General features: G+C 42.2%; 5 protein-coding genes across 7 annotated transcripts; 3 read left to right on the top strand and 2 right to left on the bottom strand.

Moving 5' to 3' along the window:
• The first annotated feature begins 36,183 nt into the window (after positions 1-36,183).
• LOC135502633 (uncharacterized) lies at positions 36,184-36,648 on the top strand. Its single transcript, XM_064795582.1, has one exon. The coding sequence runs from the start codon at positions 36,184-36,186 to the stop codon at positions 36,646-36,648; it is 465 nt and encodes a 154-aa protein (XP_064651652.1).
• A 6,684-nt stretch (positions 36,649-43,332) lies between these two features.
• On the bottom strand, positions 43,333-78,725 carry LOC135502513 (hemicentin-1-like). Of its 2 annotated transcripts, XM_064795426.1 has the most exons (11): positions 78,564-78,725; positions 67,658-67,748; positions 64,131-64,478; positions 60,897-61,157; positions 60,177-60,467; positions 58,956-59,216; positions 57,880-58,182; positions 51,322-51,639; positions 46,428-46,712; positions 46,175-46,250; positions 43,333-45,807 (listed from the first exon to the last, which is right to left on the bottom strand). In XM_064795426.1, the coding sequence occupies exons 2-11, from the start codon at positions 67,743-67,745 to the stop codon at positions 45,282-45,284; spliced, it is 2,757 nt and encodes a 918-aa protein (XP_064651496.1). In that variant the 5' UTR covers positions 67,746-67,748; positions 78,564-78,725; the 3' UTR covers positions 43,333-45,281. The 2 variants fall into 2 exon arrangements, with proteins under 2 accessions (XP_064651496.1, XP_064651497.1); XM_064795427.1 differs by lacking the exon at positions 51,322-51,639.
• Positions 78,726-87,052: 8,327 nt separating this feature from the next.
• On the top strand, positions 87,053-92,925 carry LOC135502631 (lysosomal alpha-glucosidase-like; the record flags this gene model as incomplete). Its single annotated transcript, XM_064795581.1, has 11 exons — positions 87,053-87,243; positions 87,502-87,767; positions 88,192-88,427; positions 88,611-88,847; positions 89,484-89,597; positions 89,885-90,090; positions 90,523-90,656; positions 91,243-91,394; positions 91,737-91,891; positions 92,428-92,512; positions 92,854-92,925. Coding segments are annotated over exons 1-11 (1,848 nt in total), but the record flags the coding sequence as incomplete, so codon positions are not given.
• A 4-nt stretch (positions 92,926-92,929) lies between these two features.
• On the top strand, positions 92,930-97,115 carry LOC135502479 (uncharacterized). The gene is made up of 4 exons (XM_064795333.1): positions 92,930-93,007; positions 93,843-93,934; positions 94,668-94,717; positions 95,088-97,115. Exons 1-4 carry the CDS (start codon positions 92,952-92,954, stop codon positions 95,313-95,315), a joined length of 426 nt encoding a protein of 141 aa, XP_064651403.1. The 5' UTR covers positions 92,930-92,951; the 3' UTR covers positions 95,316-97,115.
• Positions 97,116-123,691: 26,576 nt separating this feature from the next.
• Positions 123,692-133,334, bottom strand: LOC135502301 (equilibrative nucleoside transporter 4-like). 2 transcript variants are annotated; one of them, XM_064795015.1, is made up of 9 exons: positions 132,931-133,334; positions 130,784-131,254; positions 129,450-129,524; positions 128,961-129,117; positions 128,536-128,617; positions 127,036-127,261; positions 126,631-126,818; positions 126,133-126,373; positions 123,692-125,139 (listed from the first exon to the last, which is right to left on the bottom strand). In XM_064795015.1, exons 2-9 carry the CDS (start codon positions 131,241-131,243, stop codon positions 124,943-124,945), a joined length of 1,626 nt encoding a protein of 541 aa, XP_064651085.1. In that variant the 5' UTR covers positions 131,244-131,254; positions 132,931-133,334; the 3' UTR covers positions 123,692-124,942. The 2 variants fall into 2 exon arrangements, with proteins under 2 accessions (XP_064651085.1, XP_064651086.1); XM_064795016.1 differs by having other exon boundaries at positions 128,545-128,617.
• Positions 133,335-144,179: the final 10,845 nt, after the last annotated feature.

Raw genomic sequence — 144,179 nt, 5'->3', positions numbered from 1 at the left:
GAATAGAGTGCTTGTGTTTCTTCAGACATTTGAACTGATTTCGATGGAGGGGTACGTTCCCTTTTAAACAGTTGTTTGCCGACTCTCCCACAGCACTGAGAAGGCTTTTATCGGCTGTGTGAAGAATTTTACATCTTTTTTTGCCTGGGCTGATTTCAATACCTTCAACTGGTGCACATAATGTTTTATGTGATATTTTGCCATTTTGAATTGATGCTACGCCACCTGCCAACACGTGCCGACTGTTACACGCTTGGATTGTCATTTTGTTAAGTACATTGTATACAATTTGATTCTCACCAGGAAAAATATTTGTCCTGAAGCGTAAATCATCGGTGGTCGACGCCTTGAAATCTGGAGAGAGAAGGCGGGGGGGGGGGGGGTCGGAGTTGTATTCAATCAATGGACGAAATGCAGACTTTTACTATGACTCGATTTTTCTTGACTTCTAAACGTACAAAGGTCCAAAAGGTCATTTGAAACCTACAATGATACAATGTGAACAGAATGTGAGATTAACATTGACCATAACTAGAAATTCCCAGCAAACTGATGTCTCAGGTGCGATTTTACAGTACTCTTTCTATTACTTTAGTTATAAGCTGAATAAAAGAGGGCAGCACTGCATTGATGAACAGTGCGCGACCACATGGAAATGAACCTTCGCCAATTCCAACGGCGATTACTATTATTACCAGGAGTCTTTCTTACATATTGAGGGGCGTACACTTTCTATACATATTGATCTTATAATACAGATAGATTTCTTACCAGTCTGCCCATATAGTATATGAAAATCGACCCTTTTTCCCCGACCACTCCGTTCTTCCTGACTCCGGTTGTTATCACGTAATTTGGCGAGTGCGCATGCGCTTACAAATAATCTGTGCGGGAAATTCGAATTTTCGCGCCATAATCCACATCTAATAATCCAAAATCTAAGAATAGATATTTAAAGTGATGATGCGTGGCATCATTGAAAGCTTCGTAAAACGATCTTTGTATTACCAGGAGAAATTTGCTTTGCAAAATGCGTAATCTGAGACATGTCGCTTGGATTTTTGAATAGCACAAGATGATTCGAATTTAAACTGTTGGTGCGTTGCTCTTTTCCTTTATGAAACAACGTTTCAATGTAAACCCCAATCATATTTTGATGGTGGCACCCTCTGGTGAATATTTTGGTGACTTTTTCGTCGGTGTTGCACATTAAATCATCATATTACGAGCAATGTTTGCATGCCAGCAGAATGCTTTTCCGAAAAATTCAGACCAGAGACGAACTCTACAATGGGAAATGTTGCAAATGAGTCCTGCCATTCACCTCCATAGCACCAAACAATCCTTTAAGGTGGTTGCTCGATAGTAGACTTCAGTCTTTGCGCAAAGACAAACTTTCCACACACAGTCGGTCCTGCCAAGAGACATGTGAATGGATGTTTCAAGAGAAGGTCTCTGCTTGAAATATCCATGCTGAGATATCTGATTATAATGAACGAATCAACTGTAAAAATACGTTTTTATTCATATTTTAATGACAAAAAAGGTTTACACAATATATTTCTTTCACGGAATTCAATCATATTATGACATACAGAAAAACTGTATTAGCAGGCTATACGTATATACAGTATATACTGTATATTCATGAAAATAACATCACTTCGGGATATTCAAGGCCCGGTGTAATGTTTTTGAGTGTTTGTATTTTTGAGTGTTTCCCCTCATTGTTTGGGAACGCTAAAAGATATATTGACAAGTTTTTCTGTGTTTCCCCCTATTGAAAAGTCATGGTCTCTCTAGCTGCCTATTGTTTGGAAACACTGACACGTGGGAAACAACCACAGATGTTACACCGGCCTCTTCTCTCGAGTCTATTCACCAGAGGAAACCAATGAGTGACTTCGATGGCCCTTGCAGTCGGTCGGTAACTAGTGACGGCTCAGCCGAGCTGTCACGGTTACGTTAAACGACTTATTACCGCAGCCCTATTGATTCGAAGTGTTGTGGGCCTACTGGTCGATGAGTGCGCATGTGGAATGACGTAAATGGTAAGGCCACTCGCCGACCGTTTATACAGGTTGTCTCATAAAACTGAAGCACTTTTTAGATTGATCCAAACCCCCCAAAACAAAAAAGGTCCTTATTGAAACTCTGAAGGAAAATCTACGAACGCTTGCATTAGTAAAGCAAAGTGAGATTCAGGCAATGATAGTAGAGACGAAATTCCGAAGAAAAACGAGGAGCTCATCCTTTTTTTTATTTAGACTCCCTAGGCCTACGTGGGAGAAAACAGAATCGAAGTTTTTAGGATTTGTGGTTTTCTTGTGTAATTCTAGGGCCTCTTAGGCCTATAAATGAAGCCCCACTGAGGGTACCCACATTGCAGACAACCTGTGCAACAATGGATGCTGTAGAGCTGCTGAGAAAACGACGCCAGCGCTACACCGTGACAAAAAAACTTGCCTACCTGAGAGACCAGAAGGAGGCACTGGTGAACGGTACGGTGCGCAGTATGAGAGAGTTCGCCGCCCACTATAACATCCCCTGGGAGACGTTTAGAAGGTGGAATCTCGAGGACCTCGAGCAGAAGCAAGAACAAGGGCATGGCCGGAAGAAGAATGTGATTGAGCCCCGTGATCCGTTCTGGACACAGGTTGAGGACCAGCTTTACCAATGGCTGCAGCAGATGAGAGAGCGTCGCCTCGCAGTCTCCGTTCTCGACATTCAAGATAAGGTGTTGGTAGTGTGGCAAAGCTGGTGGAATGAGTTAGCCCAAGATGTCAGAGAAGGGATTCAGCATTGTCGCCCTCAGCTGTGGGATTTCAACGCATCCATAGGCTGGGTGGAGTGCTTGATGAAGAGACGCCACGTGTCCCTACGGAAGGTGACCAAGAATACAACGACCGTCTCCGCTGATGCTGCTGCAAGGATCCAGACCTTCCGAGATGCGGTTACTGGGAGCATCGATCATCTTGATATACAGATGCGGTTCTTCTTTAACATGGACCAAACCTTTGTTATGTTTGACATGAGAACCATGTACACGGCCAACACCACGGGGGAGAAGGCCATAGACGTCCGATCATCCAGGTCCAATGCCAAGCTGGGATACACCGTCACCCTCTGCATCGCAGCCTCTGGAGCAAAGTTGCCGGCGCACATCACCTTCCCCAGAAGAGGTTTCGTCCGGGTGTTTTTAGCCCTCCAAGACAACCCACCAGCAGATGTAAAGATTACCCAATCGGAAACTGGTTGGATGAGGGAGGAAAAGGCGCACCACTGGTTAGATGAAGTCCTATCACCCTACGTCACCGTCAACGAGACCGACCAGTTCCTGTTAATCGACGATCATTATCGGGTCCACCGGACAGAGAACTACGGGACGAGAGTCCGCGACATAAGAGGCAGCCTTGATAACGTACCTGCTGGTTGCACATCCCTCGTACAACCGTTAGACGTTGCAGTCATGAAGTCCTTCAAATGTCACGTACGGCGACAATGGAAATCGTAGAAGAAGGACCACCCGGACGAGCGAGGAGACTGCCCTCACATCGGCCTGTGAGACGTGACCAACATCATCAGAGATGCCTGCGATGGTGTTGATGAGGACGTTATCGTCGTGATTTGAAGCATCGTTTCGACCAAGGCCAATCGAAGCTGGACCACATGCTATCTTGAAGGAGGAAGAGGAGACTGCCGTCGATGGACCAGAGTTCGTGAATGTAGTCGAGGAGGACATTGTGATGGACTTGAATTGACTGTGGGTGTTGTGAATGATTGTGGGTACGATTCTGAACGCTGGACAATCTAATAATGTGTATCTTTAGCTTTGAAAAAAAATTGAATCGGGATTTGCATCGTTCTTTTTTATTCCTTCACTGATCACTTAGGACAAGACTGTACATTCAGAGGGATGTTCGGTTTTGTCTCCAGATATGTGACGGACAACTGCTCATTCTTACCAATTTCGCACTGCAAAGTATCTTTGAAAGCCCGAAGCTGGTAAGGGATGATAAGACCCGAAGACATGTACCATTACCTCCCTGAGCAGTGCATCACTTTGAAAGGGCAGGTCAGTCCCTAAAACCAGCAGAACCCAATATGTCAGTTGGACTTTTTTCATGGACACCCTGAACACTATCAGCCATTAGCACTGGGACACCCTTTACACTACCAATGACGATTAGTTGAAACTGTTCTGGGACACTCAGTACAATGGCCGAAGGCCCTGATCCCACTATCCCATTCATAGGAGACCTACGAATCGGTTTCAACAACCCAAACAATAAGGATTGGACTCGAAACTGAAGTATATTGGATATGAGGCCTGGACAACCCTCTCTGGAATCCAAGCCAATGATCGGCCTTTTCAACAGCTCTGTTCGCCTCCATATGAGTCAGGGGCGGCGACACCGACTGTTAATGAAGTGGTGTTATTGGACAATCTAATAATGTGTATCTTTAGCTTTGAAAAAAAATTGAATCGGGATTTGCATCGTTCTTTTTTATTCCTTCACTGATCACTTCGGACAAGACTGTACATTCAGAGGGATGTTCGGTTTTGTCTCCAGATATGTGACGGACAACTTCTCATTCTTACCAATTTCACACTGCAAAGTATCTTTGAAAGCCCGAAGCTGGTAAGGGATGATAAGACCCGAAGACTGTTCCATTACCTCCCTGAGCAGTGCATCACTTTGAAAGGGCAGGTCAGTCCCTAAAACCAGCAGAAGCCAATATGTCAGTTGGACCTTTTTCATGGACACCCTGTGCACTATCAGCCATTAGCACTGGGACACCCTTTACACTACCAATGACGATTAGTTGAAAATGTTCTGGGACACTCAGTACAATGGCCGAAGGCCCTGATCCCATTATCTTATTCATAGGAGACCTACGAATCGGTTTTAACAACCCAAACAATAAGGATTCGACTCGAAACTGAAGTATATTGGATATGAGGCCTGGACAACCCTCTCTGGAATCCCAGCCAATGATCGGCCTTCTCAACAGCTCTGTACGCCTCCATATGAGTCAGGGGCGGCCACACCGACTGTTAATGAAGTGGTGTTATTTTCTTGAATTTAAAGTATTTACATTCGGGTTGAGAATTCTGGTAAGGGTAATCGAAACGCGATGAAGTATACGTTAAAAAATACGTGTTATGTGTATTGCTGATGACGACACTTGTGACGAGCATGACGATCGTGAAAATGACACATTCTAAGCACTATCAATGATTAAAGTTAATAGCCAAAGGGCAATGTGTAGAAATCATCACACCGTAGCCCGAGTGGTGTGACGACAGATGCATGTTCCACGCTAGGGTTAAGAGATGGGAAGAATGGTGAACTCCCCAGCATAAAACATGCAGCAGATATCGCTTGCAAGGGGGGGGGGGGGGGGGGGGAAAAACAAAACTTCCCTGCCTACAAGCCCCTTCCCAATCCAGGCAGTCGGTGGACTACTGTTACGAATCGCTGGTCTCTCGAAGGGATAAGCGCCCTCGAAATGACCAGGAGTTCTTAGTAGATCTTGCCCCCTTAGTGCCGTGGCGATACACTAAGTGGCAAACCAACCTCTCTCGTTTCCAACACACAATTAACGCAACGACTCATATGAACATCACAAAATATACTTTAATCACTTAAGTACAATAATATCTAAAACCGGGAATCAATATGGACCAAATTGGTCTTACCTTTTTATGGGGGCGGGTATCCGAAGTATGGTATATCTACACAAGTGAACAGGTCTAAATCCAACTTGGTAGAAATTCACAAGTTGAAATATCTCTCAAGGTGGAATTCTCCTGGATGATCCCGAACATTCCCTTATCAAACCCTTTCGCACCCACGTGACGCCCCCGAAATACCCTAACTCCGCCAATCAGAGCTAGTGTCCACCATAACGAAGGTGGTCCAGAGCACCACGTGGCTGTTTCCGGTAATTATAAAATGCGTGTCCGAGCACGAGATATTACGAAAGCTTCTAGAAGGTTCCAAAATATAATTGACTTGTTTACGAAAGAAGATAATTGTCTTCTCACAAATGATTATCCAAACAATGAGTTGGTGTAACCTTAACAGGCTATACTCAACATGAAGAAAAGGAGGTGACAATTACAGACGACCAGCCAAACAAAGGCCACTTCACCCAAGGACTTCACAAGACAAGCCCCAATCAGGCATCGTACCCAAGAGATTCCCAAAATGTGTCTATGATCTAAATAATCATGATTAACTAAGAATATACACTAAACCCTTAAATCATGTGAATACGAAATGTTTGTCATGAAATGAATCAACTAATTATCGTTAACAATTTGATACAAATTGGCTAACTGTAACACCTCCCTCCTTAGGGGAAGATTCGTCCCGAATCTTGAAATGTGAACTATACCTTATATCCCAGCAGTAAAACCACTTTTTCACTTATCAAACATCAAACTTCAATGAAAAGATTGTCATAAAATGTATATAATTCGAACTGGTAAATAAATACTTTAACTGGTAAATAAATACTCTTTGGATATCCCTGAGATTGTTTTATGTCACCTAAACCAATTTAAAAGGCACCGGAAGGCAGTTATACTAAATAGATATGTCGAGTACCATGACTCAATATATGAGATCCACAACTGAACACCGGGTTTGCACATGCACTGATGTGCAAATACTTAATTGTTCCCTTCTTTATTATACTCAACGACCCATAATATCCTTTTCTCAAGGAAACACACGAAATCTTTACCCAACTACACTAAGTTCCTAAAATGCAAGTTCGTTCCTAAACCGTAAGCATTAATGATGTGCTCAAATTTGTAACTTCCACTTAATATGTACATGTTATCCCTGTTCCACTTCTCAACATCAACCACTTATTATATTAACTTCAAACATTTATCTCGTAGTCCCATGTACTACTTGTATATTATAGTTTCCGCCATAATCATTACCGAAAAGTCATTACCCGTAACTTCCACTACAGGAAAAACCACTCTTAATCTCTGAAACCACTCTAAATGTCTGAAAACACTCTAACTCTTAATCTCTGAAACCACTCTAAATGTCTGAAAACACTCTAAATTTCTTTAAAAATTCCACTAAGTGCTTCCTTTTCCAACAACAAACCGTTATTATAATTGCAACCAAAATACCCTTCCTAAGTTATATCACGACAAATATCATTAACAAATACCATCATCTTTCCTTCATGTAAGTTATATCACGACAAATATCATTAAATAAATGCCATTATCATCTTACAGTCACCTAATATCATTACCACCTTATAATCAGATTAATTATCATTACTGCCTTATAATCATATCAATACCCTTACCGCCTTATAATCAGATCAATTATCATTACCACCTCCCTCCTTGGAGAAGAACAAGTCGTCCACGACGTATAAGAACATCACGTTACCGTAAATTTGACAGTCCAAAGAGAAGCGAAATGTCCGTTCACAGAAGTGTTCCAAAAAGGTTAGTAGTAAGTTCCAAGCTACGAAAGGTCTTGAATCCCGATGACCTCCACTTCAGTCAGAATTTAGGCCGTATTTGAAACGGTGATCGTGTCTAGCGATAGAATAACAAGTTTCGTGCAAGAATTACAAAGTTCGTTGACTTAGGGACCATCTCGGGGTGATGGCGAAGTAGTCGAAACCCTAATTATGTATACGGCTGTGAGCTCGCTGCCGCTGAAAATCCCGAGTGCGTAGTTTTGTTTTAATATCCTCGCCGCATCTGATATCAATATGGGTACATGCATTTCCGACGTAGTCATTCGTATTAGCACACATCATAATTGCTTGACGTATGGATCCTGTCATTCACTTGTTTAGCCCAGTGAATACGGCTGTCGGAAATGTTCGAAGGTACACCATCGTGTCTCCTCATCCGGGAGATCCAATAGGCTGCTCGTATAAACGGAAGATGTGACCAGGTAGATATGGTTGACTGGATCGATCAGCTCGGCTTGGTCAACGGCACGGACGATTGTCCGAAGGAGACGAATCATATAACACGAATTAATTCTTATGCCACGATCAAAGGTTTCCGCTCGACTGGAAAAACGATTTACGACAGACCACGAAACTTGCTGTCGACCAGGGCTGGCCCTGTCCTGACGTACAATGAAATGGAGATATCACGGGTGGAGTGGTTGAAATGTTCTAAGAGTCCGAGATATACGAAGTGTCCCGTTTTAAAATATGGCTAGAAAGAGTCAATTGCAAATGTCAGAGGTAATTGTCACATATCATACCGGTACATTCTTCAAATATTATTTTAAGTTAACTGGTAGTGGCCACATATAGTATTGGAAGACGGCAAACAACGTGGTGAGGAATGGCACAATGCGCGGATGTGGGGGAGACAGGCCGAGTTTAAAAAAAATAACTACTCGTCGGAAAGGCCACTGGCGTCCTCCGCGTCACATGAGGGACACGAGGTGAGAAAGAGAGCCACGGGTCCCTCCAGGCACTTAAGGTGCGCGACATGGCCACAGCAGCCAATACGCGCCCCTATGTTGCCATCCTTTATAGGTGAAATCAGGCCGACACAGATGTCACAATAGGGACACCTGTGCCCTTCTACTGCACTGCCTTCCTCATCCCACATCACGAGATCTGCACATTGCTTTGTGGACAACACAGACGAGAGAGCGGCCACACGCGACACTGGCGTATGGTCCGCGCGTTCATATGCGGCCAACAGGTCCGCCGTTTTTAGACAATATTCTGACGTAATTAGAGCAAGGACCTGCAGAGTACAGGAATGGTCCTGCCCATAGTGGAGGATCATGTGATAGACCGCCTTGGCGGCCAGCTCAGGCTGATTCTCCGTTGTGACGGCAGCGATGGGTATTTTTATGGTTATGTATAAGTTTTGCTCATCCTGACTAAACAGTACGTCCTTGGCCTGATAATAGTAGGAGACCGAGGGATGAGCTATGGCATATGTCGCCAAACCGGAGTCGGATGCTAGCTGGGATCGTATGTGTTCCAGCACATCCTTCACTTTGCGATGGGATACAATCTGAACTGGGAGGTAACCTTCTAGCAGGGTCTGGATGCCCTGAATCCATGACTCTGTAGTCATATGCAACAGCTGCAGGGTAAGCATAGTGTCTGCCATGTTGCGGTTAAGCAACAAAAGTACCCTGACAGAGACTTCTAAGTGGTCAAGGCGGAGATTAGTATTACCCGCTTCCTGGAACAGTTCACCAAGCTTCTTCTGGTTGTCGGCTATACCCTCAACGGCCGCGCTAATTCGCTCATCCGTCAAGTTCATGAAGGATCCCAATGTCTTCTCCGTCGTCCTGACTTCATTGGCTGTGAGTTGAGCTTCCTGGTGATGAGCATCTAAATTGCTCTGCAGTTTGGCTACGTCATCTTCCGTCGCCACACCATAGAGTGTCTTCATGATCTGTCCTGCAAAATTAAAAATACCTCGGGCTGGCCGATTGGTAATACGACCCGGGATGAGTGTCTTGACCAGAGCCATGTTCTGTCTGATATCGGCAATGACTCTCGTCTGTGCCACCAGGAAGGCTCGAGCGGTGGTGGTCATCTCTGTGCAGATGTCAACTGCTGCGTCTTCCGGGAGTCTCTGGCACGGTACATCGAAGTCCTCTGGGTCTGCCGGCTCTTGGAGAAATGGAACGACGAAAGTGTGGCTCCACGAGGATGACGCCAAGTTAGCGGTGGAAGTGCGGTGCATGGCCACCCCGTAATTCGCTCTTACGATTGTTGTTTTGGCAGCCTGGGTAGCCACCGAGGTTATGGCTAGCCACCCAATTATGGCGGACACGCGCATCGTCTAGTCGTAGCTCTGTTCTTTACAGACAGCTCTCGTGCTGGAAAACACCCCCACCAGGTATGCTTGAGCCCTGAAATGATAGAAGCAAAACCTATGCAACCCTCTGGGTCCGTTTCCCCGGACCACCTTCAAAGTCTGTGATGAGAGTTTTGTCGAATATATGATGTTCTGGTTCCCAAGTGCTGTCTGCATCAGGATAACCTTCCCATTTAACCAAGTATTCGATTTTTTCCCTCCGAACGCGGGTCCTGAGTATCTTCTCAGCCGTGTATATATCGTGGTCACTGTCCGTTGATTCATCATTTTCTGCGACCCCCTCTGCTGCCGGGGAAATATCGTTGTCGTCCCCTATGTCCCCTGGGGGAGATTGGTCGGCAATTTCATGCAGATGATCTGGGTTAATGAATTCTTCTGAGACTTGGTTGGCCTCGTCCTCATCCCCTTCAGCGAGGAGCGGTACTGGTATCTGATGTCTACTTTCGTGGTGAAACATCTTGAGTCTGTTCGAATGAACGACTTGGGGCACCTTTCGGTTGTCCCAGGTCCGAATTTTGAAGTTAAGGTTTGTGACCTTTTCCACAATGTAGTAGGGGCCGGTCCAAAATTGGCCCAATGACTTGGACAGTCCGACCTTAACCCTGGGGACATATAACCACACCATATCCCCAACCTGAAATGCTGGTTCCTCTGTTTTTACATCGTACTTAACCTTCATCCGGTTGCGTGCTCTTTCCAGATTGGTCCTAGCTATGTCATGTGCAATCTCTAAATTTTTAATCACAGTAGCTAGATGCTCTCTAATTGGTTTGGGTAAGGTAGCTGCAGGGGTGAGTGCAATGTCCTGTAGCTGTAAGGGCTGCCGGCCATACAACATATAATAAGGTGTAAAGGCGGTACTCTGTTGGGAACATGAAGTGTTGTAACCCCATGTCACCCCCGGCAGGTAGACATCCCAGTCTTTTTGGTCGTCTGCTATATACAGGGACAGAGCAGTAGCCAGTGTCCTGTTCAGACGTTCGACCAAACCTTGAGACATAGGGTGATAACTCGTGGAATGTACTTTCGAGATTCCACAAATTCGACAAAGCTCGGCGATGAGTTTGCTCAGGAAATCAGCTGCCATATCCGACTGCAACATCCGAAATGCCCCATATCTACAAATTATTTCTTTGAAGAGGATATCGGCAATTTCCTTGGAGGTCTGGGTATGCATAGCGGTGCAAATGGCAAATTTGGTGAAATGGTCCATTACCACTAAGATGTACTTATGACCTTGATGAGTCTTTATCAATGGACCTTTGATGTCCATGATAAGGTGTTCCCATGGTTCGGATGAAAGGATTGGCTGCAAAGGTGCCCGCTTCAGACCGGGAGGGGTCCTGCGGCTCTGGCAGGAGACACAACCCCTGACCCAAGATTCTACATCATTGCACATAGAATCCCAATAGTAACGAGCGGCAAGTTTAAGATATGTTCTATCTCTGCCAAAATGTCCTGCAGTTGGGCTTTCGTGGGACCAAATCAGAAGCTCTGTTCTCAATGTGTTTGGTACCACTATTTGTTCCACAAACCCACTTTTGTGTGGAGATTGACCCTGGCCAATCCGCTTCAAGACGCCGCTGTTATCAAGAAAGTAGCTGTGGGCAACCTTTTGAATAAGTGTGGCCTGCCGTTTGTCGTCGGGAAGTGTCCCTTCCTCAAGATAACGTATGAGGGCCAACAATTCCGGATCTTCCCGTTGCTTTGACTCCATATCTATTTTATCGGTATGCAGAGACATGACGGTAGTCGTATCCGTGTTATGGGGGATGCGTGATAACCCATCCGCCACCGTGAGAAGGCGACCACTCTGATGCTTAATAGTGAAGTCGTAGCCTTGTAGTGCCAGTGACCATCTAAGCAAGCGTTGATTGTTGTCCTTACATTTCATCAACCATAAAAGACAACGATGGTCGGTAACTGCCACAAAGGATTTATAAGACAGATACACCTTATAGCGCTTCACGGCCATGACCAAGGCAAGACATTCGAGTTCGGTAACACAATAATTGCGTTCGGGCGCGGTGAGCAATCGACCCCCGAAACAAATCGTTCGCATAACACCATCTACCTCTTGGCAAAGTTGGGAACCAATGGACACATTACATGCATCAGTGTAAAGATAATAGGTGAGGTCTTCCCGCGGATATGCGAGCATGACCGGTTCCGTAGTAAGCATTATCTTGAGTTTGGCCATCGCATCGTCACATTCGGAACTCCAAACAAAAGGAACGCCCTTCGCCAACAAATTTGTGAGGGGAGCGATTATCTTGGAGTAGTCCTTCAGGAAACGCCGATAATAACCTGTTATACCCAGAAATGAGCGTATTTCTTTGACAGAGGTGCAGGGTTTCAAATCATTGATGACTCTGCATTTCTCTGGATTCATGGATATACCATCGGCCGACACTATATGCCCCAGGTATTTGACTTCCAACTGACCGAAGTAACATTTGTCGGGGTGAAGTTTGAGACCTGCCTTATCTAGACGTTCCAATACTTGTTGAAGATGCACAAGATGCTGCTCAAAAGATGGGCTATAGATTATGAGATCATCAATGTACACCAATGTTGATACCCATAATAGACCCGACAGCACTAATTGCATAAGTCGCTTGAAATGAGCTGGAGCATTTGCTAGACCGAATGGGAGGCGCTCGTACTCCCAGAGAGACCAGCCTGTCGTAAAAGCTGTATAAGGCTTACTCGACTCTGACAAAACTGACTGCCAAAAGCCACTGGCTAAGTCCAGCGTGGAGAAGATAGTTGGAGACGATCGGGAGAAGCCAAAGGACAACGCGTGCTCGATGGGAGGTAAGGGCATGCTGTCCCCCCTTGTGACCTTATTAAGGGCCCTGAAGTCCGTACAAAAACGCCAAGTCCCATTACTCTTTTTGACCAGGACAATTGGTGAACTCCACGGGCTAGTACTAGGGCGAATGACACCTTTGTTGTGCATCTTTTGGACCTCCTCTTCTATAACGTCCCTTTGTTCTGGAGACACCCTGTAAGCCCGACTCCGAATTGGGGGATGACCTTGAACATCTATTTCATGTTCCAAGAGCTTACAACAGCCTAAGTCTTCAGGCTTATCTACAAAGAGGTGACGAAAACGGCTAAGTAGGGTATGAAGCTCAGCCTTCTGAGACTCATCAAGTTTGCATGCAGAAAAATCAATTTTTTCTACTGGGTGGCGAGTGTCTTCCCCTTGTTTTTCTTTGGCGGCAGGGTCATCTGTATCTCCCGTGAGATCCAGGGGATCCTCAACCAGGGTAACAACCTCTAAGAGTGGACTCTCTGTAAATGTAGCCACCGTGACTCCTCGTGGGAGGTGAATATCCGAAGCCTGTGTGTTGAGAAGGCTGACAGGCATCTTACCCTCGCTACAAACGACGAGTGATTTGGCAACTTGTACACCGTATTTCAAGTAAAACGCCTCTGAGTGTTCAACCAAGCCCTGCACGACACCTGATGGCTTTGGCCTACTTATGGCATATACCAGTATCTGAGACCGGGATTAGATGCGGTGGTTTATCTGTGTAGTAAGGGGAATGATGTACCAGTTTGACACCATGTGGCGCCACCTGTAGTATTTCTATTTACTGTGGAACCAAGTGGTTTTTAGAGGCCTTAATTTTGCCTGGAAAATGTAACATAATTTTACTAGTAAATAAATAGAAAATGGCAACAGGATATTTATCAAATACCGAAAGGGCACATAAGATTCCACTTGGTTTAAAAGCTGAGAGGCAGCATCATATCATTACTCATAACCCCTCATCTGCTAACCCCAAAGAAACACTGTATGTTAGAATACCGGCGTTGCGAGAGAATACATTCTTTGTACCTCAATCTCTTTATCTGTCTGCTGATGTAACCATTTCTGGTGATTCTAAAAATAGTGTTGTAAATAATCTTGGTAGAAACCTGATTTCAAAGATGGTGGTTAAGTGGGGAACAGAGCAGATATTTGACCTTGACGAATACAGTCATTATTCTACATTTAAAGATCTGTGGCTAACTGGAGAAGAAAGAAATGATAGAGTTTTTCAGGGTATTCAATCAGAAAATCTTAGAGAATTAAGATCAGGAGTCGCTGAAGCTGATGTCACTGGAGAAACAGCTAATGAAAAGACTTTAAAGAAAGTGTTTGACAAGAAGTACAAAATACCATTAGATTTTGAACTATTCCATCATCATGCTCCATTTTACAAGTTTCCAATTCAATAAGATGTTATCATTGAAATCACATTAGCACCAAAGGAAGAGATCATAGTTACCGCAACCACAGCAAGTATGGGCTACAAACTAGAGAATATTTGTTTTGAATACGACACGGTTACTAATAAGATGATTGCAAATCAACTGAGCAACAAATACAACTCTGGTTTCTCGATATTTTATGATTGGGTAGACCATTTTAAGACAGTCAATGTTACTGCTAATGAAACACTAATTAATGAGAACATCAACTTTCCAAGAATGTCAATTAAAGGATTATTGTTATTATTTGTGTCTGACTATGTAGATGGAGCGAGAGATTCAGAGAAGTTTGAAAACCCTAACATAAGTAAAGTGCAGATCACAATTGAGGGTGTTGCCAATCAGGTGTTCCCAGATGGAATGAGAATGATGGATCAATGGGAGGAGATCAAGAAACATTTTATGTCTGAAGATTTGAAGAAAACTCATGACTGTAACATGACCATGGAGAAATACTATGGTGATTCTAATCACTATGGTTTATGGTTGGACCTGAGAACTTCTGAAGATAATCGTCTACACGGATCAGGAAAGAAGCTCCAGAACACAAAAGATGGTATTCAATTATCTATTACAAAGAAATCTGGAAAGGGACCATACAAAATGCACATATTCGTGGTTTCTGACGCCCAGGTAAACATCCAGAATTCTCAGATTGCTTCACTCCAACACTAAGGTGTTGCAAGAACAAAAGTTCACTCCAACACTGAATACTAGATAAATGAGTTTTACTAGTGATTTTCTAAGTAATTAAATGGATACACCAGGAAAGAAAGATATCATAAATACACTGTATCAAAGTTTACTGTTGGCATCAACAACAATTGGTTACTCTATGCTACTGAAAAGGTTCTTGAGAATCAATATTGGTCCCCCAAGTCAGGCCAACCTAGAGGAAATTCTTAAACTGGGAGGAACTGTAGCTATTAGTAATGGAACATTAGAGTACCTTTACGATCAAGGAATCCTTCCCAGAAATATTATGAAGTAAGAATAATTTACTTATTTGATAAAAGGTAAATTTGAAAACGAAAATTTACTTAACTAAATGATTACTGTAATGAACATAGATTCAAGTGACTATCCAGATCAGAGTTCAAGTGATTTAACAGTCAATCTCAAGACTGAAATTCAGGATGCATGTAGCATCACTTTAACTTTTGCAGTAATACCTTGTACATTCTACAACATAAGTGCAGCCAGGGAGAATAACCGAATCAAAGTTAAGGGGTTTGATGTGGCAGAGATTACGCTACCAGATGGTCTCTATGACCTACAGAGCTTTTCAAAAGTATTTGCGGATAAGTTGAAAGAAAATAGTATGAGTAGAGGTGCTGTCAGATTTGACCTTGAAGAACCAACAGGTAAGGCCGTCTTACACTTCCTAAAGAGAAAAAATGAGGCGCATTATCAGATCTTTTTTATTGGTAAAAGTAATGAATTATTTGGCATGAAATCAGAATGGCCTTACCCTTTAGACAATAAAAGTAAGGATGATGTTGTAAGCGAGAAACCCATCAATTTTAGACCAATTAACCATTTTGTTTTTCACTGTGACATAATCGAATCTAATAGTGTATTAAGTAATGGTGAAGCATCTGATGTGCTAACCACAAGACCAATAAAGGAAGCTAATTTTGGAGATTTAATAGCATACACATTTGAGAAACCAATAGCAATTCCCTGTAAACCAAGATTCAATAAGCTGAATATTCGCTTAACTGATGAAAAAGGTGACATCATCGATCTTAATGGTCATAATGTACAGTACCAATTGGTATTAACTCGAGCTATGCTCTCAGCGACACATCATTGAAATTAAAATTCGTTGAAATTAAATGGCTGGCATTGGCATGTTATTTGGATCTGCAATAATCAATGGATTAGCATTCACTGGATCCGGTTACCTTTTTAAAAAACTAGACAAGAATGGCTATGAGACTGAAATGAAGAGACATAATTTAGCTCAAGAGCAATTGCAAAGAGCTTCAACCGAATGGGATGAGCATAGGAAAAGTACCATTGACTTCGTTAATCTTGAATTAAAGAGAGAAAGAGACGCTTCTATTGATTTTAACAATACTGATTCAGCACTTACTGTTTACAATCATTTACATCCAGAAAGAACTATTGTACTACCTCAGCGACCACAATTAAGTGATTACTACCAACCTAGTGATGAAATGAAGAAATACGAGTACCTATGGATTATCCTAGGACTTATTGGTTTAGGGTTAATAATTTATTATTTTACTAGGGTTAGAAAGACTAAGACCATTGATCGGACACAGTCCTGATGATCGGACACAGTCCTGATGATCAGAAGCGGGACTAAGATTTTTGATGGGAAAGAGTAAATCCAAATGGATGTTGTAGTCTAATGATCAGTTTTGATCCTTTTTTCATCTTAAGTTCTTCTATGTAGTACTGTCTTTTCTCCTTAGGAATAACACTGTTTTCTTCTAAGGCATCTTTCATGGCTGATTCATCCTTATTAAAAAATAATACTAAAATTCTTATGTTCTCTCTGTAGTCCTTGACAACTGAATTGTACTTCTGAACTAGTAACCAAACAGTGAGATTGTAGTGCCTGCCGGAAAAGGCAAGATTACATAACTCGGACACCTTCTTTTTTGTGTCTCTCAAATTAGCACAGTCATCAATGAGGAATAATGTGTTAGAACCAGCAAAGGTCAGAGTAGCAAACTGAAGCACAAGGTCCAAATTACTGGCCACTGCTTCGGGATTAACTATGTAGACGTTCTTGTCTTGGTAAATCCATTTCCTTTCATATGTCTTATTGTTGAAATATGTTGGACAGAAAATGACTATGTTCTGGAACTTGTGCCGATACTCCTTTTCTAAGAGGTCAAGGGCAAAATATGTCTTACCACAATTGGTAACACCAGAAATTAACATATTGTGTGGCTCGTAAATAAATACTTCACTCATTTAAATGGATGTAAAGGATGACACACAGCAGTATCTAAGGGATTTGTACTACAACCCCGAGAGTCCCGTGGCTTACAGTTCTTTGAGTAAAATCTGGAAACAGGTCAAGGAAGATATGACTTCGTCACGAGAGCAGAGCTCAGGAAAACTTATTAAACAAAAAGAAGTGAAAGAATTTCTAGAAACACTACCAACTCACCAACTACACAAACCGGCCATTAAGAAATTCACCTTCAGGAAGACAATGGTATCGTACATCGATCAACAGTGGCAAGCTGATCTGGTTGACATGCAGAAATTCGAGAGTAAGAATAAAGGCAACAGATTCATTTTAACAGTCATAGATCTATTTAGTCTTTTTTCTTGGGCTCTAGCAGTTAAGAGTAAGAGGGGAGAAGAAATCAGAGATGCATTTAAAGTGATATTTGAGGAAGCAAAACCAACGAAAATCCAGTTTGATGACGGTAAAGAATTTTACAACAAACACTTCAAGGAACTCTTAACAGAAAATGACATAGAATGGTTCTCCACAAAATCTGATAAGAAGGCAGCAGTAGTAGAGAGATTCAATAGAACCCTTAAAGAAAAAATGTGGCGTTATTTCACCGCTAAGGAGACTGATAAGTGGATTGACGTTCTGGATGACCTGGTCAGCGGCTACAATAACACATTTCACTCATCAATAGGTATGAAACCTGTAGACGCCAGAAAGATGGAAAACGAAGGAACAGTGTGGTACAATCTTTACGGTCTTCACCTCAAAGAGACATTTGGTGATCCAAAGTACAAAGTAGGTGACAGTGTAAGAATTTCAAAGTACAAGTCCATTTTCGGTAAAGGTTACATGCCCAACTACACTGAGGAGGTGTTCCAAATCAAACAGATCATCTTTACTCACCCTATCGTCTACAAGCTTGAGGATTACCACAAAGAAGAAATTCAAGGATATTTCTATGAAGAGGAATTGAGCTATGTTCCTAATCCTGACCAGCTAGAGTACAAGATCGAGAAAATCCTAAGGTACAAGACCAGTAAAGGCAAGAAATACGGATTAGTGAAGTGGAAGGGTTACAGTGATAAGTTCAATGAATGGTTACCAGTTTCTGATATCAAATCATTGAAATGAAATAAAGTCTCTAAAGTGACTTAAGTCACAAGAACAAGTTCGAAAAACGTAATTTAAAAAAAAAATGTCCTACTAAATAAAGAAAGAAATGGAGGGAGCAATATTTGATAATCAAAATGGTATGATGAATCATGATAATATGATGAATCAAAATGGTATGATGAATCAGAATATTCAGAAGTTTTTGTATTATTTGCATCAAAATAATATGTTAAATCAAAATATGATAAATCAGATTATGTTAAATCAAAATATGATAAATCAGTTTATCTTAAATCAAAACATGGAAAATCAAAATATGGAAAATCAGAATAATATGATGAATCAGAATAATATGATGAATCAAAACATGGAAAATCAACCTACAATTTATTGTGTTAAGTGCTGTGAAAAGAAACCTGAAATTAATTTTGAAAAGAACAGGCGTAATAAACTACTTGATTACGGTAAAGAATGTGGTTCAAGTAAAATCAAGGGATGTAATAAATGCTATGAAATTAAATTACTAAGTGATGGTGAAGTTGGTAAAGACGGAAATAGAGGTAACTGCAGATCATGTTTTAATTCATATTACAAAAAGGATTACCTTGACCAAAATGGTAATAGAGACAGACACAAAATTAGAGTTGGTCTTAACCGCATTTCTAAGGGAGAGTGTAATCGAGCTCTGCTCTCAGGACGAAGTCCGACCGGTAATTCATCATTCAATCTAGGATGTACAGACAGTTTCTTCTCACAGTGGTTAGAGTACCAGAGGAGTCTATCTACAATAGGACAAAGTCCCGAGAACAGAGTTCGAATAGTAGAAGAAGAGTTGGATCATGTCTTACCAATCAAGGAATTCAAAGATAAACCTGAACTGTGCTTTGCTTGGTTTAACATTAGACCAATGGAAAAGACAGAAAACAGACAGAAGAGTGCTAAAGTAGACTACACACTATTTAAGGATCAATTGGACAGGTCAATGGATTTCATGGTAAAGATGAGAAGTGAAAACTGGTTTGTCTTTCGAGACCAGGATGTAATACCAAATTGGAAAATAGTGATATCACAGCATTTCGGGGATTATCTTCGTGATGAAAATATGATTCTGCTTGATAGATTATCGAATTTAAATAATAACATGAGAATGAACCAGAACATTAACATATGTAGTCAGACAGAAATCATAAACGAGATGATTAAGTTGAATAATAGACTTGAAAGAAATTTACTCTTTGCAGTGAATTGATTTTATTTTACTTAATTAAATGAATAGAACTTGGGGTTACACAAAACGACCACGTAATTGGAAAGAAAGATTAGAACGATTTCATAGAGAATTAGAGGCAGAAGTAGAGTCAAAGTTGGAGCCTGGTCCCGAAAAACCTTTAAAACCTGCTGTGCCTGCTGGGACAGAAAAACCTTTAAAATTTAATGTACTTCAAAAACCTGTAGTGTCTGTAGGATCAACACTAAACACTAGAAATGACAGAACAACTGATTCTAGTTATTCCCACTAATTAAATGGATGGAGACAATAAGGTTTATCCAGATTTAAGTAATTTAAACTCTGAAAGTCAATTGAACTATGAAAGGTCTGAAAAGCATACAGAAAGTAACCCTCAGGCTTTCAGACTACAACAAATATGTGAGGTTAAGAGTTTCTTAGAAAGCGAGATTGAATTTAGAAGAAAGATATTTTCAAAGTACAAAAAAGCATTTAGCGTAATTACTGGCATTAGCCATTTCCTTAATTTAACTAGCGTAGCAGCCGGATCTGTTGGTGTTTCCGCTCTAGCTGGTGTCATCATGGCACCGATAGGCTTAGCTTTGGGTGGCGTAACAATAGGTAGTGCCATTATTTCATCAGCCTTAGGCTGGGAGAAAAAGAATATTCTAAGGAAAATTGAAAAGCATGAGAATATCAGAATGTTGGCAATTTCAAAACTGAACACAATCAATGATTTGGTTAGTAAAGCCTTAACCGATTCTCACATATCTACAGATGAGTTTACTTTGATTCTCAAGGAGAAGGAGAAATACATTTCGATGAAAAATGCCATTAGGAAAAAACAAAGGGAGGCAAGTTCAGCTGTTGATGTAGAGTCTTTAAAGAAGACTTTTTTAGAAGAAGGAAAAAAACTAGCACAGACAGAGATGCTAGAAAAACTGAAGTCACAGTAAATCAAACAGGACCCGGACTACGTCCAGAGAACAAAGTTCGACTCGAGCTATGCTCTCAAGACGAAGTCGGACTAGGACAAGGTCCCGAGGACGAAGTCCGACTCGAGCTATGCTCTCAAGACGAAGTCGTACTAAATAGTCCTAATCCTAATGTGGTGTATCACTATCACTATTATCATTACTTTGGTGTTAGGGATGAATTTCACCAAGTAACACTACCATCAGCACCACCCTATTCATTAGTTTAATCGAGCTATGCTCTCAAGACGAAGTCGGACTCAAGCGAAGTTTGAATCGCTGTAATCTATGTAGCCTTCATAATACATTCCAAATGGTAAGGTGCTTATTCCATCTTCAAGTATGAACCTCTTGTCATCAAAAGGACTGAGGCTTTTTTTGTCAACTTCTTCCAAATAGATTTGGTATTTATCTGATCTTAAGTGTCTCATCTTGTGGTAAAATGACCTACTCTTTTCAAGACAATCAACATAGTCATCAAATGAGATATTTCTCATTACTACATTCTTGGCAATACCCTTTAATTTCTTAGAATCGTAATCTTTTGTCGAACTCTGTTCTCCAGACATAGTCTTGGTCCTGTAAGCGTACATCTTACTTCTCAGGGCAATGAATTCAGTCATCTCTACTCCTCCTAGCTCATCCTTAAAGTAGCCTGGTACCTTCTTCTTACTGGTGTCATAGAGTGTATGATCTTTTGGATAATTACTGAAATCAAAATAGTGTCTCAACTCCTTTAAGTCTTTAGTTAAGTCATCAGTATTAATGTTAAGTACAAATGAATCTGTATCTAGATACAGTAGTTCAATATTTTTCTCACCAAAGTACGGTTGAAGAACTTCATAATAGAATTCATACATTAATAATTTAGACAATTCAAGTACTGAAGCTCCTATGTAGATTGGTTTGTTGAATTTCATTGATGTTTTCCTCATGCTAATAGCAGCATTATGTTCGTCAAATACGCATATCGATGAAAACCTGGGATTGGCCATTACATTCCTGGCTCTCTCCCCGTCCGATACTAATTCAATTTCAACCCTGTTCCTTACATTCTCACAAGTCTTTCCGTAGAACGCATTATTCATGAGCTTAAAATAGTCTTTCTCAAAATCAGTCTTAGAATCCATACGTCTTTTAGTGTTAAAATCAATGTATGGTGCTAACCACTTTGATTGTTTAAAGCTTATCACTGAATGAACCCTCTTAAGTACCATTCCGTGCTTGAGGTAAAATTGTAGCATTCTGTAATGCACTATGTAATTAGTTTTATCCTTTTGTGTTAGTATTAGTTTTTCTACATTTGATCTTTTATCATCGCCCAGTAACTCTCTCTGGTAAGGACTTAATTCATCATCTTCAATAAAGAGAGATTCGGGACAGAATGGAAAGTTCCTTGACTTAAATTTAATATTTCCTGGATACTCCAAATCAACCTCTAAGAAGTAGCCTACTTCACTATCACTTGGAATTGCCATAATCTGCTCTTTACTGATAACATTCATGTTAAGTCGGACTTTGTTCTCTGGACTTTGTCCTAGTCGGACTTTGTCCTGAGAGCACAGCTCGAGTAGTATCAGTTACAGTTTCAAGTTCCATTTATCTTGGCCGAATTTAATTCGAACTATGTTCTCATAACCAGGTTAATTTAGTCTTCTTTATCATCACTACCTGTGATATCTAGACTTTCATCAATTGGTTTGTCACATTCAGAGACAGTCATATTTGGTGTATTCATATTTGATGCAGTCATACTCGATGTATTCATAGATGATTCCTCATGACAATGACCTAAAGTGATAAGTGTTGTTGAGGCAAGTGCAGTTAGTGCACCCATTCTCAAACTCAACCATCCAAGCCATTTATCCAACTCGTTAGTTATCAAATAATCATTTCTAAGATCATGATAAAGATTATCTTCATCATCTATTGGTAATAACCACCTTGATAATTTAGTGTAAGCTTTAATTACTGTCTTACCCAAAGAATCATTAAGTCTGGCAGCCATCTTTGTTTCATACATTCTATGGTGTTTTAAGATTTCTTTTTCAGTCATATTATCTCAGTCATTAAAAGTTATTTGTTTATTAAGGAAATCCTTGCTTTTACCAGTTGCAATTAAAATTTCTAAGTCTTGTTTGGCTTTAAGGCCACTATCAGTCAAATAGTTCAAATTTTGTTGATTGCTACTTGAACCTTGTTGATTGCTACTTGAACCTTGTTGATTGCTAGTCGGACTTTGTCCTGAGAGCATAGCTCGAGTTGATCCAAGTTGGCAACTAGAATTGACTATTCCTTGACTAGGAGTAACAAAATTTGAACTATTCAACTGCTTGTTTGAAACTTGTTGATTTGTAGAGCAGTTCTGTTGAAAGTTAGTTCTGTTTTGTTGGTAACTACCAGTGTTCTGTTGGTTAGAAGCCCCAACTCGAGCTAAGCTCTCAGGACTCATAACACCAATCTGTTTCATCTGTTGTCCAATCACTGCAGATGTCTGACTATTCATTTGCTGATTATTCATTTAAAATTATGGAAAAATGACTGTTAAGTGCAAAATGCTGTTTTCACAACTTTATTGCATCTTAACACTAGCTCGAGCTATGCTCTCAGGACGAAGTCTGGCTCGAGCTATGCTCTCAGGACGAAGTCCGGCTGGTGTAAACTTAATACTACTGATGCAGTTATTGTCTCTACCTGCACTGGCACTCAGTAAAACATCAAACTGCTTGTCAATATCCTGGTCATATTCCTTCTCAACCTTGTAATTCTGGAAGAAAATACTTTGAGTGAAATCATACCATAATCTCTCCAAATCATTAACTCGCTCCTTGTTGGTTAAAAAAGGTGTAAATATTACATAATCAATTTTCAGCGTTTTAAAGGCATGGTGTAAAAATACCTTGTAGTTAATGGTGACCTTGACACCACAGTAATGCAGAAATCTAAGGAAAGCATAGTACACTAGTCTAAGGTCAGTGATATTCTCATCGGTTAATTGCGGTTTACCAATTGCCCTGTTAATAAATTCTATTGCAAGAAACCAATCATATTCCCCACAGTGAAATTTAAAAAGCATGGCTTCACCATGTAACCCTTGGTTACATAACTTAGAGGGGAGAGTGTTAATACCCATTTTTAGGGCTGACTGAAGAGTACTTTCATATCTCTGCTTACTAAGACATTTTCTGTGACTTGAAAAGTAGCACTGTAAATATCCTTCCACAAAGTCCTTTAAATACTTAACTGCCGATTCGGACAGCCGCCTCCATCCAAGTTTCCTTAGAATACTGTCAAAGTAACGTGTCTTGTTGTCAATATTGATCTCAAGAATTTTAAAATCATCGTCGTAAGTAGTCGAATTGCAATTGGTGCAGAATTGATACTTCACAGTTTTAGCTGCGTACCTTGCTGAATTCAAGTTTTTTTGATACTCAAAAAGGGTCCACCTTTTACAATTACGGCAGAATTGGGCATTAGTGTTGGTACTGACGTCATATTCTTTCATTCTTGGCAGAACTACTTTGTGTGTCTCAGTCGAGCTTTGCTCTCGGGACTTTGTCCTAGTCGGACTTCGTCCTGAGAGCTCTGCTCGAGTCGAGCTTTGCTCTCTGGACCTTGTCCTAGTCGGACTTCGTCTTGAGAGCAGAGCTCGATCCATAACCCTAGGACGAAGGAATCCAGTAAGATTTTCATTGCTACATTTACTAAAATAGTCTTTTAATGAGATGTATTTATTCATATTTACATAATAATTATTTTTTAAACATTGTTTTGATAGAAGGTCACCTAAGACCTTTTATGGTTTTTTTACTGTTTTACGTGATTTTAAGGCTTTAACACCCCCAATTAAACCATAAATTATGGAGCTCACAATAGCAATAACTGCTATGATCAGATGTTCAGCTAGAAAGCCAACAACTGCACCAATTGTTTTCAGGAGAAATGATACGATAGAACCGATGATTCCCGGTAAAGCCGCAGCTGATTTCTTGGCTAGTTCTTTTAGCCATTCAGCAAACTTCTTGAGACCTTCTTTTACTTTATCTGGTATTGATGGTTTTGGTCCTGGTCCAGGTTCTGGTGTAGGTCCTGGAGTTGGGTCTGGTCCTGGAGTTGGGTCTGGTCCTGGAGTTGGTTTTACAGATTTAGTGGCACCACTTAAAGCACTACTGATACTGAGACCTAGAGTTGTAAATGTCATTACAACAGCTGTTATTATGGCGCTAATGGTTACACCATACGTCTTAAAAAGTAACTTTATTCTGTCCTTCAGAGGAATAGTTGAATCTGGTTTCTTTAGAACATCAACAATTAAACGTTTAATTCTTCTAGTTTGTGACTCCCTGTCATTGTCTAACCTCCATACCTTTGACTGTTCCTCATACAATTTGTCATTTAGTTCATCTATTTGCTTTTTCAACTCTCCTTTATCTTTAGTATCTTCTTCTACAGACTTTACATAGTCTCTTGTTAAATTATTAAGTTCTTCTTCTAGGCTTTCTATTTGCATGTCCTTATCCATCTTTACTGCAGCTAGATCATCACCAGCCTGTTTTAACCCTCTAAGTTCTCTCAAGGCATATTCAGTAAAACCCAGTGATTTAAGTTCATCATCAGTAGCATCTATCAGTTTATCTATTGGTTTGTTTGAACTGTTTACCTCATTAATTAATATATCTGTTTGAGTGGATGCATATTTAGGTTCCCTTACTGGTGGGTCAGGTGCAATCATACCTCTAATCATGTTAGCAAATCTAGTACCAAACTTAGTCTTTAATGTGCCTTCAGAAAGGAATTTACCATCTGATTTAATCAAAGGAATGATAAAGGCATTCCCTCCATTAGGATTAGGAATTTTATTCATATTGTTCTTTTGTTGTTCTGTAAAGTTTGCTAATTCTCCTTTTGTAGGAAAGAAGTAAGGTTCCTCGTTGTGCAAATAAATACGTGTTGCTAGTTTACTTAGTTTGTTAGGGTCATATTTCCATTTACCACTTTTTTTCAATGCTGTATCAAGTTTATCCTCTTTATCATCTAGAAATGACTCCTTTTCCATCAATTCAGGGACAATACCTCTTGGCCTTTCTGGTATACTTGATGAAGTTTCATCAGTAAGATTTTCACCTCCTGTGTTGTATTTTGTGTCATAATCTCGAGGCTTTTTATTAAAACCAAAGATATCAGCATAATCTTCACCTCCTGTGTTGTATCTTGCGCGATCATCTTTAAACTTTTTATTAATATCAAAGATATCAACATAATCCTCAGGTTTGTAATCAGGTTCGTAATCAGGATCGTAATCAGGATTGTAATGTGGATAGTATTCACTCATTTCATAATTTTCACCTCCTTCAGCCATAATTACTTATTTATCTAACCATAAAAACAATCAATGTACCAACAACTGAGTAAAGCATGAATTTAATTGTTTCATGAGTATCATCCACCTTCTCAACTTTGGTGTCAAGTTTAGTAGTAGTAGGAGTATTCTTTGAGGTTTCAGTTGTTTTTGGTGTATCAACATTACTCTTTGGTTTATGACTGGTCTCGAGCTTTGCTCTCAGGACGAAGTCCGTCTTGACAGTACCAACACTACTCTTAACTCTTATTTTCTTAGAACTATTTCCTTCCATCAGTGGTGATGGTAAGGTCTTTTTGTGGTTAATGTCATTCTTACCGGGTTTAGCATTTTTTGGTGCTATTAAAATGTTATTATTGTAGTTATCCAGCTTACCAATAACGAGTACCATATTTGATCCTATGACATACAATCCTGGTGCTATTACATAATCTAGTCTTGTATGAGTGTCACTCACTGCTTTTTGATATCTTTGAATTGAAGTGGGAATATCAGGATGTTGATTAATCGAGTCCTTTAATAGTTTGTTAAATTCCTTCTGTGCATCCAATTCTGTACCCGGTACTCCAATTATTGGTGTTCTGGTCAACGCCTGAGCACCCAGAATACAGTAAACATATGTTCTTATTGTGTCATTCAACCTCTCTATTCCAGGATTAGAGAAACCATTTGATTTAAATATCATGAATTGTTGATAGGTTTGACATTCATTTTGTGTAATTACATCAAATACATTCTTGTGTTGTTTCACATGATACTTAATGAAGGTATCAGGATATTTGAAATTAGCCATTCCAGCATCCCAGTCTTTACTGAACATCGGTGGCATTCTATTTTCATGAACTTGCATGAGGAAGAAATTGATTTTAGAATCATTGATGTAATATCCGGGATCAGTTATTTTCGGGTTGTAATCCGGTACACTCCATGACCTCCAACCACCGTTATTTTCAAACACCGAGAAATCGTACTCGTCTTTTAAACCAAATTCACTCAATAACCCTCCTAGTTTCCTACGGTTAATGTTATTGTTTGTCTCATTAAAATCACTTTCACCTGGAATTGGTATCTCTAGATTCTTCATGATCTTCAATATTTGATAGTAAACATGAAACCTGTAAATTGACCTTAACAATGGGTCACTGTGATTCAAGTGATCGTCTATTGAAATACCACAACCTGTTGTAGCAAACCAAACAGCCATGTTAAATTGGTTCTGGTAAAACGATAATGGATTCTTTTCCAGTCGCAGACAGTCTTTCTTATTTTTCAGGCTCAAAAACCCAGGTGTTATCTTAGTTTCTTGTAGTCTGAAGAAGTTATTAGTATTAACAGTTACTTCTAAATTAAAGAAGTCATAGGTGAATTTACTTTTATGTTGATTTGCTATTGGATAATACTTTATTACTCCAGAAGCTGATGAATAATTATGTTTGGTTTTAACTTCAGTTTTGGATAATGAAGACAGTAAAAAGGCCATTTATTTTAATGGAATAATCTCACCAGATGGAGGAAGTGTGACGTTAGAATAACATTTGCCTTTAAACCATAGTGATATTCAGTTGTACAATGACCATATCAGATGTTGCAGTCATTAATTATTTGTGCTTGCAAATTACAATGACCATATCAGATGTTGCAGTCATTAATTATTTTTGCTTGTCAAAGACATGAAAAGGCCTATTGTGTCTTAATGCGTTTATCCGACATAATTTTCGAAAATATTTTCAGTGCTGAAAATTATTTTTGCGTCGTTAAAATAATTTCTCGAAATTCTGTCGGATAAATGCATTAACGAACAATAGACCTTTGTAATACTTTGGGACGTAAGTATTGTTTGGTAACATATGTTACCATGTACATGCAGACTCTGTCAACAATATTTTCAATAGATTCGAGCAACAATGATTAATCACTGTATCAGCTGTCTTGTAGGCCTACAGCATTTATTGGAATACGCTGGGACTTTCAAGATGTGCGAACTTCAAGGGTTCATTTCTCTGCTATTTTTTAACGGATATTTGCCTTGATGAGGTATCCTTGGAAAGCTATTGACGTGTACTTTCTGTTGGAATACAGTAAGTCATGATTACATTAACCCATTGAACTCTAGTATTCCCTCACCATTTCACTGACCATTTCATTGCAACGCTTCACTGGGAATCTCATGAATGATAGAAAGTGTATATTGCGATGGATGGTTCTTTGGGGTTGTAGGCTTATTTGGGGCAAAAGACCTGTAAGGTCTTTGGTCAAAAGGGCCTAAAACATAACCTAGTTCCTACCATCGCAATATACACTTTCTAGTCTGCTTCTCGTGATGATCTCTCAAGGTGGAATTCTCCTGGATGATCCCGAACATTCCCTTATCAAACCCTTTCGCACCCACGTGACGCCCCCGAAATACCCTAACTCCGCCAATCAGAGCTAGTGTCCACCATAACGAAGGTGGTCCAGAGCACCACGTGGCTGTTTCCGGTAATTATAAAATGCGTGTCCGAGCACGAGATATTACGAAAGCTTCTAGAAGGTTCCAAAATATAATTGACTTGTTTACGAAAGAAGATAATTGTCTTCTCACAAATGATTATCCAAACAATGAGTTGGTGTAACCTTAACAGGCTATACTCAACATGAAGAAAAGGAGGCGACAATTACAGACGACCAGCCAAACAAAGGCCACTTCACCCAAGGACTTCACAAGACAAGCCCCAATCAGGCATCGTACCCAAGAGATTCCCAAAATGTGTCTATGATCTAAATAATCATGATTAACTAAGAATATACACTAAACCCTTAAATCATGTGAATACGAAATGTTTGTCATGAAATGAATCAACTAATTATCGTTAACAATTTGATACAAATTGGCTAACTGTAACACTACCGCCTTGTTCCAATGGGTTTAACTGCAGTCCACCTCCGTCATCCAATACTGTCCCAGTGCGGCATAGACCCGCGGCCCTCTACTGATCATTCCAAAGCAGAATGGGATCATTTGGGTATTCACATGATCAGTGACGTCACCTCACTCGGAACAACACCGTATCCCGAGTGGTGTGACGACAGATGCATATTCCACGCTAGGGTTAGGAGATGGGAAGAATGGTGAACTTCCCCTTTGTCCCAGTACTCACTGCGGACCATCTTTTGCACTCTAAGTGTTTACACTTCCCACACCCAACACTTATAGAAAAACCCGAACCACACCATTCTCCCAACAAAACCAAAAAACCGAAACAACGAAAAGTATGCGGGCCGAAGAGAGCTTCTATCTTGCCCCAAGCCGATCGAGAAAGCCGCGAATCTGACAAGGATATAGCCCGAGACGGAGCGTCAACCGGATTCAGGGCCGAACGGACATACACCAATCTCAAATCACAATTCTCTTTGGCCACCCACAGATATATAGCCTTGATTATCTTAACCAACGCCAAATCCTTGCTACCTCGGTTCTCCCAAGATTTCATGAGAGCCTGGTTATCAACCCAAACCTCTACTCACTTGTTGGCGATAACATCTGGGATCGCCTGTAATGGTTTTAGAAGGGCCTCTGCCTCCTTAAGATGAATTGGCCTAGAATCATCCTTCGCCCAGAAATCCCTTATGACGACCTCGTCCGATAAATAGGCACCCCAACCAAATCCACTCGCATCCGTCGCGAGATGCAGCTCCGTATGATGTTCTTCTCGCCACTTCACCCAATTGACATGGTCATCTAAACAACGCCAGAAAACAATATCCTCCTTCAATTCCCCCACTATAGGAATCAAGCTACCAGATTTTCCCGCCTAGCTAACCTCCCTAGCCATCACTCGGATGTCTAGTTTTGCCGCCGGCACAAACAAACTAAACGAGACACATTTTCCCATAAATTTCTGAAGTAGTTTCACCGGCACATTGTCCGAGTCCAAGACTGTCTCCGTAAGTGTCCTAAATGCAATTTTTTTGGCCTCATGAATCTCAAAATGCCTAGAGTCAGCATGCACAATAAACCCCGGGTGCTCAGTGTAATTGTAAGAGAGGAAACCACACAGTCTTTAGGAACTCGATGGTAAAGCCCAACAGCGTAAGAGTTGCCGCATTAAAATAAATCGATAGGCCTGTTTTCTGCACACCTGACCCACCAGCCCCCACCAAAGGGCTTAAGAATCGATCATCTAAGTATTGAGTTGTTATGACACCCTTCATACGCAGGAACGAAGTAACGTGCATGCCCGTTGTTTGGTAAACAAACGGGGAAATACTCCAACCGAACGGTAGCACCGTATACTGAAAGTAGTACCCACCAAATTCCAGTCCAAAATATTTCCTCGACTCCTGCGACAACCGAATACCCATGTACGCGGACTTTTCGTCCGAAGACGCCATGAAATCCCCCGGCTCAAGCAACCCGGGAATCAAAGATAGCCCTTCTAACGAAAACGGTCTGTGTTGCATGAACAAATTCAGATAACGTTCATCGTGACACAACCGATTCTTTCGCGACCCCTTGATCATCAACAGTGGCATAACTAAATTGGGGGGCCGAACTTCTCCAACTTTCCCCACTAGTTCATCAAACCCTCCTGCAAATGTTCGCTAATCTCATCCTTAAAACTTTCACAATTTCCGAAATTACTAAAGATGCACGAAGGAGGGGTATCTGCATTCAGCTTGATCCCATTGTAAACCCCCTTATATGGTTTGAAAAAATCCAGTACGTTGATCCCATTTCAAATCCAACCCCTCACTGTTTCCGACTGATCATCATCTACAAAATCCAGCAACATCTCCCAATTTACCAACTCTGACTGCAGCTGCCCCGCCACGAAACACTGCGGGTCACGCAGAGTCAGATCCTTTAACAGCAGTTCCCAGTTATCAACACAAAGTTCCCAGTTACGACACAACATCTCTTTTAAGTCTAGCTGACGGGAGGGCACCGGTCTGCCCTCATAGTCGACATAACGCGGAGTCCTTATTTCGGACAAACACACTAATGGATTAAACTCACAGTCAAGTTCCCAACGAGGCACCTCTTGTACCCGCATCTGAAACGTACAAACAAAAACCAAAGTTGACTTTGACCCTCACTTCCCTAAATTAATAACTTCTTTCAAGCTCACAAACTCATACCGATTCTACTATAAAGGCTCCCTGCTTGCCCCAAGGTGGAAAAAAATCCCAAAAGGCATCAGTGTTCCCGGACAGCAGAGAAGTCAAGGACTCTGACGATAATACCCGAGTATACTCTACTCCTGAGACAAATATCATAAGAAAAAAACGATAACCTAACCAACCAGCCCGAACAACGGCAGACCTCCAGCCATCACATCAAGGAACCGTTACCAACTACCTACCCCAACCTGCCACCCTACCAAATCCGTATAACCTACTCAGTCCCCACTTTCCTTTTTCGGAGTAACACCCTGCCGCGGATAGGAATTGCTAGGACAACTGCTCATGTAATGATCTGAACCTTTACAGATAAAACACACTCCCCTTCCAAAGCCCCTTCCACCCCTAAAGTTTCCCCTACCTCCTCGTGGACGGTAGCTATTTCCCCAATGACCATTGAAGGGCCTGTCGACTTCGCCTTTGGTCGCTTTCGTTTTCTCGCCTTTATCCAGCTTCAGCTTCTCTGCCTTTCTGGCAGACTTCTGCCACGCTTCAATAGTTGTCTGCGTCTTTTTGGCAGTGTCATCCCCGATCAGTTTCGTAATCAGGCCGTGCAGGGGAAACCCCGTATCGTCATTCTCCCTACACGCCTTTAGAGTCATCTTAGAAAGTGGTGCCTCAGCATGGACTGCACTGACGGCGGCGTCGTGAAGATTCTCCATTGCCGCCATTAGAATGCCATTATCTGTAGACGACCTCAACGCAAGGGTCCTCACCTGCTCAAGTGCGTAGTCAACTCCCCCGTCACCGTGAGACTCCTTCAATCTTTTGAGTTCATTTTCCACCACTGCGATCATATCGGTCTCCCCCTGCTCCTCCTCGGTGTCTGCAACCGGCTGGAAATTGAAACAAAAATAACCTTATTTCAACATGACCCGCTAGTTAGGCACTAATAGTAAAATACCTAATGTATCTCAACCATAATTACCCTTTTAGCTGTCTTTTCCCCGTCTTTTCTTCCTTTCCTTCCTTTTCGTTGCTCTTGCCCTTGGTGGCTTTATCTTTGTCCTTCTCTGCCGCTTTCGTCACCATCTGCTCGTCCGGGGCGCCCGCCTCGTTTGCCGTCAAGACCGCGCAGTGCAAGGCCAGCCTCTTGTTCTCGAAAGACGGTGATTTCCGCCCCATATCCATAATCGCCAACAGAAACATTCAGTCAACTGCCATGCCAAAATCTCTACCCTCAACCATAGGCACCCTCAACCCCCCCCTAACTACGAACAACCCCGACAACAACGAAGACTCGCCATGATTCTGTAACCCGTAATGGTTTTGAACTGCATCTCCACCTCGACCTCGCTGAACGTGGATATCGGGTACTTCCTTGACGTACTGGCCTACTCCTCCGGAGCCGAGTCGTCGGCGTCCAGCGACTGCAGTCTTAGAACCTCCGGCACTACATCCCGACATTTCAATGAGTGCCGATCCTTGAGCCACACCTTTGACCCAGACAAACTCAAACCTGATGCTAGGGACTCCATCATGATGAAGCGAAAATTGGCAAGTGATCCAGAACTCACGACAACTCTGCTTTTCAACCAAAATAGTCAACTATTCCCGACATTCACCGCGTTCCCGTCCTCTCATTGGACAAAAAAATCCGGCTCTACTAATCTCACCCCATACTAAGCCACCAAACTACGTCCGAGGCCTGACATATTTGTTGTAAGCCTTATTACCTGACCATATTTCCAAGAAAAATCTCCCGACCAAAGAACCGACTACCCAAACATTCCTTTAGCCGAGCCCCCTGAATCAATTTCCCCTGACCTTGCTTCGACCAACTCTCAATACATAATTCCCCGAAAAACCTGGGCTGGCCGTAATTAGTCTTACGACCACTAATCCCCAATACTCCTTATTTTCCACACTATTGGCCCGCCCCGCCCTATTATTCCCTTGCAGCCCTAACCTAGGCCTAATCCTACCCAACTATCAAATAGCTCAAAAAACTATGTGAAAGATCTTGTTACTGCTTGAAGAAATAAATATTCCAGCAGCAAACTGCCCAAAACCAACGGCTGGACTTATATCCTAGCCTGCGACCTTGACCTACATATCACGCCCTTCTTACCAACACAATGCCTAAATCTACATCTTTGGCCTATACATTCGATGTGCCGCTGACCTGGCCCTTCTTAATGACCCTTTCCGACTGGAATATTCTCACTAAACAACAAAACCATTTATCACATCCATTCTTTCGCTATCTTCCCTCAATCTCTCTCTCTTTCCCTTCATTCTCAGCCCAAACCTTTCTAACGACCCCCTATCTGGTCTTACTAAACTGACCCTGATCAAGGATTCCAACGCATCCCACCTCCTGCCTGTTACCCGCAGGAACCGACAGAAAAAACTTCCGTCACCACATATGGCCTATCCCCTAAAGGATTTCCCTTCTCATATTCTCATTTCTCATTTCTCATTTCTCATTTCTCATTTCTCATTTCTCCTATCTCATATTCAGGAAACTGATGCTCAACAGCACTTACGGGCAGCTGCTTTTGGACAAGAGCAAATATATCAATATGAAATTGGAGCACAACGAGGAGCGGTTTCTCGAACAAACGGCCGAACCAAATTTCAAATCGGTGACGTTCTACGACTGGCAGCTTGTCGGCATTCAACTGCCGCCCGCAGTGATCGAGATACGAAATGCCCTGGTGGTGGGATTCACAGTCTTGGAACTCTTCAAGTTGCACATGTACCGCTTCCACTACAATTACACGCTGCCCGTGCTGGGAGGGCCGGATAAATGTCGCCCCTTGGTGACGGACACGGACAGTCTGGCCTACTTGGTTTCGGGCGAAATCCTTTGGATGTTTTTGCCGAGACCTTTTCGAACCTGTCCAAAACACACCCGTAGTACAGCGAACTGAACAAGAAGGTGAAAGGCACATTCAAAGTGGAATACCCGGAGCAAGTGATCACCGGCTTTGTGGGCATAAGGCTCAACATTTACACGTTTCGATTTTTGGAACGCAAACGAATCGTGAAAGCCAAGAGTACAGGGAAGACTGCGGTGGCGAAAATTGTTCTACGACGACTACAAACGAGCACTGTACGCACCCGAGCAAACGCACACGTGTCAATTGAAGACGATCAGATCTGAAAAGCACGAATTGTACACGGCCGAAGTGAAGAAAAAAGGTGTGTCTTGTCTGGATGACAAAATGGTGAATTTGCGACGACGGGCTGAGCACACTGGCCTATGGGGACTTCAGGTGCGCCTCAGAAATAACAGCAACGGCACCGGGGATGACTAGGCGACAATCGAGAAGGAAAAAAAAGGAACTGTGACGGGCATTCGCGGCTGGAGAGTAGTAACGAATGCGAAAAGAACACGAGGCATCAAGAAAAAAAGTACTCGCATCAACCAACAGTAGCGGTGGCGTCAGGAGGGGATGGCGGGAGAGGCGACAGAAGAGGGGGCAGATTTGGACAGTTAGTATCGCGACAATACCCGCAGCAGCAACAGCAACGTCAGCAGGGCCAGTGGCCCCGACAACCTAGAACTCGAGTATTCGTAGAGATAAGCCAGCGACTGAACGTCAGCGTCACCCGCTTCCAGGGGAACACCTGGTTTCACTTTATGGCGGTGGCAAGAGCGTTAGTTTAAACATCGAGGACATGGCCGGCTTGATGAACCAAAAAGCCCAGGAGATACGGGCAGCAGCGAAGGAGTGAACAAAGCAGAAAAATTGGCCATCAATGCCGAGCAGATGTGCGGAACGGCCCAAGGCGGGTTTACAGGCCCATCGCCGGCAACGACGAAGGGGGCTATGGCTGTGGCCCGTATTGGTGGTGGCGAGTAGGAGGAGTTCCTTCCCGGCTGTGACGATGAATGGACAGACCCGCAGAAGTGGCAACAAGAAAGAAGTGTTGGCGACGACGAATTGGTCAGCGACTCCGATGAGGCGCCAGACGAGGAGTTAGTCAACGAAGAAGTGACATTGGCGAGCGCCAAGCACCAAGCGGTAGCCGCACTCAGCCACGGCAAGAAACTTAACAAAAAAGGCCTTGCGGAGAACGACAGCGGCGGCTGTGGCGGATGGCAAACTAAAGTCTGCGGTGGGAGCGAGCTCAAATGTACAAAAACATCGAGAATGGGCGGAGGGTGGCGTCGGTGCGGGAGGGAAAGTCATAAAAAACAACAACTCGAGTAATAGCGGCGGCGTGATGGAGCGAGACGGCAGAGAGCAGGGCGCCAAGAGGAGACAACAAGAACAATTGGACGGCTGCGTGGATGCAAATCTGCAAGACGTGACCTGTGAAAGTACCTGCTGCATTTGTCGGCCGGTGCGGGGAGAAAAATTCCCGGTAGACGACCCTCCAAGTGGCGGCCAGCCCTCCACTGTGCCCAGAGAAAGTGCCGCACCGATTAACTAAAACTAACGCAGGACCGCCACCAAAGGAGAAAAATGGCAACGACCAAAACCGAGTGCCCAAAGAACGAGCCCGCCGAAGGAGTGATGGGCGCCGGAAAGAGCACGTTGTTAAATGACTTCAGAAACCTTTGGCGCCAACGAGCCCTATCCGAGGCTCTTCACCATAGACTTCATAGACGAAGGCGTCGAATGCTACAATCAGTACAAATTATTTCGGCCTCCAGCGCTAGCCTACCAGAACCCACGAGAAAACTTTGGCTTCTGTCAGTTGCACATCGTCACTGAAATCGACTCGTTCTTTGCAAAGGCAACGGCGGGTAGGTGCTGAAATGAGGGACAGAAACTTATTCAGCTCTTTACCCTTTACGGAGCATGCCTATAGCCAAGGATTCATTAGCCAATTCGTACACGATTACCTGGTAGCCGAAACGAAAAGCTGGGGCAAAGCAACTCAGGCCACTCTACACGGCCACCAGATGACCGACAGCAGACCCGCTAGATTACCAATTACAAATGGATCTGGTATCGCTGCAAAATTTGAAACGATAGAACGATGGCGTAGAATACTTGCTGACCGTCATCGATGTTTTTTCGCACAAGGCCTACGCAGTTCCACTGCTGAATAAAAGTGCCGTAGAGGTCAGCCGGGCCATTGCCCATTTACTCGACCGGGAGCAGCTCAGGCCACGATTTGTCCAGACAGGCCAGGGAAACGAGTTTCACAATGGGCCCACACTGGAGGTGCTGAAGAAACGCGGTATCAAATTGTTCTCGGTGTAGAGGGACTTTAATCGAACCTTGCAAAACAAACTCTTTCGGATGATCACCAAATATAAAGACTACCGCTACCTAGACGACCTACAGAAAATCATAACCGGTTACAATAATGCCAGGCACAGAACCATTCAAATTCCTCCCAAATCGGGTGAACAAGGAAAATGAACGGGCACTCTGGCAATATTTGTACGGAAAAGAGTTTGCCAAAACACGAAAACGATTCAACCACAACCTGGGAGACACGGTGCGCATCAGCCAGATTCGGGGCACGTTCGAAAAAGGGTTTACACCGATATTTTCGCGAGAATACTTCATCGTCGCCCACAGAAAGAACACCGTGCCGCAAATGTACAAGCTGCGCGACGAAGAGGGGGAGCTACTTGAGGGCAGTTTTTACGAGTTTGAAATACAGGGGATACGGCGGCTGGACGAGCGGCACGCTTTCCTGGTGGACGTGCTGAAAACCCGACGAGGAGGGAAAAAGAAGGATTATTTCGTGCACTATCGAGGCTGGCCAAGCTCGCACGACCACTGGATTCCGGCCGATCATTTGGGAAACGTCCGCGGTCGATAACAACGAAAAACCTGTGAGGGGGCAGGGGCGAGGAGGGAGAAACGAAGATATGGATGACAAGAATAGAGCCAGTAATAGTGAGGTCGGAGAAGACGGCGATGAGCTGGGACAGGAGCGCCACTCGATGGCGGGCCCATTCGAAGCCAGAATCAAACGAGGTTTCGGCATGATTTGCGTCGGCCCGCCACTAACGGGAAAAACTTCCTTCGCCATGCGTTTGCTGCGCAATAGAGAACGCTTGATCGCCGGCCATTTCGACTACATCCACTGGTTGTACGGGGAACGCACCGCGGCCGTCGACCAATTGAACCAGTAGGGTATCGTTAAGACAGCGCCTGGCCTGCCAGACAACCTAGATGACTACATCGAATCGGTATATCCGACCAGCGGCAAGAAACGACACGGATTGCTAATTTTTGACGACCTGTTGCAAAACGTCTCGAACAGCGGGGACATTATTCGTCTGGTCAGCACCCAATGCCAATATCAAAACGTCAGCTGGATAGTCTTGCCACAGAATCCCTTCCATTAGGAAAAGAGTAGATTGGCAATGCTGCGCCGACTACTTGGTCTTGTTAGAGAGCCCCCTGGACCAGTCGGCAGGGTTGCATCTGGCACAACGCCTGCTGCCGTCGAGTCCGAAAACGTTCATTCGTATCTATGAACAAGCCCCCCAAGAACCACACACGGCTATCTGTTCGTGGACGGGCGCCAAAAAACGCCCAAAGAAGCGCGATTTCGAGGGATCTGTTTAGTAAAAAACGGTAACTCGCCTATGTGCCTTACGCGGGAGTCAGCAGCAGCGGCAAGAGAAGAGAAGGGTTAGCCAAGGCGGAAGACAAGGCGGGGGGGGGGGGATGTGGATGAAACGAGATGTACAAGGAGGAATTAACACCGGAGAGGGAGGGAAAATTCGCGAGCAACTGTAGCCACCGGCTAGAAAGAACTTTTTTCGGCCGGCGAGAGTGAGTGGAGCGGCGGGAGTGGGACTAGCGTTTTGAGAATCATCGGGGCCGGGACATTGACTTCCGTATTATGTTTTATGCATCCGTTGAAGACGGGCCTGCCGAACGTCCAAACGAGCGCGGAACACACGGTAGGGAGGCATGCAACCACCGCCGGTTCAAAGGCTGTGCGGCGGGTGAAGGAGGGAATGCGGTGACGGTGGAGACGCCAGTGGTGCGGCGGAGAGGAAACGTTGCTCTCTGGCCGAGGGATTTATCAATTTTATTGACCCTTCTCCACATTGGCGCGCGCCGGCGCATAACCGACCAGCCCTGCCGCCATCCAATAAAACCGTCGGGTGCCTGCCCTCGGCGTTCACGTGCATTACACCCAAGTTCGGAGTTTAGAACGTTCAGCTATTATATGCTATTATCCTGGGGATGGAAGTTATTCTAGTGCAGTACTGAAAAACAATAAAAAAATCTCGTTAGAAAGCAGCCCAAATCCGACTTTTCATTTCATTTCATCGGGGAAGAAGTGAAGGGCAGAAAAATAGGCCTGTGACGGGAGCGAGAGGGCCCTTATTTTTGATAAACGGAGGGCGGCGTTCGAACAAATGCACGGTATGCACGAGCAAAGCGAAACGGGTACGCCAACAACTGCTCGAGTTGGCCAACAGGGGCCAATTGCAAGCCATTCTCGAGTGCGTGGACAACGTAAACGCCCGTACCATACACGTGCCACTGACTCAAGTTAGACGTCTGCAGAGAGGTACAGAAGATTAGTTCGCCAACTGAAACAGCGAGGCACTAGCGATCGCAAGAAAAAAGAACTACCGGCGCAAAGCGGATGATTCCTAGGTTCGTTGCTCCCACTGGCAGTTAGTGCCATAGGAGGGCTTATCAGTAGTCTCACCGGTAAAAGTAGGGAAAGGAGGAAATGGCCGCCACCGCCTTCTTCGAGAATGAAAGGGAGAGGGGATTCGCAAAAGCGGCCATTATTCCATGGTCATTCTACAAGCTACATCGAGCCGAGCAAGATGTGAAAAGCAGCGGCGAGGTCGAGGGCGGCCGAAGGCGGGATGATCGGGCGGCGGTGGCCGACGCCGAACGTAGACTTCACGCAATGGTCATGAACAATGGGCCGACCAAGAAACGGGCTGCATAGAGCCGCTCGGCCTAGCACAAAGCCAAGACAGTAGGAGGTGGCACCAAACAAATTTGATCGAACAGTACACTGGCCTGGTGGGAAGGGCGCACCCGTTTTTGATGAGAATTGTCAGAGACTACATGGATCGTCACTCAAACCATGTACACGACGACTCCTACGAAATAATGCTGGACGGAGAACGACTGGGGGACAGGAACATCATCCGAGCACTGCATTTCCTGCTGGCTCCAGAAGAAGTCAATTACATACGACCGAAAGGAAGTAGAGGATTGCGCTCGAAACTAATCGAAATTCGCGTACCGGGCGGGTGGTTGGTGCCCCGAGAGGCTGGCGTGCCGTAGAGCGAGTGGGGAGAACGGCAGAGGCATATTGCAGGTGCTCGGGCAGAGCTACGGTCGAGCCGGCAAAACGAGGGGGGGGCAACTGGAACACTTGATGCGGGAAAGAATGGCAGAAAGCAGCGGCAAGCGGAAAAACGTAGCTCAATGGTTGAAAGAATTGGAGGAGCGAAAGAAAAACCAACCAAAACCATCCTCTCCGGCATCGCCGCTGCTGAGCCTCTGAACGGCAGGCCCCGGTGGCAAAAACCAGCGAGAAGCAAGGAACGGCCACTGCCAGAACACCAACAAAGGAGCCGGCGACAATGTCGAGGCCCCCGCCGGCTGGCTGTCATCTCTGGCCTTGCGAAAGACAGGCGACAACTCGGCCGCAAGCCCGAGGGAGTTGTGGCGCGACCCCGCGCCACCCACACCGCCTAGTCCGCCGAAGAGCCATGCGCTAGAACGATCGCTGTCAATGATGCCACTTCTGTGGGACGAGGACAAGGGCAACGGCGCCGAGAGCGGCAGGAAGGAGTGGAAAAGCACCAAGATAAAAAAAGGTGGGATCCGTACAGCGCCGGTTCATGCCCATTTCGCCTTGTCTTTTTTCGCCTTTTCCCATTTTGCCTTTAAAAAATATACATTTCGCCTTCTCCTATTTCGCCTTTTCCAATTCCGCTCTTCCCTATCCGCCTTATTCTATCTCGCCTTTGTCTTTTTTCGCCTTTTCATTTTTCGCCTTATGCTATTTTGCCTCTGTTTTATCTTGCCTTATCACAAGTTGCCTTATCCATTCTTGCCTTCGTCTCAGTTTGCCATTGTCTTAATCTGCCTTCTCCTATTTCACCTTGTCCTAATTTACCTTTGTCCTAATTCGCCTTCATCCTATCTCGCCTTTACCCGCCCCGCCTTTGTATTATTTCGCCTTCTTCCTACTTTGCAACAAACTTGGTGTCTTTACCCATGTTTGTTGAGTAAATCCTCATATGAAAGTGTCTTCAACAGTGTTGAAGGGCTTCTAGGGTCCATTCGTGGGTACCCCCAACCAAAACCCGGTGGACATTTTCAAAATTACAAGTGTAGATAACTTCTCAGCCATTATAGTCATATTACATTACATACCATATTACAAAAGACTTTTGTCTCTTTTACCCATGTTTGTGGGGCCAGTCTTTCATATAAGAGTGTTTCCACGAATTATGTTTTGGTACCCTACCCAAGGCTGTTGCTTAATTACCAATATTTTCAAATCTGCATAACTTCTGAACCATCTACATGTAAGCTTACATGTATCTCCAAAACCAACTTAGTATCTTCACCCATGTCTGTCAAATCTTAGAGTTTTCCAAGTCTTTCATGGAAATATTTTGGCATAGTGTTTTGGCATTCTTTGATGAGTAAGACTTGTGACCTGGTACTATATAGGAGGGATGGGGGTGCTAAGTATTTTATTGATCATTCAGAGTGTGAGTGCTTCTGAAGTTCTTTATTATGGACTATAGTCAATAGGCCTACTCAAATCCAGCAATCTGGAAGATGTATTCCTTTGATCATTGGGGAATTATGAGGCCTTCTCACAGAACAAGTTAGCACTCAAGAACGTCCCACGCAGTGTTCCCTTTAGATGGTTTTGGTATGTTTGATGTTCTTCATTCACAGCAATGCTATAACTTAGCATGAGATAATACAAGTCCCAAAGTTTTTTGGAACAGAATCATTAAACTACTCAATACACTGCCCCCCCCCCCTGCGAATAATAGACCCCTTGCTTAACGAAGGCGGATTGATAAAAGGCGAGGTGAGATATGGCGAAACAGGAGAAGGCAAAATGGGAAGAAGGCGAATTGACACAAAGGTCAATCAAGAAAAGGCAAGATGAGATAAGGCAGGATGGAACCAAGGCAGAATAGGACAAAGGCGAAATAAGAAAAGGCAAACTAGGATGAGGCAAGATGAGAGGAAGGCGAGTTAGGAAGAAGGCCAATTGGAACAAAGGCGAGATAAGACGATGGCGAAATCGTAGAAGGCGAATTGAGAAAAGGCAAGTTAGGAGAAGGCTAAATGGGAGAAGGCAAAATTGGATAAGGCGAATAAGGTTAAGGCGAAATGGGCAGATACCACAGCGCCAAGGAGTGGTCCCGCAAGTGATCCAACTGGCAGGGGAAAAATAGGCCGTGTGACGGAGGCCGAACAGGCGCATTACGATAAAGTAGGCAATAAGGCGAGAACTATGGTTGGGTTGGCTAGATGCGAGACCTATCGATCCGCCGAAGCCGATGGCCGTGGCCCAGGGCGTGGCTTCGGGCGAGTCCGACTTGGCCAGCGCCGTGAAGATAAGGGGAATGGCGAGGCTGAAAAATGTGGGCCGCAGGGCTGTCGGGGAGGCGACCAAAGCGCTAAGCGACCAGAGCGCCGGGCTAAAACGAGATATAGGCCCTGTGACGCCCGTCGCCCCCGTCAAAGGCATTCCCGCCACCAACAGGCGAAAAAGACGTTGTGCAAACACCGGCAGGAGTGAGCAGCGGGACAAAAAAAGACAGAAGTGATTTTCGATTAGGGAATAGAACGAGGGGCAGCCGCCAACACGACCAGCCATGTCCATCGTAGATGCGACTGGTGCATTCGTAGGAAAGGCGAGTTGGAATTGTTCGAGACGAAACCCACACAAACGACGATGGAAGAAGGTCGAATCCAACTGGTGGCACCCAACACTGCGGTCAGTTCGAGTAGCGTGGTAGTGTCCGTGAACGTGTACGTGTACGTGTCAACTACCCGCTTGCCAGCTTCTTCAAACAGGTGGTGGTGCAAGTGGGCAGCGAGGTGATCGGTTCGAGTACCACCCTGTACCCACATCGTGCCATGATGGAAGCCATATTAAACCACACCAAAGATGCCAAGGAGCATCTGCTGCGTCTGGGCGGCTACTACAAAGATCATACCGATCTGGAAACAACCGGCGCAACCGTCAGCGACGGGACAGAGAGTAACAGAGGGGCGGTCAATCGATTCAAGTTGACCAAATACCAGCGTGCCTTCGTAATGGACGGCACCATCCACCACGAAATGTTCCAGCAGAACAAACTGTCGTGAGCCAGGTGCCAGTGCATGCGCATCGAACTGACAAAAAAATTGCCTCATGTCGGAGAGCACGACCAGGTGATGTTCAACGCCAGCGTTAAGAAAGGATCGCCGGTGATTGCAGGGGCGCACGAAGACTGGATGATGACGGCCAACACCAAGTATCCTGTGACCAGGGTAGAGATGCGCCATTACCAGCCGGCGGCCAACGGAACTCGGACCATCGAGGAGCAGAACTTTTACCCGGGCACCTTGCCAAGACGCGTGGTCCTGGGACTAGTGGAGAGTGGGGCCCGAAACGGAGCGCTAGATAAAAACCCGTTTAATTTTATGCACTTCGACGTCAGCAGCGTGAAATTGAGCGTGGGCGAGAGAACTACCCTAATATGGTGAACTGAAATTGGACTACGCCAACAAGAACGTGGCGGATGCCTACATGGCAACGATGCGCGGAAACAAGCTGTGGTCGGGGCAGCAGAGCAACGGAATCACCGTGTCGGAGTACATAAACGGACACAGCCTGTACATGTTAAACTTGGCGCCAGACGATGTAGGAACGAACGCGTTCCAACTAGTCAAATCGGGCACCGTGAGCGCGAGCATCACGACCAGCGTCGACCTGCCAACCACCCCCAGTTTGATCACCATGTTCGAATACGACTCGTTCCTGGAGATCGACAAGAGCCGAACAGCGAACTGGTGTCGCAAAGGCGTGACCATGGAAAATTAACCGACAATAAACAGCCGAGAATTGGAGGAGGCGCTAAGAGCCCATCCCGACACTCGAAATGTGTTTGTCAGGAGCTCGCCGAGCAAGGGCACGGAAACGGCGGCCATGTGCCTACATTGCAAACAGAAGCCCGTATGGCCAGGAGTATGGCGGAGTGTACGAAATAATTCTCGAACGAAAAAAAATTGATGGGGAACGATAGAAATGTCAACGCTTTAGCCAAACAAGAGTTTAGAATTAGAAAAGAGGTTCTCGACAACAAATTCTTACTCAATTAAATACCAAGACACCTGCTGGAAATGTGTAGCGGTGGCGGAAAACGGAATATATTCTACTATACGTCTAAGCAGTAATAAAACAGCCATTGAAAAAGAATTTTGCATTCATTAATTTTATTCCGCTCTAGAAGCGGGCAAAATTTTAGGCGGCTTCAAAGAAACGTCCAAAAATTGCTGCCGTGGCAATGTAAAAAACGGCAACGCCAAGCACACTGCCCGTAATACACACAATTACAAGTTGCTATATTATACTCAAATGATTATAGCATCAAATTCAATCCCGCGAAATGTCAGTTGTTATATTTCTGTATGGAACCAGGTGGTGGAAATCTTATACCAATAGTTATCACTTTTCAGGGTATTCCTGTAACTGCTGAAGCTACTGCTCTCCACTTAGGAAACTTAATTGGACTGAGGGTAAATAATCAAGACATACATAAAACAGTATCATATTTCAATAGGCGGGTAAATGTCCTAATATCAACATTTTATTTTTGCAATTTTGAAACAACAATCAAACTTTTTTACTCATGCACGTCACTCTGTGGTACAGTCCTGTGGGATTTAAATAATAAAGTAGTAGGCGTATTATATACAGCATGGAGGAAAGCGGTTCGGAAATTATGTAGACTTCACCCTCGGACTCATTGTGCCCTTTTGCCACTAATATTAGAAACCTGTTCAATAAAAACAATGTACAAAACAGATTTTTAAACTTTTATCGTAAGGCTGTAAACAATTCCAATATCTATGTTAATCTTGCGAGTACGCTTTCTTTGAATTGCAGTGGCTCCAATGTATCAAATACACTCTCACACTTGGCTAGTGAGTTAGATATACCCAGAAACCACGTTCCTCTATCTTTCAGGGTACCTTTAAAGGCCGAGTTTTATAGACTGCAGCAAACTGCTGCTGTTATCAGAGATTTTTTAATGTATAGGGACTCACTTTCGGGGATAGATATCGATAATATGAATGTAATTCTTGGGGTACTCTGTACTGGGTAGCCCTGTGAAAATGTCTATGCCTTATAATTATGTAGGGATTGGGAGGGTCTTTCATTTCTTTGTCATCACTTTTTGTACTTTTGTTGCACTTGTACTTTTGCACATTTGTAATGTAATTTAATTTACATGAATAAATATGATTATAAATATGATTATATAATACACACATCGACTCCACCAACAACACCGGCAAAAGGCTAAAGTACCAAAAGCAAGAGCGAGCGAGTGCTCGTCTCGGTAGACACCGCGCGTATAGACGGCTTGTGCCGAAGGAAAACTCGTTCTTCTTTACCAAGAAGAGAAGTATTCGTACTCGGCGAAGAACCGAACAAACGCATGGTCTTCCACTCGGAGTAATAAACGGCGAATTGCTTTTTAATCACCAGATTCGGGGAGCAATCGCCAAGCCCGCATTCGAACACGTTCGCCGCACTCCATCAGTTAGTCTAATGAGAGAAAGTTCTCCTTCAACGAATTACCCTTAAAATCCTTAAAACTCCATAAAAATTGTGTCTACTATAGTTACCTCCCCACCAATATGGCTGCTAGACTCTTCTCGGGTGTACATACGTATAATGCAGACTTTGTATATCGTTCATATCTATACCTTGATTGGACTGGTGGAGACCTTCGGTTACGTCAGGAAGCTCGACTTTGATCCATCACCAGGTACGCTACCACAGTACTTCAGTCATAGTGCTCAAATGTACGCAATATATTACAAATACCCTCATTTGAGAAGATATACTGGTAAGGACTTTTTTGTGGCAAAAATAACTTCTAGCTGTTAAAGTTTTACAGCGGAATTTTGCGGCCTTGATGGAGTCAAGTATCAACGAAAACCAGTTGACGTAACTGACGGTCACAACCTTCCCTATATACTACGTCAACAATACAGTACACCATGTTATACACGGGCGCCACCTGCACGTCGATGTTGTCAAAAGTACAGATAAACATCTTGACATGGGTGTCCCTTCAAGAGTTTTCAGATAGGTCTTAATAGGGTACCAGCAAAACTACGGCCGCCCCGACATGGTGCTGACTGTCACTAGGGTATATCCAATTCCTAATCAGCGCCGCCTTTTGGGATGAGGATACCCTATTATTCTGAATTTAGTTGTCTGAAGTCCAAATACTCTCCATGCTTCACTGGCCCTTCTGGATCAATATGCGCATATAGTGACTCTTGCTCGTTTGCCATATTGTCATTCAAACGACATGGAGTACGCCCATGGCCCCGATTAGCTTTGCCTGAACTGCTCTCTGCTGTGCTTTGGTCAGGCTGCCCCTCTTCTAGGATTCTGAGTTGACCTGGGACACCCTGCTGCCATGTCGCGTAATCGTACGCACCCACTTCACCGTCCACGACATCGTTTGAGTCGGCGGGCTCATTCCCACGGATTCCGTGAACTGAAAGGTGGTGCCCCGTAGGCATTGGCTGTGGGGGTTGTTCAAGCGAGCGTTCAGGGTGAAACACAACATTAGCGTACCCAGTCCCAATGTTGGCGGAGGTGTGTATAGGGCGATTCCCGGGTGTTGTGAATTCAACTCTGGTATCATCGTAATCAACGGTGTCATTTTCAGGTCGGTGACTGTGCCTCTTTCCCCATTGCACCAGACCACGTTTCCTACAGAAGTAAATACAGTTTTATCAAAGAGGCTAAGATGTGGAAGTTGGGAATCTCGTCACTGCATGCAAACAGCGATTAATATCAAAACATCGCGAGTGCATGGCAGGCTAATTTCACATTGTATGTCAAATTACGTTCCTATAATATTGATTAGCCAACTCACAATGAACCATCAACGTTTGATAATAATTCCAAGGAATATTTGAGTAATATTTCATCAGTTTGCTTCATGTGTTGAAAGCTTATTAAAGTGTGACCAAGAAGCCAGTGTCAAAAACTACCCCACCCCTCCTTCAACTTCAGCGAAATCTGTTGAGTACCCGACGTTTCACCAACAGACATGTATCTGATTAAAGTATCTTACCATAGAACAACAGCCAGAATGACGCCTGTTATCGCTACAATGCCTGCTCCAACCAGACCGCCTACAGCAGCAACACCTGTAAAGAGAAAAACAAAATTTGGATTTTATCTTCTTCAAACTTAGGCTTTATAGCCAGAGACCATGCAGTTTATATGAATGAAGAGATGATCAGGACATGTTAAAATCGGTGTTTCTATGTTCGATCTGTCGAGCTTTTATCTGTCCATAATTAGCTAAAGCTAACCCGACTCACCTAGGTTTATCTTATCATCAACTTCATCATTGAATACCCTGCTCCTGTATACAACATCACCACCATCTTCGACCAGCACATAATAATAATATGTCTTATCGGGATCAACAAAAAAGGTTGCATGGGTTTCCTCTGGCTTAGGCACGGTGTAAGTCATGCAGTCGTCCGTGCCGGTCAGGCAGTATCTGATCTTTAGCCCTGCATACTTTCCGGTCACTCGTTCCCATTCCACGGTTACTTTTTTACGTATCCGATTTACAGATATGAGGGACAGTTCGGGTTTCTCTGCAAATTAGATAAACAAACATTTTAAAAGAAATGGTTTGAACAAAGGCCATGCATATGATGAGGGTATGGCATGGGCAGAACGTTTGTATACAGAACACTCCTTTTTTGAATCAGCACCCCCAGTGGTGAAACTCTATTTACGGAGAAATGGAATTGCCTACTTGTGGAGTTTGCCGCTGTTGACAGCACGTCCGATCACTTGGCGAAGTTGCGAAATCTGACCAACCATTTCTCTATCTCATTAGACACCGGGGGCGCATCTCAGCTTCTCGTCCTAGCTATTTAAAGACAGGTTCAAATGTTAAAGGCACTGCTGAGAGTATTGATAAACACATGGCGTACATTAGAGGTATTGCCGAAGAGGTAAATAATGCAGCTCATCCAGGTGTGAACCAAGTAGCTGAAGAGATCGAGAGTCTATAAAAGTCTATAAAACATACTGTAGTTTCATAAAAATAACACCACTTCATTAACAGCCGGTGTCGCCGCCCCTGACTCATAGGGTGGCGAACAGAGCTGTTGAAAAGGCCGATCATTGGCTAGGATTCCAGAGAGGGTTGTCCAGGCCTCATATCCAATATACACTCATCAAAGAAAGTTAAGGACCACTTTTTATATTTAACATATTTTTTTACAGCACATATTAAGGACCAGAAAATGCCTAAATATGTATGACCTCCAAGACACAGTAATCAATTTCACATGTTGTTTGTTCCAGTTGTTGCATAACTTCTTTCTAAACTTGTCACAACCTGAAAATGGGTGTTTTTGGTGTGTCAGCTGACCACATAAAGTGGTACAAAAGTCCATGCAAGTGCTTTTCCTTGCATTTCCCACCAAGCTCAGGCAGCATTCTGACAAGAGAGATGCCTAGATGTCACTTGAGTAAAGTAGAGGTTGCACGAGTCATAGGGATGCTTGAAGCTGGCTTCAGTCAGCGACGAGTAGCTGAGATGATGGGTGTGTCTCACAGTGTCATCAGTCGTGCTTACCAACGACACCGGGAGACAGGGCGATACTCAGAGAGACCCCGTACTGGCCGCCCATCAGCAACAACTGCGAGGGATGACCACTACTTAGTGACTCTTTGTCGTCGCAACCGCTTCAGTAGTGCTCGCAGACTCAATAACCAATTCACTGCTGCAACTGGGGTGACAGTTTCAAATCAAACCATCCGTAACCGACTTCACAGAGCCGACATCCATGCCAGGAGGCCACTGCAATGCATCCCATTAACCCCTGCTCACAGAAGAATCCGTCTCAATTGGGCTCGTGATTATGTGGGATGGAGCCACCAGCAATGGCGCCGTGTTCTGTTCTCAGATGAGAGCAGATTCAGCCTGGACCACAATGATGGACGTGTTAGAGTCTGGAGACAACAGGGAGAGAGATTTGCAGATGCCTGCATCGCTGAACATGACCGCTATGGTGGAGGCAGCATCATGGTGTGGGGCGGAATCAGCTACGGCCAACGCACTCGCCTCTATGTGGTCCCAGGGGGAGCAATTACAGGTGTGAGGTACAGAGATGAAATCGTGGAACCTTTTGTGGTTCCGTTTGCAGAAAACACTGGGGAAAATTTCATTTTCATGGACGACAACGCCCGCCCCCACACATCGAGGGTGGTGACACAGTACCTGGCGGATCATGGAATTGAGCGTATGGACTTGCCAGCGAAATCCCCGGACTTGAATCCGATGGAACATGTCTGGGACATGATGGGAAGGAGTATTGGAGCGCTTGAGGTGCAGCCAAATGGGTTGCAGCAGCTTGGTGTGGCCTTGGAGGCTGCATGGGATGCAATTGATGTCAGGGATGTTAATCGTCTGATAAACTCAATGAGACAGCGGTGTCAGGCTGTTATTGCAGCAGGGGAGGCCATACTCGCTACTGACCATGCTGACATTGATGACAAGACATTTAGGCTAAAATTGTGAAAAAGTTGACACACCAAAACACCCATTTTCAGGTTGTGACAAGTTTAGAAAGAAGTTATGCAACAACTTGAACAAACCACGTGTGAAATTGATTACTGTGTCTTGGAGGTCATACAGGACATTCATATTTAGGCATTTTCTGGTCCTTAATATGTGCTGTGAAAAAAATATGTTAAAAATAAAAGTGGTCCTTAACTTTCTTTGATGAGTATACTTCAGTTTCGAGTCCAATCCTTATTGTTTGGGTTGTTGAAACCGATTCGTAGGTCTCCTATGAATGGGATAATGGGATCGGGCCTTCGGCCATTGTACTGAGTCTCCCAGAACATTTTCAACTAATCGTCATTGGTAGCGTAAAGGGTGTCCTGGTGCGAATGGCTGACAGTGTACAGGGTGTCCATGAAAAAAGTTCAACTGACATATTGGCTTCTGCTGGTTTTAGGGACTGACCTGCCCTTTCAAAGTGAGGCGCTGCTCAGGGAGGTAATGGAGCATGTCTTCGGGTCTTATCATCCCTTACCAGCTTCGGGCTTTCAAAGATACTTTGCAGTGCAAAATTGGTAAGAATGAGAAGTTGTCCGTCACATATCTGGAGACAAAACCGAACATCCCTCTGAATGTACAGTCTTGTCTGAAGTGATCAGTGAAGGAATAAAAAAGAGACGATGCATATCCCGATTCAATTTTTTTTCAAAGCTAAAGATGCACATTATTAGATTGTCTAGCTTTCAGAATCGTACCCACAATCATTCAATCATTCCTCCTCGACTACATTCACGAACTCTGGTCCATCGACGGCAGTCTCCTCTTCCTCCTCCAAGATAGCATGTGGTCCAGCTTCGATTGGCCTTGGTCGAAACTATGCTTCAAATCAGTTGACGATAACGTCCTCATCAACACCATCCCAGGCATCTCTGATGATGTTGGTCACGTCTCTCAGGCCGATGTGAGGGCAGTCTCCTCGTTCGTCCGTGTGGTCCTTCTTCCACGATTTCCATTGTCGCCGTACGTGACATTTGAAGGACTTCATGAAGACAACGTCTAACGGTTGTACGAGGGATGTGCAACCAGCAGGTACGTAATCCAGGCTGCCTCTCATGTCGCGGACTCTCGTCCGGAAGTTCTCTGTCCGGTGGACCTGATAATGATCGACGATTAACAGGAACTGGTCGGTCTCGTTGTCGGTGACGTAGGGTGATAGGACTTCATCAACCAGTGGTGCGCCGTTTCCTCCCTCATCCAACCAGGTTCCGATTGGGTAATCTTTACATCTGCTGGTGGGTTGTCTTGGAGGGCTGCAAACATCCGGACGAAACCTCTTCTGGGGAAGGTGATGTCCGCCGGCAACTTTGCTCCAGAGGCTGCGATGCAGAGGGTGACGGTGTATCCCAGCTTGGTATTGGACCTTGACGATCGGACGTCTATGGCCTTCTCCCCCGTGGTGTTGGCCGTGTACATGGTTCTCATATCAAACAGGACAAAGGTTTGGTCCATGTTAAACAAGAACCGCATCTGTATATCAAGATGATCGATGCTCCCAGTAACGCATCTCGGAAGGTCTGGATCCTTGCAGCAGCATCAGCAGGGACGGTCGTTGTATTCTTGGTCACCTTTCGTAGGGACACATGGTGTCTCTTCATCAAGCACTCCACCCAGCCTATGGATGCGTTGAAATCCCATAGCTGAGGGCGACAATGCTGAATCCCTTCTCAGACATCTTGGGCTTGCTCATTCCACCAGCTTTGCCACACTACCAACGCTTTATCTTGAATGTCGAGAACGGAGACTGCGAGGCGACGCTCTCTCATATGCTGCAGCCATTGGTAAAGCTGGTCCTCAACCTGTGGCCATAACGGATCACGGGGCTCCATCACCGTCTTCTTCCGGCCATGCCCTTGTTCTTGCTTCTGCTCGAGGTCCTCGAGATTCCACCTTCTAAACGTCTCCCAGGGAATGTTATAGTGGGCGGCAAACTCTCTCATACTGCGCACCGTACTGTTCGCCAGTGCCTCCTGGTCTCTCAGGTAGGCAAGTTTTTATGTCACTGTGTAGCGCCGGCGTCCATTGTCGCACATGTTGCCTGCAATGTGGGTACCATCAGTGGGGCTTCATTCATAGGCCTAGGAGGCCCTAGAATTACACAAGAAAACCACAAATCCTAGAAACTTCGATTCTGTTTTCTCCCACGTAGGCCTAGGGAGTCTAAATAAAAAAAGAGGGTTGTAGAAAAAGAGAGGATGAGCTCCTCGTTTTTCTTCGGAATTTCGTCTCTACTATCATTGCCTGAATCTCACTTTGCTTTACTAATGCAAGCGTTCGTAGATTTTCCTTCAGAGTTTCAATAAGGACCTTTTTTGTTTTGGGGGGTTTGGATCAATCTAAAAGGTGCTTCAGTTTTATGAGACAACCTGTATAAACGGTCGGCGAGTGGCCTTACCATTTACGTCATTCCACATGCGCACTCATCCACCAGGAGGCCCACAACACCTCGACTCAATAGGGCTGCGGTAATAAGTGGTTGAGCGTAACCGTGACAGCTCGACTGAGCCATCACAAGGGCCAGCAAAGTCACTCATTGGTTACCTCCTGCGAATAGACTCGAGAGAAGAGGCCGGGCTTTGAATATCCCGAAGTGGTGTTATTTTCATGAAAGTACAGTATTCACAAACCTGGTGTTTTCCCAGATGTTATGTTGCTGAAGTTACTCGCGTGAGTTCCCGGGATAGAATTATTGCTGCGCACCCGAAACATATACCAGACATTCGACTCAAGACCCATAACCTTATGATACACGGCTTTCTTGAGACCTGGATCAGTTATTCCTCCTTTGGGAACCTCCGTTGCAACATCCCAGTTTTCTGCAGACTTCTTGTATTGGATGTAAAATCTCTGCTCCGAATCACCATTGAATTCTGAGATCCATTTGAGGGTCACTGCTACGGCAGATGAGTTGACTACTTTGAGAATGCTGGGTGCAGAGGGTGGACCTAAAATGAAGCAACTGTTGTGATCTACAGTTATGAGATTGATGTGTACATTTGGTTTTTCAACTTCTCAGTTGGAGTCATGAACTACATGTGTTTGGCATTGACGTCAATATTCTCTGTGATTGGTGTCACCGCAAGAACGGTATGATGAACGAAAAATGCGTGTCAGATAGAATTACATGCGAATTATATGTATTTTTTGGTAACGAATTCAGCTAAATAATTGTAACGAATGATTGTGTAGTTTCGGTACTGTTTTTGAAGAATGCTATTAAAGGCCATTTTGAGGGGGAAATCCGTCATTTCTGACCCATTCTATTTTCAGCCTTTATCGGTTTCCCCGGTTAGGAGACCAATCCTGTGGATGCTATTGAACATTATCAATTTCGACATACTGTGAAACTCATGGAGATGTGAGATACCCCTATTGCAACTACTTTTGACTGAGATTCTACATACTCCTGTGCTATAAACTGTTGATTAATTTGCACAAATCGTCCAGGCACCCACTGACAATCGCTAGTCCTCCTGTAAATATACTACAACTAGTATACTAGTACTCTTCTCTGAATTTCATGTGTAACTATCACAATGTTAAAATATGTACATTGTAAACAACTACCTGCCAAACTTACTACTAGTATACTGTATATCTTCTCCACAAAACTGCCATGTACCGAAAATCCTTATTCATTGCCATCAGTTCACATGTACCAAGACAAAATAATAAAGTGTACTTTTACATTTCATAACTCAAACTCTTTCTTCATATTTGTACCATCACCTACCCTATCATAACAACAGATTCATTGTTAAATGGTATCAACATGCCTACAGACCCCTCCTGCCACACCCACAACCAAAGCCACACCCCTACGTGATCAGAGTCGCCGCCAGGCTTGTTTCTCTTCATCAGGATTGAGCGGATAATTCTCCCTCAAACAATTACTTGAAATAGGGTGCGATTGTTATGCTTCTCCGAACCTTGGCATCACAAAAGGACTCTGTATGGAACACGGGTTTAAACGTTTGGTTAAATTTTCAGAGAGAAGTTGTTTCAGTCAAAAGTACGTAATCAGCAAATTTGAAGGGGAAAATAAAGGCCAAATTATAATCAATATAAAATACAAATGTTTGTGTCTGTTGGTAATTTTTCCCCCCCCCCCCCCCCCGAATATCAAGTAGCTTTTCCGAACACTCCATGTGTCCATGCCCCATCCTCCCACGGGTAATTGCTATACGTATTAATTTTATAAGCTGTAAGCTATAAGATTCAATTTCAACAAGACATGCCATATAAAACTTTAAACTCAACGACCCCCTTTAAATCTACAAAAACCTCTAGAATTAAAACTTAGACGGAGGCTTTTTCGAAGCTGAACCAACAAGCGCACCCTTGTTTAACACATATCTTCCCCCTCCCCCCCCCCCATGTGATACAAAGTATCAATGCAGCTCTGATGAAAGTGTTTGAAGCAACAAAATAAAGTTAAAGAGGAGTAGTGTATACTCAAGGCCAGAACCTGCATTGATAATTTTTTGGGAATACTGAATTGGCGTTTTACTTGTAGTAACTTCACTGATGGTACCGGATTGCTGCCAATGCCAAAAGCCAATAGCTTCACGTCATGTGCTTTCACTTTCACTTTCAAATACTGAATGACTGAGTTGTTGTTTTCACACGTTCACACAGTAAATCAGAAAAGTGGTATTTTACGGGTTCGCTGACGGATACAGTTGATCAGCATGTACCAAAGGAACTGTGCAGTTTCTTTTGTTGGAAGCTGTGCAAAGGCCAAACACACCATTGTCAATGGATGGAAAAACTTCACTGGCCAGCCGAAATGCAAAGGGGATTGCTCTGACTACAGAGTTTATTTTCGTATCCACAAGAACAGCCCAAAACATCTGACCCAAAACACTGTACTCCAGTACCTCGGAAATGCCACAACAACTGGCAATTGGCGTCGCTGTTCGACAGGCAATTTGTGGAAAGAAGATAGCAAATGGACGATTCAGTTCCTAGAGGCATGTTACTGAATGATGGAGTGTACGTAACGGCAGACTTAGTTCATAAACGTCTTGTCGACTTTGAGGTTGTCGCAACAATTTTGATGTGTAATTTCGTTGTAAAATTATCATTATTTCTCCTACTTTTTGGGGCTTGAAGCAAGACAAAAGAAAATAATTTGGTCAAAGTCAATCCACTGTTTTCCCATAATAAATGATTTGGGCCATGGTGCCATCCATGCGATTATACTGTCTTTTCATCGACAAACCACCGGTTCCTAATATTCAGGCCAAACCCACCTTATGATGGTACGTAGTAGAGGATCACAATACACGCATGGTAACGACCAATAGCAGTAGACTGTCAACTTAGAAGGCAGGCCTAGGTTTTAGAGGGGCTGCTGTATGTTTCGCAGGTGACCTAATAGGGTTGCGTCATTTGTACGGACGAGTGCCGCGGCGGAATAATACGGGGTGTCCCACAAAATACTCCACCGGTTTTTACGGGGTGTTTGATCTCAAAATTTGAGTACCTTAAAAAGCGTAAAAAAGGCAAGGAACTTCGAACAACAATGTCTGGTCCATAGTTTGGAATCCGGGAGAATTACCTTAGCATTTTAGTTGGACATTATGTGGGCCTAAAAGGGCAAACACTATTGAGTAATCAGTGAGGTTTCAGGTGTATATAAAGTTTGGGTACTGTCGGAAACCTCTTCTTGCCTTGCCTACAACTTGTAGAAATATGGATGAGCCACTGCCTAAAAGAAAGCGTAATTATTCCGTGTCGGAGAAGCTGCGATACCTGCGAGACTTTGAGATTGCCATTGGAAATGGCACTGTGCGAACGATGACATAATTTGCCAACCACCACAACATACCTTTTGAGACGTTTCGCAGGTGGAACCGTCATGACCTGGAATAGAAGGAGGAGCAGAACCGGGGCAAAGACCGAAAGGTGAAGCAGAGGTTGATTGGTTACTGGCCTGAGGTCGAAGACCAACTAGAAATTTGGTTCTGGGATGTTCGGCCAAGACGTCTACCTGTTGTGATCCAGGATGTCCAGGAGAAGGCCGTGCAACTATTCCAGACCTGGTGGGATGCCCTCCCAGAAGAGCGCCGACAACTCGCCATAGAGGCAAAACCACTAATGCATGATTTCCATGCATCCAACGGCTGGGTGGAACTTTTTATGAAGAGGAAGGACATCAGCCTGCGAAAAGTCACGAAGAACACTACCACTATTCCAGAAAACGCCGTTATCCTGGTTCGAAACTTTCGCGATGAAATAACCAACACCATCGAAAATTTTGGTATACCAATGCGCCTGTTTTTCAACATGGACCAGACTTTCCTCCTTTTTGACCTCCGCCTAATGTACACCCTCAATGAGAAAGGCGGCAAGGCTGTTGATGTACGAATCTCCAGGAAGAATCCAAAGCTGGGATGTTCTGTTACACTTTGCGTGGCGGCGAATGGCGATAAGATGCGAGCCAACATCACCTTTCCGAGAAGAGGATTTGTTCGCGCGCTTCGAGCTCTGGAAGAGGCCGGGTTGCCCGAAAACGTTGTGGTCGCATCGTCCGCCACGGGATGGGTCAGACAGGAGACGATTCACCATTGGCTTGACGAAATCTTCATCCCATACGTCCATGAGGCCCATGCTGAACATTTCATACTTTTGGTGGATCAGTTCAGAGTAAATCGAACGGAGAACTTCAGGAATCGTCTCACTGCAGAAGGGGGCAGACTCAACTTTGTACCGGCCGGATGAACACCTTTGGCACAACCCCTGGATGTGGCTGTCATGAGATCCTTCAAATGTCACGCCAGACACGCATGGAAGTTATGGAAGACCGAAAACACCAACGAAGCAGGCCAGTGTGATCCAATTGGACTCAGAGATGTTGTCAACATCGTCAGCCGTGCCTTGGAAGCGATCAGCCCAGAGGTCGTCGAGCATGGATTTGAGAAAGCGTTACGCCCACAGAACATAGACGCAGGTCCACACCCAGTTCCAGATGACGACGATGACGACGAACAGGGGGTAGAATTCCTCAATTCCTCAATCTGCCTGATGAGTTTGAGCCTGAGATAGCAGGGCAGTAAGCAATCGGGTCAACAGAGACAATCGGCAACCGGACCAGAATAAAAATCCAAAATAATGAATAAAAAATATTTTTAAAAAAAGAAATGAGAAATAAAAAATAAAAACAATGAATAAAGGCAAAAAAAGATGAATAAAGATTGGATGAAAGCCAATCTGAATAAACCTTAATGCATGAAGCGTCGCTGTCTTGAAGCGATGCTGGTAGAGCCCCCAAAAGGCCTGTGATGCCCACTCCAACGCGTTTTATGTGAGAAAGGGTTAACGTTGATCTATCAAACAGACCCAAACCGAAAAACCGCACTGAAACCGCAAACTCAGACCGCAAACCACAATAAACGCGAGCGCTTTGCATATCCTATGTGTCTCGTTAGGCCAATCTGTCCTTCTACTAGTAACACACCTACTTCATTCAACTTTCGACCAATGAGTGAAATGGTATTGTGCCCTGTGCTCGCGATAGGCGTCTGCATTAAGCATAATGAACCGGTCTTACATCGATGAAAAGACAGTAAAACAATTGCCGTGGTATTTTGTCATACAATCACAATCCAAGGGATGGATCCTTAAACATTACTGATACATTACGCCTATGGCAAGCGGAGTGTACAGTTATTCAAACAACCTATATTTCTTCAATAAAAATTGGTTTAATGGCTGATCAACTAAGTTTGTCTGAAAGAAATATATTTTTTAAAACAACCTATTTTTTCTCCTAATAAACCAGGTTGTTTGAAAAATATAAGTTTATATGTAAAAAAAAAAAATTTTCTGCCTCATAGATTAAGTTTTTTTTCCATAAACCTATATTTTATGATGAAAAATACTGGTTTTTCAACACAAAACCTAAGTTTATCACCTAAAATGTAAGTTTTTTTCACCGAAATGTCCATTATTTATTCAATATAGCTTGGTTCATCAAGCAAACAACCAAGTTTATCTTTGAAAAACAGGTTTATGTCTAATAAACTATTTTTTAAACCTGGTTTATAAGAACAACCTACCTTGTTATCGACCCCACCGACAACTGATTTCGCTGGGATGAGGTTAGCTATGTACCCGTTCCCCGTCCAGACAGGAGTACCACATGCACATGCGCATGCACAACCCGTGGTGCCGAGGTTGCACATCCTCGTCCCACAAAGATCGTTAGTTCGTGTACGTAGGAAACGAGGTAGAAGATACAAGTTTCTTGATAAAGTAGGTTCCTTGTACGCCGTTTGTCCAGTTTTTCCACCCAAAAAATTGAATCTTCATTTGACCTTGACCTTCCCCCAATGACCTTGACCTTGCACAAAACTTCTTAGTATGCTTAAACGATAGCCGATGCAAGGAAACATCTGAATGGACATTTAAATTGTGTATTTCTGATAACTAAGTTGGAAGAAAACGGTATTAAAGTAATTATCGGCTATGTTTGTTTTCTGGTTCATCAGTAAACTATTTCCAGAACGTCTTTAATGGTTTTCCAAATTTGTTTCAGCTCTTAGATAGTAAAAAAAACGCGTCATTCGTTATTCTTAGTACGCGCATGTCCTGGCGCGAAATAACTTTCCATCCACGCGAGTGCACGCCGAGATCCGAGTTCACACTACCATGTCATGCAGATTTCTTTAGCCACTATCAAATCCTCGACCCCTCCTTGTCTTCAGGTTTCCAAAACAAGCTAGGGGTCAAGTCTAGAGTCATCATTGAAGCAAAATATTTATTGATGTTCATGAGGTATCTTGCATGGATCTGTCTCAGCAGGAAGCCCACATTGGTCAGAAGAAATTTTAATTACTGTTGGTCTACTATATCAGCGAGGTTTACCTGTACATACCCTACATTCAGGTTGTCTACTCTACCTAGCCTTAAATTTATTTTGTATAGCACATATTCAAGGTTACATGATATGAGGAAAAGATTTAAGACTTCATGGTTATGAAAACGGCTTGTGCCAATAATTATAAGATGATATATCACAGGCACTTATCACCTCGGGAGGTCCAGTGTTCTGATAACAAGCACCATTGGAGTTCCTGAGAGAATCTAGAGATTGATCTTCATGACTGAGCTGATGGTGGAAAGCAACCCACTTATCAACTTTGGACCTGAATTCACTGGTGGCATCTCCTAACACTTACCAGGTGGTGTCAATTTGAAAATGAATGCGCTTGGACCAGTTGGGCTTGTGACATCCACCTTATATTGCCCAAAATAGTCTTGCTTTACTGATTTTATCTCTAAAGTGTACGTCGTCTCATTGACCTTTGCAGGGGTGAAATCGGAGTCCAGGGCTGTGAAGTTTGTAGAGCTGTGGTAGCGGAACCAGGTAGCAACCGTAGCGACTGGGTTAGCTATGACGTGGAGTGTGAATTTGGCCGGCTGGTTCAAGGTGGCGGTCGTTGTCAGGACTTCAGGAAGTGCAGGGTTCCATATTGGTGGGTCTGAAAAATACAATGAATCTTATTATCTCCTATTAACATGATATAAATGTCCAAGGAACACATTGTAGCGTCAAAACAGCTTCGTCCTGATACCTTTTTGCCCGTAACATCGCAGTAAAAAGTACAGTAGAACCTCTCTATTAAGGACACTCTCGGGACTGACAAATGCAGTCCTTAATAGAGAGGTGTCCTGATTGGAGAGGTCAAATTGAATGGAAAATACCAATTTGGGACCAAAACTAGTGTCCCTAATAGAGAGGTTGTCCCTAGTGGTGTCCGCTAAGGGAGGTTCCACTGTATTAAGTCCTAGCCTTATACACTCTCTAATATCGTTAGGATATATCAGGACTTCAGGAAGTGCAGGGTTCCATATTGGTGGGTCTGAAAAATGTGACCCGTCACAGCAAAACCAGGCGCATGTGGCACAGAAGATGAGCCAAAGTGACACCAGGAGATAATGGAAGAAATTGATGTGCTCATATTTCACAAAAGGCAGACAATAGAGAATTGATCAGCAGTCCGTCTCAAACTGCCAAGCTCAGAGCCACATGCGCCTGGTTTTGCTGTGACGGGTCACAAATAGGATGAATCTTATTATCTCCTATTAACATGATAATATCAACCCCCCCACCCAGCAGGTTTAATGGATATTGTTAGGCCTTAACCAGCAAGAGCAAATACGAATACATTTCCCATTTCACAGGATGATGACATTTTGCTATGCAAGGTACTACCGTGCACAGGCAGTGAAAGGGTTAAAGGAGAGAACTTACAATTTACAGTTATGTTCATACTGTCTGATGTGGAACCACCATCATTTGTTGCAGTGCACCCATAGTTTCCTCCGTCGTCATATTTCACGTCGTAACGGTAATAAACACGGGACGTCGACTGCAGCGTCTTTCCGTTTCGTGTCCACCTGTACTGCTTGACGTTCTCTGGGTTTCCACCAGTGGCATTGCAGGTTGAGGTGAAGGTCGTTCCTGCTACCACTATCCTTGTTGAGTTAGTCAGCAAGGTCACGGTGTGTGGATCTGAAAAGGGAATCATTTTATATCCCACAATCATTCTTTGTACTCGAAAAATATATAGATATCAGTCCACAGACACTGCCAACCATGGACATTATCATACTGATTTACATGGCATTACAGTCCAAGTAATAACTAAAGTCCCTTGTTCACAAACCTGCATGTGGGTTGCACTAATGCTCCAAACACAATCTACATGACCTTGGAGTGAGCTGCGTGCACCTTACACACACCTTTCGCGCATGAGGATCGCAGTGTATTTTGCATTATGTTACGCCAAGTATGATTTACAGAATCTAAAATGGATTAAACAATCTAATCTATACTTGGTTACGCGTAGCATACGCGAAACCTTCACAACCACATCATGAGTTTGGGGTAAGCTGCCGGCGAGGTTACGTGGCACCAGTTTACCCAAAGAAGAGGGTATGTCAGTTATGACCAGGACTGTAACGGATCTTTGATGATTCAAGTTAATACACGTCTATCTCGATGGCCTATAGTGGTTAAGACGTCTGCCTTGTGAACGGGCAGTCAAAGGTTTGAGGCCCGTTGGGAACCTCTTTCCGATGGAGCCGGTTGGTTTAGCCGCCAGCAGGGTACAAACTGCTTCTTCGCTGGCGAAGCATTAGAGATAGGAGTTTGGAAGTAAAGAGTGTCTCATAAGTCAGAGCTGGCTGGCCCTTTCAGTAGGGGTGACACGATAATAAACAATACTTTACTTTTTCACACCGGTCACAATCAATGATAGATTCACCAGAATCTTTTGTCAAAAGGTGAAAGGGGTCAACCATTTAAATCGTATATGAATAAAAGCTTTCAAATTTTGTTTAATGTTATTAGAACATTCTACAGCATCCATGAAAATTCTAGACAGAAACGTCTTTAACGACAACTTTTTATTGATTTTGTAAAGGATTCAATTTCACGGATAGTTTTGCCTCTGTATCACTTTTGACTTACAATATACTGTATACGTAATCTCATTGGATTTCTTGAACATACTCGGATAGCCGCTCACACTCGACTCGCAATAAAACTTGGCCTGGTTGTCTGATTTTGCCATCGTCCGATCATTCAATAGGATTGTTGGCCCAGGTCTAGTAAGAAGCTCCTTTTTCCCGCCCTTATCTCGGTAGATGGTCAGTATTGGATTGGGCGGGTTACTTCCAGAGGTCATACAGGTGAATGTCTCTCGTTGGTTTAATGGACGCACTGATTTTGTTGATGAAAGGGTTATTGTATTAGGTGGGTCTGCAATTAAAGATACGGTTGGCAAAGTTAGCAAAAACTAAATACTGTGTTTGATTGGATATCAGGACGTAATTTAGTACGTCAGTGCATGTTACACACGTTGTATGAAATGCTTAACCAATGCGTGTTACACACCCTGCTTCATCAATCTTACTCTATCAAAGGTTAATATTTCATGATTAAACTTCGCTTCGTTAATTAAAGTTCATACCCCTAGAAGAAGTTTCAACGACAATATAGAGGTAGAAGATAGGAGTAATCTGCTCAGTCGCTTATCACTGTCGATTTCATTACAAACTCAGGCTGATTTATCTTGGACGATCCCCTATTGTCTGAAAGTGGTACCTAGTGCCAGATACGATGACATAGTCTTGTTTCCATATTTTTAGTCGTTATTATTTCTTGGTATTATTATTCCAGCATACTTACAATACACTTCAAAGTCTAGACTCTTGCTAGTTGTAGTTGCAACAGCATTCTTCGCTTCACACCTATATGATCCGGCATCTGCTTTCGAGACCGGATTAAAGGACAGATCACTGAGAGTAGCTTTGGCGATGTTGTCCTTATACCAGGTATAGGCGATGGAGTTTGATATTCCCGGCTGGTGGGCATCGCATGTCAAGGTATGTGTCGTCCCTACACCCACTGGTTTGTCCAGGCCAGTCACTGTAGGCGTGTGTGGTGGCACTTTACGAACGAAAGGAAAGGATAAGATAATGTCGTTTTATGAGCAAGCAAGATAATTATAATTTTCTCTGGCCCATATCGAATCCATAGTTTTTTTAACACCATGAGAGGGTGCGATGGCAGGAAATTTGAGGTTTGAAGCTTGAAGATCCTGGGCTCAAAATAGAGAGGTTCCAAAAATTGAGATATTGAGTTCAGAGGAGTAAGTACTAATGCCTTATTTTAACTTATTGAAAAGCAAGTAAAATGACTGCTGTGATTAATTTACCTTTATAGTTTTAAAAATGTCTATAATTTATATTCTTCTTTTTTATCATCTTTTTTGGCCACTTTTGGTGAATTTACCATTTACCAATAAGGTCCAAGAAGTTATATTTTTTGGAAAGGCCAGATATTTGCCAAAATGATTTTCCAAAAATTTGTGCAACTCTTTTCGATATTTCCCAAAAAATACATAAAACCCACGATGGCACCAGTGGCCTTTGGTGAGTAGATCTGTAGGCAAAGGGTTGATATGCATACAATCACAAAGTAAAAATAATGTTTTCTATTTTTAAGCAGTGCAGAGCCATATTAAGCATATTGGTGGGAACACTATTTGCATCTAAAAAATGGCAAAAGTGCCCCGCAAACAGGGGATTTTCATTGCTGTGTCCTACAATCATCACTGCATGCGACAAAAAATGTGGTTCACGTTTGTCATCATATGTGCCTGCTACAAGAACCAGTCATCTGCACCAAGGCTAAACCCAGCAAATTTTGGTGATAGGGAGTCACGTGTACCAAATTTCAAGTTCATATCTTTATCGGTTACGATACGTGCCATAGTTACACTCAAACGGCCAATTTACACCATTTGACCTCTCTGACCTTGAAGATAAGGTCAAATCAAAAACCCGTAGGATATGTGATGTAGCCTTGCTATGAGAACCTACCGTACAAATATCATCGAAAACAAGTCACTAATAAGCGAGAAATTGAACTTTCGACCTTTTTTAGTTTTGGCCCCCTGGTGGCCTAGTCGAGAATCAGATTAGACCGAAATTCATTGTCAGAAGTCACCGGACCTGGGGGGGGGGGGGGGGGGGGGGGTCCTGTGTACAAAGTTTCAAGTTCATAGCTCTAACAGTTAAGAAATGTGCCACTGTTTTTGAAACAGGATACAGACACGACGATGGACGACAGACACTGCGGTGTTGTATAGACGCCCCTATGGTGAGCCAAAAACACATTAATGATAATAGATGCTAAAGTATCAAATTGCAATGGAGGGCTTCATGTAACAACAGGATAAGACAATTGTATTCAGCTCAAAGGATAGAGGAAACTTAAGTGCCAAAAGACAATGGAGCGCTTTGAAGACTTTAGACTCTCACATACTATGATAATGACAATCGCCATTGGAACAAAGTACAGATGACGAAAGACAGAGTGCACTGCTATAAGCCTAAGAAGACACTGAAGGAGCAGGAACAAAGACAATTGCCGTACATGTAGAAACTAAGGATACATATAAAAGACACTGAAGTATCAAAAGACATTGGAGTACTAATTAAGGCTAAAGACACAGGAGTTAAGCTAGCAAACAGTGTATTAGAAAAAGACAGGCACCACAAAAGATATGGAGATTGAGTAGCTGATAGCCTGAGCCATATGGACTTGTGGACAACTCCATATGCCACAAATGCGAATTCAAAAAGATACCTCACTGCCAAAAACTGCTTGGCTTGAGCTGTCATTTTAGCCAAAACCTCGACAAGGTTTTGGTCTAATTCTTAGCTCCACCCTTGCTGTATTTGGTGAGACAACCAATACAGTAGAACCTCTCTATTAAGGACACCCTTGGGACTGACAAATGCTGTCCTTATTGGAAAGGTGTCCTGATTAGAGAGGTCAAATTGAATGGAAACAACCAATTAGGGTCTAGAGCTAGTGTCCTTAATAGGGAGGTTCCACTGTACCTCCAGTTTGGTTTCAATTCCTTACGCCAAACAAGATCACTCTCACCTTTCACTTGGATATGCAACAAATCACAAGCGTCACCTTTGCCAATGTCGAAACAATCCCAGTAGGCGGAGTCAGACTCCTCAGCTTTCAGAATTCACAAATTGAAATTCAGATTAGTCGCTGCGCGGCTTGGAGATTGGCATGTATCCCATTCATATTTCCCGGTACCTGATACAATCGTACAAGCTTGTTTATAAGTGGTCTGGGCGATAATAATTGCTGATCCTTGAGAAGTTGGCCGCCTCCGCCAGTCAACGGTAAAAACCCCAGGGGCGTTTTAGTCGACAATAGAGGATGACATTATCCCCAATGGCAAGTTGAAACTTGCTGGTTCTGACTGTAAAATCGGTATTTAAACACGTAGGCAGAAAATCATGCAGTTTGTAAGCCTTCGGTGGGGTAAGCCATTTGCATAGCGGGGTGTCAATGTTAATACCTTGTAACCAGATAGCACTTATGAAGTTCAGGGCTGTCACAGTCAGACTTCTCGGCTGTCCATTATGGACTAATGAGATTTGATTTTGCTTCAATCTCACTGCTCGCTAGATGCAACGTTATCATAAGTGGAAACAGTGCGGTACAAATATAATTTTACTCACCTATGAGTGCAAGTTTTTAAGGGCTCCTTAAAATTTCAGATAAATCCAAGGTCATAGCTATTTAGGAGGAGGGGCCAGGTCACCAAAAGAAGTTTATCCCCAAAACACCCTAGATATATCAGGATATTATCTGTACTTTGGCAGAGATTTCGACAAATACCATTGACAGTATACCTCAAGTTTTGTCAAGGGCAAGATACAATCAGATGAAAATCATAACCCCTTGATGTCATATCTTTTGGAAAATCACAGGTCGATCCGCCCGTCAATCATCAATCAGCTTCATAATATGCTATCTGTCCACAAGATATTATATGGTTGGGTCATGCAAAGCAAAATCAATATTACATTGAAACTCATTGTATACCTTGTACTTTGACTTCCACACGGTCACTAGGCGTGCCCTTCCCAATATCAAGACAATCCCATGTACCAGCATCAGCAGGTCGAGCTTTGATTATCTTTAAATTATAGTCTCTTGGGGAGACATTTGTCGCAGCACCACAGATATCCCATCTGTAGTTTGTGCTATCAAGCTGTCTGTTAAATATGCAACCATTTTTAGTTGCGGTTCCAACATCTTTGAATTCACCATTGATATCTTTCCTCCACTGCACAGTGAACCCAGAAGGGTCAGTAATCCGACATGATAACGTAACACTATCGCCTATACCAACGGTAGTCGGTGAAACATTCACACTGTAAGAAGGAGCAGCTGAAAAAAAACAATAACATTCATTTTGAGAATTATGGAGTATAAAATCCAATCACTTTTACTTCATCAATCGTCAGATAAAAGGAAAGTTCTGCACTCCACCAGTTGATGTAGTTTCACCGATCTATAATAGCCACAGTGGCTGATCAAAGACAAAATTACTTCATTCAGACACGATATGGTCAACCCTTATAAGTCTGATGTAGGTCAAACAATAACGTACATTGTGTACTCAATTTGTGATGAATAGGCATAGTCATTGCGGTTAAGACACTTGCCATAGTTACAGCCTGATGGCCAATTTACACTATTTGACCTCTGTGGCCGTGAAAAGAAGGTGAAATTAAAAATCTGTGCGACATATATTGTATGGTGGTTAAATGATCATATCAAAAACTCGTATGACATGTGATGTATCCTTGCTAGGAGAACCTACCATAAAATGTTATCAAGAAACGAGTCACTCAAAGATATATCACACTTTCTAGGTTTTCACTTCTGGCCCCCTGGTGGCCAAGTCAAGAATAATATCAAGCCGAAATTCGGTTTCGGCGGTTGTATGACAGAGGGAGTCATGTTTACCAAATTTCAAGTTCATAGCTTTAGGGGTTAAGCAACGTGCCATAGTTACACTCAAATGGCCAATTTACTCCATTTGACCTCTGTGACCTTGAAAAGTACGTCGAATCAAAAACCCGGGTGTAAAGTTATGTATCATTGTTAAATGCAGCTATGACAAAAATTTAGCGACGATCAAGCCCTTAGTTTAGGGAATATAACACTTTTAGTGTTTTCGGTTTTAGCCACCTGGTGGGCAAACCGGTAATCGGATTGGACCGAAACTTGGCCTCCAAGGTGTCATGTCATTGCCATCTCAGAGAGGTGAGCTAAAGAGCATTTAAAACCACATTTTTTGTTGTTTACTTTGAGATATTTTAGAATAGAAATTGATACCTCACTGTCTGTATTGATTGTCAAAGCAAAACCGCGAGGGTGAAGCTAAAATCTTCCTTAAACAATAGTTCCTTAAACAACAGTTTGACGACACCAGTTTGTATGATGGTTATCATGTCATATTTTGGCTTGGCCCTTGTGTAGAGTTCCTATAGGTTTATGATGTGGCCTTAGATCAATGAACCAATAGTTTCTACTACATGGATTCATTGAACTGCGCACCCATGTGATACAACTGTGTACGTGATACGGAACAAGAGGCCCAAGGGCCTGGCGCTCAGCTGAGTTAATATCATTAATATCTTCCCGGTGTTTAGTTCATTATGCATGAAAATGGCATGCTCCATGGTATTTGATATCCTTTTGCGTTCACTACGGTACCAATGTTTTTGGTTGACATAATTATGCCACTGTTCATTCCTCAATCCTGACCATAATTCGGGTGAAATCATCGTATGAAAATATTTACCGAAACATGAAGTTTATGCCATGAATGAGGATGCTCATTGTCATAGCCTCGTTTACAAGTACGAAGTATTTTCCCGCGAATATTCAAAACTGCTTGGCTCCTTGCCAGTTAAATAACATGTGACTATACACAAAATAGAAAACTTTGATGGAAATTGTAAATCATTTTTTTATCTATCAGGGGAAACAAGCTGATGATGATCAAATAAATCATTCATGAGAAATCGTTTTGTTGCTGAAGCTTGCATGACAAAGTTAATGCTAAACCTTTTCTTGTGCTCTACTGCGCCACCGTAGTTTTCTATTTAGACAAGCGATGACGTCATTTCTGGTGATTCCCTACGTTGTCCAATGAGCGCTTTTTAAAATGTGCCATTTGGTATTGTATGCAATGTATTTTTTCAGCGCTGCCAGTTGCCGAACAGAATGCCGTAGTTCCCTCAATTTCCAATCAACTTTTATGGGAGTGACATTATTGTATTGCTGAGAATGTCTACTTTTTACTCATGAAAGAATCGTAGAACTAAAACTTAATAGGCGAACAGAATCATGCCGATTCACTGCACATACTGTGGGAATTCTCCACTTCAAAATACACATCGGCGATGTCATCGCGAACAGAGCATGCACTTCCGATATCGTTTTCACAGAAATGTGGCCAAATTTTCAAGAACTAATTTCTGAAAGTAGTCCCTAAAGACCTTATGACTACCACTGAAACAAACTGGTGATAATATCGCCTACCAGACTACTTTTTATGCAGAAAATTGGGTACTTGAGTGTCATTGAGCTCCAAGATTATTGCACATGACGTAAACAACATGCCGCCATTTTGTCTCCGCTTCGGTATTTCGTACGCCGCTTATAATGCACCTTCTCAATTAAAACCAACATAATAAGGCCTTACATCGTTGATTGAATAGGAACACCACACAAAACACAATAAAGTGGGGGTACAATCGATTACGAAGCTGAAGTGAACAGTGATTTATTCCTGGAGCTACTGCTTTTGTTGTGTAGCTGCCATGTTTTGAGAACTGGCAAATAGGATACTTCATTGATGGCTGACGTCATCGGGCGGGAATTTGAATCGGCAGAAATAATTAAAAGGCAGGTAGCGCCCTCTCCTGTTAAAATTTTGAACTTTTTCTCAATAAAATAGATTTTAAAGAATTTTATCTTAATATTAGAGCATATTTCGACTCATTCTGCTGCTCCTAGGCCGATATAGGCCAGTTTCCTTCATGCACTCTCGCTCGCAGGAAGTAGGTCGAATGGCGACAAATTTTGTTTTGAAAGTAGAGTTTGACCAGAAGTATCCAGAAATGCAAAATTGAAGTCTCTAGGTCTTACGGTTACAAAATGTGCACCATGGGTTTAACGGACGGATGGATGGATGGACAGACGGACGCCACTGAACAACTTATTTGACAAGCTCGGCTGACTTAGTCAGCTGAGCTAAAAATATTATACTGGTGGGGACAGCACCCTTGACAACACAATGAAACGTTTAAATAAAGATGTATTACCGAGTCTGAAATCAGCTGTAATCCTGTTTAACCGAAAGACTATTAAATGACATAGGGTTTGGTATGATTTTCTGCCCTTAATGGCATCGCATGTGATTTTGAGATAGTTTTTTGCTAAACAGGGATGGAGTCTTGGCATGGGATTAAATTTATCATAAAAAAGCTATTATTGTATTGGTCATGTGACATTACCGTCTTTACATTACAGAAATCATGAAAAAACCTTACCATTTGCACAATTTAAAATCAGGCTAATGAACAAGAGTGTTGTGATCACATGGTGGGAATATGGCACTTTTTCTCGTTTGTTCGTCATCACCTAAAAAAAGAAGGAACATTTAATGATAGCAGGATTACCAACATTTCGAAGAGACTCCATAAACAGCCACTAGGTAAAGATAAAGTTACATGAAGTCCCAAATAGGGGTCTCTCCGTTCTCACAGTACGTCAACTATTCGCACTTGTACCAGGAATATATCAAGTGTTGAATCAAACTTGACCCAGTGCCGTCACTGAGCATATAAGTCACCCAAAGATGTTCAATTTGACCTCCTGCTCCTGCCTATCGTCCCCCCTTTAAAGGGAATTAAAATTTTAGCACTGTACAGATGTTTTTCAAAGTCAAAAAGACATCTCTGCCCAGCATTTGCTACATGTTTTAGGCTGTGGTTAGCTTGGAATGTGGATTTGAAGTTTAGATAGGACATACTATTGGCCAGGTCCTTCTCAGGGATTAATGGTATCCCCGAGTGCTAAGCAATAGCTACAGTCAAAATCAAAATTGACACATCCCGCATTTCACGCCATAGGCACGCTACTCAGAGTGAAGGTTGCGTGTAATACACACAAAACATACATGTGTGTCACTAAAGCGTCATTGGCACACAACTCGCCCATACGTTGCACATAACTAAGGCAAAGCAAGACAGATATTGTGACTTGGACTGTACCAAGTGCAGCACTTTTTATCATTACAATAGATATGCTCTGGATATGAAAAGTTTAGGGCTAGAAAGACAGAGACACAGACACCCAGGGTGGAAGCATAATGCCCCAAGCTGTCGGATGTGAGGGTATATCGAAAGGGACAGGAATCCTGTCTACAGGGTGGCCCAGAAAACTTTTCCTCACACAATGGATACAAAATAGAATTCCATTGTGCAATGAAAAAGTGTTCTGGGCCACCCTGTAGTATGTATGGCAAACTAGAAGCAACGTCATGGGACAAACTTGATTTGAAACACCACACCTACAAATCTGCTTTCAGTCATTTGTATTCTTTATTCACTCACACTATCACCTCAACAAAGGGTTAAACCCATTATTGATATCTTATGACAACAAATACGGAAAATAAAAAGATATTTAAAGTCAGTTATCTCTTCCTGGTCAGAGTAAAGTTAATCTTAAGTCTATAATGACATGGCTGTGCGGGGATCAGAGACCGAAAGGACAATACATGCATATTTAACACCACAATGATATGCGTTTATATAAAGACATCATGAAAAATCTATAAGTGTTATCACGTTATTATAACAGGAAGATCTAGTCAAACGTTAAAATCAATTTTTTTATTGAGCAGTATGAATACCATACTAAGAGGAAACACTGCACACAATGACATATTGATGTGTTGGGTTATTTTGAGGAGAAATATTTTGGCCAATTCACTATGCCACCTGTACAACTTCGTCACAATCACCACGTGGTAGTTACACGGACTTTTCTTTCAATATGGCAATGTCCGGTGGTATTAGATGGACTATATACGCCAGTCCCCTAATCTTGTCTCTGCTCGCCACTTTTCGAGATTTTTTAAGATCTGTTAGCTTAGTGCTCATGTTGAGAAGACAAAAATGCCCACCTGGGTTCCCCCTTCAATCGACATTACCCACAAGCTTGTATCCAGGGGGAAGTTTAATGAGATCACCACTTGGTATGGACTTGCACCCAGGTCATGAATCCCCCCCCCCCTGGCCTCAATGTTTCTTATTAAATATCACATGTTCATGTAATGATATGAAAAAGTACCCTACAGATATCAAAAACATTATATTTCTAATGATAGAAGTGAGCCAGTAACTGATGATTAAATTTTTTTTTACAAAATTGTAGGCGATTCCTTAAATGCAATGCGTCAGATAGCCCCAAACTAAAGACTGACAACAACAATCGCACAAGTTCTGATTCAACTGCTTTTAACAATGGAATAAGATGCCACCTCAGGAGATCCAATAAGGCCTAGATTGTGATTTATACATGGTAAGGTTGTGTCAGATTTCAATGGTGTAACTAAGCTTCACCTATTATGTATATTCAGAAGTCTAGGCAATTTGTTATTTCTCTATGATGATTGCTGTAAAGAGAGCTCACTCTGGGGACTAATTGCAAATTGGGCAAAGCTGATAATTCAGTAGGCCTTGAAATTGTTTTATTTTCTGTGAAATTTTGTGATGGTAGCTGATGCTGTAGTGTACAACAACAAGGTTATTGAGCAGCTGATAGTTCAGTCATAATGCCCTTAATTGCTCGAATGGTCCCTTAACCCTTTAGAGGCAGAGTTTCCACAAACCCAAGTGTCTGGAGCAAAATGTTCTTTACATCACCTTTGACGCCTAAATTCTCACAAATCTTAATTTTCACCCTGCAAAACCGTATATGAAATTCATACTCAGCTACCGCACTATGTAACAAAAGTTGTCATTCAGAATACATCAGTCTCACAAAGCTGTTATAAGTGTTTTATGCAAAGGGGGGGACGATCAAGTTTTGGAGACTGTACAAGTCATGCAGTCGAAATCGGGCAAATAGAGAGTTTTTTTCTTTTTTGACCAAAGTCGAGATCGGGCTTCAAAGGGTTAAACACAAGTCCAACTGATCCACAATTCATGCCAAAATATTGTTGACAATCCTGACCGGTTTGCTTTATAAGTAAATAATCGTAATCATGTAGGACTACAATTTGAACAAGAAACATATAGTACAGGTTCTTAAGAGGCATTTTATAGGAATTTCATGCATCTGTGACTTTCATCAGGTTAGGTATACATTTACCTTGTATTTGACCCAATTTTCTGAAAACTTTGTCAAAGAATCCATGGTCCATTAGTCACTAATTAAAGCAGGGAAAAATTACACTGGAAATGTGTTGTTCGCAAAATAAAGGTCATGTTCACAGGTGTCGATATTAGATGAAGTGGTACAACTAGCCATGGTACAATTAGAGCACCTTTCAGTATAGAAATTAGCTGACAGCATAAATAAATGCACACAAAGGCTATCATAATTGTACCAGGGTGATAATTGTACCACTTTATCTACCTCACCATAATGGCAAGTTTCCAAATTTTATGACTGGCTCTTCACTCCTTTACAAAGAATTAATGCAGCTGTCAAACTACGCCTTGACCCAACCCATCTCACATGTTCCTTTAAATTCACCTCGAGTCCACTTTAGAAGTGATTGGGTCAAGATTCACCAAGGATTCACAAACTATCAATAAAACTTTTCTGTAAACCAAGGCATACATAGGGCCTATTATTTTCACATTTTTTGTTTATATGAAATTCTGACTGAAATGACATGATAGAAAGATATTGGCAAAGATTTCATAAGGTGACTAGTATGGAGGTTCTGCATCCAACCTTGAGGAGAGGGGATTGAAGATTACGTTTGACCAGTGCATGAAGAGGAACATTTTGGTGCATGAACAGCAGAAAATTTTCACTTGAAAATTTACAGTCCAAATCACAATTGTCATCCCCAATGACGCGCTTCCCAGCGTGTAGGTCGCGCGTAATTTGTGCAAAACATAGAGAGATAAGCGGGTCACTGATGCGTCATTGACACGTAACTCGCGCGTATGATGCGCGTCACTGACGCAAAGCAGGGCAGAGGTCATTTGTGATTTGGACTGTAACATTCCACACATATCCCACAGTCAGAGAAAGCAGGGGGCGATGTAGGCAAATGACGCGAGCATTGGGGAAAAACGCTGAAACTGACCAGGAAATGCCTTAACTGAAATACATTTTGAAACCGAAAATGAATTGCCCTCGAAATGTGTTGTATCACAGGACATATGCTAGAAAACCATCCCCTCATGAAATACTGGCCACACCTCTGATGAACCAGGGAGTACCTTATTAATCTAACCCTGACACGGCAAAATACTGCAAATATTCTGAATATTGGCTCAAAGATATCTAGACGAAAATGCCATTAGCGGGTGGTCAAAGAAAATATTTGTTTTATCTTTGTCTGGTTGATTTTGTGATTTAGGAAATGGCCTCAACCATTGTCTGTTAGTCTGTTTGAATAAATCTAAGGCTGCAATTGTATATTTTTGATGTAAACCTCAGGCAGACAGGGTACAGAACATTTTGGTTTTAATTCTGTTCAAAAAATAGTCATTTACCCACAAATGAAAAGGCCAGAGGCCATTGTGCTCACCGTATATATATTTTGTGGTTAAGAATTAATTCATGACAGACGCCGGACACTGCAGTATTGAATAGACTCCCCTATACGGTGAGCCAACAAGGCATGCCAGAAAATGTCCTCAAGTATGTCATGGAGAAATTGTGAAGAGACTATAACCCGGCCGCTGGCTTGGAAGAATCTTCCAGAATCAAAACCTGCTTTAAAAAGTGCCTGGGCCGCTATTTATTTCTATATGTTTGTTCTTGTCCAGTTACAGTTACCTTGGTAAACTTTTATTCTGAAGTTGTTGGCCAGTTCACTCAACCTCTCTTTTTATACCTGCTATGGTGATGCCACCTGGCAGTTTTAATTTGGCCACCATGTTTGAAACACCACATTTTCCATCTTTTCATTCGTTTAAGTCCAACTAAACACTATAAATCACTAAAGGAAGTTCACAGTTAAGGGGAATACGAGAGGGTTCGGATGCATGACTAATGCATGGCCTATCCAATAAATGAGGGTATATCAAGAATTGGGTAAAGTAAGTCAGAACCATTCCCCTCTCTGGGCCTAGAATTGGACTTAGAAAAATTTAGAGGAAACTGTGAAATACTGTGTGTATACTGAAATGCACTACAGTGAGTCATTATTCAGCTTGCCAAAGGTAACTTTAGTTGGGTAACTTCCACAATAAAAATTAATTAATAATTAATAATTAAATGTTTTTGTAGTGCCAAAATCCACTTGAAGTGACCAATGACACTTTACAATAACTTACTTACTTTTTTGTACAATAAGTCTAATGCATGTAGCGATGAAAGAGGAATGTTTGAAAGTTGTTCTTGAAGACCGGGATGCTGCCACTTTCCCGTATAGAACGTGGCAGGCGATTCCAAAGTTTTGGAGCAGCGCAAGAAAAAGCCCGGTCTCAAAAATTAACCAACCTGCTCCTTGGTCGTGACAGCAGTAGGCCATTTGTAGAACGAAGCTGCCGCCTTGGCTGATGAATATCAATGAGGGAGCTAAGATAATCAGGGCCCGAGTTGTTGAGACACTTGAAAACAAGCAAAAGCACCTTAAACTCGATTCGTTCCTGGACTCTGAGCCACCTTTCTTTATATTCTGGATGTGCCGGTGCCGCACTGAAGTGTTTGACATTTTTCCAATTTTGTTTCAACTCTTTTAATTGAAGAACAACATTTTATTCCTTCTATTTTAGCACGTAAACAGATCTCAGAAAGGTGGGGATTTTACCCCAAAAGTGTAAACCGCCATTATTTGGCACCCAATGTGTTAAAAACCACTTCACGCACCACTTGAATTCCATTATTATGCACTTCCATATCCTCCTTGATACATGTAGGAACAGAAATCATTTTAAAGAAATGTGTCACCATCACAATCGTGATTCCGAAGCACCACTAAAACAGTTTGGGCCGAATTTACAAAGGGTGTTTAGCTTAAAACAGCGTTTAATGTCTGAATAGACAGAGTCAGGGCCTTGCAGGGTTTCTTCATGAAAACCGCATTAGGCCCTGAAACTGATTATGTAGAATTTACACGCGTCTAACTCTTAAACACCCTTCGTAAATTTAATTTAACAGGGTTATCAGGAAATGCTAAAGTCCTAAGAGCCTCATAGCCTAGTGGTTAACACTGCTGGCTACCATGTGTGACGATATTTGGAATTGGGTACCAAATCTAGTGTCATTAGTGTGTTTTTCTCTGGCTGTCAGTAAACTAAGACATCCAGATTCGTTAGCTGCTACGCGTTTCAACACCTTACTGTTTAATTGATCTCTTCCATTGTTTTACTATCTTTATCTGTTAAGATGTTTGATCCCTTTTTTTCATGTAAAACTATCCGAATTCCTCTTGGCGTGTCGCAGATTGTTTAATCTAGTTTAGCCCCTATATGTGATTCATTTACCTTGTGTCCACCCTTGACCGTGTACGTCAGCCATCATGTATAATTACTGTTAGGTTTTTCTTCTCTGTACTTTTTTTAAAAGTGGAGAATAAATTGAATTGAATTGAATTGTAAGCTGCTGATTAGTACCTGGTTACTAGGCCCCTGCCCTAGGCCCTGTCTGGTAATTTTATATTGATACAGCTGTGTGCTGATTGGTTGTCTTCTTAATTACTGAGTGTGAGTTGGTTGAGAGCCTGATATTTGGGCCGGGCTATTCACCCATTAGGGCTGAGGGTAATTAGGTATAAAGGTTGATGTTTGGATATTTTAGTCAGTTCCTGGTAGCCCCATAACTCACAAAATCCAGAACCCAACCATGACAAGTCTATTCTGTAGCTAATCAAGATACTATCTTGAAAAGCCCCAGAGCCTTTTTGCCTTGTAATGTTTCAGTGTTGTTTGTAGGTGAGAGGTTTGAGGGTGATATGAGTACTAAATGATGTAAATACATGTAGATATAATTAGTTGGCTAAGTCTTTGGGTTCGAGTTCAGAGTTGTAAAACGTTTACAGTGACAACCTTTATAAGCCCTTTACCGCTACACACGCAATAGGGCCCTGGGTTTGTAGTTCTGAATGAACCGGTGTGGCTTTCAAGTAACTAAAATTCCTGGCCCTTCACAGTCCTTCAACGAGGTTCCTTGTTTCTGGTGTCTATGCTAGGGCAGGTTTATAAAAAACCCACCAAGTGAGAAACATGAGTAGCTTGCGTGGACTCATCTGGCCGAAATCAGAGTGTGTCGGCCTGGCTGAAGTCGGAGTCAATAGGCCAATCAACCCAATTGGAACCTAACTGTAGTGACATGCTAAAATGCCTATCCCGCATTCGAGGTGGACAACTCCATGGGGTTTATTCACCTCCAAGTGCAGAGTGAATGCCGAAGAAGAAGAAGAATACTTTTAAATTCCAAGTCACAATTGACATCATTTCAGCATTGTGTATGCGTGCATATATACTGCATGTACTGCATACAGACTGCAAAAAAGCTTTTGGAGAGGTCATTTTTCTTTTATTTTTGTACCCCCATGAAAAACATGTTCGAGGTAACCCTGTGAACCACCAGTAATTATGAACGGCGTACGCATTTAATAGCTAAAAAAATATATGTCAATTGATATGCAGGAAGTGCTGTATGAAACCGCATGATTATTTCTTATCAGAACTAACATTAATAACATGCAGTTATTTGATTGGTGGCTGAAATGCATGGATAAGGATAGATAATGTTTCAATTTGAATCATTAAAAACATGTTAGTGTTTGGGTTTTTGTAATTGTTTGCGACTAGCACAAAGATTTTTTCATTGAAACCAACACAGAGGAGAGAAAATGGAAATCTTCTAAATGTCGGAACGTCTCATACCAATAGCTACAGTCTAAATCAAAATTGACATCTCCTCTGCAATGCGCAGTATATGGTGCATTGTGCTGCAGGCTAGTGATGTAAGTTACGCATTCCAAACACGAAATGGGTCAATCAAGATTATTTGACGTACCCTCAGGACCATTTTTTAAAGCTCAGGGAAAGCAATTACAGATGACACTTCTCTATTAAGGACAACATATTTAATAAGGACACTATTTTTGGTCCCAAATTGATTGTTTCCATTCAAATTTACCTTTCTAATCAAGACACCTCTCTAAAGGACAGCATTTGTCAGTCACGAGGGTGTCCTTAAAAGAAAGGTTCTACAGTAGTACATTTCAATCACATCGGTTAGGTTATTTGAACTCTGGTCTTCTTTAAAACCATCATTGATTTCAGGTAAAATATAAGCCTATATAGTATATAAGTATATCCATGCTTCCTGAAATTGGTGGCTTGCATTGGAACTAATTTTTTCCCCCCTTGTCCGTCATTAAAGGCATTCAAGTGTGTTGGTCAACCATGACTATCTCTTTTGTCCCTCCACCATAAGGCCTAGTTTCCCCTTATGACATCACTATTTCGGACACTCAGCGTCCCATTTCTGGAAAGGTGTATAGCGATTCGATCTCAAGATTGATTGAGAATACGCCAAATGAGTGAAAATTCACATGACGTTACATGACGTCACACGTGACGTTACATAGCTTCACATTACCCACAACTGACGGGATATCATTTGTGATTCGGACTGTACCATCAATAGAAAAGGAAAAAAGACCTCTTGACCCTCCACCCCAGTCCACAGAACAAGTTTGAGTTAGAAACAGTTTTATTCTTACCTGCTCTAATTAGTGCTTCAGCTAAAGCAGAATAGCAGGGCACCCCGTTGTCAATTTTTCAAGAAGAAAACGCCCTGCCTTTTTCAACAATGTGTTTTTTTTATTTAGCATATGCTTAATAGAATTGGTCTGACACCTAATAAAAGGTATGCCTCCCTTTTAAAACCCTGGCTGAAAATATTAATATCAAATGTCCAAATACATGAAATTTATGAAATACACGAAATGCAATTTCTATCATAATATTATTAGCCTTACAGTCCTCAGCAAGGCTTTACAATAATACTCTAGCTTCACCAATCTAAGACAAAATCATTTTTCGTACATTGATACAAAGACCATAACAGGACTTCAAGACCAGCAGACAACTTGGTGTTTACCAACCCATTGATATCCAAATTGAACACTTTGAGATGTATCGAATTTCCCTTTTTTATATTCAGAAACGGTCTTACATCACTGAAACTATAGTACAGTAGAACCTCTCTATTACGGACACCCTCGGGACTGACAAGTGCTGTCCTTGATAGAGAGGTGTCCTGATTAGAGAGGTCAAATTGAATGAAAACAGCCAATTTGGGACCAGAACTAGTGTCCTTAATAGAGAGGTGTCCGCTAAGGGAGGTTCCACTGTATATATTCTATTTCCCATCAGGCCCGAAATGAATAACTTTGGAAAGGCATAACCTCATCCAGAAGGGACGACGTTTCGACCCAGCAGGACATATCATATCGCATTCAACTACCTACCGAGAATGTCCGTAAATAAGTTATCCCCTGCGGCAACACGCAAAAAACACTATGGAAATTCAGCGAGTATTCTATTCATCTTGAATTTAGTACTGTGCTTAAAAACATGATTTTTAAGACACCACAATTTACAGTTCATACAATGATATGTCGCTTATTGTAGGCTTAGCCCGGGAGAAAATGGCCATTGGGTTACGCAGTAGGAAGCCACAAATATTGGTTCGGTCAGGCATGGCGGCACAATTTCATGAGATAAATAAGATAATATCATATTAGCATTTTGTGCCTTGCCTTGCTGAAATCTGTCCGCCGCCATACCAAGAAGAAAAATTGCACCATGTTTTACTAAGATCACATACACCATACATTGCCATAGGGGTGGATTCAGAGAAAGAAGGGACACAAACCCTCGGGTGGGGGGGGGGGGGGGGAGATACAGGGAGACTCAATCTGCATGCAAGATCATGTGAAGTTTGGATCTGCCTGAACTATGAAATGTCACTTTTTGTACATTATTCTACATTATTCCTAATTTGAAAAGTGGCCCAAATTTTGAGAAAATTGTGCCATTGGTACAAAATGCCTTTGATAAACTCCTCTGGCAGTTTAATGAAAATTGGATCAGCCAAATTGGTGAAATTCAGGACCTGAAGTTGCCGTTTTTAACTGGAATAACGTTAGAAAAATCGCCCTTACCACCCAGCAAACAGCACATGCTGAGACCGCCTAACGGCATTCTTAGACATGTTAGAGACGATCTATACACAAGTTTATTGATGAACAAATGCTTGTCTCCAGGTTGATGATAATACTATTCAATCTGAAGTATAGGGTCGACCCTTCCTCTCAAGGTCACCCTGGGGATTTACGAAATAGAGAAGTGTCCTGATTAGAGAGGTCAAATTGTTGGCTCGACTTTAAAGTGGGTCTTGGACACAGGCTGACCCTGTTGCTCATCCTGATTGAGACACTGTGAATGTCTTTTTGACAAATGTGCAATCAGGCTCTTGTTCTTGGGTGCTCCAGTGACAGCATTGTGTAGTGGATTATAAGGACTTGATTCAGGCCTAGAAATAAAACTCTCTGTTTCTGGCTGGGGAATTGTTTTTTGCTTGAAAATATCAGAAATATCTGCAGTCACGTCCATGGTACAAGTTGAATAATGAGGGATGGACAATGTCATCCCAGTGTTCCAATCCTACGATATCCTTCGATCCACTTGAAAGCAGCCAGCTATGCACAACATTGGGTATAGGGTCTTCACAACGCCTGTCCCATACAATCTGTCTTGGTTGTGCCATTGTCTACACCGGACAAAATGCCCTTCACTTTAACTACAAGGGACCATAGGGACAGGGCCAGGCTGCTTTGAACAGTCTGCCACAGACTTATATAGCCCCCCCCCCCCCCCCAAACGGAAAATGCCTACCTCATTTACCTGGGCCATTTTCACCACAACGTCAACCAGAAGACCACTTCAAGAATATGCTTTGAGAAGAGACGAATTGAAATTCTAATGATGTGCAGTACTGATCATTTGGTCTCAAAACGACTCAACTTGCATGGCTGATCAATGACGAACGAAATAGGTATTTCTATGACAAGATAACAAAAGTGAACAATGATGAATAGCTCCAAATAAAGGCATTAATGCCCACACACTGCCAACTGCTCACGACATACACAGTCGAGTATGAAGTACACATGCCAGATGTACCGGTATTGGCATTTATGCATTTAACACTCAAGAAATTGAAGTGGTTAAGTTGTCTTACCGGTTTTTAAACGATCTGTCGAAAAATCCTTGCAAAATTGTCCTCATAACGGATTAAAAACACCAAGAAGAATTCGGCACAGGTGAATAGAGAACTTGTTATTGTTTTGATAAAAAGATATTGCGAGTTCCTCAGCACCTTCGCATCGTCTTTACGATACGAGTGTCCACTTCTCAAATTTTGACCTAATTGGCATTGCAGCGCCAAACACTTGCAGTGGCTATTTGAGGAACTGAAAACCGCGTTTTTGAGATACAATTGAGTGGTAGGCTACTCAGTGTAACTCCACTGAACCTAACCATGCAGCTAACATTAATATTTATGTTAGCTTCATGACCTAACTAAATGAAATGAAAAATCCAATGGACACACTATTCAGACATGATTATGAAAGTTATTTAACCAAGACTTCTCTACTGCACATTATCTGAACTGAGAACGAGTCTCACTGCATTATCACTGCACCGCCCTCGACAAGATAATAATGTCCGTCTCTGTATTGTATTCTGAAAGTTTAAGGTAGAGCCTTCAATTAATTGTTGGAGACCATGACCGAAATTACCACTGATAATTATGGAGTGACCATAGGCACCACCATTTTAGATCCTAAAAGCAATTAGAACTTTTCAAAACGGGGTGGATGCCAATTTCAAGGGTGAGAGTCAGTTCGTTGCTTTCCAAGGAACAGGCTCCCACCCATGAAATAGACATTCGCATCTTTCTGATGGAGGTATTGCTTAAGGTGTTCAAGTTCTGGCCAAATTCAATTGTGGCGCATGTGCCAGTGACCACCCTTCAACGCGCATAATGGAATAGGTAGGTTACTTGGACAATTTCCTTAGGATAGGCGTTTCGAGGTGGCATTTTAAGGAATACGTCACAACAAAACAGTACGGAGGAATAAGAGGCCAACAATTTCCAACCTCTATTTCCAGGGCTCAATGCGCTCCCCACTTCCGGAGGTCCTCTTAATAACCCCTGGGCACATCCACAAATAAAAGCTCTGATTAGTTACTGACAATTAACATAAATATCGACGACGTCACTCGTTATCACATGTCATTTTCTCATCTGCATATGATAATGGCCACATCGAATTTTAAGTTTGTTTCTGGTGATCATATTAACAGCAATCAAAGCCTCATATGGGTTGAATTTTCGCTCTTGAACTTTGGTTATATTTACCCTATTAATTTCCCCAATGCGGCAAATAAAAAATAAATTGCACTAAAGATATCTTATACTACACTAACAAGAATATCAAAGACAAATATTTACCATTTGCTCCATGATTATTGTGAATTAACAGCAACAAAAACTTCTCATTAGGATTAAATGACAGCCACGTGGATTTGTTTCTATAACAGGTGGCAAAATATTATATAACAATCATCGACAAAGGATTTATTGGGAGCAGCTAGCCTTAAGCTTTTCGCTCCCTCTATAGTTGACGCATAGCCAAGCCGTTTCGTTTTGCACTTTTGTGGAGGAGGCCTACATGTCTAAACGAGCTAATGAATAATACACAGACTAGTCTGACATTGATTCTAAAATCTCACAATGCCTAATGTTGATGCCAATAACTCAGTTTGAGAGAGAATGAAGTATTTCTATAGGAAATCTTGGAGGCTCTTTGACATTTTCCTTGTTATTACAGTGTACATTGTGACCGTGTATGAGCCTTGGTAGTCTGCAGTTAAAACTAGAGCAGAAATCTAGAGCATGATTTTTTTCCGTCTAGTGATAAGTACTAACACGCCGTGCAGTGTATTGCTGGGGATTCCCCTTCCCCAGTTTGATGGTATTTTTGCCTTGGTGAGTTTTAGTCCGTATTTTACCCCTTTTACCTCTCCTCAGCCATCGTCCGCCTCACTAGCTGCGACTCTGGAACCCAATGGGCTTGTTTTCGTATGTTCGTGTCAGGTATCTTGATTTATGTCAACCATAAGACGAAGGACACTATCGGCAGCAGCTAGGCAGGCAAGATAAAGTTACAAAAAGCCGCCAATAGGGGTCTCTCTAATATCTCACAGTACGTCGAAATTATTCAAGTTTGTACGAGGAATATATTTAGTACTGAGCCTGACATGACCATTGGCCGGTTCTATGTATACTAGTCACTTGAAGTTGGCCAAATTAGCCCCTCTCCTCCTGCCTATAGTCCCCCTTTAAAACCTATTTGGTGGGCCACAAAAATGTTTTTGTCATGTAGAAACAGTTAGTAGTGACACGTAACGGCCAACTAGACGGGTCAGAGGTCAGACATGCTACGTCAACCCCGAGATTCTGGCGGTGATGCGGCATATGACGTAAAGCTGTTACCAGGGGTTACGGTGCAGCCATAACACCATCTGCTGGAAATGTTTGAAACTACATTTACTTATAATTTGATTTCTAAATTATTTTCAGCCTCTATGATGTCCAATTAGAAAAGTCATCATGTAAAAACAGTAGTTGACACGTTACGAAAAAAATAGAGGGGCCGCATATAGGCAAAAACAGAGCAAGCCTATCGGCGTCAGGTTTACAATGGGATTGGTTAGGCCTCAGGCCACTGAAACTTAGGTTGTATCGAGGACCAACAACTTCATTTCAACTAATTATTCTTCTGGACGCCATTTTAACGTGCCTTCAGAATTTTTACGAATACATTGATTTGGTGAAATAGCAAAAAACTTTCTACTGCGACCCGGTGTAACATCTGTGGTTGTTTCCCATGTGTCAGTGTTTCCAAACAATAGGCAGCTAGAGAGACCACGACTTTTCAATAGGGGGGATACACAGAAAAATTTGTCAATCTATTTTTGAGCGTTCCAAAACAATGAGGGGAAACACTCAAAAACAGAAACACTCAAAAACATTACACCGGCTTAAACTTGTGATGCAGACGAAAATCAACGGGAAAGCCCTCTCATAACAGGGGAGTGAACTAAAGTTCAGTGTTGAAATATTGGCGCCCTGCCGTGTAGTCGGAATATTATTATGACTACGGCGGTGAAAGGGCAACTCGGGTCTACCGTGTGATACGCAGAGAGTGTATCCACTAGGCAACCGAAACAGCTTCAAATGACAAAAATTGAGCTATTTAGCTTTCACCCCTTCGATTCAAATTTACTGCCTTGAAAAACTTAGAAGGCCGTCCGCACATACGAAAATCAATGAGATGCAATACTCCATAAGAACACGTCGAAATTATAAATTAAAATAAATTGAAATGAACATATAACACGTGCACACATGAATTTTTGCGAAAAACACCAGGTTTGTCGATCACGTTCTATTTTACAAGTCGACATTCTCAAAGGGAAAGGTATTCACGAAGTGAATATAATCTCAACAATATGGTCATATTTTCGTCATTCCCTCATAACAACTGTCCAACAGTCAACATCCAACGACAATCCCACTCGACTAATAGTAATATTAATTAATATCAAATACCTTAAAAACCTTTAATTTGATTTTAAAAGCGGTTATCGAGTAAACGGACATCACCCAAAATATCCATGAAATAAACGGACAAATGACCACGAAAAAACCTTTTCTAAAAAAAACAGCACTTTATACGAAATAAATATGATGAGAGACAAAATTGCATACAAATTCAGCTAGTCTATGAACAATAATAAGACCTGCTGTGATAGAATTCAAGGAGAAAAATCGACGGAAAAAACAAATTTAGTGACAGAAATAAGGATCACATTGTGAACCAAAAAGACACAGATTGACGCGGTGCCAGTGATTTTAACGGTCTACGATCCGGTCATTTAAATGGGAAATGGGTAGTCCCATGATTTCGAGTATTTGTATATGGCGCTAGTTGCAGCCTATTAGGGGTCAAACACTGTGTGCAGTAAATTGCAAGAAATAACTTGTCTGTCTCAAAACTGGGATGTCTTATTCTAGACAGGTGAATAGGTGATGATGAACGCTGCGCGGCGTAAATGTACCGACCCGCACAAATACAAGATGATCGCTGCACGCAGGTTCGAGTCGGGATTGAAATCGGGTGGCGTGATAATTCAGTCAGATTAAAATTTCAACACTTTTATGTGGAATTTGATGATGGGAAATACTACACTCGAGTGGAAGGAGGTAAATTGGTAGCCGACAGCTTTGAGACAATCTGAATAGGATGACGAAATAGACTGCCCCGGGAGTCTAACAGCTTTAGTGATAATGCCCTTGATAATGTCATTATATTGGCCCATACTCCGGCTCAGTGATAGAAGTTTGTTCAGGCGGTCATGCCTGAATATTATCATGTCTGCTATGGAGAATGGTATCTGTCATTTAAATTCAGAAACAATTTTTTTATTGAGATCAGCAGCTTGTTGAGGTATACATACATTGGATAGATATTCCCATTGATCCATTTAAGGTCATCTCGCGTGACACTCTCACCCATTATACATGTTATACCGTTATCAGAATTGGCAATTACGGACACTTGTGTCACATGATTGTAATTAGCTGTAGCAGGTCTTCCGCGTTGGCCTATGAATGCCACGAGTGGGATTCCCGTCACGAGTACGGAAGAAAGTGAGTAGTATTGTTTGGATTGGTTACTTTTCCCGCCGGTCACATGAGCCTTCGCTTTCCTGCCGAAAGGTACGTACATCAAAGCCTCTTCACGGTGTCGAAGCTCACTATCGCCATCTGCAGAGCTGTTTTGAAACCACATACTATTATTCTATGTTTGGAATACATTTTACAACATATACTGATTTTCAGCATATACGTTCATCCGGGACCTCATGTAGCCGGGGTTTATAAAACGTAGCCGGCGTATATAAAATCCTAAATGTTGCTAGGATGTAAAAACCTTGGTGGTCAAGATGCATAAGAATCAATAACAGGCATAAAAGGTTGGCGACTGATCGATTGCGAATTGATTGATTTAGTCTGGTGTCTTCACGCGCCTGTGACCACAGGCTGTAAAGGATGTATGTATCATAGTCATCATCATCATCATCATTGGCGCTGCAGGGGGAAGCAACAAGAAATTTGGGTGTCTGATGAAATATGGCGTAAAAGATGGTGCTCCCACGGTCGAGTGCAGGCCGCTAAGCATGCATACTGAACTTCCATCGGAATTGCCTCCGTAGCCTCGACGCACATTTTCTGTAAGCCGAGCAATGTCCAAGGAAATGTCAATACATTGAGGGTCAAGATGCTATGCATGTCCGTTACCATCTGTGGGCATACAAACGTCCTACGAGCTGCTATATTGATTATGATAATGGTGGATTGTTTATGTCGTGATATTGATTCTCAATGTCTTCTTAACTCGTATCTGCACAAAAACTCTCTTGAACTTTGACACATTTTCATAGCTCGTGATGATCATATTCGTATTGTTCTAATCACTTATCCAATTATAGAATTATGATACACTATCGCTCCAAAGTAAATATCATACCTCCTACTAGGCCTATGTTATTCAACAACTGACTATCAACTTGATAACGAAAAGGTAAGAAACGCGTCAGAACATGCAACCAAATGTCTTACCCTGACCTTTCCTATTCGCAGTGCAGATTTTGTTAGGCGGTCTTTGCCAACTTTCTCAACGTTTTTCTTGAGTGATGCATATTTTTTCCATTGTTATATATTGTAAATATTTATCAGTGTTATCAACCCTTTACACACCTTAACAAAAGATATAGAAATACATTTTCAAACATTTTGAAACAAAGGATTATATTATGCGCTTTAACCTCTGAGCAATTGACGATCATGGTCTCTATATAGAACCATATACCATCCGTAGGCCTGCATGGAATACAATAGGGCCGGATATCGACTTTTACATCGGGTTTTACACTGTGCACAAGTTTGTCAGAGCATGCTATACCAACAGGAAGAATGTGATCAATGGACTCTATTCCGGGAGATATAGCATGCTCGTTTATACACTGTGCGTACGTAAAAGTTTCGTAAGTGAAAAATACAGGGCAGACATCTCTAATTATTCTTTTCAGGCTAACTTCATGACGAAGCTATGAAGGAAGACAAGCATAAATTAGTAGAGTCCGGCTTGCCCACGCTCGTCTTTTATCCCGTCCGTAGCAAGAAGAATTCCCCAAAGGACCCCGAGAGAGCCCGGAGGAACTGTCTGGTCTTCGTGATGGTGGTATCTGGAGTTGCTTTCCTCGCGACTATTGGGATTACCGCATTATTTCTCTATGCTAGCGAAATATGTCTTAACGATTTAGAAAATAAGGATTTGGTATACGAAGGGAATGGGCCAGAATCTGACAGGACTCTACTGCCTGGGATGACTGGGAGTGCTGTCGGCCCGTCCTGTTCTGTTGCAACGCGGACAGATTGCTTTCCCGAGGGCGGAGCTTCTGAGGACAAATGCAAGGCAAAGGGATGTTGCTGGAAGCCAACAGAGCGCAGCAATCGAGTTGACAGCATGGTTCAGGATACGCCGTGGTGCTTCTACCCCTCATCGACTCCCCCGGATCCGAAGTGCAACGTCCCTGATCCGACTCGCTTGGACTGTTACCCCGAGAGCGGGGCGAGCCCTGATAAATGTAAGGCTAAAGGCTGTTGTTGGGTCCCGGCATCCAGTACAGCCAATTGCATTCCGTATTGCTTCTACCCAGCTGATAATTCTACAGGATACAACATGAGCCAACCACAGCCGACGTCCTTTGGTTACACTACCAAACTTACACGTAACAAACATTCCCATTGACCGGACGATGTGATGACGCTGCAGATGGACCTAATGATGGAGACCAAAACAAGAGCTCATTTTAAGGTAGATACTTGCCTTTTTTTATTTGCAATCACTCTTCCTATATCGCTATAAACTGCCGAGGTCGAGGTCATTAACTGCCAAGCTTAAACGTAACAAAAACTCCCATTGGTCGCACGATGTGATGACGCTGCAGACAGACCAAATGATGGAGACCAAAACAAGAACCCGTTTTACATTGTAAGGTTGATAGCCTTCTTATTTGTATTCACTCTATCTTTAGGGTTAGCGGTACAATAGATCATGCTGCTTAATTGGTCAAATACAATGCTACCGGACTATGACTCCAGGGGGACTATATCCGCTGTCACACCGGTTTTTGACTTCTTCCTCACGACGCCGGCGCCATCTTTTTGCATTTTAGGAAATATCACCTTAAAAAATAATTTACTGGAGTTATGCACAGAATTCCAATTATTTATTGTTGGCAAATGTCTGGCCTTTCCAGAAAAATATAACTCTACATGCAATGGCACCGTTTTTCTTAGCTCGTTAACATAAATGGCTCGGCACTCTTGTTGGTTTAATTTCTCGCCACCACTTCCGACTTCTACCCAGCTGACGTCAAATGCAACCTAACGGAATCGACCAGCATAGACTGTCATCCTGTAGTTTGCATCCTGATACATGCAGGGCGAGAAGTTGTTGTTGGGTTCCCGCCTAGCTACACTACCGTCAAGGGGAATTACATACTACTTCTACCCAGCTGACGTCAAGTGCAACGTATCGGAATCGACTCGCACAGACTGTCATCCTGATAGCGGGTCTAACCTGATACATGCAGGGCGAGAGATTGTTGTTGGGTCGGCCCGCCTCCACTACTGACAAGGGAATTCCGTATTGCTTCTAACCAGCTGACGTCAAGTGCAACGTATGGGAATCGACTCGCCAAGCCTGCCATCCTGAGAGCGGATCTAACCCTGGTACATGCAGGGCGAGAGATTGTTGTTGGGTTCCCGCCTAGCTCCACTACTCCATACTGCTTCTACCCAGCTGACGTCAAGTGCAACGTATCGGAATCGACTCGCCTTGGCTGTCATTCTGATATAGTGGGTCTAACCCTGCACATGCAGGGCAAGGGATTGTTGTTGGGTCCCCGCCTCCACTCCCGCCAAGGGAATTCCACACTACCGCGTGCCAGCTGTACTGCAACGAAGAATTGCTTTGCATTGAATTTAATTTAATTTGCAACATTTTTACAACGTGTTGTAAAAATATTGTTACACGCATTTTTCACTTTACACACTAGGCAAGATTTTGCCAACATTTGTTGCAACCCAAAAATGTTGCTAAAATGTTGTCAGTATGTTGTCAGTAAAAGTTTTGGAATTCTAAACCATCTTATTTCACGAAAACAATATTAAATAGTTGTGTGTTTTATGTACCAAAATGCGAGTGGAGTTTGGATGCATAATTGATCAGAGTTCAAAACGCAAAATTAGGAAGACGAATTCGAACATTCTACAAAACAAAACAGTTACTCGGAAAAATAGTCATAAAATGTGTTCCGACCCGTCCGCTAACTGTATATACTGTGAAATATTCATCCAAATAAAGCTACGGGTCTGGATGAACTCGATGGGCGGAGGCTATACTGAGCTTAAGCCCGTACGCTCACTGTCAGTAATGTATATTCATCCAAATAAATCTTAAAGTATAATTGTATTAGTCTGTGCTTACTTTGATGTATTCAAATACATATCTGAGTCCAGATGACCATATGCCTACTACTCTAAAATCAGCGTATTTACACCGTTTTCCCCAGATCTATGACCCGCAGAACAAGCGCTACGAAGTCCCAATCGACACCCCCAAGGTCACAAGCAAGGTCAGCAGTACAGACTACAAGGTCGACTTCCAGCAGGTTCCAGCTGGCTTGACCATCTCGAGGTCAAGCACGGGCTCGAAACTGTAAGTTAATGGGTCATCGGCAGCACCTATGTTTTTGTACAAATGTTGTTGAGTTATATGAGGAATATTAATAATTTATCTCTCACACATTATTTTGGAATGCCAATTGTTTAACGCAGTGAAAAGTAATGTGCAGAGAATGTAAAAAAACATATTTTGGGGCTAAATGTTGCTTTTTTTAGCATATTGCAACTCGCCAAGGCTCCAGCGACATGCAGCACCTTTGTCATTGACCCTTCTTTCGGCTTCAATTTTCAGTTTCGACACAACCAAATACCAGCTAACCTACGCCGACCAGTTCATCGAAATCTCCAGCAGTCTCCCAACAAAATATATCTACGGCCTCGGTGAACACCGGGGACAGCTTTGGCTGGATGGAACCAACACCAAGAAAGTGACCTTCTGGGCTAGGGACGTCCCACCCCAGGAAAATACCAACCTGTACGGGACACACCCCTTCTTCATCGGGATTGAAGAGGATGGCGATGCCTATGGCGTGTTTCTGCTTAACAGCAATGCAATGGGTGAGTGTTCTGTCATGAAAGCGACATCTACTTCAAATATCAGAAAAAAATGGTGTTGCCGTGTTGATCAGAATGAAGATTAATTGGAAGGAGGAAGATGACACCATTTTCTTTCGAGAAACTTTAAACGAGTCGATCGAGAGCTTGCGACACTACATCGTAGGTGTAGATGTCTCAAAACAGGCCTCCTTCATGGCGAGTGTACCTCTGGGTCTTGTGGTGTGCACTGCTAGCCTTTCAATAATGGCCTATCATAGAAGCACTTGTTTGGCTATAGTGCGATGACTGCAGGTTTTACAAATTCGTCCCTAAGAGAGGGACCAACGCCTGAAGGAATAAAACTAGGGAATATTACTAGTTAATCTGCACGGACTGGATGTTACCTGTCGCATGTTGATGAGGTTATATATATCTTCACTCACAGATATCATTATATACGGCTCAACTATCACCTACCGGACCATTGGAGGCATTCTGGACTTCTGGGTTTTCACTGGTCCAACTCCTGATGACGTCATCAGCCAGTACACCGCTGTGATTGGTCGGCCCATAATGCCGCCATACTGGGCGCTCGGGTTTCACTTGTGTCGGTGGGGTTATGGAGGAACAGATGGCATGATGCGTGTGGTAAACAGAATGAGAGCCGGAAATTTCCCTTACGTAAGTTTTTGTTTGTTTCAACGTCGGTAAGGTATGTATGGTGGTACTAAGTAACGACAAAAAATGCCTTGTAGCCCTGGAGGTGACGTACAAGTACGTTTTTCGGACTTGTGGCGAGGTTTCATATATTCTCCGTTTAGCTACAATGAGAGTGTCACTTTGATCTTATTTCCTTACCTGCAGGACACTCAATGGAACGACATTGACTACATGCATAACCACTACGACTGGACCTACGACACCGTCAACTATCCATACCTCGACAAAGTGGTCGAAGATCTCCACAACCACACCCAGCACTACATCATGATCGTGGACCCGGGAATCCCCAACATCAAGGGGTACAACCCTTACGATTCTGGTATAGCAAAGGGGATTTTCATCCAGGCGGCGGACGGCTCTGGTCCAATTATCGGTGTGGTAGGTCAAATAACCCTCCAAATGCCCTGGTGTTGGACCTTATTCACAAAGATTTTAGCTACGATCGTGGGACTGGTTATCTCGAACATCAAGGGATACAGCCCGTATGCATTTAGTATTAATAATGAAAATAAGCGTTGGCGTGGCATGTCATCCATTCCTCCTAAACACACTGGTAAGCATTACACCATGATATTTTGCCGTGGCATCCCCAACACCTTGCTCAGGGAAACAGAAGGGTGTATCTTCATCCAACACCTACGGCTATGGAATGACGGGTTCATGATCTAATCAACGGTAAGGTATGTGACGCAACCCCCTTAAATACCCTGGATTTGGCCATCATAATTTCATGCAAATCCTCTGACACCATGTAGGAAACTATTTTTGTGCCTGATATACAAGGTCAATGATCGCTTCGACCTGCGGTTAACGTCAAACCCAGATACAGGTTTTATCCGCAGACGAGCGATCTTTCTGTCGCACGATTGCAGCAACAAAAAATGCTTGTTTGCCGGGTGCTAAAGGCACGAATCTGAGATCGAAACCAGAAAAAAATTATTTGTGGCTCGGAGTCACGTTTATTATAGAAGATGTTCTCCAATCGTGATTATCCTCCTTTCACTTTACTTTCAGGTATGGCCTGGTACCACAGCCTACCCAGACTTCAGCAACCCAGCTTCCTACGGCTACTGGTTGGACTTGGCAAGTGGCTATCGAAAGCAGATCCCATTTGATGGAATTTGGATTGTAAGTTAAAATCATAAGGAGGTTTTCTACTTCGCCAGCCTCGCCCACAGGCTGGTCTGGTGCAAATAATGCTTGTTGAGATTGATGAGAAGTTCATTGGAATGATACTCCGAATAACCTTTAGGGTTTTTCAGCCTACATAAAGGAACGCAACCTCTAGAAGCACCTTCTTGAAGGAAAAGCCCAAAATATCCAATCTGACTGTGAATATTTTGTCGGGATGGCATCATTTGAACACTGTATTAACATGCAAAACATTTAATACATTATTGTGATGTTTTTTGCAGGACATGAACGAACCATCAAACTTTGTTGTTGGCTCAACCAAGGGGTGCCCTGCCAACAACAAATATGACTACCCACCATTCGTCCCCGGGGTCCTTGGCGGCAACCTCCGAGACAAGACTATCTGTCCGTCTTCCCCGCAGAACCTCTCCATTCATTACAATCTTCACAGTCTGTATGGACACTTTGAGATTGTACAGACAAACAAGTGAGATTTTAGCATCTTATCAGACGCCAATTTCCTAACGAAATCTTAAATTGTCCAATTTCCTAACAAGCTGTTATCGTACAACGACCTCTTTTCAAAAAATTTCGCTTGAATTTGATTAGCCAGGCTATAACACATACATTTTAAATTTGAAACCCAATTGCAGAGCTAACTATTCTTAACAAAATGTCGGCTGGTCTATAAATCATCCCTCTTATTCTTTTTTTTGTGATGCGGGAAATGAACGAAAAGGTTGAAATTGCCCACAATCACAATGATAATCGTCATCTTCGTTATGATACCGACCAAATCAATCAGAATTGGCGATGAAACGACTACAGTTTCATAATGTTACGCCCTGTAATCAACATCATTAATTTCAAGAAAACGTGAATATTTTCATGAAGTGTCAATATTAATGTTATTCCTTAGGGTTCTCACCAACCTGACGAAGAAGCGACCATTCACCGTGAGCCGTTCTACATTCGCTGGCTCAGGGAAATACGGATTCCACTGGCTCGGTGACAACAATGCCGATTGGAATAATATATATTATTCGATTCCCGGTAAGATTGTTTCTTGTGTAAAAAAGTCCTTGCAAATGCAACCCTTGTGTCAGAGCAGGCTGAAAATATCCCCCACCCCGTCTGCCAGCGCCATCATCACCAGCTGTGGTGCCAGAATCTGCCCCTGTCGGCCGTAAATACATGATTATGCAAACTATATTGATGGTGCAATTGGACCCTCATACAAACATATACCAGGTTAGATGTTGGTACCATCAGTTGCTTTTTGCCAAACAATCCCGAACCGCCAATGGATGAAATGCGGATCCCTCTAAGTTTTGCGATAGTGGGTTCAATTTTTAGTCGAGTTGGACCGTTTCCTCGTTTGATTTATAGGGTGGCTTCCACTAACGTGGGATATTTCCCAACAAACCATCAACATTGCAGTTATTTTTCTATTTGTCAGCTACCTCCTTCAATGACACAGCTGAGCGCCAGGCCCGTTGACCTCTTCTTACCGTCCATTCCGGAAAACCCCAGTGAGTGGAGAGTCGTCGCTTTCTGTCACGTACCTTTTCAGGCAATTGTGATAGTAAAATATTTGCAATGGTTGCATGAAGTATTATTTTGTTGTATTCCACACCAGGTATCCTGAACTTCAACATGTTTGGTATTCCAATGGTTGGCGCTGACATCTGTGGTTTCATGGGCTCAACCACCGCTGAGCTGTGCGCGCGATGGATGCAACTTGGAGCATTTTACCCTTTCATGAGGAACCATAATATGAAAGGTGCACCCGTGAGTAAATTATGTTACGTTTTGTGTTCCGTTATCCGATCTCTCTTGCACCAAAGGGTTCAACAGAAACATAATCAAATGCCTTCGGATGAGGGTCAACACGTCCATGTTCTTGACTGTGTTCCACTCGATCCAGTTTGCCGATACCATAAAAAGTATTTTTGCCATCATGTAGCTAGGCTTATACAATTCGGTTTTCGCATTTCTTAAATGCGTTTTAGAACTAATGGTTTCTTAGATACATTTCATCGAGGCAAGTTAAGGCTTGGCCAGAAGATCAGCCAGATTTATTCACATTAATTCATTCACATTAAACATTATGTTTTCTAATTTTCCCACCAGGACCAGGACCCTGCCAACCCAAGTTTCCCAAAATCGGCCCAGGACGCCATGAGAGACGCCATCACCCTTAGATACACATTACTGCCAACGTTATACTCCCTGCTCTACAAAAGTCATATCAATGGTACAGGAGTAGCTAGGCCATTGTTTTTCCAGTAAGTGTCACATTCCAATGAGTGGTCAGTGTCTTTCTTGACTCTCAGTAAACAACATATTTGAGAAATATGAAGCATGAAGTCTGGTGGGATTGCAGTGGAGGTTGACATGGGTGAAAAGCAATGCGAACATTATTAAACTTGGCTGTCGTAATGCATTTTCCATAAGCTCAAAGTTAGTATTGAGCAGCCAAAGCAAAAGGTTGCCCGGAAAGTACTCGCACATTTATTGGCTTTCAATTCACTGCATCACAGTTAAAGTCAAACCCACAAAATCGTATTAAATCAGCTCCATTTAGTGAAAGACCAGCTTAGGCCCACGATTTTGATACACCATTTCCAAAACAAAATATGTTGCCCATAGGTCGTGTTGGCTCTTACCAAACTATCTTTAGTAAGTTTTGGCTGTCTTAATCCCAAATGGCTACATGAGTTGAGGCAATTAAACCCTGTACTCTGTCCTCACTATGCCTCTGTCGCCGGAAGTAGTAAACTTCTTGAAATTAAAAAACGTTTCAAATTTTACCTTTGGCCAGGTACCCCAAAGATTCCAAGACGTATACCATCGATAAGCAGTTCCTGTGGGGAGACTCGTTGATGATTTCACCAGTTTTAACTCAGGTAGATAGCAAATAGCTCCAGTACACTCGTCGATGTCGATGGAATTGTGTCCTTTGGTTGTTCGCGAAAATGGATCGATGAAATTAAACCACATTTTACTAATACTTCGGGATCGAGCAGATATCGAACATTGCTCGAGAAAGTTCCGGCCTATTATTTATTACATGTATTAAGAATAAGAAAATGCAGATGGAATCGCATTGGTAATGTACTTATGCTGTATCTGTATCGCCTGTTCCTTAATACATTCTTGTGCTATCGAACTGATACGTTATTCGATGAGTGTCAACTAAATATCTGAAGAAAACCACAGCAAATAAGACGTGCTCTTTCTTGCCTAGGGTGCCGCCACCGTTGATGCTTACTTCCCTAAAGATGTCTGGTTCGACGACGCGACGGGCAATAAGATGGCGCTCCCCTGGATAAGATCAACGTGCATATGAGAGGAGGTAGCATAGTAGTTACACAGGGGGCAAATGTTACAACTACACTCAGGTACATCTTAACAACCAAGGTTTTTCCATCATATCATGATTCAAATTATTGGCATAAAGGGCTCCTTTGACCTGTTATCTGCTCCCGAAAAATGCACGCGTTATACACTACATGTAGTTACAATAGACTGCTAGATAATTATGATACATAGCCTTACATGCATCTCCCGAGAGAGGAGGCAGCCGCATAGTCGTAACACGGGGCAAATGTTAAACCACACTCAGTTAATTATATCGGCTAATAAGCCTCTCGAACAAATTATATTTAATATATTGTTACAAAGTTTTAGGCGGAATCGGAAAATTGATAAAACGTCGATAATATGCATTTACCCACTGCTACTTTTTCGTTCGTTGCGCTTCGTAAGGCTTGCGAAATCTTCTTATTTGCTACCTCTGCGTTAAGGGCTTGATTATTTTCGAAGCATCGAATATATCAACGGGCCTGGCTACGGGGCGAGGCACGGCATCATGACGTCAGTGAGTTGTTCTCGATTCCCCCGAGACAATGATGACACTACTGTCAATGACGTGTACAGCGCTGTGTTATTGCGGTGACCAAGATAAATATAACGAGTAGCCTATAAATGTCACATTCTCGTGGTCTGATGAGGTGACGTTTATGAAGTCGAACATTCGGGTGCACTCGATCAAGGAGGCGTGAAGTTTCCTGCACCTGGATTTGTGCGGCCCGTGCCAAAAATAGAGTTGAAACAAAAGAAGAAAATCATCAAACATGTACAGAAACAAATTGTTTACTATTGAAAAAAGAGAAGAACATGCATTGAAGGAAAATCTGCCTCATCCTTTCAAATAGAGTTATTCTTTTCCTCCAGCCGGAAGAACCCGTTTGAATTGGTCGCTGCCCTGCCTAATACGACTAATCCGTTCAACTTTCAATGGTACTGGGATGACGGTGACTCGCTAAGTAAGTACGATCACGTTTATTTGCCCGGGCCGGTTTATGCCTATTGACTCCCATGAAACTGTTCGGTGGGGGTCGATGTCAACAAGAGTTGTCCTGATAACCCTGATAAAACAATAAAACAATGGGAATTTAGCGAGTGCAAGTGGGCTTTAGTTGAAGACAATAAATTGTGTGATGCGGTAGTAGGCCTGAATTCTTTTAACTACAGGATGAGGGGCAAAACAACGTAATGACCGAAAAAGGGTTTCTATTTTCATTAACGCCAAACGAGCTATGCGAGAAAGTGCTTTATCAGCATTTATAAAAAGTCTTGATTTTATTCATAGTGGCGATGGTATTCTCAGAAAGTAGCTTGTGTACATTTATCAATGCATCACATTAGGGGATATGTAACTTTGTCTACAAAAGGCCAATTTGATACAAATAAGAATTAATAACACAAATAATAATATTGAGTTCTTATATAGCGCTTTTCCATGTTTGCCTGATCAAAGCGCTTTTGGGATATCATATCATTACCCACATATTATTATAATCTATTTCCGTGCAACACATCAATTCTAATTATAATGATGCGCAAGCGTTGTTATGTCCTTCCATAGCAGCAATTGTCACGTCGCCGTGTTCAGCTAGGACGGAGGGGGGGGGGGGGGGCTTAAATACTTAAATACATGTACTTGAATATTGAATTACTTATCTGCTGATAAGAGATTTTTGTTTCCATTTCTTTTAGTGCAAAATGGACAGTACATGGGCAACCTGATCTCACTCACAGCAGCGAAAGTATGTACATGTATTACGATCATGTATGAAGCAAGCATACTGCATTAAAGTTGTCAAATCGTTGTCATTGTCGGTAGGAATGACTCCAACTGGGCCGGAAGGCCAATGAATAGCATTGGAGTCCAACACTCCCTGTACCTACATTGAACTTTATCAGGAAGTTATATGAACATTAATTTCAGGACACAAAGTATTCATTTTAGGATGAGAATGCAAAAAATACTTTGTACCCGATTCTGTTCCTCACTGTACGGACTTTATCATCGTTTTTTTGCATAATTTGTACAGTAGTAATAGCATTTTATACCAAAAAATGTGGGCGCAAAATTCAGTAAAAATGGAGTCTTTACAGTCGCTTTCTCTTTTTCAGACGAACCAAGGAGGTTATATCAACGGCGTAGTAGTCCAGAGCCACTTCGAGACCTCAATGACGCTGGGCACCGTAAGGGTTTTAGGAGTTGACACGAAGCCAAACAGCTTGACAATCAATGGCAAACCGTTTACGCAATTCAGCTTCGATGCTCAGAGTCATGTGTTGATGGTTAACTCGATCAAAATAGAGATATCGAATCAGAACTTTAGCATTATATGGGCATAAATAATTATACAGGACAAGTCAATATAAAAGATGACCTTTTTTGACTCATCCTGTATAGAAGGACACACTTTGAAACATGCCAAGTGGGTGTTAATTGGAAAGTGCTGTACATACATCCGTGGTGTAAATTAACTTGATCTATTCTGGCCCATCTGAATATAAATAAGTTTGCATCAGATCTGGGTGGGGCGGGGGCTCAAGCACCACACAATGTGATCGGAGTGATTTGTAAACAGCTTTTAGGATTATTAAGCATAAGGGCATTCTTCCACTACAGTGGAAAGACGTCACAGTTTGCCGTTGCGGCGAAATTTCAAATGCAAAATCAACGAACTCGTTTTTTATACAACCGCTCTCGTGGAACCAGTATTTAATTACTCAAGCTAGGCTAGACTCGGCAGCTATAATTATGAGGTGAAGAAGAATGACGCCGTGAGATAATTTTACATTAAGTGATGCATGCGAGACAGGAAAGAGATTACACCTAATTTGCAGTTAATGAAATAATACAGAGTGGCTCAATAAAAATGATACACTTACAAAATGGTATTTTATTATTTTGGCATTTACCCTCACACGTACATATATTTATGTACTTGAAGAGCAAGCTCTCTCAATTAATTTGACACCAGCAGACTCATAATCCTTCCATGGTTGACTGCACAGGAATATTTTATTGACTCATGTGAAATCTCACATGCGTACACTTCCCAGTGGTCTAACAGGACAAAGAGGAAGCATTCCCAACATTTAATTTTATTCACATTTGAACACAAATACGAAAATTATAAAATGAATCTGTTAAATGTCAATCTCCAACTGTGAATAAAATTTAAAATGTTAAAGATTGCTTCTTCTTTGTCCTTTGCCCTGTTCAACCACTGAAAGGTTGGCGCAAGTCAGTTTTCACATTAGTCAACTAAATCTGTCCTGCGCAGTCAACCATGGAAGGATTTTGAATTTGCTGGTGTCAAATTATTTGAGAGAGCTTGCTCTTCAAGTACATATAGTTTGAGGTATATGCCAAAATTATAAGTGATATTAACCATTTTGTAAGTGTAAAATTTTTATTGAGCCATTCTGGGCAGAGACATGTATTCACCCACAGGCGGAAGTGTGGCACTGACACATAGTCCGTACTGAACTGTGAAGCTGTGGTAAATACATGACTGTGATGGGTGAATGTGGATTTATTCTTCAATCTTTGGTGGATTCTTAATCTACAGAGCCAGGCCATAACAGGGATATACTTTTTGATAATTAATTTAAGGAAATATTGTCTCACTGGCCAGTTTAGAACTTGTATTCTAATAGGCCCATATCAGTCCGCGAGTGACGATTTGATGGCAATGTTGTACACAAATAAATTTTTCTCAGGCAATCGGTATTGGAATGTTTTGAATTTTTACTATTATTTCGATAAAAGCCTCTTCATAACACATATAAAATTTGGTGGGAATTAAAGCACCCTTGGTGTACTTTTTTTCACCAACCTATATTCATTGAAATGTACACAGAATGTACACGCTGGCTAACAGAGGTCTTTGGCCTTCTGTAGAGTTTTTTTACATATTGTCACACCGCCGATGCTTATACACGCTGGCCACACCGTCCAGAGACCCAACCACCCTCTTGATTACATTACAGAGATTTGCCCGGAACTGGCCAATAGCGGTTACGTTACACGCTGGCCACCTTGCGGGAGCGTAGGGAAAACGTATATTACAGAAGTTGGTCGTCGATTTTCAAACATGGAATATTTCATTGAATTAAATCTGCTTGTCCATACTATCAATCAAATTTGTGTAATTTATGACTGAAACAGACAACTCTCATATGAACAACTAACTGTCAGAATTGTTTTTGCGTCGTTAAAACACTAAAACTTATTCCTAGCCGAAGATCCGGATTTTCCAAAGGGACAATGGATATTACAGCGTTTGGCAGTCGATTTTCTTACATGAAATTACATGTCGCATTATACCTGCATCTATACTACTCAATCTATAGACTTCCAAGGAAATCACAACAATTGTGGAAGCTGTCACTATGAAACCTTTTGCCGGGAAAGTGAACTTTGAAGCGATTTTAGTCAGGAATTTTGTCGATGTAAAACTCACGAAAATTGCCGAATATTGCCGAAGTTACTGTTCGATGGCTGACGTTATTTATAGCGCACAATGAGTGCGCAGGCGCATATAACGTGACAGCTCATCTGTCAAGATCAGACAATTCGCCAGAAGGCCATGTGAGTAGTGAATGCCGGCTTCGAGATTTCCACCTGTTATTTGGCAAGTAGCCGTCTTTTTTGTTACAAAATGTTAAGATACTATACATACTGTAATTGGCTCGAAATGTACATAGTTTATATTTAGCTTTCCGGGTGTTAATAGGGCCTACTAAAGGGTTCGCCCTCTTTTAGTGCACTCTCATTATTATATAATATGTTAGTATATTATGAGGCGGTGACTGTTTGTAGAGAGTGCCATGCTGACCGGTCTGAGGAACGGATATATATAAGATGTCGATCGGAATAAAATGTATATACCATATGCTGTAGTGTACGTCCCGTGAATTTGAAAACTCGCACCAGGAACTCGGAGTGGCCATCGGTGAAAAGGGGCTACATCTTTTGGGGGCTCAGCCGTTTGTGAGAACTATTTTGTGATATTGTTGATTCGGGACAGGGCAATGCGTTTGTTGATCGTGCAAGTGATTTGCGAGTCGGACTGATTCGTGTTTATATATATCTTTCAAAGTCGTGGTAATGGATCCTGTGTGCAGTATACGTGTGTCGCTGAAGTTGTGGTGTTGGTAATCTTCTGTTCGTTGTCCGAACGTTGTTTGGTTCATGGATATGGCAAGCCGCCATATTTAGTTTGGAGGATTCGCCGTCATTGCTGTTTTCTTGACGAGTAGTTTTGCCGGTATGTGCTCGTGGGCCCACATTACTGTGTATTGATTTAACGCGCGCCTCGCGAACTTTGGGCGGTGAATGTGATGTTGTTTACGCGACGTGATATATAATTGACGCTTGACGATTGACGGCGCAGTGGACGTTGGACGTTTTGACTGTTGTGACCTTAGACAGGCACTTGACTTGACATTTTAGTTAGACCATATCCACAACTCCGTGGATATGGTCTATTGTTTTTACTGAGCCGATCGCCAGGACCCGAGGGATGTGGTTTTCGACACGTATCTCCGAAACTGCCGCACGGAACGACCTGAAATTTGGTTAGGTTACGTTTCATAACCTGCTAACGAACAACGTGTACTTTATTTTTGCAGCCGTTGCTTACTTTTTTAATTTTCGGGTGATTTTTGATGAAAATCGCAGGTTCTGAACCGTTCCGGTAATAGCACTGCCTCCCGCGTTTACCGATTAGGCAAGTTGCTCAACGTTGATCTGTCCCGACCTGAACAGGTGGGAGGATAATCGCTACATGGAAGAGCCAACAGACATTTCGTCTACGCATTCTAGACTGGGTGAGTGTGATTTTTTCGTGATTGTAATCGCCCTCAAATTTGTGTTGAAACACTGCATCAGACAAAATTAACTCATCAGAGGTCAAGAAAAGGATCTTAAGAATATATATTCGCTGTTAGTTTGGGTGATTATAGGGAGCACGTCCATCTTTTGAGGCAAACTTGTCATCCGAAAGTTTCCAGATCCCCGCAATGGCGGATATACATTCATCAAAAAAATTACGAATTCGGGCAAGTTTCATCAAACTGTGCGCCTTAAACACCTAAGAATGTCTCAAAATCACCCAGACTCTACACATGAGATATACCTTCACTGAAAATAATTGCTAAAACCTCGCTTAACGTGTCGCGAGTGCTGAAAGCAACAGTTTTGGAGATCGTTTTTCTGTACATCCTGCTCACTCCTGTAGAAATGTACAGTAAAGCACGTATACACGTGCAGTGTAAATGGACACACGAATGTACACACCTTCTGAAAATATTGTCAGCAAAGGTGATAAGTGTTTGTTCTGAATTATGACAATGAAATTCATAGACTATTAGCAGGTAGTCAGTGTCTGTTGGTCTGAATAATGAATGATAAAACTTCTAGTGAAGTTAAAATATTTCCTCGCTCTGTTTTACAGCCTGACGCAGTGACGGGGATGATCAGCATCTGTTCTGTTCTGCGACCGCATCAGTCACGGATATAGGAGCCTTGACCACGAGGAGCTGATGAGGCAAAGTCGTATAACCGTCTTAACCTTGACATCGGTGCAGTGCTGAATTTGCCGTCCGAAGACAAACCAGTATAATATTCCAGCCGTATTTCGTTCTTTTCACTGTAATACTTTTACTTCAAAAAGACTGAATAAATAAACCTACTGTGGCAGTTAGTTTAAGGATATTATTGCATTTTACGTTTTTGCTCTTAGTGCTGATCGGTCATACCCCTTGGGCCTGGCCGTAACCTTGCATACTGGTTGTCTCGATGCCGTATGCTATGACCATGTATATATCTACTGGACTGGTTTGTTGCACCATGTCGAAGGAATTTTATGTAGAGATCAAGACACTTCCCTCACATCACAATCTACACCTCAAAAGAATGGTTGTAAAAATCCTTGCCATGATTCCCGGTTGCCCCTATGTTGTGACCATGCATGCATCAATGGCCTGGGATGTTGCAACCTACACTTCAAAGGAATGCGAAGTCTAAATCACATTTATTTTTTGTCCCCAAGTTGTGACTTTCCTAACAGCAATTGCAGACCATATCCCTGGTGATAGTGTTTTGTCATCTTAAAAATGAGCACCAGGACAAAGCAGCAAAAACCTGCCACTTAGGATCAGATCAGAAGTTGCCGACGTGGTGCCAGTACCCACGAGTGCATGATTGACACCTAGATCATTTGAAGAAAAAATTGGCAGCAGAACCATGTGTGCATGGAGGGAGGTATTATAATATAAATACTGTGGAGACACAATGTATTATTGGTCGTCCCAACATTGGGAGCTTTCATCCCCACCAGCCATATCAGATGGCCAACTGGTTGCCCTCACTCGACCAGAAAACTCATCAAAAGATACGAAAGATGTTGAGATTCAGATTACATTTGCTTGTTGTCTGCTGGATTCTGACCATCCATATGCTGAGTTGTTGCAGTCCCAGAACCATCGCTAGTTCTAGTATTTATGATGCACCTACTGTCACAACCTAATTCAGCTGGTTATTCAGGGTTATTTGCCTCTGATTTATCTGGTTATATCCTGGTGCAAACCTAATTTCTCAAAATACTTTCACCAGGGATATGGTCTGCAATTTGCTGTTAGGCGAATTGCCCAATACTAGTTTGAATATAATTTTGAACTTTTGCCTTTAATTTGACATAAACTTTTATGCATTTGCATTTCGCTTGTTTTGCATGCTATGGTGTGATATGATATTGAGGGACCGTCATATCATTTCATAACATTTTGATTTATATGCATTTAACTGTTTGTTGAGATGAACTATATTTTGCCTTACTTATTGCATATATTTGGTTTTCATGCTGCATGTTGTTGAATAATTGCTTTGGGTTCGTTCTGGTTCAACTTGAATGGTGATTATTTGGTATCATGTAGTACTTTTCAATTTTTGATAAGTTGTTACATGTTATTGCATGACGGTTTATATGTCATGCACGGTTTAAGTTGACCACTATGACTGGTTTAAGGCAGTATTTATTTGACTTGTACTGTTGCGTGAATGTGAGTGTGAGTCGTTGATTTGTTTGGATGTCAATTATTTCTAGGAGGGACAGGAGATATTGTTGACTGCATAGTTCAGGTCAAGGTTTGGATAGTGGTTATTGAATTGTTCATTGGTGGATGAAAATTGTTTTGAAGGTGGCTTGGTCAGTTAGTGATAGACTCAATCCAAATTTATTTGATATAGTCAGAGTGAAAGTGCCGCATTGAGTTCAAATTTAAGTATAATCTGATCATTATTAGCAATAGTTCAAATTATAGTATAGTGACAGATCAGTTACGAATTTTCAATTGCAGCATTTCTTTGAAGATCAACATTTTCAATTCCAGTACTTCTTTGAGTTTCAATTTCAGCATCCCTGTTGAGGTCAATCACTACCATAGTACCTCCTGCGGCCCGCAATATGTACATATATAATTTGATATTCAACAGCTCTTGCTCACGTACCTAGTAATGCATATAATCAGTCCAGTTTTGCAAAACATTATAGATTTTCAGATGATGAGATTATATACCTGTTGACTGAATAGTTATCAACTCGGTAGCCGTGTTATATTTCATAGAATTCATTTTTACTCCGTAGTTTTATAATTGTCGATTATGGCCGAGGGAGGCAAGGATAGAGTGGCTACATTCCACGATATAACTGCCATGTTGAAGCAGTTACACCATAGTGATCGCCAACAGATCATTGATGCGTTGAGTAGAAGTGTGAGCACTGATGATCAGGGTGAGGCAGAACAGGAATATGTGGATATGGAAAGAGTGGGTCATTTGGACCAAATGCCTCCGTTGGGGGAGGAAATAGAAGTTCAAGATATCGTGCATCCATTTTCGTATGGGAATACGGTACGGCCATCTATAAGGGGTACCGGCCGAGGGATTTTGTCACATACCAATAGGCCTAGATCAAATCCTCTAGGGGCAAGGGTAGGCCTAGATGTAAAACCGGCCGGGGTCAGTGTACATAATCAGGGTAAACCACCAAGTCATGTATATACAAAGGGAAGAGGACTTCCCATCCATAGTACCCCTAAACAGGCGCCTTTACCCCCCCCCCCCCCCCATCGGATCTGAGCGAAGACGCTCACGTTTATACTCCGGCAATCAGTCTTCTATTTCAGCTGGGAACGAGTCGAGGTATTTTGTGAATACGCCTCGTTTACCAAATTTTACGGGCGACAAAAAGTCCGAGGTATCCTATAGACAGTGGAGGGCTGAGACTAAAGGTCTCTTGCAAGATGTTGGCCTTCCACTGCAGACGATTTTAACGGCAATTAGGACATTATTTAGGACTGTATGCCGTGTTGTTTAATTGGTCAGTGTCATCAAGTCAATGTGCCGACCGACCATCCCGCATCATCAGTGCACACAGCTAGGCCTACGATAGGCCTAAATTATGAATGTGTTTTTGCCGTAGCCATACACGAGCTACGAACGTCTGCATGTGCATGTAGTCATGTGTGCTTGGGAGCTTGCACTGACTTGCACGCGTGGACTACCGTACCGTAGGCCTGTACTTGTTTACATGCAGCATGCACTATGCTCAATGCTGACCACGCGAGCTACGATTGCATGCAGTCAGCCAATATACTCAATACGATACTCAAGCACAATCCCTATGGGTGACCATGTCACGACGCAAACCCAAGTCAGGCAATGAGCAAAGGTTCGAGTCCAGCGAGAGCACATAATAGACGATATCACTCCAGAAGAGTGCAGCACCTATTGGGGTAACGTCACAATGTCCTGCCCCTCATGGTCACGCACCTGTATTAAACCAATCAGCACGCGGTTGTACACCATACCAGTTGAATGGTATTTTCGATTTAAGATATAATTTTTCTAAAATTGAGAATAAGGTGTGTTTAAAATGAAGAAAAGATGAAGTTTCAGTCCAATTGGCTTACTTATGTGGTTTTGAGGCTTAATTTAACCCGTCGTGGTGAAAAAGCTGACTCGCGGGTTAAAAGCCGTCAAAAATCCCCCCCCCCCCTAAGTTCAGACCCCCCCCCCAAACCCTGAAATTATCATGCATAACGTACAACAAAAATTTCATGGTTTGACAGGCTAGGATAGGTCTATTTGGCCAGATTACGTCTCGGAAAAAATTATGAGCGTGTAGAAAGTGCTGTTTAAAGGGAAAACGGCTTAAAACTTTATTACAGGTATGTGGCCTCGATCATTTCTGAATGCCGTGACGTGACTCGGAAAAAAATCCAGTTGTTTCAGCGATCATAACGTCGGGTATGGCATGCCAAAGCGGAATTTAGTCAAAACAAATTTTTACATCAGGACTGGATTTTTACGCCAGAATCACGCTACGAATTGCGAAATTGTACAATAATTCATCTCAGGACAAAGATTTTACAACACCAGGTAAAATATTCCTATCCATGTGTTTTTTCCCTTCAGAATAATTTATTTTCACGTTTTACAAAAAATTGTCAGGACGAAAAATACGGCAGGACTTTTTTTCCTTCAGAATTTTTTCGACGCCAGGACTCACGTGACTCCTGGCAGAACGCACGTGACCACTTAAACTGATGACGTCATATATTATAATTTTTCGCAACTCACGAACTTTTCTGAAGTTTGGCGATTTTGCTATATGCAGCAATGGCGTCCAACTCCATGAATGCGGACGAATTGAACAATTTGTTCAACTGTAGCTCCTTTGATGATCTTTTAAGAGATCTTAGGAGGAATACTTACTTACTTTTAATGATAAAACACCACCAAACTCAGCCAAGCCACTGCATATTGGATAGCACATGTTGCATTGGAATTGGGGTTTCCCCGGTAACCTGGAGCCCAGTGAAAAATCATTGATACCAGGGCGCCGAGTATCAACATGCATGAACATGCAATATCGTTCGTCCACTGTAAATCAACGAGGCGTCCTCGACCCTCCGCTGCGCGGCGGATGGGGTCGAGGTTACCTCGACTAAGCGAATTGGCAAAACACAGAAATGGCAAATGGAAACGCGGCGATGATGCGCGACGTGATTTCTGCCAGGAGTCACGTGATTTCTGCCAGGAGTCACGTGATCGCTGGCACGTGAATTCTGCGAGAATTTTTCGTTCTGCCCGCAAAACGTCCTCACGTCGAAAAAATTATGAAGGAAAAAAGTCCTGCCGAATTTTTCCTACTGACAATTTTTTTTTAAAACGTGAAAATAAATTATTCTGAAGGGGAAAAATACATGGATAAGAATATTTACCTGGTGTTGTAAAATCCTTGTCCTGAGATAAATTTTTGTACAGTTTGGCAATTTATAGCGTGATTCTGGCGTAAATTTTAGTCCTGGTTTAAAAAATCGGTCCTGAATAAATTCCGCTTTGGATTGCCATAGTCGGGAAACAATTCGATTTTTTTTCGTCTCACTTAAAGACGTCATGGAATGTAGTTCGGGATGTCATGACGTTACCCCGTCATGTGCTGCACTCTTTTGGAGTGATATCGTCTATGGAGTGATATCGTCTATTGAGTCTGTTGGATGAGATTTTAAACTGTGGTCCCTTGCACCCCACACAGGGACTAAATTTATGTAACCTGCTCTGGAGTCCAATCTCTGTACGAATATCCTATAGCCTATGTTGTATCCCTGCACTGGACATCTGTTACCCAATGAATGAATTGGGACCAGTGGTCTGACTGAGTGTCGAAAATTCTAAATATCTAGGCTAGGAATGCTTTAATACCAGGAATGTGGTATACGACCTATCAGCCACGGCACGGGTAAATATACTAGTATGCATAAAAACTATCAAATTGTCATATCTGTGTATGAAATAGGCCGCCTCATTTAATAAATTGACTGTAAGCTGCAACTTTGGTCTCGTCTCGTCACATCATACATCGGCAGTCTATGCCTGTTTAATGCTAGGATAGAGAGACGAGGATAGACAATGGGTGGCAACACCAATTTATTCAGTGGCCATGACGTTTTTTTTCGGCTTGGCCTTTGAGTCGATTTCGTAGCAATTAGTTAAGAGGTCTTAATTAGACCGGTGAACCCGGGGTTAAAATCATATGAACTTATAGACAGTATACAGTCATGTAGATTTGAGAAGAATGAGTATTTTAAAATCGCATCGTGCTGCATGCAAGTTGCGATTGACCCCCTGGCAATTTGCAATAGTTGCTATTAAAGGCAATACCGATTCACACAAAATGATACCTCTCTCATCGCCATACTTGCCATGATAACTGAGCTACTTTGATTTCGATGAAAGGAGAAAAAAACTAATTTATATATTCTCTATTTTCTTAACTGATCACGTATAGATGAGGCACTCGGCCGTTTTTTTGATTACTTGGTTCGATATGAAACTAATCACGATAATCGATAACCATGAAATATGTGGTAGACTTGCACCGTCGATGATTTATCATTCAGAACTAGAACCCGGCCATATCCATCGGCACCAAGCTGAGCAAAGCTACCATGCATACCAATCTTCCACTCCGCATCAATTTCCTTTACTGACCCATTATATGATCTCTTGACCTTAAAACTCAGTATATATGTCTTTTCATGTTTTTTTCGAACACTAATCAAGAAGGTGAAGTTTGGATCACTAGACACTAGTGGCTGGTATACTGTAGTTTCATGAAAATAACACCACTTCATTAACAGCCGGTGTCGCCGCCCCCGACTCATAGGGTGGCGAACAGAGCTGTTGAGAAGGCCGATCATTGGCTGGGATTCCAGAGAGGGTTGTCCAGGCCTCATATCCAATATACTTCAGTTTCGAGTCCAATCCTTATTGTATGGGTTGTTGAAATCGATTCGTAGGTCTCCTATGAATGGGATAATGGGATCAGGGCCTTCGGCAATTGTACTGAGTGTCCCAGAAAATTTTCAACTAATCGTCATTGGTAGTGTGAAGGGTTGCCCAGTGCTAATGGCTGATAGTGTACAGGGTGTTCATGAAAAAAGGCCAACTGACTTATTGGCTTCTGCTGGTTTTAGGGACTGACCTGTCCTTTCAAAGTGAGGCACTGCTCAGGGAGGTAAGGGAGCATGTCTTCGGGTCTTATCATCCCTTACCAGCTTCGGGCTTTCAAAGATACTTTGCAGTGCGAAATTAGTAAGAATGAGAAGTTGTCCGTCACATATCTGGATACAAAACCGAGCATCCTTCTGAATGTACAGTCTTGTCCGAAGTGATCAGTGAAGGGAAAAAAAAGAACGATGCAAATCCCGATTCAATTTTTTTTTCAAAGCTAAAGATACACATTATTAGATTGTCTAGCGTTCAGAATCGTACCCACAAACATTCATAACACCCACAGTCAATTCTAGTCCATCACAATGTCCTCCTCGACTACATTCACGAACTCTGGTCCATCCATGGCAGCCTCCTCTTCTTCCTCCAAGATAGCATGCGGTCCAGCTTCGATTGGCCTTGGTCGAAACGATGCTTCAAAGCCGCTGACGATTACGTCCTCATCAACACCATCCCAGGCATCTCTGATGATGTTGGTCACGTCTCTCAGGCCGATGTGAGGGCAGTCTCCTCGTTCGTCCGTGTGGTCCTTCTTCCACGATTTCCAATGTCGCCGTACGTGACATTTGAAGGACTTCATGACTGCAACGCCTAACGGTTGTACGAGGGAAGTGCAACCAGCAGGTACGTTCTCCAGGCTGCCTCCCATGTCGCGGACTCTCGTCCGGAAGTTCTCTGTCCGGTGGACCCGATAATGGTCTACGATTAAGAGGAACTGGTCGATCTCGTTGTCGGTGACGTGGGGTGATAGGACTTCATCTAACCAGTGGTGCGCCGTTTCCTCCCTCATCCAACCAGTTTCCGATTGGGTAATCTTTACATTCGCTGGTGGGTTGTCTTGGAGGCCTGCAAACACCCGGACGAAACCTCTTCTGGGGAAGGTGATGTGCGCCGGCAACTTTGCTCCAGAGGCTGTGATGCAGAGGGTGACGGTGCATCCCAGCTTGGTATTGGACCTGGATGATCGGACGTCTATGGCCTTCTCCCCCGTGGTGTTGACCGTGTACAAGGTTTTCATGTCAAACAGGACAAAGGTTTGGTCCATGTTGAAGAAGAACCGCATCTGTATATTCAGACGATCGATGATCCCGGTAATCGCATCCCGGAAGGTCTGGATTCTTGCAGCAGCATCAGCGGGGACGGTCGTTGAATTCTTGGTCACCTTCCGTAGGGACACGTGGCGTCTCTTCATCAAGCGCTCCACCCAGCCTATGGATGCGTTGAAATCCCATAGCTGTGGGCGACAATGCTGAATCCCTTCTCTGACATCTTGGGCCAACTCATTCCACCAGCTTTGCCACACTACCAACGCCTTATCTTGAATGTCGAGAACGGAGACTGCGATGCGACGCTCTCTCATCTGCTGCAGCCATTGGTACAGCTGGTCCTCAACCTGTGGCCAGAACGGATCACGGGGCTCCATCACCGTCTTCTTCCGGCCATGCCCTTGCTCTTGCTTCTGCTCGAGGTCCTCGAGATTCCACCTTCTAAACGTCTCCCACGGGATGTTATAGTTGGCGGCGAACTCTCTCATACTGCGCACGGTACCATTCACCAGTGCCTCCTCCAGGTCTCTCATGGAGGCAAGTTTTTCTGTCACGGTGTAGCGTCGGCGTCGTTTTCTCAGCAGCTCTACAGCATCCATTGTCGCACAGGTTGTCTGCAATGTGGGTACCCTGAGTGGGGCTTCATTTATAGGCCTAAGAGGCCCTAGAATTACATAAGAAAACCACAAATCCCAGAAACTTCGATTCTGTTTTCTCCCACGTAGGCCTAGGGAGTCTAAATCTACAGAGTGCAACACAAAAAGAGGATGAGCTCCTCGTTTTTCTTCGGAATTTCGTGACTGCTATCATTGCCTGAATCTCATTTTGCTTTACTAATGCAAGCGTTCGCAGATTTTCCTTCAGAGTTTCAATAAGGACTTTTTTTGTTTTGGGGGTTCGGATCAATCTACAAAGTGCTTCAGTTTTATGAGACAACCTGTATAAACGGTCGGCGAGTGACCTTACCATTTACGTCATTCCATATGCGCACTCATCAACCAGTAGGCCCACAACACTTCGAATCAATAGGGCTGCGGTAATAAGTGGTTTAGCATAACCGTGACAGCTAGGCTGAGCCGTCAATTGTTACCGACCGACTGCAAGGGCCAGCGAAGTCACTCATTGGTTACCTCTGGTGAATAGACTCGGGAGAAGAGGCCGGGCCTTGAATATCCCGAAGTGGTGTTATTTTCATGAAACTACAGTATATTCATAGACTTTATTTCATTTGATAACGGAACGTTGTAACAATTGCCGATGTCGTGTAAACCCTTGACCATGTTCACGGACAAGACAACTGCGCGATTCTGAAAAAAAAACAAAACGATTGGAACGATAAGATGACATTTTCTCTCAAAGATTGAGCTTAAATGTCCAAACATCATTTCTGACAAGACAAGGGAGCATTTCTGAAAAAAACAAACAAACCATTGGAATGATAAGATGAGATATTCTTTTAAAAAAATTGGCGTAAATGTCCAAACATCATCTATTTCGACACGTATTTTTGTTTTTTTATTTTTGACTGGTGAGTGCTTTTAAAATTCAACTCGGAGCAAAAATCCCGCACGATATTCTTTTCACGTATATATTTATTTTTTCCACTCCGTCAGACTGAAAATCGGTGCCGGGCAAAATCTGCACGAAAAATAGAAAAATAACTTTGGTGACCCCCCTGCGCATGCCTCTTTCTAACCAATAGAAGGCCCTGGTGTATACTCTTTATCACGCCTTCATGAACAGTCTAGCTCATATTAATATCAACACCTACTTCAAACGATATCTTCCACACTAATGCACGAAAATAAATGCGTTTTTTAGCTGTTTAATAGAAATTGTGTTTTCTAATAATCCATTATTACTCAAATGTAATGACACAGGTTTTTCATTATGTAATCGGTCATAAAAAAACATATACAAAAAAATTTTTATTTCAATTTTTTTAAAAGATCACACAATTCTAATAAAGGTATTTAGTTTTTATTTCATCAAAATCGAACAGGCGATGGTGGAGATATAACAAAATAAATGCAATTTTATTGGACGCACTGTGTATACGACACAATGGTTTGCCATTCCAACAATAGAACACACCTATTCGCGCTTACTGTTTTGATCTAAGTGCGCTCTCTTAAAATTACCATATCTAGAGTTCTGATTCGTTGGTTTTAATGAACTAAAGACCAAGATTCTGTGTTTTATCATTCAAAAGAAAAATACTTCAAAAAAAGTTCGAAATAAAAACAAATTTTGTAAGGGTTTTTTAAATGGCCGATTACATACTGAAAAACTTATGCAATCACGATCCTGCTATAATGTATGATTAGAAAACAAAATTTCTGGCAATATGCTAAAAACCACATTGAATTTAGTCCATTAGTTGGCGAAATATCGTATGAAGTAGGTGTTGATATTAATATGAGCTGGACTGTATATACCATATACTCTAGTGTTATAATGCCTATCCATGGTATATGCTGACTAGACATCTAAGGATATTGTCAATGCTTTCGATCGTTTTAAGCGTATCATTGATAGCTAAAAACAAATCAATTGTATGGGAGACTCTCCATCAATAATGGCGTAAATCCTGATGGGCACGGTACAATCATCATTACCTTTTTGTGATCTAAAGTGATAATATCACCATTTGCTCCAACTACCAGCGTGTAAAAGTTAGCTCTCGCTGGACACCTCTCGTCCCGCTGGTTGTCTATTTGGCAGTGCCTTGGTAACGGTTTCCTCCATGCTACCATTGAATAACCTGCGCCCTTTTTATCCCTGAAGAAAAACGACCCAGATATTTTTTTTGATGTAAATGAGACCTTCCAAAACTATAAAAAATCGTTCAGGGATTTTCGGCGTTTACACATAACCCGTTGAGGTTTTTCAGGAACATTCCTCGAAGGCTAAAAATCCTTTTAGATCTTTCATTTCTCCATGAAACCTCTATGGGTTGCATCTGCGTGTTGGCTGAAAAACCCTAAACATGTTTTAAAAAGCCCAAATACCCTTATCTTTGAGAGGTGTAGATCGATGTGACGCGTTGTTCAGTGAGAAAAGTCCACAAGTTCTCTTGCTGTACAGTTATATAATCTGAAGAATGATTTCTTCCAGCAAAAGGAAACGAAGGAGAAGAAGACGAAAAAGACGGAGAAAAAAAATGGTAAGGGATAACGATTTCTCTTTGGAGACATTACAGGTAACAATAGCAGGAGGCTTGTTTCGACTTCTTAACGGCTCCTTTTCCCGATTTATCCGACAAAAGTCCGATATTGTCCGACTTTTCCCTGAAAGGTCGGATTCCTAAAAATTGGGAGAAAAATAGTAGGGCTTCCAAAAATAGGCCAAAGAGCAATAAGGATCAAAGGCCTATGTTGAATGAGGTTAATGAGGTATGAGTCAAACGCTCAAAGTGACTTTAAGGGTGAATACTAATTTAGCTCACTCAATTACGATTGTACTAAAGTGTAAATTGAATGACCGGGCCAGACCTGGGGAACAATCCCGGAGAACTACGCAGGAACTTTGCAAAAGAAAAAGACAGAACGTACTGTTTGCCGAATTCGATACTCGCACACAGACAAAAGTTTCATTGACGGGGATTAATCATCAGCTTTCCGTCTATGGCTCATCAATGATCCGTGGACACTTTTCCGCGTGTGCATGTAAAAATGAAGGCGATGGCGATACTCGGTTTTTTTATAATAATCATATACGTACTTTTCTTGGCTCTTCTTCATTTGGTGAATAAAGATGACATCCAATGCTGCTAAGGTCGTACTTCCAAGCATTATAACATTATCTCCGAGTACAACTACGCGAAATATTGTGACTTTCCTGTCTGATTTGCCCAGTTGTATTCTTTTTGGCTTTCGAAAAGACCTAGTCATCCTATCGATGATGCGCAATGTACTCCAATTTTTATAACGACGGCCATCCTTGCACCTGCTAAATATCAAAATGAGAAGCCAATGCTTCATTACAGTTACACGGGCTGCGTCTATTCTGAGCGCCCACCAATGATGCCTGCTTTTGTTCAAGTATTTACCCCTAAATTTTGTACACGGCCTCAGGTATGGGCGGTTATTACCGCAAATAAAGACAAACCAAAGCAAAGACACTTGTGTAGCATATCAAGGACACGTAGATTGATACTCCTGGGCGGTTATTACCGCAAATAAAGACAAACCAAAGCAAAGACACTTGTGTAGCATATCAAGGACACGTAGATTGATACTCCTATGTGTGCCACATCAAAGACATCTGGACCATACACCACGTCAAAGATAACGATGCGAAGTCAACAGGCGGCGCCACTGTAGATTGCTGGCGGCCGTACGCTGCCTGTTGACGTTGTTGTTATTTGCCACCTCTCTCCTATGGCAAGCCGTTTGCTTCAAAAAGTCGAAATTATTTTTTTCTAGTCAAGATATTTTTTTTCAAGTCAAGAAAAAAAATTTGAAATTAAATTTTTTTTTTCAAGTCGAGATATTTATTTTTCTTCTCATTTAACTTATTGAAGTTGAATCAATTAATTAAAATTTCACTGCGAAAAAAATGATTATAAAAATAAAAATAGTCGCTTATATCAACAAAAACCTATAGTTGTCGAAATCGTTTTTACTTGTCCCAAGACGGTGGCGCCGCCTGTTGACTTCGCATCGTTATCTTTGATGTGGTGTATGGTCCAGATGTCTTTGATGTGGCACACATAGGAGTATCAATCTACGTGTCCTTGATATGCTACACAAGTGTCTTTGCTTTGGTTTGTCTTTATTTGCGGTAATAACCGCCCAGGAGTATCAATCTACGTGTCCTTGATATGCTACACAAGTGTCTTTGCTTTGGTTTGTCTTTATTTGCGGTAATAACCGCCCATACTCAGGTCTTCTGACGTTTCTGTCAAAGAAACTTTGTAGAATCTAACGGTGTATTCGATATATTTCTTAAGTCTCCCTGCTCTCTTGCTTGTCAGCACCCAAACATCGGCGAATGGCTTCTGTGTTGTACCGAATGACAACAGTTTTTCCTTTCTCGGTAGATCTATTGATATCGTTCTTTTAGGCAGATTGAATCCTTTCCTAACGTTTCTCAGCCCTTGCAGAAAAATACACACAAAAAAGCAGCGGCAATTTCAGTGTAAAAAGATCCAAACAGTGCGACATTGATGGCGAAGAACTATTTTCGCGGGGAGGGGGGGGGGGGGGTAACAAATTTAACCTCGTCTCCACTGGCTAGTGAGACCTAAGTCAGTTTTCACCTCCGCCTTCTCTATCTAACATGTATAACATTTACTTGATCTTTATTTTATAATTTCCTGCTTTAAATAGTGTATTGGTCAATTCTGAGCAAACAAGAATACCTCGATCAGTTAGTAACTCTCTTCTCTTACAAAATAGTGTTACAAAAATATGCTCACCATCATGGTGCCTTTTCATGAATGCCTTTGCTGGCTAATATAATTTTTGGATTTTTTTATGACAAGACCTATTTTGAAACATGTAAGCTTAAGTGGTTTGAGGAAAGCAACAAAGAAAAATCGCGATTTTGATTTCTTTTGTCTCTCTCTCTCGTCGCTTTTGGAAATGTGTAGGCATTCTTACGTTTCAATTTACAAATAATTTAGAAGCAGTGATGAATATAAACAAGCTTAAAGCCTTGTCTATACCTTTTTCTGGACTGTGAATATTCTGCTTAGTATATTCTTCTGGTTCACTTTCGATAACTAATGCCCGAAATTCTATATTCAACTTCGTGTGATGATAAGAACACATGGACTGTCATCACTCTCGTGGATGTGTTCGTTATACACCCAAAACACCCAGTATTAAAGGAAATCTATGTAGGCAGTAGCCTGGTAGACAATTAATGTTACACGAAATCGCTAATATGGGTCTCCCCTATCTTGTAATATACAGAAACTGTTCACGCTAGTATAAGGAAAGTACTTTCCTTATACTCACGCTTGCAGCAGGATTGTGTCGTTACTGACCCAGTTGAGACACACCTGTCACGCATATGTTTAAGATACAGGCGTCACTTAACCGGCAAAATAGCGTGGACATTATTTATCGCTAAATCTTGTAAATAAAACACGACCTAGTCCCCTTACTGTGCAGAAAAGTCCGCTAATTTTACCCTCTACCTCCTACCTGTAGTCCCCTTTATGGGCCTCAGCTAGCATTTATTGAGTACATTATACAGAAAATTAGTGCATTAGTGCATTAGTCATGTTAGTACAGATTTCCTAATACTAAACAGGATCAGTTTATTTTCCGAGAGGAATCAAGCGATACTTCCAACTTACGTTCTCAATGATTTTTCCCTGGAATACACATGCGTGTGGCCTCGGCAGAGAAAGGGCAGGACCAAACCCCTTTCGTTGACGTATCAGACATTCGCCCCACCTGAACTTGAAAACCTCACAATCTATGATCCGTGAACTATGACACATCAAAGCACAGCTTAGCAGCGAGGGCACGTTGCAGTATTTGAATGGTCGGTGGAAATCCGCTACGATAGTTTTCCCATTTGTTGTTGCGTCAGTATAATCGAAGTGTCCCGAGAGTTCCCCTCTCGTCTTGGAAATGTCATAATGAGACCCGGCTGTTATATGTACGATCATGCGCAGCAGACGGCATGCACGGATCAGCAATGGCATCATTAGCTTGCTTATTACGAGCATGCCAGACCGTCACGATGGCAAACAAGCACTGCAAAATATTCCGAATTCGTCGGTCATTCGTTTCGCTCTCTAGAAAAGGAAAAAGCAAAAGAAGAAAAGGACGAAGTCTGGAAGTACGTACGCACGTCTTTGAGAAGTTACCATATGCAGGTTAAGCAATCCTTATGAACGGCGAAGTACGAATTACGACGGTATGTTGTGTCATCATGTCCTATACATGTATACTAAGTCATTCAATGTACGCGACATGTTAATCATCGGCAGTACATTGTTGTACGATATTCTGAAACATCTGGATTTAGAATGAACCGCAGTGTACAGCGTAAATGCACTATGTGCCTACGATGCCTCGCTTTAAATAAAGCGGTTATGGTTGGGCAGCCATAACCGCTTGGCTTGGTGCAAAATATGGAAGTAGTCAAAAAGTATTTGAAACCACATTATTCGTTACCTAATCAAAGATTTTTCAGAATAGAAATTGATACATCACTGTAGGCGTTGATTGTCTCATCGAAATCGCTTGCCAGTGGGTAGAGCTAAAATGTTGGCCAACATTTTAGGTCTGCAGTTTACCTCTACCCTCGCGGTTTGGTGAGACAATCAACACCCCAACTTCGGTATCAATTCCTTAAACTCCAGGGGTAGCGAGCATAAAGAGGTTGTAAGTCAGGGCCTAAAGTCGGTCGTAACTCTGGACGTAGGACCAGGTGTAAATATTTTTAGTCGGTGAGCATAAAGGTTACGGCCCTGATTTAGAAGGAGAGCATAAAAGCGGTCGTAATGATATAACGCTAAGACGGAGGCGCACCTTTGGCGAAACTATGAATGGCGCGTTTAATCGATTACCTAAGCCTTTCAGAATTGGATGGTAGAATTTTATAATGGTATGAACAAGGTTTAACAATAGATTTCCCTTGTCGTGGCTCTTCATATGGACCAATAATAATGTTTAATGGTGTATGGGCCGCTTATGGGCAATGGTGTCCATCTGCGTTTATATTAGGGGGCATTCTGAATGCGCCTTGTTCAGGAGACGTTAAAGGATGGCCGAGCGTGGCAAAAGAATCGCGAATTTTTCACAGGAAGAAAAGCTATGCATTGTGGAAGAATTCGCGAAGTTCCGCGAGGTATTAACGTCCAGACATTCCAATACAGTTACGAATACCCGGAAGAATCAAATTTGGACGGAAATGACTAACAAAGTGAATGCGCTGAATCCACGGGCGAAACGAGAAGTAGACGAAGTCCGGAAAAAATGGAAAGACATGCTTTCTGATGCCAAAAAAGAGGTCACAAAAAACAAGAACCCGCCCACTGGAGGAGGACCAGCACCTCCAATTTCTGATATTTCGAATAAGATTTTGGATGTCTACGGAGATGATGCTGTATCATTCACAGGCTTAAAGGGCGTTGAGAGCCGCACGCGCCATACCAAAGCAGCAATACTGCAAAGTCAACCGATGTCAGAGCCTCCTAGATCGGCATCTATTGCTCAGCAGAAAAAGATCACATCACCCTCAACATCTCGTTTACCACTGTCAACCCATGGGTCAAGAATGACCATACCGGTGACAACTCGCCCATCAATATCTAACCAAGGACCGAGGATGCAAACGGCTACTATATCTCGTGCACCGACATCGACCTTAAGACCCGGGATCACCACAGCCTTGATCCATTCGTCGGTATCTGCCAAACGACCGAGGATGCCAACGGCTACTATATCTCGTGCACCGACATCAACCTTAAGACCCGGGATCACCACAGCCTTGATCCATTCGTCGGTATCTGCCAAACGACCGAGGATGTCAACGGCTACTCGACCTGAGGCACCGGCGTCGACCTCGGCAGCAGACATAATAGAAGGTATGTCAGTACAACCAATTTTTGACAACCTCCAATTTTCGACCAAGGCGCGTTTTTCTTATGTCTGATTAAAAATATTTGATTTTTATGTGGAGATGACATGCACATGAAGGTAGAGCTTTCATGAAATCGAAAATATTTTGATTAACTGGAAAGAATAACACCACCTGGTCGAAAATTGGAGGTGGTAGAAAATTGGTGGCATCATCCTATATGTATTTTACAAATTGGAAACAAGACGAAACATTTTCATAGAAAAAAGTCGACAAAAATAATTTTTTGAAAAATGTTCATGCGGCAGTAACATGTTATTAACTCTTTCAATACAATAGGGTAGAAGCAGTATAAAGTTCAGTAATAAGTGCTAATCATGTTAGAATGTTATTTTTATCAGCAGCACTTGCATATTTTAGGAAATGTTTCTTATTTTACTTTAAGCTACATCAGATGATGGTGCAGATGAGTCCGCCTTCACCCAAGGCAACCAGTCCCCACACTGCGACTCCAATGGTGATGGAGAAGCCTCATTCAGTTCCTCACATCACTCGGAAGAGGATGCGTCTGCAACTCCTGCTACCGCCCGCAGGTCCGTACCTTACAGCAAGGTGCTTCAGCTGGAAGAGAAGAAACTAAAGCTGGAAATGGACAAAATTAAGCAAGAGCGTGAAAAGCTGAGGGAGGAGAGGCGACTCATAATGCTTCAAAAAGAAGTAATGGTACTCAAGAAGAGAAAGTTAGAAATGGAAATAGAACAACTAAGTCAATAGACTTTATAATTAATCATTAACTATAAGGATGATGGACTGATTGGTGTTCTTACTTTGACAAACAAAGTGGCAGATGAAATATAACCTTGTCATCGGAATGTATCATTGATATGAAAGGCGTGGTCTAATCCATTTGTACGCATTGATGATAAATAATGATTTTGTTTCCATAAAATACGTCACCTTGCTAGAGAAAGTTCAGAAAGGACATAACAACTTAGGTTGTAGGGAGAGCTCTGATGTAATTACAAAAGCAGATTTTATGTGCATTTCTGTCAAAATGATAATTAAATGTTACCTACGCAAAAACGTTGTCAATGAGCTGTCGCCTTATTTCTTGTCCGTTTTCCTGTCCGTCGTATTCACCATGTATATCTTCCATTTCATCTGGGATTTCATCATCAAAATCTGGCAGTCCCTTCCTCATGGCAATGTTGTGCAATACCATAGTTGCAGCGATCACTACGCAGCATCTCTCTGGTGTCATTCGTAGTTTGTTATGAAGACCATGGAATCGACGTTTCCATATGCCGAATGTGCGCTCGATAACACTACGGGTTCGCTTGTGTGACGTATTGTATCTCCTCTCCTTCCGATTTGCTGCCACATACAGTGGCGTCATCAGCCATTGTCGAAGAGGGTACCCACTGTCTCCGATTAGGAAGCCACTTATCCGTCCAGTTTCGAAGTCGCGGGATATTTCACTGTTGGTTAAGATGCGGGAATCGTGGGTACCGCCAGGCCATCGAATCACACCATTCAGAAATATGTTTCCCGAGTCACATATTGCCTGAGCATTGATAGAATGTACCCCTTTCCGGTTCACATATTCAAATTCATTTTGACTTGGTGCTTGAATGGGGATGTGACTGCAATCGATGGCACCGCATACGTTTGGAAATCCTGCTATATCAAAAAACGCGGCCTTTATACGCCTCACGCCATCTCCCTCGGGTGGAAAATGAACGTACTCGTCCAATCTGCGTGCCAGAGAGTCCGAAACCCGTCTGATCATTCTTGATGCAGTGGTTCGATGTATCCCGAACAAATCTCCTGTGACAAGGTGGTAATTGCCGGTTGCGTAGAATCTCAGTGCCGTAAGAATGCACAAAACTGGCGGAATCGAATGGTTTCTGTTAGTTGGACTTTTAATTTCATCCCCTAGCATGTCCGTCAGTTCGAAGATGTCTTCCCTCCGAAATCGAAATCGGTCATAGATCTCGCTATCATCGTACCGTTCGAGTGGATTCGTTCTATCCCTGAAAACCCTCTCACGTCTCATCTGACGACGCCCAAACTCATCCGCAAGCCGTATAAGTCTGGCCATTACGAATTCATAGGCAATTTGATTTCGAGAAGTACATGCATTCCCGTGTATTGTAAATGCGGCCCAAATCGGCGCAGTTAAACTCTATTCCAAATGCACCTTCTTGTATACGATATGAAAAAAGCTAGTAAATGCTTTTACTTGAATTCGGCTGTACATATGCATTGGTGAACCTCGTAAAATTCTTAAATAAAAGCATTTACCAGACTTTATTAATATGACCCATCGACTTACGACTGGTCTGAAATGACTTACGCCTCCTACCAAGCAGGCGTAGAGGTACGACCAGATTTATACCCAGGCGCAGTTTACGCCCACCTTTATGCTCACCATATTAACTCTACGACCTCTTCTACGCCTGGCTTAGTCCTGACGTAGGCTTACGACCCCTTTATGCTCGCTACCCCTGGATATTTGCTTAAAAACTTATTTTTCTGTACGTGTTTCATGCTTTTTCAATTTTGTTTCAGCTCTTAGAATTGAATTTTTCCCTTTTTTCTGCTATTTGTCATGGAAACTACTTATGTAGAATAGGAGGTGACTGGGCAGCCGACAACTGGGTAATATATCTCTTAATAATGCCAATGGTCCTTTAAATGTGAAGTTAACGTTAATGTATAATTCTCCAAAAACTTTTTTCGAAAGTCAGTTCATCAGACACGACTTATTCTCGATCTTCATCTACAGGGGTGTCGAAGAAAGAACGTCAACCGATTAGCAGCAAGGCAGGTAATTTCGCAAGACAGGTTGAGACAGGTTTCGCAATTTGCACGAATGACGAGGAACGAAAATCTGTGTTGTCATTTTGATCACACCACAGCCTCGTAATCGTAAATTTTCTAAAATAGATTTAATAACGAAAAACTGGAAAATCATCTTTCATATGAGTTCAAGAGGAACCGGGAAAATGTTCAAGATAACATCGATAAAAATCGTCCATTAGACAAATTATATTCGTCATTGGTAGCTTGCGAAACCTGCCTAAAAATATTTTACTAGCAATTACCCGTGCTCCGCACGGAGTTTGGGGCATGGACACATGGAGTGTTCGGTATGCTTTCTATTTGTGGGGTGTTTGCCGGATTTGGTTGAAGGAATAACCAACATAGAGAAACGTTTGTATTTAATATTGATTATAATTTGGCCGCTATTTGCCGCTTTAAAGAACAATACATACTGGTTTATTTACAAATATGCTAATAAGATACATGTACCTTTTATCTGAAACAACTTCTCCCTGAAAATTTAACTGAAAGTCCTTTTTGGATGTCAATGAACTATGTAGTTGCCGTTACATTGTATAGGCCTACTTAAGTTATCCGTTTCGAAGTTGTAGGCGTATATACTAGTGTTGGTCGAGGCTCGGAATCTATATTACATTATATAGTTTGTTAAACTAGCAACAGGCTGGCTTTGTCGTTTTCTTCGTCACGAAAGTAAAATTTATATGGTTTTATGGGCACTGATGCACTTTAAACGTGGTCGATTTCCATCCTGAAATTTATTGTAACTGTACGTATGAAGTAAAAAACGGCGCGATCTGAACAGCCATATATATTTTGCAAGTTTTTGCTTTTTTACAGAAAGTGCGTTTCATTAATATATATTAAGGAGGGGCGATCTTGCAATTATAACGGCTTGGATGGCAGCACTGTCTATAACCTTTAGCATCTTTCACGTAAAAACACCTGAAAAACACATTTTGCGCTGAAAATGCGGATTGGAGACATAGCTGGAACGGCTTCACGGGTAAAATCTACATGCACATACGAAAAATTAGGAGATTCCATCTGGCGGTTAAGGCGGTGGTAGACAATAAGAGACTCTTACCAGTTCTGGTATCAACATACACATTAGAATTCCAACATTATGGAACTTTCTACCTCTTGAACTCAGGAGTCAGAAAAACATATTTCAAAACCGGTTTAGAGAAATTTTATGTCGAGAGAATGCATCGTCTGGATGTTGACGGCATGTGTACCTTCGTCAGCTTCAATTGCCGACCCACCTAGCTGATGATGCACATGTTGTCATCATCTGGAATATCCGTTCTGCCGTCCCCACTTTCTTGGTGCCATTGAAAAGGTCATAATGACCTGTATATGCGTATACTGATGGTGCATGTATTTTACTAATGTATATCTTTTTAAACACATTTTGTTAACTGTATCGATTATGTTATGCTTTATATTGATTTGTTACCGTATCAACGAACTACATGTATAATGACGATCGCCAACCTTGTCAAACTTGAAAGCCGTTTTTGGTTCCAAAGTCGTATATTTCAAAAGTATTTTGCCGATTTCAAAACACACAACATTCTTGTTATAACTGCTTTGCGTGTGAAAGTGCGGAGTTAGTTCAAAACGGCATGGTTCCATTTGCAAGTACCACAAACACAATGGTTAGATACGCCATGCTACGATAATGAAATTAAAAGGGCCACTGGCTATTTAGGCCTAGGGCGATGGAATATGCAAACAAAGCGTGACGTCGCGGCTAGACTGAAGCTAACACCAAGGAGAATACCGCGGTGACGTCATATCACGTGATCACATCCCATATTAGTGATCGCTATGGCCAATCAGATTCAGTCTACTGACAGCACCAGCACTGAACACATCCTCACATCTCACTGTCTGGTGCGCTCCTGTACACAAAAACACCAATAGACATGAAATATTGCAATACCTAGTATGGATTCTTCCTGTGTAAAATAAAATTAACAGAGCAGATTAACTTCCATGAATAAAAAAGACGTTTGGCGTGGCCAAAGTGCGGAAATAATGTCTCCGCTAAAATACACTACGAAATACACTAGGCAATGCACTACGCAATATACAGTAGAGATGCAGTTGAGTTTGTTATTGTTTTGACTTAGAAGCCCGCCCATATCATAATATATTCATGTATTCATGAAGTATGAACTCATTTCTGTCCCATACAACTCTAGAACAGTCAATTTCTCCTTAAATCATCACCGAAACCACGATATCCGCAGGAAGATTTCGTTCTAGTGTCCGAAAATGCATGATCTTACAGGGGCGCTCACTCGACAAATAGAGGGGATCTATACGAGTTTTAGGTCCTACAGGTCTCGAACTTGTAAAATCTGTAAACATGCCTCCAAATCCCATTATGATAATGAAGAGATTGCCCCATATCTGGGAGACTGTTTTGAAACCATCGCTAATTTTGGAAGATCGGTGCCCGGCTATTTGGTTTAAAAAACCCTATTTTTCCCCATCAAAACAGCACTTTTCATTATTCAAATGATAGCTTATTGTCTGAAGACTTATTTCATAGCAGAAAATACTAATAACTCTGATTTGATGCGAAAAATATAACTTTTTTGATGACTTGATTTTCCCTTGGCCGTGGATCGAGTGAGACAAGACCACTAATGAATATTCATAGGTTGGAGGGTCGAGGCCTATCTATTAGACGAGTGCATGTTTTTTACTCTCAAGTACATATTTGGAGAGGTATTGAAAAAATATTTGTTGTGGCAAGTCTACAGATATAAAGAAATTATTTGATGAAAAAATTAATTTCGAATTTTGCTAATTGGGTAATAGGGGGCGTGTTTTGAGTTTTTTCTGCCAGTTGGCTGAAAAGAGTGGAAATATCAAAGTCTGTCTAATTTGTCGATTATCAAAAAATTTCCGTGGTCAATCACCATTTTATTTTTCACCATTTACTTGCCCGACTGTCCGGAATAACATAATCTAAATTTCAGATTCACAACACCACGCGTTCTTTGATGCGTCGCGGTCAAACATTGACAATTTAACTGCTAAAAGGCTTAAAAAATCAATTGTGGTCTTGTCTCGAGTTTGTTTGTACAATATGCAGCGCCATCTTGGAAAAGCCGTGACGTCACCGCGGTATCCTCCTTGAGCTAACACTACATGCTGTTGATAATTAGGTGAAAGACCTACTTTCCCACACAATGACCGGGCGAGAGTAATTTGATGTAGTTTTTCGATCCCTGCTAGCACTGGCCGACGTGGCCGAAGAGTAGACCATTAGACCCGTATGTTGACAACAGCCATCTGCACCTTCTCTGATAAAGTCTTTAGCACATTTCATACAACTGGTGGTCCGACCAACTGCACATGATGACTTTGAAGTCCTAATCTATTTGACATTTTTAAAAAGAGAACGGTTATCGGCATAAGCTTTATGCTGGCAGCGGCTTCATAAAGTGAACAGGGACAGTTGAAGTGCCATACGCCAATGCTGGTATGAGGACATAAATGCGATGTAGCAGTAGACACTGTATCTTATTTGAGCCCTAGAGGAAGGTTCATAATCAGGAGGTTATGGGTTCGACTCTCATTAGGATCACCGTTGTTTTGTCTTTCCGTCCTTGGGCAATACCCTTAACCATAAATTGTTCGTATCCTTCAAATGGGACGTAAACGAGGCGCTTGTAGCTGATGGCTGTGTCAGGGTAGGCAAATTCCCCGCTAAGTGAGAAACATGAGTAGCTCTGGCGATGGTTTCACCCCTACCAATTGCCGAAGACGGAGTCATAAAGAAAATATAAACCCAATTAACGCATAAACGTAGCGGCACGTACGACGCTCATCTTAGTTTGGGGATGACTAAGCCCAGGAAAATAGTAGTATCGCATCCGTACGCAGAGCGAACACGGCAGAAAAAAAAGCCCAAGAGGAAATATCTTTGGAACAAAATATTTTGTTTGTAAAAAAATCGTTTAATCAACCATGCACCTTCATTTGTCATCGATTTTCAGGACATAAATCAAAATGACTAAAGCCAATCGAATTGAAACTTGATGCTCTGCCAAATGTTCAGCAACATCAGAATGACAAAAAAAACACAGCATAGATACATACAGTAAGCCTAATACAATACAAAACAAAAACATAAATATGTACAGTAATACAATACACACAATTTATACATAAATACATAACGAGGTAGCTAGAAAAACGATCAACAAATCCCTGTCGGTTAAACTTCTTTCCTGTAGGTTCGTGGATTTTTATAGCAGTCTAAAAGAATTGATTGTGGCTCGGCACTTAATCAGAAAGATATAAGAGTTTCATGTAACTGAACTGAGCTTAAATTATTAAACTGGAATGTAGTAAATACTGAGATTTTAAATGTTGAGTTGAGAGCTAAACTTGGTCAATTGCATCTAAAGACACTGATCTGAAAAAAAACACATCAAGTCACGAGCTAGGCTTTCGATATTGTCACTGCATTGATAAACATAGAACTTTCATATACATGTACCCCCATACATTCAAAGCAAGATCCCATTTCTACAAAATTAGCCAAATTCTAACTATTGAATCTGTATAGATCCACTCGGTCGTTAGGCCGTTTTTGGCGCAGGATAATCTCGCCGTCCACGAACTTCGGATGGGTGTTTCGCAGTTTCAGTAAATATCGGAGCAGCAAGCATAAGCTCCATTAATTCCGTGGTCGATGTCGTAATCGATATTATATAAATCGCATGAAATCCAAATGTGTTTTTGGTTCAAAGGGCCTACGGTGACATTGTTAGACCAGATTCATTGTAGAAAATATATGAAAAATCGACTTATAACACTGCCACATTTCAGCTATGTTTTTCATTACTCGCCTTTCATACTCTATTGATCAAAATATTCTTGTTCTCTACTTTATACACAGTGTTTTCCTGTAGATTATTATGCATGAGATACAAAGTAGATGAGACTGTAACACAAGAAAATATAGCTTTATTTCTTTGCTGAATGTACTCTGTTTCCTCACGTAAACCGTCTTTGTGCGCCATATTAGGCCCAAAGGGAGGAATACTTCGTATACCTAATACAAAGGTTAGGCCTAGTGGATTTGACTGATTGGCTCAGATCGTGGCACAGACCTATGACCACAATATCATGTGGATGAAATTGAATTGAGGATGATTTTAGCTAAAAAATGGCAGGTGATAAGACAAAGTTGAGAGACATTGTGCCAAATATCATGCAATGAATACTCCTCTGAGTTCGAACAATTTTTCCATATTTTGCATCAGGTTACGCAATGTATATTGATAAGTATACCTTGGTTACCGCTCGGTTACCTTGGTAAAAATAAAATGGCTACAACTACAAAATCGATGTTTTCATCAGTTCCATTGGATTAATATTTTTATTGACATACAAATACATTATGTACACTATATTTATGAAGGAAGATTTGCCGGACCTAACACATTCTGACATAACCAGTGGTTTTAATTAGGCCTACTCCGCCTCTCGACATCTCAAACAAGGTAGGAGTATAGCAAAAACTTCATCTCAGGATGGACTTAACACGACTAACTGAACGTCTGTTCATTTTTTGTCCTCAACTGGTTGGATTTAGTTGAAATTTGCTTTTTGTTGATCTGAACAAACAAAGGGACCTAATGTGATTTTGAGGGTTAAACATTGTCGCCCAGAAATATAGGAAGGATTCCTTCTGAAATACAATGGTCATTTGACGGGTCCTCTAGATATAGGCCATACTTAGCATTTTGTTCCTTAAGATATTTCTAAAGTTTTAAACGGACACAAAAGTAACCATAGCATTTCATATAAGTCTGGGAGCTGAGCGACTTTTATTTAACATGCAGGCTACAAATGATTTGAATGTTTGTATGCTAGAGTACGCCTACATGACCATATAAACCATAAACCATATATCAGGAGATAGAGGGGTTGTAGCTTGCATGTTAGATAAAAGTCGCTCTGCTCCTGGACTAGATGGTCTAGTCGAGAAATCAACTGTGTTGCGGGGAATAAGTCCAAATCAATGCATTAAATGAGTTGTACACAATTTAGACAAAACACTTTATTTCCTGACCATGATAACTGAAATTAGAAAATAGCGTTTGGTCACGAAATCACGGTCCCGAAAAGCCAAATATCGAAGAAATCTGACCAGTAGTTCACGTTCCAGAGACGCCGAATTGTTGCAATCTCAGAACGTATAATTTTTTGAGCGTTTGAAAAACCTTTAGTGCCTTTTCGTCCAACACAGATATGCATCCCGGAGAGCTTTTACAGCGGTAAAAAATCAACAGAGGTTCTTTGGAATCTCAAAACCTTTTTGGGTTCTTCTTGGGGTATAGTTTTTATGTTGGCCAAAAAAACCCAATAATTAAAGGTTTTCCAAAAGCTCTAGAACCTTTATTTCTGAGAGTGTAGGACTAATATCCTATGGGGTGACCGAATCCACGAGCTCTTCTTTGTATCATGGACGTCCCGTTATGTATAAAACCAGTGAGATTGGGGATTTCACCGCATGGAGAATGGAGTAGGTGGGGACCAAGCCAAGCATCCAAGCTGTAGGCGACCGCACTCCCAGTTGTTAGCCCAACACTGTAGCTGAGCGTCATGATATTGCCTGCAATAGATAATAATTATTATCATAACTCATATTACTGCTAAATCCAACTGGTTTCAGTCGCACACAGCGCTTCACATTATAACCCCTTGCTATTGGCCTGTACATTCGTGGCTCAAGCTCTACTCTCTAGGAGTATTACAGGTTCGAGCTGCAGCTATAGAGCGCTCAAGACTAATATTCATACCCATTTACTCCAGGCTGGAGAGAAGTAAGTAGGGTAATTAAAGTGCCTTGCCTTGACGAAATAGCAGAGTCCTTTCCGGGAATCGTACCCACGATCTCCTGATTATAAGCCCGGTGCTCTAACCACAACGCTACTGATCGTCACACACAGCAGTGTCCTTTCCGGGAATCGAACCCTCGCTCTCCTGATTAGCCCGGTGCCCTAACCACAACGCTACTGTCCGTAGATATCAAAAGTTGGCATTTTTGCGTCAAACACAATATTTAGTCGTTAATGAATTGTTTAAAGTTTGAAGAAATGTGGTCAGCTTTCCCAGTACAATCATGCAATATTGCATATCAGTGATTACCCAAGAGTGTTTTTCTAATAAGTTACTGCTATGGCTGACAGTATTGCATATAATAATTTGACATCGTACATGTGCATTGTTGTTGAGTCCTAACTTTCCGGTACGTTCCAACAAGTTATCCACACGTTCCCAATGCATGCAGCCACCGGGAACTTATTGGTAACCTAGCAGGAATCATATCACCACTAAAAAATCGTTGTGATACATGTACCTTTATGTAGGTTCTTGCACCACACTATTCGTGCAAGTGGGTAACAATACATAAACTAACGGTTAATTTCAGTGATGACGACTAAAGAATTGTTTTCAGCCGAAGTGCTTGGAATACGATTTAAACACTGTCCGAGATAGAAAACGTTTACGGGGTTTGTCTACGAAAATAAACGATTGGCAACTTCCTCCCATTAAACCAGGGGACAGGCAGGTTGATGATTTCATCAATTATCTCATTTCTTACCCGTTATCTCTTTCTGTTCATCGGGGACCTTCGTGGAAGCAATGATCATGGGCACGCTACCGAAGTATCCATTGCTGATGCCAAGCAGGATGGAGAAGAGCATAGACCAGGCGTCGCCCCTGAGGAGTGGCTGACGTCTCGGAGCGGCGCACAACATCAAGAGGGGCACAATCACCACGCGAGCTATACTACACAGGACTAGTCGGCCTCTGGGCCAGTCGTATGGAATAGCAGAGATAAGCTGAAAAAGATAAATATACAGAGGGGGGGATAAACGTACGGTGACGAAATCAGTTAGATATGATGATGATTGTAATCATAAATGGTGGTGATGATAAAACAGGGCACTTGTGACGAGAGTTACGTATGTTCGTAGATGGCAGCATTGGCATGAGTGGTCTGCCTCCAGTTTGCTAGGTAAACACCCAAGTCAAAATTGCCACGTCGAAAACCACCCCCACCCCCTCCAATAAAACGCACACACCTCACTACACGTACCTTCCCGATAAAATCGAACAGGTTGAATAGTCCCATCAGTATCACAGGCATCCAGCTGCCCAGCGAGCAGCTGATGATCTCCGACTCCACCCCGGGGAATAAGCACAAGGTGACGAAGTAGGCAAGAGCTATGGACAGCATGAAGGGCCACACGTTCTTTGAGGCGTGGTGTCGTATTAAGATACCCCCTGGAATAAATACCAATGAAATTATCTCTTTGACGACCGAGTAATACACCTAAACTGCGTAATGGGTGGAACAAAATTATTTTTAGAATGTAATGGGGGCCTAAAACTTCTAAATCGAGACTGACAATAAATGCAACAGATTTCTAATTGTGTTTCATCAATCAAGACATAAAAAAGATTGTACGCAATGAGTTGGATGACTCGACAAATACCGTACGTTTTATAGATTCCCACATAGATAAATGCTTCTTAAATGCCTTTCCCCGTCCTTTGATTTGAACTTCGCTTTCCTGTGCCACCGCCGCTGCAATTGGGGGCGACACTGTCACAGAGCTCTCCCCATCGGGAGGGGAAAATGTTTTTTGTTCTGTTGGAGTGGTGGGTGACGTAATCTGCAGAACTCCATATCTGTCTTTCATCTGTTGGTTATCAATGATGTCGACCTGAAAGTAGCACATACAATCCTGTCAACAAAAATATCCATATTTACAGTACACATCAAGACCCTAAAGTTGTTTTACTAACACAAATGAGACATCTCACTATACAATTGATGAGTACATTGCATGTAAATGGAATGCCATGAGAAACACTAACCGCCAATCTTTGCCCACCGAACAGTAAAGTGGGCCTAAGAGAATCTACCCCACGACGTTATTGGCATAATGAGTGATACCATGAAACAGTATGATGAGGAAAGCACTATTGGCTCGATAAAAAAAACCCGAAGTATATTAGTTTGTCATCCCGCTGCTAAAGATATTGATCGACGATGACGTATCGCCTGAAATTTTACTGAAACATGTGACATTAGGATTAATCGAGAGAAAAAAGGCAGAAATATACAATTATTATGCAGTCGCATATTTGCCTATAATTGTAAAACTGCACTAGCTTATTGTGTCTCTAACGCATTGAAAGTGTTTAGTTAGTTATAATTGAGAGTTGTCTCATTAAATTTAACATATAGGAAAATACACACAAATCAAGGCACTGTTAGTCGTTGGAGACTCTTTTGGGACATATGATAAAGATAAAGATAGCGGCAAGATGCCAAGTTCCAATTAATGGCAAGCTATACATACTGGTTTATCATAAAACTGCAGCAGTCTGAATTCTCAGGGCCGTATCCAACGTTTTTAATAGTCCAAGGAGGACAATAGGGCAGAACACCATTTTTCGCTACAAATCTGCAGGGAACACATGTTTCGTTGGGAGCAGCTCGGCGGCTTAACACGGCCCATTAATCTGCGAACAGTACTTGAAGCTTAAGTGTCAATAAGCACAGCAAGAGCTTCCCAGAGTCTTTTGGGTGACGAGTTTATGGTAATAGTGAGGCTGATGGTCTCAAGACTAGCCAAATTGATCAGTTATCTACCAAGACGATCGTACACAAATAAACTTCAAATATATTCATTAGAGAACAAGACTGAGCAAAATGTTAAATACACTTAAAGGGGGACCATACAGGCAGGAGCTGGGGGACCATAGCCAGGAGCTAGGGGCCCAATTGGTGGTCTCCTGAAGACCAATGGGAGATATATTGGAGCTTGATCCGGTTTGACTGATGATGCTTCCTCCTTAAAGTGTGAATAGTGCCGATACTTGGATATAGTACAGCCAACGCTTTGCAATTTTGCGAAATTTAATCTAGCTCACTTGGCTTCTGCTTATAGTCACCCTTTAACATGCAGAGTGCAGGAATGACATATCTTACTAAGCTTACTTCTTCCGCATTGGATTGGATTCCTCGTTGGTCCTCCGGAATTCCTGCCGATTGGCAAAGGAAGATGTAATACCTGACAGAAAAGATGGATATTTTCAGTTTTCATATTACCATCCCGGAGAATCAAAGCTATAACACTTTATATTCAATAACTTTTATCAATGAATTTTATATTCAATGGATATCCAGATTTTATATCGATCGGATATAAAGGTTTATCAAAGACATATTACTTGAAGTAATAATGTTTTTGGCCATATTGGATATAAGAAAAGTTTGCGTGCACACAGCTTCAACACGTTACACCTAGAGGTTCATGGCCATTGTCGCTGAATGGCCCGGTGAGCAAAATACTCGTTCGTTGGGATAGGACTCTAATTTTCGCGCCGGGAGTACCATGATATCATTAATTATACCTCACAAAATCCGTCCGTCTTGAGACATGGAAGATGATGAAACAGGCAAGGACGATGACGATGGAGACTACGAAAAAGATGATGGTGTTGATTTTCTCATCTTTGACGAATGCCTTGGTCAAGATGCGGTTGATGGAGACAAGAAGACCTGCAGCACCTTGAATATGAATGGGATTTTATACATTTAGGATGCAGTTGATGGAAACGATGATAACTTGCTTGTAGCGCTTATTCGATAACCATAAAAATCGTCTTTTAAATATAAGATAACCTAAGGAGCGTTCTAGGTGACGGGTTCTTCATGACTTGGACGTATATGCGAGTCTGTTCAATCGTTGGTGTTAAGAAAAGTCGTTATCTTGGCCTTGCCTGGTGTGCCATGTGCATGTCACAACATTGAAAACGGCCAGCGACGCATGTCCTGCTCAGTAAACTTGCTTTGAAGTCGGCATCGTACCCGCCGATGTTACTAAACCTCTCTATACTTACTCTCGCCCGTCATGACAGCTTGCGTGTAGCGCTTGGGCAGCATACTCGTGTAACCATAGAAACTCGATTGTTGAACTGAAAAGATGAGGTATGGATGGATGAACATGGAAAGCTTCCTTATTGAGGCAATTTTAGAGGAATTTTCCGTAATAAAACCACATGGGAAATATTGCGCAATCAAACGGCGTGGGGTGGAGGAATCTCAAAATCCATATAGAAGGGCCTCAGTCATGTAAATACGTTACAGTGGCCACGATGCAACACAGGTGCTAGCTTTAGGAACCAGAGTCTTTCGAGTGATCATGAAAGACTCTGGTTTTACGTTTCATTCAATGAAGAAGGAATCAGCAAACTTATGGTCGAGTGTCTTCCTCATGGCCACAGAGACAAATTAGAAAGCGCTGTTCCTTCAAAAAGTCGAACCCGGGATCTCATGTTAATGAGCGAACCGCTCTATATCCACTTTGCCTCTGATCTCTCTAACATTCCCACATGCCCCGCATCGTTAAATCCAAATCTCATTCATTGACATTACTAAAACCAGAGTCTTTCAAATAAACCGGATTAATCAATCTCTATTTAATTACAAAGCCAGCAACTGATTCAAAGGTCTCTCGTGTAGTGTCAATGATCGAGACCGTTATCAACTTAATATAACATGGTGTTATAGTTCACTGGCTATGGATTAGTATAATGTATGATATAATGTATGAAGCGAGATACACTTCAAGCATCTTCATTACCCTCAAATACGACTCGATTAATAAAACCATCAGATCAACCACCTAGGAGTAAACACACGTTCTACGTCCCGCAAAAGTCCGTACCTTTAATTACATGTAGGACCAACGTTTGCATATAATTTGTTATTCTTTGGTGGATTTTCCTGCGTTCGCATTAATCTATCATGATAATAATATATCATTAGAAAGAAAATTATTTTTTGATTAAGGCTGTAATATTTTTGGATGTGCAAAGCACAACGCCATGCACACTCTTAGAAATAAAGGTGTTTAAGCTTTTGAAAAAGACGTCGTGATGATTTTTTGACCAGCACATTTTCTGCACCCTTGTGGAGTGAAAAATCCTTTGAGGTTGTCAGAATGTCAAAAACAAGTATTTTACTCCACCGAAAAACCTCTAAAGGGTGTATGCTTGTGTTGGCCAGACAATTTAAAAGGCTTTTCAAAAGATAACAACCTTTATTTATAATAGTGTAGTAGGCTATTTACATCATAAATTTTTCATTAGTTTATAGAGGATTTCGACCACATAATACATATACTATAAAAATATTCCGTTTTTTGGTGATTAGAAAAATACATGTACTTTACCTGTACATCCTAGTGCAACGATGGCCACAGCCACTAAATTGATCTTATAGGAAACATCTCTAGAGAATAACTCCAACCACACATCAAAGACGGCAATAAACAACAACGTGACGAAACTCAGAATGTATCCAAACGTGATCCTTGTCGTCAATCGAAACGTCTCCACTAATACGTTATTCACACACACGCTGACGAACGCCATACAAATGTATGTCAGACTCATATCGAAAACTATAGTACTCCCGGGGTATTTCCTTTGTAAGTAGTCAACTGCGGTGATGAAGCTATTGTAGGGTAAGAGGAAACCGGCGCCGGCTAGTAGCAGGGCAAAATATATGAGTTTGTATTTGTCTTGTGGTGGGAGGTTTCGTCGGCCCCTGTGCCCCTCTGTCGGGGTCTGCGGCTCAGACTTGGGTTCCCGCCCCACATGGTAGTACCCTCGGCTTAGATTCGCGTCCATCGCTGTGCTTTCTGAAATGAACAATAAAACCGATAGACATGTAGTGTGACTTCTTTAACGGCAAGTCGCTGAAGTTATTAATATGTCGATAAAAATGATAGGTTTTAGAAATGCCACGTATCAGGACACATAGCGAATCATGATGCTCTTCACTACTATTGAGAATAAGAAGAAAATGGCTGCTGTAACATAAGAAATGCGACATCGGAAATCATTACACGAAACGGAAATGAAATACGTGCACACACCCATTCCATCGGTAGAGGAACTGGACCATGCGGAATCACCTCTGCTTAACTTGATGTACACCCAAATAACTGGTCTGTGTTTCGTTACTTGATTTCGATTACCGGTTTTACAAAAGTCTAAAGATGTCTTATCACTGCGCAACTCTGTTGCCCCTGAATTGTGAGGCGATACCACCATTAGCTTTTAACACGTTTTTTTTCATACAAAGTCGTAAATCACGCCATTTGAACAAGATATATTAGTTTGGATCTAAGATTTTATTATTTATTCTGCATTGGGTAGGCTACTCAGAAACAGAGAGTAAAATAGGTCCCCCCCCCCCACACACACACCTAGATTTTTAGTATATTTAGCCTAAAAGTGGAAATCCAAGATTTCAGAAAATTTCCGCAAGTTTCCAATGCAAGACGCGCCTGCTTATATGCTGCCACCTAGAAGCACCAATTGAATTATTCTAAAATGCCACTACAATTTGGTTTGATATCAGGATACACCCCAAAGAGTATTTGTCCAATCCGAGTCCAAAATACATAGCTATAAAGGATGAACCTCTCACTGATGGCTGGTTCCCTCCAACTTCGTGAATATTCAAGGCCATACGTCGTCACATGTGACAGAAGTCGGACAAAGCTAATTATAAGATGGTTAACAAGTTATATGCAAGATCAAGCGATGTATTTCTATTAATTGATACTTGTTCATAACACAATTCATATATTACATAATGTGACATATACATGTAATATGCTATGTGTGTGTAGACATAATGCATGTCATATCAGGTTTAAGAACATTCATTCTGATTCATCATTATGTCCGAACGAATGCATTCCAGGGCGTGTTATCACACTTGTAACATCTCGCGGCAGTTAACGTTGATATCCATTTGTCAACGCGTGGAATAGACGCTTACTTCAAAGGTTGTTTTTTTAATCCGGCCGTGAAATTCCTAAGTTCATTTTCAAATGAGCGCGAATTCCCCTCTAGACGTCCTTTCAACGCCCATGAAAGGGTACATCATCTGGGTACAGTGTATATCAATATTCACCTATCCCTCAGCACTCATTAATTGCGTTGAAATCACAAAGAATAGTTCTTCATAAAGTACTGTACATTACAGAATACACGTAGTATCGCAATAGTAAAATGTGATCAATCAGCATCACCAAGAATTATGCGCGTTGTGGTGTGGTGAACGATGAAATGTTCGGAGAAGCCAGAATATAATGTACATGTAGTTGGTGCGTACATTCATACATCACATAATCTACAAGGCAATAAAAAGCCATCCAGAAAAGAGATAGAAGTACACTAAAAATAACGAAAACGTCACAAGAAGCGTTGAAAACGTCACGAGATGTTGTCAGAGACGGCGATATGCTGCGCCCCATGAAAAACCAATTTTTACATGATTCAATTATAGCTTTAAAATACATACCCTAATTATTCCCAACGGGGACTTCAGCGTGCGTTGTATAGACACGCAGTCGAGTCTATGACGTGTCATAAACGTCGCAGAATTTGTGAAAAACGTCAGAAAACACGTCATGAGAATGTGGTCTAACGAAAAACGAACAGATCTACTATATACGTCTCAACAAACCGCATTCGGACAAACTACACATTGAAAAACTAGAACTGGGAAATCTCCTAATCCTTCATCAGCAGCGAGTCTTCCGCTTGGCAAGGACGTCACTTGAATCTAAGCAAAAGATAGTTTTGATCTTAGGAAACGTCACAATAAGATGCGATTGACTGGCGTATTTCACAATACACTGCGCTAGGAAAGAATACACGTAAACACAGAATTAGCAGAAAGCAACTATCCCTATCCACCCCCAACAGTGACTCCAACGTTCTGCGAACACGACAGAATCGGTCGGGTCTAGAAAATCGATAGACGGGTGTATTGGTGATTATACATAGCAACCAGACGATCACCATATCCAATAATAGTCTGCATTGCGATGGCAACGGAGAGGAGGGGGGTCGCTTAGCAGGATCGCCGATCAACCAAAAGGTCTAAAACACAAGCTACTTAACGTGTACAATGGACTGTGCCTCCTTTTTGCGGCATCGGTTATAATAAGGCAACAATAAAGCCTTAGACATTTCGATGTTTAGTTTGCGATGGTTTCGAATGAAGCTATTATATCTCTCCCACTGTCCGTATCGGTTGTCTTGATCACCGAACACCGATAAATGGTGTAGGCCTTTATCAGGGAGCGATTTTCCTCGATGTCATTTCACGAATATATTCATAAGAACGCAAATGAAATTGTATACTAGATACTCTAGCATTCATGTATGAAAAGTCCACTAATGGGATACCATGAAAACACTCCAAGCTGTGAAAGTCGGCTTGAAATACGACTTGTTCCTAAAATGACCGCTATAGTGCATTATTACCAACGTATAATGTTTCGAATTTTCATTGACAGATATGCATGGGTTTTTCCAATCTGAACATATTCACAAATTCAATATTCAGCTAAATCTGTCTCGTGGCACCAATCTTGAGTTATCGTCTTCGCAGTAAAGTATCTACCATAAAACATGTGCCATTGACTTACTAAAAGTGTGTACCAGAGTTGATTTGATGGAAAACCGATAATTTTGTAAGTAAGAGTTTGGTCTTTGACAGGACATGCGAATATGCTAGTTAAAAATGTAGTTCACACAAGATTTACCTACTAGAAGTGAGAGAATTATCCCGCTTTCCTCATTGTTAATATTCTCAATGTGGTTTATGCGTATCTTGGATGTTGTTAATTGGAATATGGGTTGACGAGACGGTAATGTTAAACCACACATCGTCTGCTACAGGAAATGTTGTTTATGGTAAATACGATCACGTTAATGGTGTACCGTTGTCCATTTTGAGTGTATTTTTAGTTCAATGTTCATGGATAGTCACACATATTCCATGGGAATCCGTACTAAAGGTATTAGTGTACAGGAAAAAAAGGTACAAAAAAGTACAGGAAAAAAAGTACGGAAAAAGGTACAGGAAATAAAAGTACAGGAAATAAAAGTACCGGAAATAAAGGTACTGGAAAAAAGGTACTGGAAAAATAGGTACACAAAATGGCATAACTAGGTAAAAAAGTGTACACAATTTGTTTGTGTCTGCGAAGTGTCTGTCATCTTTTGGCGGGGCGCATTTCATAACTACTGGGTTTCTATTAACTTGAACTTTGGTACATTTATCAGTTAACCCTTTTGCAGAGGGAATTGTCATAGAATCATTACAATCATCATGATCTTGATAGCTGTGTTTTGACTATTGAAAACCATAACGGTATACTGAAAATTTGATATACCTATTTCTAAGGCATATGCAATGCCTACGCAACAAATAAAGTTAAAGTTATGAATGGAAAAAGAGAGAATTCAAATAATATTTTTTTTTAAAAAGTACTTCTTTACCTATTTATGCCATTTAGTGTACCTTTTATTTCCTGTACCTTTATTTCCGTACCTTTTTCCCTGTACCTTTTCTACCGTATACCATTCCATGGGTAAGGACAGGTCTGGCGTTTTAACGCCTTCTTGTGGTGTAGACGTAATAGAGCGGTTAATTACTAGACCCCCTGCCAATTATGCGCGTGTGTCTAACTAAGATGTGATAATTGTCTTCCTATGTGATAGATGTCAATATTACACGTACACGCAGACGAATCAATAGGGAACTTTCGCAATCTCCCAAAACGCCAACATGAACGCAATCTCATTGTTTGACTTCCTGATAACGAAGTCGAAACAATGGGATAGGCTCCCTGTTAGGGTGCGCGCGCGCTGAGACGACCCCGCGTCCGTGAGTTGCAATGACGTCACATTCGCTTCAGCCATTTTGATTTGTCAGGGAAGGTCTTCGCGGACTTCGCCCCTCTTTTTTTTGTGGGATTTTGATGGTTTGAATCGGTAGTTTTCAAGATTCAGGTAAAAGCAAGATATGTATAGAAACCCCTAGCCCACTGTCATCCAGAAAAGTTAAAGGTGTACATCCAAATCGAGGTTTGATTGTCCGATGTCTTGAATGCTTCGCCAGAAGTTTCAATGAGTGCGCGCCTCGTGCGATGCGTACATCTATGCATTGAGAATGCACTCCGTGAACAGGAGCAACGTCTCCCAGCGATTTTACAGTACCAATATCATGCTGTCATGTACTAAGTTTGTAAGAATATTTAGGACTCTTTTCAATGATCTGTGTGACAGTAAGATGTTGGTCCTAGTTCTCTGTGTAAGACCATGTTGTAGGGAAGACAAATTTGAGGACATTTTTATACTACAAGTATGGTTATGATGTACTGTTTCTGATTGTGACACATGTTTGTACTATTTCAGAAAACCCCATGTTATGGTGTTAACAAAGATAAGAAATCTACTCCCGACTTGTTGAGTTCTTCCACCCCTGTCTCCAGCATTCTTTTCTGAATCCTGCTACTGCACTGGTGAAGATCGACATTGCGCCTATGGAAGACTAAAGAACAAACGAAAAGGACTGCGTGCCCGTTGCACGAGGGCTATCAACCGCCTTAAAGAGAACATCGATAAGGACACGATTTCGCCTCTGAGACTTGAGCGAGAACTGGATGCTCTTGCAGCGGACTTTAGACAGGCATGTGACATCAATACTGATATGATTTCGCTGGTGGAGGAAGATTCGGCGGATGCTGACGCATTTATTCATTGGGAGGCGGAACTGATTGAGGTGTATTACGACTTTATTGATGAAGCCGCTGCCCACCAATCGAAGCTGGCCAAAGCTCGGCCACCTTCCCCCACAGCTTCTACTGGTGGGCCTGCATCCGGTGCTGCTGTCACCACGTCGCCCTCTGCTGGACTGGTTCCTGTGTCATTGCCGCCAGTCACTGCTGTTACCACGTCGCCCCCTGCTGGACTGGTTCCTGTGTCGCTGCCAAGCGGCACTACTGCTACTGCTGCCACGACGGCCCCTCCTAGGCTGTTTTCCGCTTCGCTGCCGGCTGCTCCTGCTACGTTGCCACCTGGCTTTGGTCCGCCGCCTGGCTTGTCCCCAGTGATGACTGCTGCTGGTCCATTGTCGCTGTCAAGTACACCGTCCATTGGTGTACCGGTTGCCAGCCCGTCTTCGATTCGGTCTGGTGTTCGACTATCTGCCGGAGTCGCGTTGGATCCAAAGCCCGCTTTCGACCGGTGGATCGATGAATTGGCGGAGTTTCAAGAGACAGTATTGCCCGGTGGTGCCAGTGGTGAATTGACTATAGCGTCTGCTCTCTATCGCATAGAGGCGGGTAGAGACATTCCTACATTAAAGATAAAATCGTTCAGCGGTAAAGCGATCGATTATGTAGACTTTATCGATAGTTTTAAACTACACATTCATGAGAAACCACATCTCAAAGATGATGCCCGTCTTGCGCAATTGAGAATGCATCTCTCTGGTGATGCTGAACGCTTGATAGCTGGTTTAGGATGTGCAGGTGTGATGTATACAACCGCGTTGAAACAACTTAAGGACCAATTTGGGGGCCCGCAGTGTAGTTGCTCGTCCCTTTATTGATAGAATTGCAAAGGGTGAAAAGATTGATAATTCTAGAGATGCACTTCGTGATTTCTGCATTGATGTTATTAATGTTATTGCAGGTCTGCAGCGCCTGCAGTACTTCGCTGATGTGAACGCTGTTGCAGCTCTAGGCCGCATCGTCCAGCGTCTCCCTGATTACCTCATTGACAAGTGGCAGGACCCAGCCGCCCACATTTGCGAACGTGACCCTACACGCGCGCCATCAATAACCGATCTGTCTGATTTCCTACGCAAGAAAGTCAGGGCAAAGTGCGACCCAGACATTGGGGATCTCCGCTCCACTGACAAGGGTGGCGCTGGTAGTAAGTATGAAAAGCAAGGTACCGGTAGTCGCTCCTTTGCTGCGAAGGCTGTCAAGTATAAGTGTTACATCTGCTCTGAGCCGCACAAGGTGCCTGAGTGCCCCACATTTGTCAGTAATTCAGTCTCAGAACGTCACAATCTTGTCAAGACACATAATCTGTGTTTTTCATGTCTAGTCAGGGGTCATCGATCTAAAGACTGCAGGTCGAAGAGAAAATGTGGGAAAGCTGGATGCACTAGGTGGCATCATGTGATTCTACATGTTGACTCTCCACCTCCGATTGTCCAGTTTGCTCCTTTTTCAGGTTCTGTCAGAGCGGCTATTGACAAAAATGGTATTCTGCCTGTAGTAAGGGTGTTGTTTAGGGCTGAGAATGGTAGGATCAGGCAGGGGAATGTCTTGGTTGATTCAGGGTCAACGACCAACATTATCCGGAGGGATTTTGCAAGAGGTTCGGGCCTCCAGGGCAAGAACGAGCCCATTGAAGTTCAAGTTGTTGGTGGGTCACAACATGGTTAGCAGGATAGTCGTAGACTAAAGTCCTGGATTTCTCATTTGGATCGAGGGGAGGAGCACTTAATTAGTTGAGGCTCGTGAGATGGATTGCACAGTATCTGAGGTCCGGCGGGCAGAAAATGCATGCTGCATACCGTCTGCAGACTGGGGGTTTTCTCATGAGTCAATAGAATCTAAGGTTTGGAATTAGGGGACCATATCAATAGTTGCTTTGCGCCAACTTTTTTTCAAAGTTTGTTTTCTTATATTTGAATTACCTGTGAATCATCTTGCAGGAAGATTTTTTTGGGTGTGCATGACAGATGACGTACTTAATACAGAACATGTATATTGTATCGGCCTGTTGTGCCTCGTGCGCCTGGTTGATTGGCCGGCAAGGTTGGGTTCGTTTCAAAGGCAGCATTTAATGATAAAAAGTGCTGAATGACATGGGTAAATATAATTAAAGATAACAGAATGAAGAAACCCAGGGAACAGAAAACCATTGTATATCAAACACCCACCTTGACAGTTCTGATGTTAAGTGAAAATACCGGCCTCTTTGACAATCTAAACAGGTGTTGTTAGGCCAAATAAAAAATGTTTTCAGGCAAATGTTTATTACTACAGTCCTGGTCACAAGATACATCCTAGCTGATTAGCATCATGTAGGCCCTACGTGCTAAATCCGTGCGAGTCACACATACATGTAGCGTGCCAGTGGATGCACTTGGTTCACAGTTAAAGGAATTTAGGCCTACACCCCAACTCATGGTGTATCGCAAAGCCTATTTGCACAACGGCCTAGATAATCTTTGTTCTACCGTTTGGCATATACCTGAAATGGCCTCTTATTTTTTAGTGTGAAAATCACATGGCAACTGTTGAGATGGTCCCCTAATTCCAGATCTTAATTTTGATACAGAAGTTGGCTGAAAGCAACTGCTGATATGGTCCCCTAATTCCAGACCTTAGATTCTATTGACTCATGAGAAAAACCCCAGTCTGCAGACGGTATGCAGCATGCATTTTCTGCCCGCCAATCTGAGGTCCCACCTTTGAACATGGGATATTTGCATTCATTTTCCCATCTCAGGGATTTGAACATATCCCACCTTGGTGGTCCAGTCGACCTAATATTGGGGGTTCAGTACAGTCATCTCCACTCAGAGGAAGAGGTATCTGGGTAACACTGCATAACGTTGCATACCATTACTGACTCCAGTCAATGAACTGCATATTAGGTAATCCCCTATTTAGTTATTTTATTGGGTTCAGCTCAAGTCTAAATGAAGACTGAGTCACAACTGGATCTTTTTAACCAAATTACATGTATATCGTATGCATAGTCTAGTCTTCTATTATAGGCCGATACTCGGTTAAGGGATTGTAGCAAATGGCTCCAATTCCTCTCGATATTAGAGAGGTTAAGATTTTCAATCCGAGAACTAGAACGAAAACGAGGTGGCATTTTGACGATAGATACCGCATTACCTGTTGTCAGAAATAAAATGAAAAGTGTGTTTAGAATGACTGGTATGCCTAAAAACAATAATACAAAACAGTCAGTTTGACTAATCGATGACATCACTCCGTGAAAAAAATCCCACCTCGTTCTCATTATCGGATCAAAATCTTAAAGTGATACTATGATGTGATTTACAACTTTGCGGAAATACGTCCGTTTTTAATTGTTGATCACAAATGTAAAGCTCAAATTTTCCATTTTTGATTAGATGTTTTATAAAATCGCTGAATGTAAACCACCGCGACCGCGAAAATGTTCATGTTGTGACGTCATCAACGAAAACGTCGTCGGCGTTGCGCAATTTCAACGGCATCGAAACGAGCCGCCCGGGCGGGATTAAACCATCAATTTCTAGAAAATATGCATTTCGATTCGAAAACCTTACCGATTTATGAGAAAGTGACGTAGTCATTTGTCAAAAACAGCTAAAACATTATATGGTGAAATTTGACACGAGTTACCCTTTAAGCTCTCTATTATTTACAAATGACAAGGTTTATTAGGAAATTATGATACAGTACGTTGCGTGTATAAAATTTAAGTGATGTTCACAAAAAAATATTTCATCATAAATTATGGCAGCTATAAAAGTACGTTTTGTGCAAGGTCCAAAAAAATGGCGCGATCCACTTTTCGGAAACCCATTATGCCCTGAGCTGCTGTAATCAATGCAGCTATAAGTCGCGAATGTTCGTCTTTTTTATTTTGTAGTTTGTTTTGAAATAATTAACTAATTATACATTTTACGGTCCATCTTCTTTGGAATTTTGAGCTACTGTCATAAGCGAAGATTGTGGTTTTTAGACAAGACATGAACAGATCGTTCAATCCGCATTTGTATATAGACCTTTCTGAAGAAGGCGAATCGGCGCCAAAACGAATCAAATGCACACACACAGAACACGTCAGAAGGCCTAAACCGATTTTGGACAATGCCGAGAGACTGCGATTCTTTGTTAAAGGTGAAACTCATGACAGGTCAGTGCCAAAACAAATTATTCGAATTGGTCTGTTGTCTCGAGTCGACTGAAAAGTATCGATGAACAGGGTATAGCCTTCATCGTGGGAGGCATAACATGCCGACCTTGGAATAGGGTTGCCTGTACTTTCCGGAAAGTTGGAAACCTGGAAACCTGGAAAGTTGGAAACCTGGAAACCTGGAATGTGAACTAGGTCTTCCTGCTAGGTGGCGCTTGTCATCCAGCTGTATCATTTAAAGGGCTCCCTGGCTGGATGGATGATGTAACAGTACCCGCTAGGTGGCGCTTGTCATCCAGCTCTGTCAGTTAAAGGGATCTTTGGCTGGATGGAAGATGTAACAGGGTACTTCCTGCTAGGTGGCGCTTGTCATCCAGCTGTATCATTTAAAGGGATCTTTGGCTGGATGGAAGAGGTATCATGATACCTGCTAGGTGGCACTTGACTTTCTGCTAGTTGGCGCTTGTCAATAACCTCTGTAGGTTAAAGAGATCTTTGGCTGGATGGATGATGTAACCAGGTACTTCCCACGTGCCAAGTGCTGGGGACCATCTCAATCATCACTGTATATGTGTGTCTATCCATATATGTGTAGGAACAGAACTCCCAGAGGGGAGAGTTTATGTTATGTAATGATAGGTGATAAAGATGTGGTCCTTTGGCAAGACACTTTGCTGATGGATCACGGAGATAATTGTATGGGTCCTTTATTATCAAGACCCTTGGCAGCCAGATGGTTACTATTACTTGAGTAAGGTGTTGGGCAAGCGGTGGGTAGAAAGAAAATGCATGGTGCAGGCAGTCCGCAGAGCTGGGGTTTTCTCAAGAGTCAATAAAGGTCAAGGTCTGGAATTAAGGGAACATCTCAGCAGTTGCTTTTTGTTAACTTTTTTTCAATATTGTTATTGTTTGTCACCTTGTTCCTACACACAGTTTTATTATATCTCAAATTTTCTTTTTCAAAGTCACCTACTAATTAAAGACATATGCCGTTCGTTAAAAAGTACGTTTCATATTGGAAAAGTCCAATTGCCAATCGTTCAATCCCCTTTACAGACGACAACAATAAATTTGAACTCCTGCTGATTCAATATCGAATAATTCCTGTTTTTGGCATTCGACGTGGATTTGCTAGACAACATTTCTATAGCATAACTTAAAGACATCTGTGAGTAGGTTTATATTGATGTAGCTGTCTTGAATAAGTAGAAAAAGCAGTAATTTGGTGGATATATGCCCAATTCAGGGTACAAAATGCACTAATTTCTCCCATATCTGCCTAAGTTGTAAACATTTTTGCATGTGATGGTGTGAAGCATATAAACCAAAATAGGAAGACATGACAACAAGCACTCGGCTCAAAGAGTTCTATAAAGTGTCTTAAAATGCAATAAAAGAAAGCAGACTGTCCGCTATGGTTACCTGTATCACTGTTATGACGGTACAAGTGTAACCATAGCGGACATTCAAGGCAGTGCATGAAATTAAGTAAGCAGTGTTGGGATTCGGACAGATCAGCAAGACACTGTCCACTATGGTTACCAATGCACTAGCAGAGACGACAGCACCGGCAGATTCAATCACGAATATTTCCTGTTATATGGCACTCGACGTAGATTTGCTGGTTGATACTTCTTGATGACAGCTTAAACACATATTTTAGTAGGTTTATATTGATGAAACTGTCCTGAATAAGTAGATAAATCAGTGTTTTTGTAGATCTATGGTTAGTTAATGGCACACTTTGCGCTTATTTCGTGGTCCAACGAGAGTGTCCACACTATACAGCACAAACATAGTGGGAAGAGGAAGGAACTATTTTGCAGCCCTTGCAATGGGGTTACTGATTTTTGCCCCGTTTGAGTAATCCCTTGGCTATACAGTGTAACAACAGGGATTTTCACCCAAAGCTGATCGAATGAGACGGTCTTCACGTTCGATCATCAGTCCAAACGTCTGCCATGATAACAGTTATCATGTGATTTAATGAAAAGTCCTGATGGGCTATCGTAGGCGTGTCGCATCCCTTCCCAGTCACATCACCCGACGATCGGATAACGTCGCATGAGTGTTCGCACTGCATGACCAGCTACGACTCTGAAAAGACTGAACAAATTCAATTTTGTAAGACTGGGTCGAACAAACGCTTACGACTGCCCTCGACAGGTCGTGAACGTGTCCAACCGATCGGCCGCAAATCTTTAGCAGTCGCCTAGGGCTCGAGTCATAGAATGTGACGAGGCCTTAGTAATTAGTCACCCAGTCATTTTCAGATTTCTTTTTCAGATTTCGAAAATATTGAATGCTATACACACCGTATCGGAGATTGTCCCGAACACGACATAGGGTCGCAAATCAAAAGTGCAACATTTGGATGCATGCACAAAGGCTCGTTCTGACTTGCCCAGCTGTAAGACGTTCCTGTTTGTCTGCCAAGGTGCCGACAGTTACTGTTGGTTAAAGCACGGCGAGTGCCCAGACTTGACCCTCACCGACGAGAGCAACTTCCACGTCTATAACAAAATAGGTAAGACATGGGCAGCACCTCACTATTGGGCATGTTAAATGAGTAGGAGTCTTTTTCCGACTTCTCCCCTACTTTTTATCAGACAAAAGTCCGACATTCCCTGAAGGTCGAAATCTGCTGATGGTCTCATGGTCTTGATTACGCTAATCATATGGATTGGTTTTGCTTTCATTAGAAAAAAAATCGTTTATTGTGGTCGGTGTCAAGATTTGCCTGATTTGTCCTTTGATAGCACAGTCAAACAAAAATAGGAATTTCGGCTTAGTGCGAGTATATGCTTTGCTTAATGAAATACATTGTATACATCGGTGGCTAGGCCTGAATTCTTTAAAGTTCAACGTGCTGGCAATAAAACATATTTGGTGTAAATGTTGTAAGGATTTTACTTTCCAGACGGTCCAGACTATTGCAAAGATAAACCATTATAGCAAATATTCTGATCCTTCAAACCCCTGTGGTTTCGTCATATGCTCTAATGCACTTCTATACCCGTATTATTGCTCAGCCGGACGCGCGTGGGACAGCCAAACAGGACGCTGTGACAACAGCGATGTTTGCTAATCCGCTTAGAAGGAACATTTGGTTGTTTACTGACTGGACAAGGCTTTGGCATGTTCGCCCGAATAACTACTGCTTCCGAATGGAAGAATTCATGAACTTTTGTACTCGTCTGATGAGGTATTGTAATAAACAATATCTTGCCTTATGAAATTTAATTCCTTTGTTCCTGTTATTAGTCAAGAGAGGTTATCATTAAAGCTTCCGACTCTCTGACATCGACTCTTCTTTGATACTGATGTTTTCGAAATTAAATAAAAAAACAATCTTCAAATCAATAAACACGATCTGTATCTACATGAATATAAGAAAATACTCTCCGGACCTTGGCAGAGCGGAAGTAATGAAATCGTATTTGAATTCGGATGCCACCGCTCCGGATTTTGAATACGATTACATTGTTTGTGACTTGAGCAATGTACACGAAAACCATCCAGGTATTTACAGGGATGTAAATCACCTTTTCTTTGAAGTTTTGCAAATTTGCGTCATAGCTCACTTCTAATAAGCTGCTTTAGCCCAATACGAAAAAAAACTATTAAAAAAGAGGAGCCGTGGTTTGGTTAAAGAGCGAACTAAATAAATGTAAATCCCAAGGTGGTGGTTATCTAGGCCTCGAAACTGGCTCGCTGAGATATACACACAGGTAGCTCGAAGTCTTAGCCTCGGTTACAGTAGATTGTTACCCGATCCTCACGCAAGGTTTGATGAGGATGCCTACCCTGGTA

The sequence above is a fragment of the Lineus longissimus genome, chromosome 18 (assembly GCF_910592395.1).
Source record: "Lineus longissimus chromosome 18, tnLinLong1.2, whole genome shotgun sequence".
Lineage (NCBI taxonomy): Eukaryota > Metazoa > Nemertea > Pilidiophora > Heteronemertea > Lineidae > Lineus > Lineus longissimus.
Note: the sequence above shows the minus strand (reverse complement) of the source record. Positions and strands in the feature narration are given on the sequence as shown.

Bases quoted from the DNA above. Each gene is read 5' to 3' on its own strand.
- LOC135502633 (XM_064795582.1), top strand. From the start codon at position 36,184: ATGCCAGGCACAGAACCATTCAAATTCCTCCCAAATCGGGTGAACAAG.
- LOC135502513 (XM_064795426.1), bottom strand. From the start codon at position 67,745: ATGACGAACAAACGAGAAAAAGTGCCATATTCCCACCATGTGATCACA. The intron at 60,468-60,896 runs GTAAGTATGCTG...CTTTAATTGCAG, and splicing joins TCTAGACTTTGAAGTGTATT to ACCCACCTAATACAATAACC. The intron at 46,251-46,427 runs GTGAGTCGGGTT...TTCTCTTTACAG, and splicing joins TGATGATAAGATAAACCTAG to GTGTTGCTGCTGTAGGCGGT.
- LOC135502479 (XM_064795333.1), top strand. From the start codon at position 92,952: ATGAGAGGAGGTAGCATAGTAGTTACACAGGGGGCAAATGTTACAACT. The intron at 93,935-94,667 runs GTAAGTACGATC...CATTTCTTTTAG, and splicing joins GGATGACGGTGACTCGCTAA to TGCAAAATGGACAGTACATG. The intron at 94,718-95,087 runs GTATGTACATGT...TCTCTTTTTCAG, and splicing joins TCTCACTCACAGCAGCGAAA to ACGAACCAAGGAGGTTATAT.
- LOC135502301 (XM_064795015.1), bottom strand. From the start codon at position 131,243: ATGGACGCGAATCTAAGCCGAGGGTACTACCATGTGGGGCGGGAACCC. The intron at 129,525-130,783 runs GTAAAGTACATG...TCATCTTTTCAG, and splicing joins CGTTGCACTAGGATGTACAG to TTCAACAATCGAGTTTCTAT. The intron at 126,819-127,035 runs GTACGGTATTTG...TATTTATTCCAG, and splicing joins TATGTGGGAATCTATAAAAC to GGGGTATCTTAATACGACAC.